Source organism: Dama dama, chromosome 22, assembly GCF_033118175.1.
Source record: "Dama dama isolate Ldn47 chromosome 22, ASM3311817v1, whole genome shotgun sequence".
Classification (NCBI taxonomy): Eukaryota; Metazoa; Chordata; class Mammalia; order Artiodactyla; family Cervidae; genus Dama; species Dama dama.
In genome coordinates this window covers 4,856,061-4,966,262 of record NC_083702.1, presented here as the reverse complement: position 1 = coordinate 4,966,262, position 110,202 = coordinate 4,856,061, and the positions used below count along the sequence as shown (strand labels likewise).

Sequence of the window (110,202 nt, the reverse complement as noted above, 5' to 3'; positions counted from 1 at the left end):
CAGCTTCAGAGCTTGGGTGACGTCACTAACACTCACACCCCTTTGACCAGAGCTGGCCTCGGGGCCAAGGCCAGGGTCACAGCGGAAGGGCAAAGGGTGTGGATATGAGGAGGTGGAGAAACGGGGCCATCGGCTGCCTGAGGGCTCCAGGACGTGTCCTGGCCCTGCGGTCTCAGGCAGGCCGGCCCTTTGGCGTTGCGAGATGGTTCTGTGTTCCCAGCTCCGCATACAGTGAGGAACCGTGAAAAGTCACGGCTCCACGTTCCCAGCAAAGAGCCCCCAGCATCCCTGATTGGCCGAGCCAAGGTCTCACCCTGGACGGGACACGTGTCCGGGGCAGGCACCGGTGGGCTGGCCGGGGTCAGGTGCCCCACACAGACCCGGCAGCAAAGGAGGGCTGGTTCCCGATGGGTCAGTGTGGGCAGGCCCCCACAACATACACCACAGGCCAGGGTTTCAACAACAGGCCCTTTTTTTCTTGCCATTGTGGAGGCCGGAAGCCCAGGGTCAGCGTGCCAGCAGGCTTTACTTCTGGCGAGGGCGCTCCCCCTGACGTGCAGATGGCCACCTCCTCTCTGTCCTCAGGAGACTAAAGGGCCAGCTCCCTGGTCTCTCTTATCATAAGGACACATGACCTGTCGGGCCCAGGTCCCACACTCATGACTTCATTTAACTTTAACTACACTGTAAGAAGGGCTTCCTTGGTGGCTCAGACGGTAAAGAATCTGCCTACAATACAGGAGACCTGTGTTCTCTCCCTGGGTTGGGAAGATCCCCTGAAGAAAGGAATGGCTACTCACTCCAGTATTCTGGCCTGGAGAAACCCATGAACAGAGGAGCCTGGCAGGCTACCATTCATGGGATCACAAAGACCTGGACACGACTGAGCAACTAACACCTTCACTTTATCTTCCCAGGTGGCGCTAGTGGTAACGGGCCTTCCTGCCATTGCAGGTGACACGAGAGATGTGAGTTCCATCCCTGGGTCGGGAAAATCCCCTGTAGGAGGGCATGGCAACCCGCTCTAGTATTCTTGCCTGGAGAATCCCATGAACACCTGGGGCTCCTTCTCGAATGTGGAGGGTGTGGGTGCCGTGCTCACCTCCTGCCTCTTCTCACCTCCACATTCACTCCACTTCCACCTGTGGCTGCGGCCACCTGCCTGCCTGTTCTCGTCTCTATAAGGGAGGGGACATGTGCCCACTGAGCCGCCTCCCAGCGCCCAGCAGTGAGTGGGTGACCCCTCGTTTCAAGGACCTGGCAGACCGAGAGCAGGGGAGCATCCTCTCGTTTCTCTGATGCGGGTTCCCTGTCATGTTTAGGCCAGAGCACAGGGCCCCTGAGTCCCAGCCATTCAGGTGGTAAGGACATTGGTCCTCCTGTGGCTTCTGGGTGGAGGAGGTGGAGCTGGTGATGGGTGCTGGAGGGGAGACCCTCCCACTGACACAGCACGTCCTCCTGGGGAGAGGCAGGCCCAGCCCCAGCAGGGTGGGCTGTGGAGTCCCAGTCCAAGGTCACAGGTGCAAGGCCTTGCACCAAGGCAACAGACATGGAGCCCAAAACCAAGGTCACCTCTGGAACTGACTGAGTCCCTTTGTGTGTGTGTGCTGAGTCGCTTCAGTCGTGTCCGACTCTCTGCGACCCCATGGGCTGTAGCCTTCCAGGCTCCTCTGCCCATGGGATTCTCCAGGCAAGGATACTGAAGTGGGTTGCCATTTCCTTCTCAATTGTTGCCAAAAGCCCCCCTGATCATCACCAGCCAGTTTCCTGACCCCAAGTTAGGCAAAAATGCCCACCCCATGCTCACTCTATGGCCCCTAAACAATCACCTAATGCACCCTTCCAGCAGGAATTTTCTTTGTTTTGAGGCTGTAAAAATTGGCTGCTAACCCACAAAAGCTGTGACAAACCTGGACAGTGTATTAAAAAGCAGAGACATCACTTTGCCGACAAAGGTCCGTCTAGTCAGAGCTATGGTTTTTCCAGTAGTCATGTATGGATGTCAGAGTTGGACCATAAAGAAGTCTGAGTACCAAAGAATTGATGCTTTCAAATTGGTATTGGAGAAGACTCTTCAGAGTCCCTTGGACAGCAAGGAGACCAAACCAGTCAATCCTAAAGGAAATCAATGCTGAATATTCATTGGAAGGACTGATGCTGAAGCTGAAGCTCCAATGCTTTGGCCACCTGATGTGAAGAGCCGACTCATCGGAAAAGACCCTGGTGATGGGAAAGATTGAGGGCAGGAGGAGAAGGGGACGACAGAGGGTGAGATGGTTGGGTAGCATCACCAATTCAATGGACATGAGTTTGAGCAAACTCAGCGAGATAGTGAAGGACAGGGGAGCCTGGCGTGCTGCAGTCCATGGATCGCAAAGATTCAGACACGACTTTAGTGACTGAACAACAACTCATGAAAGCGTCTGCTCTCCCTGGAGCCGGCCCGCTGTTCCAACAGCATCCTATCGGCTCTCCCTGATGGGTCAAGAGCTCGGCCTGCCGTGCTCCCAGTGCCCACATTATCTCTGTTCTTTGTTATAATGAACTCACTCCCTCCTTCAATGCTCTGTGTCTGGAAGTTCTTTTCCGACCTGCGCTCGGACGGCCACCACAAGGACATGGTTGGGGGCTGAGCCGGGTCCCTCCCATGGGGCTCGCAGGATGACACATGGCCACGCGGGCCACACGCCGGGAGGAGACTTTGCTGTCCTCACTGGTCCCTGCGGTGTAGGGGCTGCTGCAGAACCACCTCCCACCTGCCTCTGCCTCCTGGGGGAGCCCAGCCAGGTGGGCGTTCATGGTTGGGGCTTGAGCGGCTTTAAGTAACAGCCATCTCCGTGCCCAGACAGAGAACATTGAGGAAAAGGCAGACTTTGACCCGGGAGTCAAAGTGCCTGCTTCGAGCTGGCCAGGGCCCTGCCTGCCTGGGCTCTGTCTGTGGCCAAGGGCGCTCACTAACTAGTCACCCTGATTTCAATAAACACCACCTGATCCCTGAGCCCGGGCAAGATGCGGGCCAGAGTCCACGTGTTCTGCAGGCAGTTTGCTCCAGACTTCCAAGTCCCACCTTCTTAATATTCCTTCCTCTTCCCACGGGAGGGGCAAGGGGGTGGGTAGAGAGGCCAGGAGGATTAATCCTCCCTGGTGAAGTCCCTCCTGGGGCAGGTGGGCCTACATGTCTACTCCAATCGTCTACAGACGAGGACCTGGAGGACCAGAGAGGTGGAGGAACTTACTCTAAGCCACACAGCTTGGACGTGGCAGAGCAGGGATTCGGCTCTGTGCAGCCCTGTGCTGTGGGGGCCAAAGAGAGGGGTCAGGGCCTCCGTCTCCCCACCTCACAGTGGAGGGGGCGTTCACACTCCACACTCCCCTCCAGCTGCCAGGACAGCAGCTCAGAAACCACGAGACCTGAGACTGACCAGATGCAACCTCCTGGCCCAGCTTCCTGCCTGAACACATTTGAATGATTCAGTGTGGACATCAGGGTTTGTCTGCCCTGTGTTGGCAACAGCCACGACTTGGAAACAACCCACGTGTTTCTCGGTGGATGAATGGACCAAGAAGATGTGATTATTTATACAGTGGAAGATTATTCAGCCATAGAGACAAGGGAATCCTAACACTTTTGACAACATGGATAGACGTTGAGGATGCTATGCTAAGTGAAATAAGTCAGGCAGAGGAAAAAAAAAACAACCCTATGATCCCATTTAATATGTAGAACAAAATACAAACAAAACCCACCAATGTCATAGAAAAAGAGATCAGATTTGTGGTTACCAGAGACAGGAAGTGGGGAAGGAGGAATTGGAAGACAGTGATCAAAAGCTACAAACCTCAGCCGTAAGATAAATAATACTAGGAATATAACTAACAATTTGATGACTATAGATACCCCTGCTGTCTGATACATAGGACAGTTGTTAGAGGGTAGATACTAAGCGTTCTCATTACAAGGAGAAATTGTTTTCTTTTTATTGTGTCTACATGAGATGATGAATGTCAACTGAACCTATTATGATAATCATTTCACGATACACGTACACCAGACCCACATGCTATATGCCTTAAACTTACCCAGTGGGTGGGAGGGGGGGTTAAAGAGGGAGGGGACATATGTATACCTGTGGCCGATTCCTGCTGATGTATGGCAAAAATCATCACAATATTGTGAAGTAATTATCCTCAAGGGCTTCCCTTGTGGCTCAGCTGGTAAAGAATCTGCCCGCAATGCAGGAAACCTGGGTTTGATCCCTGGGTTGGGACGTTCCCGTGGAGAAGGGAGAGGCTACCCACTCCAGTATTCTGGCCTGGAGAATTTCATGGACGTACAGTCCATGGGGTTGCAAAGGGTCGGACACAACTAAGCGACATTTACACACACAATTATCCTCTAGTTAAAAATGAAATTTAAAAAAGAAAAAAAGCATCGTGGTGTACATCAGTTAGTTCTCAATAAAACTGGAGAAAAAAAAAAGGTTTGTCTGCTGCCAAATTGTATCTTGGACACTTCCTGGTTGGACCAGAATCATCTACATCTTTGAACTTAAAACAGGTCTTGTACAGAACAGACTTTTGAACTCTGTGGGAGAAGGCGAGGGTGGGATGTTTCAAAAGAACAGCATGTATACTATCTATGGTGAAACAGATCACCAGCCCAGGTGGGATGCATGAGACAAGTGCTCGGGCCTGGTGCACTGGGAAGACCCAGAGGAATCGGGTGGAGAAGGAGGTGGGAGGGGGGATCGGGATGGGGAATACGTGTAAATCTATGGCTGATTCATATCAATGTATGACAGCCTCTCATAGTGTCCCATGCCAGAGCAAATGCGGCCCCGAACCATTGCCTGGCCTCTGCCAGTAGGCTGCAGGCACTGAAGCGGGTTGCACAGTGGAAAAAAAAAAAGAAAAAAAAAAAAAAGAAAATCAATGTATGACAAAACCCACTGAAAGAAAAAAAAAAAAGAAAGAAAGAAATAAACTACTTTTAGTTCCTGAAAAAAAAACAAAAACAACTACATTACATCGGGAAGTTCAATAAAAAGAATTGCTATTCTGAAAAAAAAAAAAAAAAACAGGTCTTGGTCACCCGGGTGGCTGTCCACGCTCCTCCCCACCCCCCACCCAGCCCTGGGCACACCTCTTCAGCAGCTGCAGTCACCCTAAGTGGATGGCGGATGTTCACAGAGGCCGAGGGAGCTCAGGCCTTCCAAGCCCGGCGGACTTCTGTGCAGGATGGACTCCACAGGCTGCAGCGTGTGCTCGCTCCACGCCAGCCTCCCCAGCTGGGCGGTGGCAGCCTGTGCCCTCATGGCGCCGGGTTCTGGCCCTGTGTCCTGGGCCCCAGGAGCCCCTCAGGATCCGCTGATCTGAGCAGCATAGCCTGTCTCCTCCCAGCCCCCTCTTTCTCACCTGTCTCTCCACAGCCCCCCTCCTGCTTCTGGTCTGACCCCCCACGCCCTCGTGGCTCAGACAGTAAAGCGTCTGCCTACAAGGCGGGAGACCCGGGTTCAATCCCTGGGGTGGGCAGACCCCCTGGAGAAGGAAATGGCAACCACTCCAGTATTCTTCCCTGGAGAGTCCCACGGATGGAGGAGTCTGGTGGGCTACACACAGTCCATGGGGTCACAAAGAGTCAGACACGACTGAGCGACTTCACTTTCTCTTTTTCTTTCCCTCCATCCTTCTTCATCCATCTTTGCTGTTCCTTCCAGCTTTCCCTCTCTCACAGCCAAGCGCAGCCAGAACAGTGCTCTTGGACCACTTGAAAAGTATTATTGTTTCTTTTCTATTCCCCTACAAAGCTCTTTTTCTTTTCTCTTACATCCTTTTTTCTTTTTTTTAAAACTCCAGATCCAGCCAACCACAGTCAGGCATGGGCGGGGGGTTGGGGGCGCTCGGACCAGCCTGAGTGGGCTCCCCCGCCCCCAAGGGGTTCAGTTCGGAGCCCGAGGCAAACCCACGGCCAGCCCCACTGGCCGCTGGAAGCGCAGCTGGCATCTGCGCCCCTCGCCCCCAGAAAGGCGTCTTGTTCTCATACACTTCAGAACAACCTGAAAACGGCCTCAGAGTTGTGCTGCCAGGAAAAGAAAAAGAAGTCTGAAATAAAAAAAATGATGGCTCCCTTAAGAGGACACCACTGTGAACACCAGAATTAACAACGACATTAAATCAAATCTCATGCATTATGCAGAAAGGTTTCCAGTGTGGCGCACATTTGTGAAATATATGTTTCAAATTTTCTGACTCTGAGAGGTGGCCCCGAGACGCTCTCCCGTGGCTGCTTTGATGGCAGCCTCCCTTTCACAAGCGATAATTGTGGAATCCCAGCGCCAGCGCCGCGTGGTCCTGTCACCCTTTCCTTGTATCAAAGCACCATTTCCACGGCAAGAGAAAGCGATTACGGTGATAATGTGTCGGAGACCCACGCGGCGCATATCAGCCTGAAACAATGAAACGTGAGGCTGGAACCAGGGCCCCGGAGTGTCTCTATTGACAAGGATGTGTGAGATAAATTGCCCAAACATTCCCTTTTGCAGAAATGACAGAGATTTTAAGCGACTCCAGAGATTAGGCAGGCTGCCCAGGACTTGTAGCTGACATCTACCAGGAATTAATGAATCCTGCCCTGAGTAGACGCGTCTGTAGGCAGAGCAAGTGGCCAGTCCATTCCAAAGAGCCAGACTGCCATCACCGGGGGGCCAGGCACTGGGCTCCCCGATTCTGGTACAGCTCAGACTCAGACCTGTGAGCCTAGGTGAGTCATGTTGCCCAACACGGGGAGTTCAAAGTGAGGAGGCTCCACTTGAGTTTCTGTCCTGCACGTGGGAGTGTGGTTGGGGTAAGTTCTTGGAGCTCCTTCTCCTTTGCATAATAGGAAGAACAGTCTTCGCTCTGCGGGCCTCTGTGTGTTTCGCAGCATCTGTTTTGTCCCAGCAGTAACACTCTCACAATTATAGAGGTTTTGTGGGGGGGTATACATCCTGCCTTCATGGGGCTTGCAGAAGAGCTGGGGAGAAAAGCAAATAAAAGCACAAAATATGCCTTTTTTATTTTTTATATTATTTTTCATTTATATTTTTTCTTCCAATACCTTAAAACATTTATTTACTTATTTTTATTTTTCCATTTTATTTATTTGGCTGCACTGGGTCTTAGTTATAGCACGTGAACTCTTAGCTATGGCTTGTGGCATCTAATTCCCTGAACAGGGATCGAACTGGGGCCCCTGACGTTGGGAGCTCAAGGTATTCGCCACTGGACCACCAAGTCCCCAGATACATCTTTTTAGAGCTACCGCAGTATGAACAGGACTCAGGCAGGGGTGGGAAAGAGTGGGGAGACAGGGGAGGGTCCTGGCAGCTCCCAGGCTTGAGTGATTTGGGCCCCGAAGTCGGGTCCTCCCCAGATATAGATGGGGTGGAAGAGGCAGGGCAAGCCCTGCTGTTGGTTTGATAACAAAAAGCTTTCCTGTTTTGTTATCAGAGAAATAATTGCTCAGGGGAAAAAAAGTTCGCTGACAGAAAGTGCAAACAAAGGCAGTGAGCATCATTTAAAATTTTACCGCCTGGAGAGAAGCATTGTTCATATTTTGAGGAATTGGCACTTTCCTGCACTGCTGGTAGAGATGTAAATTGGTACAATCACAATTTAGCAAGCTGGTGAAGTTAAAGCTGATCCAGCAATTGTGAGTCGAGAGAAATAAACCAAAAAAGGGAGGTACAGAGATTACTGCAGGGTTGTTGTCAGAGCAGACAATCAGATACGACCTGAGTGTGCCCATCAATAGAAGAAAAGGCAGATGAAGGAAAGCGACTTCCATGAGAGTGAACAGTGTCCTGCAGGTAAAATGAATAAATTGGATCTGTACATTTCCATGTGACTGAATCTCTAGTATTATGCGGAGAGGGGGAGAAGTTGCAGGATGATAAATACAGGGTGCTATTGCTTGTGTAAAGTTTTAAAATGCCCCACTCCTGTATATAGTTTATGAATTGAAAATATTACACGTCTGGAACAATGTACAGAAGGCATTTTCAAATTTTATTTAATTTTTGTCTGCACTGGGTCTCCATTGCTGGGCTCAGGCTTTCTCTAGTCACGGCGAGTGGGGGCTACTAGCCTCTAGTTGTGGGGCACAGGCTTCTCGCTGCGGTGGCTTCTTTTGTTTTTGGGGCACAGGCTCTAATGTGTATGGGGTTCTAGAGCTGCAGCACATGTGGGATCTTCCCAGAGCAGGGATCAAACTGGTGTGCCCTGCATTGGCAGGTGGATTCTTAACCACCGGACAACCAGAGAAGTCCCAGAAGGAATTTTTTAAAAATTGAATTGGAAAGTGGTCTTTCACTCTTACTTTAGCCTAAGTTTTTCTAAGCGGCTTCCCAGGTGGCTCAGCAGCAAAGAATCCACCCACCAAAGCAGGAGACGCAAGAGACGAGGGTTCGATCCTTGGATTGGGAAGATCCCCAGAAAGAAGACATGGCAACCCACTCCAGTATCCTTGCCTGGAAAATCTCCACGGACAGAGGAACCTGGCAGGCTATAATTCATGGAGTCACAGAGAGCTGGACGCGACTGAACCTCTGAGCACACACACATACATTCAAGTTTTCTAAGGATTCTTAGTAAATCCAAGTGCTCTGCTTCCAGTGTGGCTGAATAACTCTCTTGGGACTTGACTTTTCTACAACAACGTCTGTTAGCTCTAGACAAAATACAAAAGAACACAGGTAAGCAAACAGGAAATCAACAATGTGAAGGCCCTGGAGAATGAGTGAGGACAGACTCGAGGGAGGTCTACACTTGGAGAAGTGACTGGCACGGATGGGCTTCCTTTATGTGGCTCTTAATCTGATCTGGGCCGAAGTTGGCAATTCTGTTAGAATGGTTGTGTCGACAGTAGGAAACAACAGTCTTTTTGGCTTAAAGAGCAGAGGGCAGAGTTTGGGACGGTCACTAGGAGGTGGGTTGGGAGTTCTGGACGGGAGAGAGCCAGACAGGGAGAGGCTGTATTTTGAGCATTTAAACCTCGTTTCAAGTTCTTTCTGATCGCTGAGTCTCAAATGGAGGACAGACACCAGCTAATGATAAAAGAACTGAACCGGGGTCTGAGCCACCTGCTGACAGAGTTTGTAGTTAGGGCCCAAGTTCAATGCCTGCTAACGCAAGCAAAAATCAGCACTCTTCAAAGGAACATAACAGAACCCAGGGTCTCTACAACATAATGCCCACAACATCCAAGACGTAGTTAAAAATTATTCACCATACAAAGAAACAGGAAAATGCAATCCAGTCTAATATAATCAATGATGCGTGCACAGTAGGTCACTTCAATCGTGTCTGACTCTTTGTGACCCCATGAACTGTAGCCCGCCAGTTTCCTCTGTTCCTGGGATTCCCCAGGCAAGAATACCTGAGTGGGTTGCCATACCCTCTTCCAGGCGATCTTCCTGACCCAGGGATCGAACCCACGTCTCTTATGTCTCCTGCATTGGCAGGCGGGCTCTTTACCACTAGCGCTACCTCGAGAAACAATCAATGGAGACCAACCTGAAAATAATGCAGGTGTTGAAAATAGCAGTCAAGGATGTTAAAGCAGTTATTATACACACTCTCAAGTTCATAAAGGAAAATATGCTTAAAGTAAATGAAAAGAGAGGAAATCACAGTGAAAAACAAAAATAGAAATCTTTAAAAACAGGGGAATTCTGTAAGAGTGAAATACAGTATTTAAAACTATTTTTTACAAACAGGAAAGAAAAAGAAACCCATTGGATAAGTTTAGTAGGAGAATGGAGATGATAATAAAGGAACTTTACTATTTTTTTGAGGAACTTCCCTGGTGGTCCAGTGGTTAGGACTCTGTGCTTCCTCTGCAGAGGGGGCAAGTTTGATCCCTGGTTGGGCAACCAGGATCCCGCATGCCACGTAGCGTGGTCAGGAAATAAACGTGAAGTTAGTGACTGTGGATTTGGAAGTGACGCACACAGTGATTCTCTGGGCTGATACGAGCCTGCTCTGACACCACTGCCATGCTTCCAGAGGAGGCCCCGCCCAGGCTGCTCCTGCCCCCAGCTTTCTGGGCAATGCCTCCACTTCAAAGAGCCCAGCAGTGGAGGTGGTGGGGACCCCTCCTCCTTCTGACTTAACACTGGGGGGTCGGGGAAGCTGGGGGTGGAAGCACCTCTGCACACACCCTCCCGGAGCCAGCCTTCCCCAGCCTGGCTTCCCGACCCCACAGGAACCTGCCTGCTGCTAGCTACTGCAACCAATGGGTCTCTGCCACCCGACGACAACAGGGACCCGATCAGAGCTGCCTGCGGGTGGGTGGGAGTCCTTCCATTCTGTTTGGAAACCAGAGATTCTTGGAGTGGGTGCTGGGGCCTCGCCAAGCAGAAGGTAGCCAGTGAGGGTAGCAGAAGCCACGGCCAGCACCTAGCTCTCTGCAGCCTGGTGTGGGGTCCTCCCGGGGGACCAGAGGCAGGGGATGGGGGTGGGGTGAGCAGCGGCCGCCAGAAGCAGGACAGGCTGAGGGTGGGGTGGCCTGAAGGTGGTCTCACAGTCTCAGATTGCAGCCACCTGCCCAGACTTCTCCCTGGGGTGTGCCTGGGGGTCCCTGGGGAGCCCCCCCCCCCAGCCACAACTTGAGCTGCTGCTCAGGGGAGGGCAGGACATCAAGGTGGGGACCAGGACCCCCCAAGCGGCATCACCAGACACTGCAGGTGCTGTTCTCGGGGAGCCCCGGGGGGTCTGGGAGATGGTGGGGGCACAGCAGAGTCTAGTTTAAGGAGCACTGCCCCCCCATGGGACACGCAGTATGGGCTGAAAGGGCAGGGAGGGGCAGCGTGTGGTCAGGAGCACTTGGCCAGCCTGTGCCCCTTCGTCTGTCCCCTCACGCTCGGTGGAGTCACCCAGGGGCCAGGTCGCCATCTGCAGCCCCCGACTGGCCAGCTAGCCGGGTCCGGAGTGCGCGTACCTGTGACTTGGTTAGGGCAGCTTCCAGCCATCCACACGGGCCCCACATGACCAGTGTCCAGCGTCCAGAGAGGCAGAGTGTCCAGGAACCACGGACTGGGATAGAGCCACCTGCTGGCCGTGTGACCTGGGTGTGTCCCCCTTTAGGTCCTGGCATTTCAAGTCCCCTGGGAGAGGCTGACGTGTCAGAGCAGGTCCCAGGAAGGAACCAGGTGGGGCGGGCACACAGTTGGCCGTCAGGGAACGGGGTCTTGGGCAGGATGACACTACGTGGGCTGTGCAGGGGAAGGCGAGGCCAGGGGGCCAGCCCTGGGTGGTCCTGGGCGAAGAAACCTAGAGAAGCAGATCTCAGAGGACCCACGGAAGGTGTCTGTTATGGGTTGTGTCCCCCACAAAAGATGTTTAAGTCCCAAGCTCCCCAGGATCTGTGAACGTGACCTGATTCGGAAGCAGGGTGACACAGTTTATGTGTGATCACTGGGGTGGAGCCTCATCCTATACAACTTGTCCTGATGAGAAAGGAAGATGTGGACACAGACACCCACAGGGAGAAGTGTCAGGCGGAGCAGGGACGGGTGATGAGTCTACGGCGGCCAGAAGCAGAGTCTGTCCCGCAGCCTCAGGAGGAATCAGCCCTGCCGCTGACACCTTCATCTCAGATGTCCAGCCTCTGAACTCCCTGCCTCTGTGAAGCGGACAAAACCATACGAACGTGACCAACGGCAGGTCATGAATGTCCCAGGAGTCAGAGCCAGGAAGGAGAGGAAACGCTGGGTCTTGGTCAGGGGGCCTGGGGTCGGCTGTCCTGGGAGGGGACTGTGGTCAAGACCCCAAGTGGGGGAGATGCTCAGGGAGACGACGGGGGGCAGGGGCACATGGGTGAGCCTACCGCATGTGCAGAGGCCTGTGGCAGGCGCAGGCCCAGGGGGTTCCAGGCGGTGCAGAGAGGCAAGTGGCCAGAACAGAGCCGTGAAGGTGGAGTGAAGTGGGAGGGGATGCTGAAGGGGCGGGAGGAGGCAGGACCTGCGGCCTTGAGCTTTTGCTGAGGGAGGAGGGAAAGCGGGGGTCTAACGGAGGTGCTGTCACACGGGCCGCGCGGGACGGAGGAGGTGGCTGTGTGGAGACGGTGGCGGCGGTGGTCCAGGTTGAGGATGGTGAGACCGAGGCCGCGGTGTGGGTGGTGAGACGGTGATCGGCACATCCTGCGACAGTTCTGAAAGCTCACCTGACAGACGGCGCTGACCGTGGTGGAGGCCGGCCCACGTCATTAGGAGGCTGAACTCCCCGGGTCGGAGGGGCTGGCCTGGGGAGACCAGGCCGTCTGAGATGCCCGCTGACGTCAGTGGGGCTGGCCGTGGGCAGCGGGAGTCCATGGCAGAGGTCTGGGCTGGAGACGAAGGCTGGGGAGATACCAGCACAGACACACGGAGAGCCAGGAGGTGGGACAAGGCCGGTGAGAACTCAGGAGGAGTGGGGGCCACACACGGACCCAAAAGCGGAGCCAAAGCGGTCTGACTCCGGTACCTGGGCCCAGGCAGGGGAGGGGGGTGGGGGCGGGGAACACACAGCGCTGGCTGCAGCAGACCCCGCTGGGGACTCCAGCGGACAGTCGCTGTGTCCTCCACCCACTCTCTAGCCACAGCTGACTGTCCATCGATGGGTTCCTCACCCAGCTGGACCAACCAGAGGCCTCTACATCACGTCTGGAGCAAGGATGCAGGCGGTCTGGCTTCCCAGTGTGACTGAGACCAGGGCAGTTGTGGGACCCTGGGGCCACGCTGCCCGGGAGGCAGAGACAGCGGTCACGTGGATCCTGAGAGGAGGAGCAGGGGGAGGAGGGGGGGAGCAGTGTGCACATGGCCCCTGGGCTCCGCACGGCGCCTGGTCTGAGCTTCTGTTACTTGCCATCGTCAATCCTGGCTCTAAAAGGGGTGCCTGCACCCCCCGGGGTTGGGGGATCTGTGCGTGGTGGCCCCCCTCAGGGTTCTCTCTTCCCTCCCTCCCTTTGGGGTGGGCTGATGGCAGGACCCTGACCTTTACCGCCTCCAATCCCCTCCTCCCTGCCTCCCCCACCCCCGTACTCCCCGAGGCCTCTCTGTTGAAGGCAAGGAAACAAACCACAGGGCTCTGAAACCATCCATCGAGTTTAATGCATCGTAAGAAGGAAACTACATCGGCATATTTAAGACAAACACTGTTTCTCTATCCTCACTAGCCATCAGACGGTCCTCCCTGGTCCAAAAAAAAACTAAGTCTCAGGACACATCGGCAGCTACCCCTCCCGGGTCCAACCTTTCACATCCTCCCATTAACAATTTCTTTAAAAACGTAATTCAATGCATCCGAGAAGAAAAACCAACCAATTAAAAAAAAAAAAAAAGGAACCTGAAGACATTTACATCGCAAGCCACGCGGTAATGCATAATTGGCATCTAGAGTAACCAATATATAAGACGTGTGTCTCACAGTTCACTTTGTTCATCAATAAAAGAATATAAAAATCTTGTTCAACCCAGTGTTGAGTGTATTAAAATAGATTTGTATCGTACAGCACAGTTTCTCCCGGAGTCGTGGAAATGACAGGAGGGACCGCTAGCGGGCTGTGTGGGGTGCCGGCCAGCCTCCTCGCCGGGCACCTGGCATCGTGCGTGCGTGTGCGCGTGTCTGGGGCCACGTGTGCGCACGCACACACGTGCACTGCGGTCGGCACCGTGTGATATGCTGGGGGTGGGAGCCCCGTGGCTCCCAGATGCTCATCCTGTTGTGCTAAGTTCTAAGTCCCTCGGGGACTGGAGAAGCCGAAAGGCGTGACCAGCCTGCACAGCCCACCCCAGGCGCAGGAGCCCTTTTACAATGGCGGGCACCCTCCCTCCGCTTTTGAGGAGACTGCAAGAAGAGGGACCCTCCAGTCTCCTGAGGCCACTGGTCTCTCTCCCTCCCCCCTCCCCCCACTTCTTAAAAGCCGCTCTGGGTCTCTCCAGTTTGGCAGCCTCCCCCTCCACCCGAGGGGGCTTCCGTTCATCCCTGGCAGCGGAGACCCCGGTGAGCGGGAAGCGAAGTCACCAAGTCCCCTTCACATTAAATTATCTCACAATAAAAACGCCGTACAAAAATGTAAAGTTATTTTTTTGGCATAGTGTCTGTACTGGCAAGAAAAGAAGAACGGAATATCTTATCGGCTCTTCGAAAGGAGAAAAGAAAAGGCTTCGGTCGTTAGGGTGAACGATTCAACCCCAGATGGAAAACCTGCCAAACGCCTCCCCAGCATGGCTGCAGCTCCATCTCGCCCAGAGACACCGAGGGCAAGACGAATCCAAAAAGTCAGCAGAGGCGTGAGGAGGCGCAAGGTGAGGGGGCCCCGCGATCAGGGCCCAGACAGAGGCAGGCTGGGCGACAGCAGCGTCCGACCCTCAGAGCATCCTTCCAGTTAAACAGCTGCAATTCTGAACGCTAATAACACTGACGATGGGGCGGGCGTCTGGAAGGCCTGGCACGCGCCTGGTGGCCCCGTGAGGGCGGGCGGATGGCGGAGTCTACCTAGATTTGCTACCCACCTCTCGCTCCAACTAGCTCTACTACTCAGCTATGCCGTGTCCTCGGCTCCCCTCCCGCAAGCACGTAGGGCGCCTCGGCCCTGCTCTCCGGAGCAGGGGTGACTCAAGGCCGAGGAGACAGCTGTGCCCAGAAACCGGAGGCCTGGACAAGCCCCCCCAGCAGTGGGGAGCTGAGTCTGCGCCCCCAGCTGGCTTCCAGGCGTCCTGTCTGACAGGAAGTGGGCAGGACTCCATCCCGGCTCTCATTCAGCTCCTCCTCCCTTCTTTCCTGGTCTTAGTTTTGTCTGAAATTCATAGTGTGTATGAATTAAGGCTGACAGAACCCTCAGGTCTTGCGAGCAGGGTCCCAGTGACTTTCCAAGAATGAAGACGGGTCCCTCGGGGGTCAGTTGTGCCCCTGGGGGTGCTGGAGGGCAGAGTGTATGGCTGCTGTTGAGGGCTTGGTCCAGGGCCCTGCCAGCAGTGGGGCGGGGCTGGTGGTCGTCATGGTGACCTGGAGCATCTGCTCACCCTGTATCAGTCTAAGGAGGGCCCGCAGGCGGTCCAAGGACGACTGGGTGCCCCTCTGCCGGGCCAGCAGGCTCGTCTTGAGCTCCAGGCATTTCTGGTCGGGGAAGGTGTCAGAGAGAAAGGTCTCAGCATTTAGTAATGCAGGCCCCTGGGGTAGCCACCACTTAACCCCTTCTCCCAAAGCCCCTCCCTTTCCTCGCAGAGGCTGAAAGAAACCAGGAAGAGGGCTTCACACACCAGCCAGAAGCGAAAAAAGGAATTAAATGGCAGCCAGATCCACAGGAGAAGTTGGTTTAAAATTCAGGGCTGGAAATGGTGTGTGTGTGCAGGGATGTGGGAATGTGCTCCCTTGTGGGTGGGGGGCTCCCAGCTGACCACGCCGCTCCCTCCTCCTGCTGGAGGAGGCGCGGAGCCTGCTCTGGCTCAACTGCAGCCCCTCGGAAAGACCTTGAGCTTGCTGGCCAGTTCTCTGCTCTTTCTCTTGCCTGCTGTGTTCACGGCTTTTTCTAGCCTTTTAGGTTTCATGGCATCACAGTAAAGTGGTTAGAATTTGAATCATTTGCTGCTCAGGCAAATAACTTCAACTTCCTGAGGTTGTGTCCAAAACTCCAACATAGGAATAATCATAGGGCCTCTTCACAGAGTTATTGAGAGGATTAAATGAAATATGATGTTTAAGGAGTTTTACCAGGGCCTGACACTGCTGTCACCATCATCACCACCAAATTCATCACCATCACCACCATCATCACCACCGCCACCACCATCAGACCATCACCACCATCATCACTACAACCATCATCACCATCCCCGCCATCATCACCACTCACCACCACTCTACAGAGAAGAAACCACCATGTCCCCTTTATACAAGAAGAAATGGAGGTTCAGAGATGGGGCCTTGCCGAGGTCACAGAGCTGAGAAGGAGCAGAGCCAGATGCCCAGCTGCTTGATAACCATGTGTCTACTGAGTCGCAGAGCGGCCCTCTCCACCTGCTGACCCCCTGAATGACATTGCTGAGTCCGTCCTCTTCTGGGGCCTCAGTGACCAGAGAGCAACGCTTTGATCTGCGACACCCCGTGGTCCCCAGGGCAGACCCGCCCGCCCCGCACACCTTCACAGCCGAGGCCAGGCGCCGGTCCCGCTCCTCCAGTTGCTGGTGCTCGCTCTGGAGCTCGCTGCCCCTCTGCAACAGCTTCTGCTTCTCCTCTTCTTTGACTAGGAAAGAGGGAGGACTAGGCAAGGGCCTGGGCCCCGGGCCCCACGGGGAACGGCAGGTCAGCCGGGGCTGGGCCGTGGCTGAGCAGGAGAGGCAAGGAGAATCCTAGGTCCGTCCCTAGAGGTCACTCTGGCCACATCCTCCTGCAGGAGCCAGAGGCTCTTGCCGGGTCCACTCAGGATTAGTTCCAGGCTCCCTCTTTCCAGAGCTTTGGATCAGAACAGCCTCTGCTGGGCCCAAAGTGAGTCCAGCAGTCCGAGGGCGGGGTTGAACAAGAAGGGCGTCGCTGCCCCTTCCCGGTTGCCCGGGTGTCTCACCTGTCTTGTGGGTGATGTAGGAGTGCACGACGGCCAGCATCCCGGTCCAGGGCACACCTCCGTCTTTCTTTAAGGCCTGGAGGGCAGATGGGGGGCTGAGCCAGCGGACAGCCCAGGGCCTGCCACGCTCCGGCTGAGGAACCTGGGGCGGGCGGACGGGGGGCACAGGGGCACGGGCACGAGCTCTCTGGGCTGCCACACCCCCGTCTCCTCAGGTCCCCACAAAACCCAGTACAATGGGAACTCAACGAGAGTGTTCTCTGAAATAAAGAGGATTCCCCGTGGAAATAAAGAGGCTTCCTCATTGAAATAAAGAGGATTTCCCCAATGATTTTACAAGTAACACACTCTATAGAAAAGCGTACTGTTAGAACAGCATTGAAACTTCCCACCACCCAGCCACACACAATATTAACACCTGAAAGCATTTTCGCCCAGGTTTTCTATTCTGCACCCTGTTTTTCTCAGTCAGATGGCTAATGATCAAACTAAACAGCAGCTACAAAACCTGTTTTCTTTTTATTTTAATTTTTTAAAAACGTAATCCCACATAATGAACAAGTCCCAAAGAATCCCAAAATCCTTGTAAAAAAATATAATTTTCAGTGACCCCATAATATCTCACTGAGGAAAGTGCCAGAATCTATTTCACCAACTCTTTGCGGGGAAGCCAGGCTGTTCCTATTTTCTTCCCATTTATAAAGAAAAGCTGAGGGACTTCTTTCTGCATAGAACTTTATGTGTATTGAACTATTCCATAGGTTCTACTCCTCAAAGCAAGGCACCAGGTTTAAAAGGTATACACATTATTAAGGCAACGTCTAAGAGTGCTCATTTCACCACATCATTGCCAGAAGGGAATGTTATCATTTTTGCTAATTTGATGGTTTTTCATTTGCATGTTGCTATCAGTAAGATCTGGGCTTCCCTTGTGGCTCAGCTGGTAAAGAATCCGCCTGCAATGTAGGAGACCTGCGTTTGATCCCTGGGTTGGGAAGATCCCCTGGAGGAGGGAAAAGCTACCCACTCCAGCATCCTGGCCTGGAGAATTCCAAGGACTGTATAGTCCATGGGGTCACAAAGAGTCGGACACAACTGAGCGACTTTCTAACTTGTTACCTGGTGCTATTTTTTTGTGGTTTGTGTTATCAGTACACTAAGTTGGAATCGCTAAGTCAGCTGCAGAGGGACACCTCTGCTCACTGTACACCCATGGTCCTCAACCGGCAGTGTCTGAGATGGCCATGACGGGGGCTATGATTGGCATCTACTGGGCAGAGGCCAGGGACACCACCGAACACCCTATGGTGTACAAGACAGCCCCCCACAACGATCATCCCATCCCAAAGGTCAGTTGTGCTGAGGTTGCAAAGCCTGGTTCTCTACCCAGACCCCCTTCTCACCCCCTGCCCCTCACCCCGCCCCAGCCTGGCCCTCCCCGTCTCTGCTGACGGTGGGGATGTTCCAGGAAGCAGGGATGGTTTGAGCAGCCTTAGATGTTATGCCCGGTGAGGGAGGGCTCTGCAGTTCAGGGAGAGGGTGAGGGTCGGGTCGCCCACACACGGACACAGCCTCTCATACCTTCTGCTGGCATCTGGGGCACACCCACACGCCCTTGGGCACCGTCTTCAGGGGCGGGTCCAGGCAGCTGAGGTGGTAGGCCCCCGGGCACGTGCCACAGGGCTGCAGGTTGGCCCCTCGCTTGCAGGCAGCACAGAGTTCATCGTGGGTGATCTCATTCTGGAAGACATGGGAGGGTGGGAGGCGAGTCAGCGGACTGGGAGTAGGGGCAGGGGGCAGGCAGCTGCCACCCCGACCTGCCTGGGACCCAGCTCTTCCGCCAGGGTTTTCAGCAGCTCTGGGAGAGAGGACTAAGCCCCAAGGACAGGGGATAGTGAGGTGAGCGCGGGCCCACAAACCAGGAGGAGCATCCCCGTCTCCTGCCTCAAAGCCAAGGCCCCCAGCCTGTGGGCTCCACGCAGCAGGACTCAGGCTCACGGCACCTCTGGTCCCCATGCCCTGGCCGTCCAGGCACAGGGTGGCTGTGGACAAACATTACCCCCGCCAGCATGGACCCACGACACCACAGGGTTAGGGCTGCAAACAACATGGTCTAATGGAAATGTCATCACATGTTGCTTTTTAGTGGCTTACTGTGGCACAAAGGGACTGGAAATTTAGAATTAGATCTGAAACTTAGTAAAGAAAAACACTGAATAAACTCTGAAGAACTCAGCAAACACCCTGGGAAGCAGGGGCGTGGTGTGTGTGTGCTGGGTGGGGTTTCAAAGGGTCACGGAAACGTAGGTGTATGGGGTGGGACCCTGAGACCTGAGTCCAGTCCCTAATGAGGTGGGGAATGAGGACCAGAGAGGGCCAGACAACCCCCTGGCCCTCAGCATCAGCTGCTGCCATGTGGGCTGTTGCAGCTCCAGGGGCCCCTGTGTCTGGAGAGCTCCTGCTTGAACTGTGGGCTGAGCCCTGTGGTGATGCCCGACTCTGTGGGGCAGGCTGGAAAGTGGACTGGTGCTGTACAAAGCCCTCAGCACCGAGGGTGGGGCCCAGACCCACCGCTCCATTTCACAGCAGCAGGACACTGGGGCCCTGGTTCCTTGCCAGGAGTGACCCTACCTGGGCTCTATGGAAAGCATGTCCCACCCACCCAGGTGTGAAGACCAAGGGACACGTACCTTCCAGCAGGGGTCCTCATTGGCTAGCACAGGGAAGAAGGGCGGAGAACATGTTAGTGGCCATGGGGAGCACCGATCAGGACTAGAGTCCACAAAGCCCAGTGTGTAAGGGGTATGATGGAGTATCAAAGGCCCCAGTGACTCCTGGGTCCTCACCAGGGGCATGCTGGGAGTATCACAGGCACCAGTGACTCCTGGGTCCTCACCCAGGGCATGCTGGGAGTATCTCAGGTCCCAATGACTCCTAGGTCTTCACCAGGGGCATGCTGGGAGTATCTCAGGCCCCAGTGACTCCTGGGCCCTCACCAGGGGCATACTGGGATATCTCAGGCCCCACTGACTCCTGGGTCCTCGGGGCATTCTGGGAGTATCACAGGCCCTAGTGACTCCTGGGTCCTCACCAGGGCATGCTGGGAGTATCTCAGGCCCCACTGACTCCTGGGTCCTCACCCAGGGCATCATGGGAGTAAAGTCTCTGCCCTGGTCATGGCCAGAACCCATCAAGAAAGAGGTTCATCGTGGCCCCCTAAGCTCCCTGAGGAACATGACAGCAGTGAGCTGTCCAGTGGAGAAAACATCGCTCCAGGGATCCCTCAAAGTGACTCACTGTCAATTCATTTCCATTCCCACTTCCATAACCCACTTCCATTCCAGTGAAGGATGGCCAAACCACATAATTTAATGATCTCAAAAATAGTTTTCCTTCTAATTTCTGGAAATTATACTGTCTAGTGGGAAGAACAGCTCCTGTGTGTGCACCGCACTCGACAGTCACACAGTGCTGTCACGTTCACCCTGCTGTCCCCGGCCCAGCTCTGAGAGGCCAGCGCTGTCAAGGGCTGGCTTTACACAGACCAGCAAACTGAGGCTCAGGGAGGTAATGTGCCAGGTGAGGGTGAGGGCAGCGGTGCGCGGAGGGCCCGGGGAGCTGTGATGTGCTGCCCGCCGGAGAGCAGCTGTCCAGCCGTGGCTGCGGACGGGGCAGGCCGGGTAGTCAGGCGGCGGCCCGCGCAAGGAGCTGCGGCCCAGCCCAGCCCCACAGCAGCCCTGCAGGAGAAGCGCTCACCTCTTGCTGTGAGGAACAGGGGTGTGTTGAGATAGTTGGACGCCAGTCGCTTCCTCTGCAGAGACAGAAAACCGAACTGAATGACAGGGGCCCTCCTTGGCTGACACCGACCCGGCCCAGGACTCACCTGGGACGGTCTCCCCACCCTGGGCTCTGGATTCCAGCCAGACACCCGAGATCAGGGGCAGAAACAGGGACAAACGTGGGTGTGGGGGAGGGGAGAGGCAGGTCAGCCAGGGCAAAAGCCAGCAAAGGCTCTGCCTGAGAGGGCCATCGTGGCTCCCGTGGGCACTCCTGCCTCTTTCAGGAAGGACGGCTAGAGATATCCAGGTGGGGCAAATCAGCAAGAAAGCGGCCATCCGGCCATCCATCCGTCTGCCTCCTGAGCCTTCTCTCTCAGCAGCTTCTGGGCTCAGATGGGGAAATGAGGCTTAAGAGGGACTGGCTCCCTAAACCCCACTTTTTAGCATGACGTCCAGGAACCTGACAACAAAGAGTGGCCCTTGGCTCATCACGTGTAAATGGAAGAAGTTTCCAGTACATTCCATAAGGTGACTTCAGTCCTGGGTTTTAGCGACGACAGGCCACGTGGGTTCAGACCTTGGTGGTTCAAGGCGGGTTTGGCTGTGGCAAGACGATGGCTGTAGACTTGAATGACGGGTTGTAAATCCGTCTCTCTCAACATGTTTGGGTCGTGTTCAGGTCAAGAGAGATCCACAGAACCACATGTGTGTCAGGACTCAAGGTCACAGGGCTTTGCATCAGCTCCTGATTCGCTAATCAGGTCATTTCCGGTCAAGGCCACAGATTTCGGAGACGAGGTTATGGCCTGGCCCCCAGAGCAGGGGCCGCATCCATCGTGAGCACAACCAAGGGGACGGTGCCCGTCCTGCACAGAGGACATGCTGTTTCCTTGGCTGGAGATGGAGGAACAGCTCGGTGCCTCTCACAAATGGGGCCCAGCGCTCGGGGCACTGTCTCAGGACACAGCGTGCTCAGCAAGTCAGGGAGGAAGTGAGCGGGTGTGAACATGCGTGCGTGCTGAGCGGGAGTCGGGAGGGTCCCAGCGAGGACAGGCAGGTGAGCTAGGGAGCAGGCGACAGAGACACAGGGCGCTCTCCCCACAGGGCACCCACGGGCATCCCCTCCCGGTGAGGTCCAGCTTGTGAGCTGCAGATGTGGGACAACTGGCCCCAACTCAAGAATTCCCCGAGGGAAGCAAGCGCAGCATCTTCCTGTCCTCCTCCGGGCCCCACAGGGCCTCACTGGTCTCCCCGATGTGCCAGGGCCTGGGGCTCTGCAAACTTGGCTCCACTTCAGGGGGGCTGCCTGACTCCAGGGCCCTCATGAAACAGCTTCCCTTTCAGGGCAAGATTCCAGGGCGTTTTTTTGCAGGAAAGCCCAGAGCATCTGCAGCCCCAGCAGACCTGGTTTTTAGGAGATGACATCTGGATTCAAGCTGAGAATTCTGGACTCTGATGTGCACGGGCAAGGCGATCCCATTCTGGATTCAGTTCCTCCCTGGGAACGCGATGCTGGGAGGGGCTGGGTGCTCCCTGGGCTACGTCCTTAAACGGCATCACCGACTGGTGACTCTCATCACCTCCTAGTAGGGCTGCAGCCGACCTCGGGTTGGGGGTGGGTGGTGTGTTGGATGGGATTTGGATGAAGGGGGCATTCCCTCCCTTGGAGTTAACTGTCACACCCTATTTGACCAGTTTCAGCTATCTGAGCACACTGCCCATCATGGAGAAGCAGTCTTAGAGCTACGTGAAGGGAACTGGGGCTCAGGGGCCGGGGGTGGGGGGGAGGTGGGCATGCTAGGCGCGGTCTCTCCTTGCCCACAGAGGGAGCTCAGTGAAGTCACGGCCACCCCCTCCCCTCCTCCAGCCAACCCTTCTCCCCAGTCTCGCTCAGCCCCAGCTCTGCCCAGGCCCTCCTCTTTGTGGTCTCTCTTGAGTCAGGAGCTTGGGCTGAGCCGGCCGGGCTCCGGTTGGGCCCGAGGGGTCCCAGGAGGACCAGGGGCCAGCACTCCTGCAACCAGACCTCATGCCGGATCATCTGGACGAAGAAAGGGAGCTGGCCGCGACCCGCATCCAGCCCCAGCCCCAGGGCAGCCCGCCTGAAAAGCTACTGACACGGCGGTCCTCTGCCTGTCTCTCACCAGATTCTGAACCCAGGAGGTCAGGGCTGTTCACTGTCACGCCCTGAGCACTAATCTGGAAGGGCAGGTGAGGAGGCCGGCCCCGGGGAGCCTCCCCCCACCCCTCGCCAGGTGTGCGGGTGGCGGGCCCCTCACCTCTGTCTCCAGGAGGCCGCTGTAGGCAGGGTTGGCTGTGCTTCTCCGCTTTCGCTCCTGGCGTTTGCTCTGGATCTCTGGAAAGGCCCAGATGCAGCAGTTACGGGAGTCTTCCTGCCCTGGGAACCCTGGATGCTTCCTCTACGAACCCTGGGCACCGCCTCCTGCCCCGTAGCCCCTCTGCCCAGCATCTGGGCCCCAGAGTGGCCCTGAGTGGGCTGGGGGCTCCAGAATTGTTCACTCTGAGGCAGGATGGAGCTGCTGGCCTCAGGACGAAGGACTAACTGGGCGGATGGTGGGGGACGCTCAGAGTCCAGGCACCCACTCTCAGCATGGCCCCATGTGCCATCCTCCGGTACCATCCTCCAGCCTGGGGACGTCTCTCTTGGGACCCTTAGGACAGCTGGTGCCTGACGGTCAGACTGTGGCCAGACTGAGCTTCAGACTGAGGCTGAGGGCTCCTGGGAAGGCAGGTGCCCGCTCTGCTCAGCCAGCCCGGCCCTCTTGACAACAAACACGGTCCTCCCTGTGGGGCCTGGCGTGGTGAGCCTCCTGCAGGTTGAGAACCAGGTTTTCCCTCCTTTTCCTTTCTCCCTTTTGCTTTGACTGCCAGGTGGGCCCTGTCTCTCTGTCTGTAGCTATTTTGACTTTATATCCTAGTCTCTGTTTCTCGGATCTGATTTCTCCTTTGAAACTGTCCCAGTATTATTCATGTGTGTCCCATAAGGCATCTCAGACCCTCTGCGGAACAAGTTAGGGTCCAAATAAACACATACAAAAATATTTGGGGTATCATAGGCAGGAGGGAGCAGAGTTTGCAAAATGAGGACTGTTTATACAAATTATAACACTCGCAAATGGATTCGCAGAGTGCTTTTAGCTCAGTCGCCACGACAACCCTGCAAAGTCCGAGGAAGTGGTTTTCCTCATGTCATAGATGAAGAGACTGAGGTTCCGAGTGGGGAAGGAGTTGGTGCAAGGTCGCCCAGCTCTAAGCAGCATGGCCAGGACTTGAACACGGGACTTCCGACATGAGTGTTGGGGCCAATTCCACCAGCCCAGGCTGCCTCCACGGCCCCAAAGACAGAGCAGAAACAGCTCTCAAAGGCCGCCACTCACAGTTGGATTCCCTACACTCAAGCTCAAGCAGGAGGATTCAGACATTCACAGAACTCCTTCCAAGAAGGCAAGGGGGGCCATGAGAGGAGGGGTCCTCAGATGGGACATTCCCACCGGGGTCAGGTCCATGTAGCAGGGTATCTGAGTGGCCAGGCCATGCCCCTGTACCTTCCCACCACCTACACCCCAGCTACCATGGAAAGGCCTGGACCAACCCACCTAGACTCGGCCAGGCACAGGGTTGCCTGGCCAAGGCCCTTCCCTCCCCCTGGCTTTATGTGCTGTCCTGGAGAGAACCTTCCCCTGAGATGAGAGCTGGTCAGTGCCTCAGGTGCTGGGGTATTCAGTTTACTCCCTTCCGTCCCTCAATTTTAAGAAGGAAGAGCAATCTAGTTTTCCTTCCTGAATCCAGGTCTCCCTGGGGTGTGGGGGTGTTCTCACTTTATAAAATGTCTTTAGCAGTGAGGTTGGAATTGTGGAAAAACACTCTGGGTTGCGAGTCAGGAGACCTGGATGCCATCCTGGGCCTGATAGTGACTAGTTGTGTGACCCTGAGCAAGTGAATCAACTTCTCTGGCCTCCGCATCCCCACACGTGCCACGAGAAGGTTGGTTTTCTGCTTCCTAGGCCCCGAGATTCTACGACGATGCCCAGAGCTCATCTGTAGCTGCTCTCATCGGTAGAGTCAGACAGCACCTGTAGTATCATGCCGACCTGTCTACTCAATGTGCTGATTTCCACCGACGGGTCTGGGGGCGGACATGAGCCCACAGGCCAACTTGACAGAAGGGGAGGTGGCTGCTGCTCCTCTTGGTTCTATCCAACAATCCCAGGAGGAAGAGTTGGCTATTACCCCATTTTATAGATGGAGAAACTAAGGCCCAGAGGAGCTGGGTGACTTGCCCAAGCTTGAGCTATCAGTCATGGCAGAGCTGGGCACCCCGATCTTATCACTTCATGGTGCTGCCTCCAACTGGGGGGCAGGGAACCCACAAAGTCCCTCCAATGACACACAGAGGGCTCTGTGCAGAGTCAAGCCGGGAGAGCAGGTGGGCTCCTTGGTCTCGGTGATGACAACCAGGCACTCGGCACCGACCTCGCGGAAGGTGGGTCACATCTGACCGGGAACCTGAGACCCACTGCTTCTGTGTGATGCCAAGTCAGCCACCTGACCCACCCACTCCGCAGCCAGGCCCAGCCCCACTGCGAGGGTCCTCACCTTCCAGGTGTTCCGTCGTCACCAGGCCCAGCGCAACCATGAAGGCAATTTTCTGAGGGAAGGCAACAGAGAAGGGTTAGTCCAGCTTTTCTATTTGGGGGTTTCCTTAGTTTTTATCTAATGCTCTTTCGCTCTTCCAGGATCCCACAAGATATAAGTCATCCTGTCTCCTTTGCTCCTCTGGGCTGTGACAGTGATCACAAATTACAAATTTCCAGTTTTACAATAAATAATGTACAGCATTGTGACTAAAGCCAACAGTACCGTACTGTAAATGTGAAGGCTGCTGAGAGTAGATTTGAAAAGTAAGTGCTCACCACACAAAAATAAATAACCGTGGAGGCAACAACGGATAACATAACAATGGATATGCTAACTGCAATTACTGTGGTGCTCCTGTTGCAACATATACGTATCTCAAATCATTATGTTGTGCACTTAAACTTATGCAAGGTTATACGCCAATTACATCTCGATAAAGCTGGCAAACATTTTTAAAAACAAGGGGGGGTGACTTGGTTATTTTTGGTGAATTGTAGAAAGATCCTTCTGGCTGCAGAGAGGAACTATCTGGGGGCTGGGAGCCTGGGCAGAGGGGAGGCAGGGACGGGGGCTGTGGCAGCAGGAGTGGCAGGGAAGGAAGGAGCATCCAAGTGCATGGGTCTTGCCCAGACAGGTGGCCCAGCTGGAGCTGGGGGTGTGGCTTGGGCTCGGGCTGGGGGTGTGGCCATGGCTGTGGCTGGGGGTGTGGCCTAGGCTGTGGTTAGGGGTGTGGCCATGGCTGTGGCTGAAGGTGTGGCCTAGGCTGGGCCTGGGGGTGTGGCCGCGGCTGGGGCTGGGGGTGTGGCCATGGCTGTGGCTGAAGGTGTGGCCTAGGCTGGGTCTGGGGGTGTGGCTTGGGCTCGGGCTGGGGGTGTGGCCATGGCTGTGGTTAGGGGTGTGGCCATGGCTGTGGCTGAAGGTGTGGCCTAGGCTGGGCCTGGGGGTGTGGCCGCGGCTGGGGCTGGGGGTGTGGTCATGGCTGTGGCTGAAGGTGTGGCCTAGGCTGGGTCTGGGGGTGTGGCTTGGGCTCGGGCTGGGGGTGTGGCCCTGGCTGTGGTTAGGGGTGTGGCCATGGCTGTGGCTGAAGGTGTGGCCTAGGCTGGGCCTGGGGGTGTGGCCGCGGCTGGGGCTGGGGGTGTGGCCTGGGGCGTGGTTTGGGGCTGGGGTTGTGGCCGGGGCTGTGGTCTGGCTGAGACTGTGTCTAGGGCCAGGACTGTGGCTGTGACTGGGGTTTGGCCAGGGCTGGGGCCAGGCTGGAACAGGGCCAGAACTCCTGCTCTAGCTGCCATTCCATGGGGCACAGACTAATCTAAGAGTGACCAGTTTGGTCAGATGCTGCCCAGGGCCAGGGAAACGAGTAGCACAGAAAAGGCCAGGCTCTGTCCTGAGGAAGCCAGGGGCTCTGGGACAGGATGGAACTGGCCGAGCCTGGGGCAGAAGCCAGGCGTCCAGGGTCCGTCCCGGCTGAGCGCACAGCTGGGTGGCAGTGGACACGCCGACCTCTCTGAGCCCGCCTCCTCATCTGTACAGTGAACGCTGTCACTTCTGCCCCACCCACCTCGCAGAGCAGCTGGGAGGATGCGGGCGAGCAGGGAAGGAAGCATAGTTAGTGATGGAGGGTCGCTCGGCAGGGAAGCGGGGTGTTACTGCCCCGGATCCCTTCGATGCCTTGTGTGGGTGCTGTCGCGTCGTGTGCCCGAGCCCAGCTCATCTCACAGGCAGCCATGGGCTCCAAAGACAGTGTGTGTGCGGGGTGTGCAGACCCTGGGACCTCAACAGCCACTGCCCTGGAAGCCACCACACAGCTGAGCCTTACCAGCCCCAGTCGGTGTCTCTTTAGCCCCATTCCACGCCCACCCCCGGCCCCCCAGGTCCATGACTGGCGCATCCAGGGACATTTCTGGGGCAGCTGCTGCTCTGGCCTCCAGCACTCTTGACTTAAGTTCTTCACAAACAGGTTCAAAGGCCTCTGGGAAGCCTGTGTCTGTGCAACACAACAGCTCCAGCCTTCTTCTAAAAGCAACTTTAATAAGGATTTTTACACCAGGACGTGTTGTAATTGCAAGTTCTATTTAAGTCATTACATGTATTTACGCTAATTATGTAGTTAGATGTAATTATACTAATTGTATAAATGCACAATAATTGACTAAGATATACTTTGAAAGAACAAAGAGATGCCACCCAGAAAACCTTCCTGAACATGAAGGGTGCAGAGAAGCCCATCGGAGGACAGAGGGTGCTCATGGGAACTTGAGCTGTGACCTGGCCCCTCAGCCCCACCTCGCATACAGTAGGTGCACATTCATTGCCACCAAACAGAACGGACTGTCTCTCTCGAGACAAGATTGGGCCTGCAGCCACAGAGCAGACTGGCTGCATCTCAACCGTGGTGAGGAGTCCACTCTACCAATTCCCAGCAGGCTTTCTGGGTGTGTCCCAGGATGATAACCAAGTCACTCTCCTGCTCAAAGACATTCCATGGCTCCCTACTACCCAAGGAATGAAGTTCCTCCTTGGCCACCTGCATCCGGGTCTTCCAGAATCAACCTCCGATGTCCATCTTTAACCCCATGTCGAGAAGTTCTCCGTAGCATCATTGACTCAGTGGACATGAGTTTGAGCAAACTCTGGGAGATAGAGAGGGACAGGGAAGCCTGGCCTGCTGCAGTCCATGGGGTCGCAAAGAGTCGGACACAACTGAGTGACTGAAGAACATTCTCAGAAATTCTCACCCACATGTGCTACCCAGGGTCCAAAGAGACTGGCTAATTTTCCAGGGTGTGCCGAGTCCTTTCCGCATGTCCACGTGACTGCCTGGGCAGCGCCCTCCAGCTGACATGCCATCCTTCTGCCACTCGTCCTTCTCCTGAAACCCTATCTGTTCCCAGCCCGGTGATCACACCCCTTCCCTCCAAGGCCTTCTCCCTCTCCCTGTGTGTTAAGTCTTTTCAGTCATGTCTGACTCTGCGATCCCACAGACTGTAGCCCACCAGGCTCCTCTGTCCATGGGATCCTTCATGCAAGAATACTGGAGTGGGTTGCCATGCCCTCCTCCAGGGGATCTTCCCGACCCAGGGATCGAACTTGCAGTTCTTGATTTCTCATGCATTGGCAGGAGGGTTGTTTACCACTAGCACCACCTGGGAAGCCCTCCTTCTCCCTGGATCTCCCACAGCTCAGAATTTGTAATTCTCTGACAACACCTGCCATTTATTCTAACCCAGGTTCAAGTCCGAACGGCCGTGCCTGTGTCTGGCGGTAGGAGTGAGCGTCCCTCGTGCTCAGACTAACTACGTCTGCCCTGTCTCACTGTGCCCACCCTCAGCCCAGAGCCTGGCTTGCAGCAAAGGCTGAGATGTGACTGACAAACAAATGACTGGATGACTGGATGAATGGATGAACAACTTCTTTAGATGACAGCGCTCTGATAAAAAGAATCACAGGGAGCTGGAGGAGCCCAGAGGAATCTGCTGGTGGTAGGTGGTCAGGGAAGGCTGCCTGGAGGAGATGGTTTCTGAAGGTGATCTTGTAAGACAAAACAGTCAGTAGGGAGAGGAACGGGGGCCAGGTAGGGGCAGTCACAAGGAAAAATGCCCAGAGGGGGTGATTTTGGCCCAGGACGGCTAAGGATGCCAGCAGGAACACAAGGACGCCATCTGCTGTTCAATAAACAGCTGACTTTCAAGGCCTGCAGGGTCCTCCTGGGCTGCCTTCAGTCGTTCGGTGAACAGTGGGGTTGAGGGAGGAGCAGGACTGCTTCAGGGTCACGTGCTGCCAAGAGCAAGGCTGTCCCCTGGATGGGGGCTCCTGAGGACAGGGGGACGGGATGGGGGGACAGCCAGGCTCGGGGGTGCGGGGTAACAGCCAGAAGCGCCCAGGCATGGTTCCAGGACCTCAGCGGACACAGACTGTGGGATCCTCCCAACAACGCTGCCAGGAAGGCAGACTCACCCCTCCCATCTCACAGATGAGGAAACGGACGTGATGCCCTCCACCCACGGCACACCCAGGCTGGGAGGCCAAGCCAGGCAGACTGGTCCAGGGTCGGAGCTCATCACTGCCCCACATGGCCTCTCAGCCGGCAAGACTGGGACATGCAACAGCGGGACCTTGGCTCACGGGGCCAGTCCCCGCCCCAGCCCCTGCAAGGCACGTCCTACAGCGGTCCCTAGACCACCGCCACCCACCTCGGGGTTCTCCTGGCTCAGGGGCCGTTCCTCCTTCCTCCTGCTGCTGGCCTGAGCCCCCCGAGACGGCTCCTCCGTGGGCGCCCGCGACTCTGTGGTGTTCTCGGGCTGCGGCTGCACTTGAGACTGAATGATGATGACCTGGAAGACGGGGTGGAGGGGTGAGGGGGAGCTGGAGGGGCCCCCACGGGCAGGGACTATGGGATGGAGGGTGGAGGGGAGCTGGAGTGGTCCCCGCGGGCAGGGCTGCAGAAATGGGGGCCAGGTATGTCCACCCACTTCGGGAACAGGGCCTGCAATTGCAAGATCATAGAGGAATGAGGAGGGGGGAATCACAGAGGAGGCAACCGGGGCCTAAAACGTCCTTGACTCCCTCCCTCCATCAGCAGGGACTCTTCCAGCCACCCATTCAGCCACACATTTTATTAGCCAGTTAATTATTCCAATGAATGAAATACTTCATCCGTCGAGGCATTATTCTTTTCCCATGGATATTGATTCATTCACCACACGGTCCTTTTTTTCCTTTTTGGGGGGGGGGGTGCGGTGTACACCGCAATGCATGTGGGATCTTAGATTCTGACCAGGGATCGAACCTGTGCCCCCCGCAGTAGAGCCCCCAGGACCACCTGGAAAGTCCCTAGCCACATAGTCTTCCACTCACGTCCCTTGCACCCCACCTTCTTCCAGCACCGATTCATTCACTTGACCCCTCATTCATACACCATTCATCCTACCACCACTCATTCATTCATTTATAACTCCACCCCCATTCATTCCCTTACTGATTGGTTCAGTCTCGCTGTTCCCTCACTCCTCCGCTCTCACTCCATCCATTCACTCGGCCACTGATCATTCCGCCATCCAGTCACTCACGCTGCCCGGCCCCCCATCACCTGGCCCCGCGGGGAGCCCACCCTCACCTTGTTGTCCGCACTGATGAGGAGGGGCTGGACTTTGACGCTGTCGCTGACCACGGACACGGCGGTGCTGGGGGCCATGGCCGCGGCATTGCTGGGGGCGGTGGAGATGATGGCGTAGGCCACCCCGGCGCCGCTCAGAGGAGAGCTGACGGCGGCGGGCTCGGGCAGGGCCCGGGGCTGGCTGCCGGGCGCTGGCACATGGCTCACGGTGTTGTTGGCGGTGGGGAGCGCGGGGCTGGGGTTCTTGATACTGACCACGGTGGCCTTCTGGAATGTTGGGGGCTGCTTGGGTGGCCGGTCCCGGCCCGGGGTGACGGGGAGGCTGTCTGGGATCAGAGTCTTTGGCCTAACCTGGGGAAGGGAGGGACGGGGACGCGGTCAGACAGACAGACACACACAGTCAGACAGACAGTCCTGAGCAGAGCCAGGACTTAGGGAAGACTCCAGCGCAGGGGCAGGGACGTGACCTGGCTCAGAGACCCCAGTGTTAGAGGAGAGGGGATGGCGGTGTAGAGACCTGGGACCTGCTTCCGGCACCACCTTCTCCAGGAAGCCCGCCCTGACCTTCAGGCAGGCTATGAGGTGCTATTCCCACAGCACTCCGGGAATCCTCCTGACTCAGGTCAATCACCCTGGGTTCACAGCGTCTTGACTCCTTGTCTGTCCCCCTCCTGGAATCTGAGCCTGCTAGGGACAGGATCCCGGTGAATTCAGCACAGGCGGGCATTCAGAGGGGCTGCCACGAGGACAAGAGGGCCCAGGGCCCCTGCCCCTCACTGGGCCCCAGCTGAGGGCGTCTGTGCAGCCTGCAGCCCCAGGACAGCCGGGAGCTGGCATCACCTGGGCAGCTGGCAGCCCCTCGCAGCTCAGCAGCACGTGTCCCACTAAGCTGAGTCCCCACCGGCAGGCTGCTCCAGGCCTGGCCCAGCTACAAAGGCTTTGTGTCCCGATTCAGCCCTCAAGGCCGGGGAGGCACCGGCACCCCCTTTGCAAAAGAGGAGACTCTGCCCAGGAAGGTTACAGGTCAGTTGACTCATCCAGAGTGCAGAGTCCAGTCTCGGGGGCCCCAGACTGGAGCCGGGGGCAACTGGCCCAGTGTCTCCCAAATGCACCTGGTCGTCCAGAGTTCCTCACACCGTGGTCCATACTCAAGAGTCTTCATTATATCGTGATCCAGTCTGGAAACAAACTCTGCCCACAAAACAGTGTTTCTGATGTGTCTGCTCTGTTCTAGTCAAGCATAGTTTATTCCATTAAAAAAAAAAAAATTCCTAGTCATGACCCACTAAACTGACTTCTCAGTTCTTCCCTGCGTGAAAAGTGGGGTCTAGTCCAAACGTCTGCTCTGGAGGGTGGGCAGAGGAGGCACGAGAGGAAAGGGACTCCCTTGTGGTTGCACCTAAAACCTCAGTGCTGAGGGGCTGTGGACAGACAGACACCCCAGGGCCCGCTGTAGGCCGCTCACCTGAGGTAGCACTGCTGCTCCTTGCCCGGCCAACCTCTGCAAGGAGCTGACCTGAGGACCGGTGACAGGCACTGCAGTGATGGTTCCCAAAGCCTGGAAGACAGCGGAGGGCGGCACTCAGGAGGGACGGGGTGCTGGGACGCAGCACGCGAGGAAATTTGGGGGGCTGTGGGTCAGGCACAGGGTCTTGGATACAACACCAAAGATATAGTCCACGTAAGAAGAAGTTAATCAACTGAACTTCAAAAACAACTGAAGTTGGAAAGACAGTAAGAGAATGGAAAAAAATGGGCCACGGACAAGGGGAAAAAACATTTTGCCTATCACCTATCTGATAAAAAGACTTGTACCCAGAATATATAAAAGAACTGCCAAAATCCACTAATCAGAAAACAAACAACCCAGTTAAAAATTGATTCAAACAGAACAGATCACTAAAGCGATATGCTGATGGCAAATAAGTTAAGCTAATGAAAAGATACTAAATACCCTGAGTTACTAGAGAAATGTGAATTAAACAATAGCAAGATACCACTACACAACACACCCATTCTGAGAACGACGATAAGAAGAGCTGACCGCGTCCAGGGCTGGTGAGGACGTGGAGTGGTCTGTCCACCTCTCTTGGGAACATAAACTGGTGTAACCACACTGGAACAGTTTGGCAGTTTCATAAAAAGTTAAGTATATGTGTATTGCTATGGACTGAAGGTTGGTGTCCCCCAGAACGTGCGTGTCGAAACACTAATCCTCAGCGTGAAGCTTTTGTGTGGAGCTTTTGTGAGTGACCAAGTCATGAACGTGGAGCCCTCTCGATGGGATTGTGCATGCTCAGTCAGTCATACCTGACTCTCTGTGACCCCAGGGACGGCAGCCCACCAGGCTCCTCTGTCCATGGGATTCTCCAGGCAAGAATACTGGAGAGGGCTGTGATCACCTCCTCCAGGGGATCTTTCCAACCCGGGGATCAAACCCACACGTCCTGCGTCTCCTGCATTGTCAGGCAGATACTTTACCACTGAGCCACCTGGGAAGCCCTTCAGACAGACACAACGAGAGACCTAGCTTCTTTTCTAAACCTAGTCTTGAATCAGATGTCACAACATAAAACTAATTGTAAATAACAATTGAAATAACTTTTTAAAAGGCTTCGTTCCCTTCCCCCGCCTCCTCAGTTTCAGGAATTAGAGATGGTCTAGATAAGCGCTCCAGAATTAGTGCCCTCGTAAGGAGAGATTTGAGAGGGTTTCCTTCCCCTCTCTGCCTGTGAGGACACAGCAAGGAGTCTGCCATGGTTTGAATGTTGAAAGTGAAAGTGTTAGTCACTCAGTCTGTATCTGATTATTTGCGACCCCATGGACTGAAGCCTGGCAGGCTCCTCTGTTCATGGGATTCTCCAGGCAAGAATATGGGAGTGGGTAGCTATTCCCTTCTCCAGGGGTCTTCTCAACTCAGGGATCGAACCCCTGTCTCCTGCATTGCAGGTAGATTCTTTACCGTCTGAGACACCAAGGAAGACCTTTGAATGTTAGCGTCCCCTTAAAATTCACTTGTTCGAATTCTAATGCTAGAAGTGATGGTGTTAGAAGGCAAGGCCTTTGGGAGGTGCTTCAGCCAGGAGGGTGGAATCCTGATGAAATGAATGGGATTCATGCCTATAAAAGAGGCTGCAGTGACTCTAGCCCCTTCCCCCAGGGGAGAAGTCTGAAGCTGGAAAAAAGCCCTCACCTGGCCATGCTGGCACTCTGATTTCCAACTACCAACCTCTAGAACTGTGAGCAATAAGCTTTTCTTTCTTTTTTTAAAATATCATCTCTGCTGGATGTCTCAAAGGCACTTGGTAAAGTTTAATACTCATTCATAAAAACACTTTTTTTTTCCCCAGTTTTGGCTGCACTGTGTATCACGTGGGATCTTACTTCCCTGACCAGCAATGGAACGAAAGCCTCCCGCATTGGAAGGGTAGAGTCTTAACCATTGGACCGCCAAGGAAGTCCCAGTAAGTTTCTGTGTACGAGAACTACCCAGTCTGTGGCATTTTGTTCTAACAGCCAAAATGGACAAAGGTAGCATCCATCTACAAATCAGGAAGAGGGTTTGCACCGCAAACCAGATCAGCCAGCACCTTGATCTGGGACTTCCCAGCCTCCAGAGCTCTGAGAAATACGTGTCTGTTGTTTAAGCCCCAAGTTGATGGTGTTTTTGTTGTAGCAGTCCCAACTGAAACATTCTGCCTCTAGACACTACTCAAGGGAAATGAAAGCACATGTCCATACAGAGGCTTGTTCAAGAACGTTCCCAGCAGCTCTACTGGAAACAGCCCAGGTGTTCGTAAACGGGTCCACAACAGGTCCACTGATGAGCAAGCTGTGGCATATCCACCCAACGGAATATTATTCAGCAATGAAAAAGGAATGCGGAATGAACAACTGATACGCACAGCATGGATAAGTCTCAAAGTGGTCTTGCTGGATGAAAGGAGCCAGTCAGAAAAGGGGATACATGTTATTGTATAATGTCATCTACATGAAATTCGAGATGGGAGAACGAAAGGAAGGGACTACAAAGGCCTAGGGAAACGTTTGAGGGTCAAGGGTGTGTTTTCTATCTTGATTCTAGTGGTGGTTTCACAGACGGACACCTATGTCAAACATCTTGAACTTTTTAAATATAACACTTTATTGTATATATTATTCTAACAAAGCTGCTAAAAATAAACTCCCTCCCTATTTCCCCCCTTAAAGCTCTCTGTCCCTGGAAGGAGTATCATCCTTCCCCAGATGAGATGACAGAGGCCCCACAACCCACAGAGCTGCTTCTCCTGGTTACGATGGGGTGGTCCCTCCCTCCTCTGGAATTTCCCACCTGCCCCAAGTGGACAAAGCCCTGAGGTTCATGTCCTTCCAGCCAGCTGCCTGCCTCTCTGCATGGAGCCAAATTATCCACATTTAACTGGAAATTCACCATGGACACTTGCTGGAATAGAGCTTTATACGCGATGCAGAAAGCGTCCAAGCAAACACGGTCACTCTGAGGAAGTGTCTCAATCCACCATGCCGTTTTCCCCTCTCCAGCACCATGCCCTGCGAGCCCTGCCGAATGCCCATGTTTTAAAGATTCTGCCTGCCTTTCGCAAAGGGATGCATGTAGGAGGCGGTGCCCCTGGACCTGCTGCTGCATCCAGCATCACCAGTGGCCTGTCTGCTATCAACCCCTGGGCCCCGGCCCAGAGCTGCACAGGTGAGCGGCAGGCACCGAGGGAGCACCATTTGATTAAATAAACTCCCAGGCGATTCTGCCAACCTGGGGACTGCGGGCCGAGAAGAAACCAGCCTGTCCCTCCAGCAGGTTCTGTGGCAAAAGGCCCACATGGGCACTTGGCTCCATCCGTGGGTGGGGCCGTGCTGCGCCCTGGAAGCAGGGGTTCCCGCACAGAAGACCCCAGGGCCGCAGGACCGCAAGGGCAAATCCACACGCAGCACCCACAGAGGCCAGAGAACAGGCACAACGCTGCTTTCCCCAGGGACTCCCTTCTGGCTACGATCCCCAAACAAGCCCTCCAGGTGAGTGCTGCACGCCATCTGTATGTTTTTCCAGTCCTTGCGTATCTGCTCGGGAGGGCATGAGGGTTGCCGTGTGTCTGACTCTGGGTGTGTTGCTGCACCAGCTATTTGATTCTCTGGCGCCCACTTGGGCACATGCGTTCTGTGTTTCCATGTGAATTCCTCTCTGGGCTCCTCTTCTGCCCTGTGTCCGTGTGTCTCACACGCACCAGCGTCCGTGGTCCTACGCCTTCACTGCAGGTCGGTTCTCAGCCCTCTCTCCTGACCTGAGACATGCCGGTGACTTCTGTCGACGCAGAGAAACTCACAGCCAGGGAGGAGAAGGGAGGGGACCACGAGGGGAGGCATGGGCAGAGGCTGGAGGGGCAGAGCCCCCGAGCTTGGGGTGACTCAGAGGGTGGGGGAGACGGGGGAGCTTTACTTTGACTTCACTCTCAAACACTCGGTGACCAAGAAAGAAACACGACCCGCCACGGGGGAAACAGTGAACACCTGCGGGATGATCACAGAATAATCATCCACTCGCTGACTCCACGAACTACAATACTGCCTGACTCCAACCGATGGCACTGATGCCGCTGCCTGGGACTCAGGGTCCCCGCTGACTCTTTAGGGAGCATTCTGCAGGGCGCCCTGTGTGCCAGGGGGGCAGGAGAGGCACGGCTGACTCCCTAAGTCAGAGCCCGAAGTCCTAGCCTTTGGGGATGAGTTAATCAAACAGGCTGCCGAGCAGGTTTCCGGGAACCGCGAGTTTCCTCCAGGATCACCAGAGCCCCCTTCCTCCCCAGTCCATCCTCCCATCGCCAGGTATCTGTTCCCCTTCGCTCCAAGGCTTAGCCCAGAGCGCATTCTTCCACGTCCTTATAAACCTTTAATTAACAAGCTGAAGAGACATTTTATCTAGCAGGGACTGACCTTTCTGCTCCGTGTCGGAATTTATCGATAGATGAAACAATCATCTCAGAGGCTATTCCACCAGCCCCGGATAGTTTATGGCCGCACTCTGGTCAAGATAAATGAGCTCCTTATGACGACAGTTACAGCTTTAAGCATTTTAATAGGGGAAAGGGGGCCATAAAAGTCAAAGATAACTTCATGTTTTTTCCCGCATCGGTGGCGTCCCCGGGGGCAGCCTGGGAAACCTCGGACGAGCTCGGTGCCGGCCGAGGCGGGTGGGAGGCACCCAGCAGACAGGTGTGTCTGACGGTACCCGGGCTGGGACAGACTGGGCTCGGGTTCTGGTACCCCGCTTGGTGCACATGGCCCCCTCGCTCTCTGCGCCCGGTCTTCTCGTCCATGACGGGGAGAGTTTCCGAGGCAGGGGCCTAACGGGAGTGGGAGCCCAGGGTCCACACAGAGCCTGCGAGCGCCAGGTGAAGGGAGTGGGTCAGACCCGGCCGGGTCCGTGCCTGGACCCGGGACACCGAGCGTGGAAGGGAGGGAGGGAGGTACAGCCTGGTACCCCAGCAGGGATGGCCTCGGGGTCAGCTCATCCGGGAGCCAGTCCTGCAGAGGCCCCTCTCTGGCTGGGCCGACCTGCGGAAGTCTGCTCTGCTCTCCAGCATCCATCTCTCCGTCTTGCACACAGGGCACACACGCTCGTCTCCCCGCAATGACGAGAGTCAAGTGCACGAACGTGAAAAGTGTGAGGATGCAGAAAAGGACATCAGAGCCTGGGGTCCCGGGCTTCCTGCTGTGTTCGCTTCAACAGCTCTTCCTCCGCATCAGGGGACAGACCTGGAGTGTCTGGGGACAGTCTGCATCCAGGGGTCCCACTGAACCCCAGGCAACCTGCACGGCCCAGGAACTGGGGTGCTGGGCAGGACGGGAAGCTCTCACCCAGACCCTGACCGGATGGATCAGAACTGGCCTTTCTCAGCTCTGCACTCCTGCTGGACGGCGGCTCCAGGAGGCTGCAGTCAGGCTGAGACCCCTCTGGGTGCTAGAGGCCAGCCCCAGCCTGGCCCAGGCACCAGCTGGCTGAGGTGTCTGATGGACATTGTCAGACGGCCCTGCCAGGAGATACTCAGGGGGCCGCCGAGGGCCAGGGAGCAGGATCCTTGAATCCGGCATACCCAGAGCCCCCGCTCCACAAGGCGGGCCTGTGCCCACCACCCCAGGGGCAAACCTGACCCCTGACCCCTGGGCTTGGTTCTAGCTCCTGCACCAGAGTGAGTGATGCCAGACCTCACCCAGCCGCCCTCCCAGCGGGACCCTCGGTGTGGGTGCGGACAGGCCCAGGGGTGGTGAAGCGGCCCCGTCCTGTCTATATTAACGTGTTCCTGAGGAAGACAGAAAGCCAGCCGTGGAGACCAGCCCATCTCCGGGGCCGGATGGGACAACCCCATGCGGCTCCCCAGCCAGGGTCCACCCTGGTCTTCATCGGCCATGCCTCCGGCACTGTTTGTGGGCCTCCGCCCGGGGCTTTCCCAATGGGCCTGCCGAGCTCCAAGTCCCAGGGCCCCGCATCCTGCATGGTGACGGCAAGGACAGGCAGTCCCAGCTGGCAGGACAGAAAACCCCAGGATGAGGGCACGCAGTGACCCCGGGACGGGCGGCAGGTCAGGGAACCCAGTCCTCTTTCCTGGCGGCAGGAGGGCGGGAGCAGGCCGGGGGTCACCGCGAGCCCCGCGGCGGGACAGAGTGTGTGCAGGGTGGGGCTGAGGAGAGAGGGGCGTGCACCCTCTAAGCCTCACGTCCTCTAAGACCCCACCCGGACGCCCTTTGCCAGAACTTGCTCCACACACAGGACTCAACTCAGGCCTGACCTTGCCCCTGAATTCAACCTCCAACTGAGCACCGTGGAGGTGCTCCCAAGCCCCTCTGTGCCTCAGTTTCCACAATGGCCAACCAAAGACAACCTCCCACCACCCCCACCAGGACGATCGGCGTGTCACAGTGAGCGGGAAGGCGCCGGACAGACCAAGCTTAGCCCTGGACTGAGCACACCACACGTGGTCCCTCCTGAAGCCTGCAGTGAGCGTCCACCCCCGAACTGGAAACGTTCACACATTTCCAATTCCATGCCAGCCGCACAGAGGGCTTCCCTGGAGCGTGAGTTCGGGAGGCCAGTGGGTGGGTACGTGGGAGGTTCCTACAGACCCCAGGGCACATGCCTTTCCCCAGCCTTAGCCCCCAAACCCAAACCACCAACCCTCAGACAGGTGCCCCAGAGGTGATCCAACCCTGCTTCCAGTTGCACTCGGGACATCAGAAGCTATTTTTTAAACTCCTCTTATTCCCACTCAGGACTGGCAAGGCCAGCCTCACAGAGAGGCCTTCCCACGTGACGGCACCAGGGAGGGGTTGCCATGGCAATGGCTCCTGGGGATGCAGTGGGGCGGATGGCTGTGTGAGTACCCGTGTGGTCTTGCACTGCCTTCTGCCGGACATGCGACCCTCCTGCTCCTGGGGGGCCCTGGGGTCCTGTCCACACCTGGAGGGGGTGGGGCTCAGTGATCCCAGGGACGCCAACAGCAGTGACCGTCCTTCCCCACGGTCACCAGAGAGACAGGCCTGCCCTCTGATCCCCCACCTGCATGTCAGGACCCAAGCCCTGGGCACAAAGGGCCACGGGCCGCCGCTCAGAGGCTGCAGGATCAGGGTCCAGGGAGCTTTTCTACCTTAAAAAGTCTGAACCTGGAGAAGAGAAGCTTTCCAAGTTGGTGCTCAGGGGACTTGCAAAGTGCCCACTCTCCCTCGACAGAACCGGACGATGTGAAGCGAGTGCCTGAACCTGGGCACCGCACAGTTTCCCCTCGGTTCACCAACGGAGCAACGCGGGCCCAGAAGCTGGAGGCGTTTTCCCCTGAGGCCACGCGACTCTCAGCTGAAAGCTCATGTCTCTGCTGGGGTTTGCTGGCCCAGAGCAGATGGTGCCCACGAAGTCAGAAGGAATGAGCCTCTTCTGCAGCAAGGCCGGGCCCTGCCCTGCCCCGGACGGGCCATGCCAGGGTGCAAGACACACAGGAAGCCACGATGGCGCCTCGCTCGCTGACCCTGCCCAGACCCCGAGCGCCTGCAGACTCGGGAAGCAAGGCCATCGGGAGGCTATGACGACTGGCCGAGCAGTGGATGACTCAGGCCTCAATCGATCACCCAGCCAAGGAGATGCTGGGTGTGGGGATGGGAGGGGCCGAGGAAGGCCGTGCAAGACCCACTCTCACAGGACGCTCGCAGGTCCTGGACAAGAGCATCCAGCTAGGCCAGGTCCCTCCTGAAGGCCTCCTGGGGAGAGGGCGCAGCCTGCACTCCCATCCCCCACCCCCCACGGCGGCCCGGGTGACCTGGGACTCAGTTTCCCCATCAGAAAAATGGGAGCATGGCCTTCCCCTCTCATTGGGCTTCTGAGAACTCGGGAGTGATAACTGTCGGAGCTCCAAGTGGGTCCCAGGCTAGTGGCTCCGATGGTAAAGAACCTGCCTGGAATGCGGGAGACCCGGGTTCGATCCCAGGGTCAGGAAGATCCCCCGGAGAAGAAATGGCCACGCATTCCGGTGTATTCTTGCCCGGAGAATCCCATGGACCGAGGAGCCTGGCGGGTGGCGGCTCTCGGGACCGCAAAGAGTCAGACACGACTGAGCAACTAACACACATGTGGGTCCCAGGGCCCTCCGCGCGGGGGCAGTACCAGCAGGGCCGTGGTGATCAAGCCACCAAAACCGGCCCCCCGGTCCTGGCGAGGGAACGGACTGGTCAGGCGAACACAGCTCAGCGCCCCTGGTCTCCAGAGCACCCCACCCAGGCCGCCGCCATGGGACACTCAGGACAGCTGGGCTTCTCTGCATCTGTATGGAGACCATGTTGAGGTCCATACGAATGGACATGCGGATGGAGCTCTAGAAAGAGGAGCCCTCCTAAAGAAATGACACCCACGTGACGTGTTTCTTGTTGAGAACAAGGTGGACACGGCTCCTTAGAGGCTCACCCACCGCCACCCCGGGGCAGCCCGCGGGGCATCTGTCCACCGAGGCCCCGGGGCTGGACAGGGCACCGCGGCCCCACTGCTGACCCAGAGCATTTACCCTTTGCCGAGGAGTTAAGAGAAAGTCCTCTGTGTCCCCAGGGTCACCCCAGGACGCGGCTCCCGGTTCCTCCGGGAAAGCCCGCACTTCAGGCCACGGAAAGCAGCCGCCCCGCTGGCCGCCTTCAGCCACCTCCCACCTAGACTTCTGGAAGCTCAGTCCCAAATCAGCGCCCATGAGAGGTCTGCAAGCTGAGCGGCTGGGGATACGGTTGTGTGTCGGGGAGCGGCTTGTCGCTGGGTCCAAGCAGCAGCGTTTTTGTCCAAGCTCGGCCCGGGCAGGTGCTGGGCTGGGGCTTCTGTCTCCTCGTCACTCACCAGGAAAGAGAAGCAGAAGCTCCTTTGGCTACAGGGAGCCATGCAGGTGTTGCCAGTTCCCTTCCCAGTTGCCAGAACACTCCGCCGGGCCTCCCCACCCCCCCACACCGAGGGACGAGATGGGGGCTGGTGCCGCGCGGCCAGCCTACGGCGGGACCCGGCTGTCACCGCTGCCTGAGCCCTTGGCCGCCACGTGCGAAGCCAGACGTCTTGCGGGGCTGGGCTGGATTTCTGCACCCCGTGAAGCTCCCGCCTGAAAGGGGAGCGGCAGCCCCCAGGCCCCTGAGAAGCACCCTGGAGAAGGTGGCCAACTGCCCGCTCTGCAGCGGCCAAGCAGCTTCCCAACTTGCCATTTTCCTCGTGTCTTTCTGGAACCGCTGTGATGTGGAGCAAAGATAACAACAGAGCTCCAACACTGGTGCCAATAAACATCAACGTAACCGAAGCACCACTTTCACAGTCATGCAAAACCAGCTTGTTATTCGCAGATAAAATCCGACTGCCGCCTCCATCACCGTCGGGAATGCCGGAGATGTCCTTCCCTGTGCTGAGGCGAGCTCTGCCAGCCCTGATCGGCGCCCCCAAGCCCACGGCCCGCCTCCCCTAACCCCAAGCTCACCCACACAGGACCGCCAGGGGGCCTTAGGGGGTGGGTGCCTGTGAAAACCCAGGGAAGGCACGCCCACCTCTGTCTCCTCCCAGCCCACGTCCCGTGTCTACGGCTGGGACCCAACACATACGCAGAGCTCCAGTCACTGGGTGGGGGGCCAACCAACCTGCACTCAAATTCCACTCCCCTGCTGGCTTGGGTCACATCAAGCACCCTGTCCTCACCCCCAAAGCTGGGGCATCGAGAACCGCCTTCCCTGCTCCCGGGACCAGAGGGTCGGGCACTGGGAGGCACCTGGCACTGAGCTGCCGGTGTGAGTCACGCCACGGGTCCCCCGGTTCACACACGCACATCAAGGACCAGGTGTGGGGACAGGGCTGGCGGGAGGGCAGCGGGGCTCCTGGTGCAGTGAGGATCAGCAGGTCCCCGTCGGGGCGTGCCCGGGGCCACCAGGCCCACAAGTGCGGGCACCAGTCAGCGCCTTTGATAGGCAAGACTGGGAAGGGCCGACGGTCGGTCTGCAGGGGACGGACGGATGGGAATGTTCAGAGGACGGGAAGCCTCCCGGCCGCCCGCGTGCGTGAACCACCGCACACGTGTCCCCGTGCGAGCAGGGCCTTGGACCCCCACCCGGAGCTTGGCTGTTCCCTGAGACCGATCAGGAGCCTGGGAGGGCTCTTGGCTGCTGTAGCCGGCCAACCGGAGCTGCTGTGTGCCAGCAGGACCCGGGTGCCCACTGTGGGCCAGGCAGGGAGCCCTCTGGGGGTGGATTCTCTCCTCTTGAGACGTGCCAGCTGCCTCCTGGAGGGGCAGGGGGTCCAAGCGGCCCACGTGCCGCAGCAGCCGGGGTGATCTTCCCTCCTGGGGCTGGCCCAAGCCTCAAGGCTCTTGCCCACAGGCACCCACACCCACTGTTCTCCCCGCCCTGAGCATCCTGCTCCCTCCTGGGCTCCGAGGGCCGGTCCCCAGGGCACTGCTGCTCCTGGGGGAGGAGAGGCCACACCCCGGGTCTCTCAGGAGACCGCAACACCGGTTCTTTAAAACAAGAACCCTCTTCCTAAACCTGCATCCTCACGCCCCACGAGGGGAGTCATTTCCTGAAGCCCGGGTGCTGTGAGGAGGCTCTGCACACGCCCACCTGGAGGCAGAGCTGTTGACCGCGTGCTCCCGGGGAGATCAGCTGCCAGCCCAGGTGCTCCGGCCAGGCTGGGTCCCGGTGACCCTGACCGCGAGGGGCTGGCCGAGGCGGGCTGCCCGGGGCCACTTAACCAACGCAGAGGTCTACACGGGGGAGGCCATCCTTAACCAGAGAGCCCCAGAGAACACACGCGGCTACTCCGCGCTGACATTTAAAACACCCTTTCAGCAGCCCCCAGCGTGGCAAAGTGGTTTAATTAACTTGAAAGGCTGTAATTTTATGCTATTTAGTAGGAAATACACACGCTAAATGGCATCGTGGACTAAGTGTCGGGGGCTGTGATCTTGAGAGTGCAGGGAAGGAACGGCCCCGAGGCCCGGCAACCACAGGTGTGGGGTGGGCGTGTGGGCGGCCAGGGTGTGGGCACGCCGGCCATGTGCCCGCAGACGGCGGCGTCTGAAGCCACACGGGATCCGGGCCGGGGGGGGGTGTCCACAAGGCCAGTAAGAACAGCCACCTCCCATCATCTCAACTGGGAAACCAGCACTGTGTCTGAGAACCGAACGTGGGGGAGGCTGGAGCCAGTCAGGACCCCTGTTCCTCCTACTCGGGTGCTCTGGGTACCCGTGCCCCGAGAAGGAGGCACCCCCGTGCTGCCCGGCTCTGCCCGTGGATACGTCCAGAGTCACAGGGAGGGGGCAGTCCTGGTTGGCCTGCCCGGCTCCGGCTGCCGCCGGCTGCTGCCTCGCGGGCACCCTGGGAAGACCCTGCACCAGCTCTCCTTCCCCTGCCCGTCCCCTGGAACGATGGAGCAAATCCTGTAGGGAAGGACGTGGGCTCGTGTCCAGGGCAGCAGGAGGCGGGCATGGGGTCACTTCCCTCCCCGCGCAGAGGGGCCGCCTCCCGGGCCTGGGCTGAGAGGCGGCAGCGTGTTGGGCTCTTGCCTTCCCCAACCCTCGGCCCCCACGGACCACCCGGCCCCCTCGCCTCACGCTCCCCAGCTCTCCCCAGACTTGGGGCAGTAGTGTCTGTCCCCCCGACAGGAGGCCCCAGAGCTGCTCCCCAGCCCCCGGGGTCCAGAGGCCACCACCAACCGCTGTGCACCTTCAATACCAATCTTGGTGACGGGAAGACGCCATCCACGGGCACGTCCTAACTGCCTCCTGCCACTGACCCCAGGCCTCTGGAAAATAAACGGTCATTTAGGAAATCTAATTTCCATGTGTGATTGGCGGGCGCCCGCACCCACTGGCCCCAGCCTCATCAGCCTGCCACCTCAGACGCCTTGGAATCTAATTTAAGGGGGGCGTGTCTGCACGGCACCCCAGGGAGCCTGCTGGCGGCCAGGACACGCTCCCTATGGGGAGAGGTCCCCTGCGGTGAGCCTCTCATGGGCAGTGGTGGGCAGGGGTGAGCCCCGGGCCCCCAGAGGCGCCTGGCACTCCAGAGACCACCCCCCCCAACCCAGTAAGACTGAGAAACAGGCTATTTACAGTGAGCATGAGAACTGAGTGTATGGCTTGATGATTTCAACAAATGTCTACACCCAAGTCACCACCACTCAGGCCAAGATACAGAACACTCTAGCAACCGCAGAGGCTCCCAAGAGCCCCTCCAAGAGGGTCTGGCTGAGGGACCAGGGTCCTGCTCTTGGCAACGGGATCCTGGCTTGATTTCCTGACCTTGCGGCCAATAGGAAAACAGAACTAACCCTCCACTACCTTTCTGACCAGGTAGTCCTACTGGTAAAGAGCCCACCTGCCAACGCAGAAGACGTTAAGAGCCCCAGGATCGATCCCTGGGTGGGGAAGATCCCCTGGAGAAGGAAATGGCAACCCACTGCAGTGGTCTTGCCTGGAGGATCCCAGGGACAGAGGAGCCTGGCGGGCTACAGTCCGTGGGGTCGCAAAGAGTCAGACACGACTGAAGCGACTTAGCAGGCATCTACCTTTCTGACCCGCGGGCAGTAACTGGGCTCAAGCACCGTCTATCGAGAGCCGCTCCGTGCCAGGCCCCGTGTGGACACAGCAAGCAAGGCACGGTGGCTGTCCCTGTCTTTGGGGTCAGGCTCCGAGCAAGTGCCGGGCCAGGACATGAGGATGTGAGCCGGGACCTGACGCTGCTCAGACAGCAGAGATGCAGGTCCCGCCAACACAGAGGGGCCGGGGGTGGAGTGCTGACCGTCACTGACAAAGCGCCGCCGTGCCTGGGTGGCTTCCGTGCTTCTGGGAGGTGAGTTCAGGACCCCAGCGTGGACAACGGAAGTGACCTGCCCCAGGGGAGCAGCTGGGGAGATGCCAGTGGGAGGGGACCCGAGGGCGGCCCTGTCCTGCGGGAAGAGACGCAGCCACGGTGGTGGGGGGCATAGAGAGAGGCGTACCGGGTCCCCGCGCGGCTCGGCATGGCCAAGTGGGGCCCTGCTGTGTCCCAGCCCACACTGCCCGGTGCGCAGGGGGCACTTGAAGTCCATCCAGAGCAGGGCAGAGGGGACTGTGACGCCTGGCGGTGCCTTGGGACCTGGAAGCCGGCAGCCGTGGTAGGTCCCGGGGATCCCTCCTCTGCACGTGGTCCTGTGCGGGGGAACCACACTCAGCTCCCGAGGGGAGGGGCCCAGCTCCAGGCAGCCCCCCCGTCCTGCCCGCGTGCCAGAGAAACAACCCCAGACTCTGGACCAGCGCCTTCATCTCTGGACTCAGTGTCCCCATTTCTAGGACGGGGCCACCAGCACCCGGGGAGGGAGACAGTCAGGCAGGTACCCTAGAAGGTATCTTCTGAACGTGACGCCGAGATGAGCCAGGCCCAGGGCAGCGAGTGTGGAGGCGACCACAGGAGGCTTGGCCGCAGGGCGCCCCACATGGCAGGCGCTGTGCTGACCCGCTCATTCTGCAGGACAGAAACTCGGGGATGCTCAGTATTCCCCACGAGCTTGCTGGGCGCCAGACCCACCTTATGCTGGGGGGAGTGGGTGGCGGGGTTTGAGAGCTCGCCTCTGAGAAGCGTCCCGGCCTAAGCAGAAACAAGAGGACACGGGCGAGGCTGGCCACGGTGGAGCCGCGTGGATGAACGCTGGCTGGCTCTCGCCAGAAGCCGCCTCCACGTCCTCAGGATGACCGTCTGCCCGGGGCAGCTATGTCACGTGGCCACAGGCACACGTGGGAGGAGACGCCTCTCAGGGAGCTTCACCGGGGCCAGAGGCCCTGCAGCCAAGCTCCCTCAAGGTGCTGCCTAACACAGCCCGGCCCAGAGGGCATCCCGGGAGCACTAACGACTCCTGCAGCCCTGCAGACAGCGCCAGAGGCCACCTCTGCACAGACACGCGCCCGGACACAACGCACTTTCCTGAATGGCTCCTTCCCCCACCCCCGGTGGACAGCTGAGCAGACGTTTCAGGACCTTCCCTCTGTCATGCACACCCTGATTCACTGTGGCCAGGCTCCACAATACCCCCCAGGGACGGCAGTCTGCTCCATCCCGGTGTAAGTTACCTGTGTGTATAAACTATCAAAACTCATCAAACAGTACAATCAAGACCAGTGAATTTCAATGCATGTAAATTATATCTCAAAGCAAAAAAAATTATATATTAAAAAAATGGCAAGAGCTGCAGCTCCAGCCCTTATGGTAAGAAAGGAAAAGGGGGGGCACTGGAGGGTTGCCTGCAGGAGCCCAGACTCACCACCCACAGAGGGGGAGAACCTGGGTCAACACCCCATCCCCCTACCACCTTTTGGCAGCTTCACAGTCAGCGTGCTACTTTGGGACGGAAATCTGCAGTCCTTGCTACGTCAGTTAAGGCATGAAGAGCGTGTCCCAACTCCAGGGGGCTTGGGGAGTGGCGGGAAGGACTGAGATCGGGAAAGAAATCGGTATGATCTCTGGGTAGCACTGAGGAAAGTCCTGGAGTGGACAAGGTCACTTATGGAAATAAAATGTACACAGGCCTCAGCATCGTGGACAGGGTTTGTCACTGTCCTGTTACAGATTTCTGTCCTCACATCTCTGAAAAGCACCTGGAACTGCAGGGAAGGGGTGGCCCCCTGAGGGCTATGAGGGACAGAGGACGTTCGCTCACCTCGGTCAGGCTCCTGGACCTGGCACCACGACACCTGCAGTAAATGGACAGAGCTACACCCGTCGACGGTGGTGGGTGACGGGCGGACAGCCTGGAGATTCGAGAGGGACCAGAAGCTGCACTAGTGGAGGCAGGGAGGCCAGGCAGGAAGTGCAGGGGGCTCCGGGGAGGCCACGTGATACGAGTGACAAGGCACGAAGACCGGGGCGGGGGGAGGGGTGGTTTAACCAGGAGGAGACACGCGTCATGAAAAATCCCAGTAAAAGCCCAGAGTTCACTGGTGGGGAAAGTTATGTTAAAAGTGGGGCTTCCCTGGTAATCCAGCAGTTAAGAGTCTGCCTGCCAGTGCAGAGGACATGTGTTCAGTCCCTGGTCCGGCAAGATCCCACATGCCGCAGAGCAACTAAGCCTGTGCAAAAACTACTGAGTCTGCGTGCCTAGAGCCTCTGCTCCACAACAAGAGAAACCACTGCAGTGAGAAGCCAGTGCACCCAACTAGAGAGAAGCCCCCAGTCGCCGCAACCAGAGAAAGCGCGCCCACTGCGACCCAGAGCAGCCAAAAGTAAATAAATAAACAAAACTTTAAAAAGCAAAGAGGTGAACTCCTTGTCCTCAGAAACCACATAACCAGGGGCTGGGAGATACAGAGCATGGGCAAACTCCCACTGCTCAGAGCCTCAGTCTTCCCGTCTGCAAAAGGGAGCCATCACGGTAAAAATGCACCGCCAGCCTCCACCAGACACAGTGACATAAGATCATGAGGAGATTCACAACTCCTCATGGCAAGACGGCCTGATCCTGCAGCCGGCCTCTGGGCAGGCCTGCTCTAGGCCCACCGGTTGGTTGGCTGAGTTATTTCCATACTCCAAACAGGAAACTCAGCCTTTAAATTCCAAGGGAGCCTGCGTCCCTGTGTGAGCTTAGCTGCTCAGTCGTATCCAACTCTTTGTGAGCCCATGGACTGTAGCCCACCAGGCTCCTCTGTCCATGGGAATTCTCCAGGAAAGAATACTGCAGTGGGTTGCCATGCCCTCCTCCAGGGGATCTTCCCGACCCAGGGATCGAATCCAGGTCTCCCGCATTGCAGGCAGATTCTTTACCGTCTGAGCCACCAAGGAAGCCCCTGCATCCCCAGTGCAGTTCTAACTACCAGCATTACCACTGCTGATACCGCCTGCTGGGAGCGACTTCCCAGGCCGCGTGGTCCGGACCACATCCCAGCATTCGTAAGCCACAACAGTGAGGCGTATGAGGTCTCACCGAGAAGCAGGGCCCACAGGATAGAGAGATGTTCAGATCTGGGGTCTCGAGTTATGACGGACGACCAGAGGAGGAGCAGGACACCCCCTGGGGGCCGGAGCAGGAGGCTGAGATGCTGCCCGGGTCAGTCAGGCTGCCAAGGACCGCGTGGACCAGGATGGGATGCAGGCAGGGCTCTCAGGGTAGGGGGGGAGCGCTTCTGTTCAAGCCGCACAGGCGTGTGGGCCCCTCACCCACTCCTGCCCTGGGTTTGCCAGAGAGGCACGGCTCACAGGGAGCCCATCTCATTGGCCCTCACTTGGCAGGGAGAAGGAGGGCAGGTTTCAGCCATGAGCCCCCACCCTGGGCCAGGAGCCCCTCTGAGTACACCCACACCTGTCCCCAGTGCAGAGGGGGCAGCGCCCTGAAGTCCCCTGGAGTGCTGAGAATAAAAACAAGGAACAAGCAGCACTTGAGGAAGGAACATGTCGGAAGGGAGACCAGGGTGGAACAGACAAACCCCCACGTGAGGCCTCCGAGCACCTGGACACCTACTGAGGAGGCCTTGGCTGGGCAGGGGCAGCTGCAGACACACGGGGCTCCCTGCCAGCAGGGGTCATGGGCCTCCGCCCACTCACACCAGCCAGGCTGAGGGTGGGGTGGGACACACCAGGGGCCGCATCCGCCAGGGAGGATGACTCGTGGGTCACCCGAGGGCCACAGGCACAGAGAGGTGGCGGGTGGGGGAGGGTGGAAGGTGTCCACCTGAGCGATGAAGTGGGGACTGGCCAACTTACTGCCATTCATGGAATTTAATTTCCAGCATTAGGATGTCTTCCCTGGTGGTTCAGACGGTAAAGAACCTGTCTGCACTGCAGGAGAAGCAGGTTCAATCCTTGGACCAGGAAGACCTCCTTGGAGAAGGGAACAGCAACCCACTCCAGTATTCTTGCCTGGGAAATCCCATGGACAGAGGAGCCTAGCAGGCTACAGTCCATGGGGTCGCAAAGACTTGGACACGACCGAGCCATTAACACTTTTCACTTTCACATGCCAACTTCTAAACATTCCAGCTCGTTCCAGTTTTTAAAAGCTCAGCAAATATGTGTTGGATGAGTAGAGGGATTAGAGAATGATGACTCCAGCATTATTGAGCCCCTGCCACGTTGCCACGCGGGCCTGACTTTAATTGACTGCTTCAGCACCCTGGACAGAGCTCACAGCTCCTATTCCCTTTCAGGCAGGACTAAAGGGCTGAGTGACCTGCCCAAGGTCAGTCAGGGCACTGGGGGCCGTATCGGGCGCGGAGGAGGCCACACCCAGCCTTTGGAGCTGCACTCACTGCTTTATCTATTCCTTCCTTCCTCCACTCAGCATTTTGTTCCAGGTATGAATCTGTGCAGCCCATCTTAGGGAGCTCGCAGTTCAGTGGGGACAGACCGTTGGCCCTGTTCGTGGAGGAGGGGGGGTCAGAGGGTGCAGGTCACCTTCCCAGAGGGGATGACCCTGAGCCCGACCACAGAAGAGAAGGGCACAGGTGAGCACAGGCTTGGCCAGGAGAAGGGGCCTTGGGGACGCGGCCTGATGGAGCCAGAAGGGCCACAGGTGCTCTGGCGCCGCCCGAGGGTTCACGCCCCTTTCCTAGGTGGGCTCAGGAAAGAGGTCGATGCTCACCTGAAGCTGGCCACGGGACCTGACTGCACAGAGCCAGCACCACCCAGCAGGGGCAGCGGGCCGCCCCCACGGGTACCCTCAGCCCAGCACCACGGAACACAGAACTGGGGGCACAACAGCCACAGGACAGCAGGCCCAACGGTGCCCACGGGACACTCGGGCCGTGATGGGCACGGCTGGTCTTGCGCCGACAGCCCCGTGAGAAGGCAGACTCCTCCCCATGCGACATGCGGGACACTGGGCTGGGTGACTTGTCCAGGCTGGGAAGGGAAGGGGCGGGGTCCAAGCCCGCGCCTGGCCACAGGGCCTGGGCTCCGACTACCATGAGGAGCGTGGGGCCCAGAGAACATGCAGCTCATGTCTCCGCCGGCCGCCCGCAGCTCAGCCTGGCCCGGCCTTTGAGCTGAGACCTGGGAAGCAGCAGGCAAGCTGCGAGGAGGGCAGAAGTGCCCAAGCTTCCGGGGAGGTTCAAGTACATCTTCGGAGAACACCCAGGGAGGAGGTAGGCATGCAGGGACCCAGTTCACATCTAGCAAAGCCCTGGACTTGGCTGGACCTCAGGTGCCCTGTCTATATGATGGGTGTGGGGCTGGAGTGGCCGACGCCTGAGGTCCAACGTGAAGGCTCAACACAGGATGGGGGTGTGCTGGGCTCCCCCTCCACCCCCTGTCCCCCACTATTTCACTGTCGGGAACAGCCTGAGACCCTTCGAGCCCCAGTTTTCCCATCTGTGAACTGGAAATGAGTGACACCACCACCGCTGGCAGGAATCACATGGAGATGGGGTTTGTGAGGATGTTCTGTAGCCTGTGAAGGGCTGTGTACCCAGGATGCTTCCACATACCGCTTGCATCACTGGGCTGCAAAAACCCAGCGACGTGCTCAGAAACCACTTCTCTGTAAGGGGAACTCAGGGAGGAGCTGGGCTTCGTTTCCACGTGGATCTCACTCCAGGCCTTGGTGGCGTCAGGGACACCCATACCGTGGCGGGTTGGGAGGGCTGTGACTCCAGCCGGTGTGTTTGCCTCTAAAATCCACCTGAAGCTGTTCTTCCTCCTCCCTAGTCACTTAGAGGCTCTCTAGATGCTGAGAGTGGCCGTGACTTAGTGAGAGCCACCAGGAGGCCCTGACATGTGCCTGGCCATCAGGAACACGTCTGCGTTCTTGCCTCGGCTCGGGGACAACCTGGGGACCTGCAACAGGCTGGTGCAGAGCTGGAAGATGTACTGTCCACCACCCAGGAGGCCCAGCCAGACCCGGCCCCTGCCTGCTCCACACCCCGCCTACTAACCAGCAAGCTGACCCGGCGCCAGGTTCAGCTGGTACACCTGGCTCCCCATCAGGGCCGTGGGCGTGGGGACACAGCCTGCCAGGGGATGTCCACGTCGGGAGAGCATCCTTGGGGCAGGGGAGGAAGACGTGGGCAGGGCTCCTGAGAGCAAGTGACTGAGGGATGACGCCCTCTGAAGCCAGAAATAAAGCTGTGGACCCGGAAAGAAGCGTGCTTCAGGCTCGGGGGCAGGCAGAGCGGGACCCTCGCTCACTCACTTTCTGTCTCCCTGAGCCTAAGTTTCCTCTGCCGTAAGCTGAAGCAACACGCTGACCTCATAGAATGACAGGTTTCTGCATCAAGGGCCGTCTGTGTGTCTAGAACCTGCTTACGAGTGGCCTGCTCCCTCCTCCTGCCTTAATTCCTGTAAACTGCCAGTGACAACTGGCAAAGAGTCGGACACAACTTGAATAGACATAATAAGTGCACAAACCCTCAGTGTGTGGAAAGAGCTGAGGGAGGAGGGCTTTTATCAAGCTCTAGTTCACAAGCAAATTCATATTTCTCTTGCATCTTAGGAGGCCCGTGGGCTCCATGTTTCCCCGAGAAGAACGGGCAACCTGGTTTTCGTAGGAGCCAGTAGCTAGAGAGAGGGAGAGAGACAGGGGTCTGACCCAGTTTCTTACCCCACCACCGCCTGAAACAGGGTGACTTCATTCCAGCCAGATGAAATGGTATCTGGCACGTCCCACACAGACACACGCCTAGATCATGCAGAGACACACCTAAATCCTCACCCTTTCCAGTCCTGAGAGGGAACCCAGAGTTTGCGAAGCTTCTGCTTTCTGCGAATCCCCTGCTCCGCGAGTGAATGCGGGCTGGGTCCCAGGGCAGCGGCCAGCAGCCCGGGCGTGTCTCCTGCCCGTGACCCGGGCCCCTGATCTTTGCTATACTCATGACTCCTGCACCTCAGCTCAGGCCGAAGGCCCCGGGAGGGCGGGAGCGGGGACACAGCCAGTGATGGGGGTTCTGGACATCCTCTTGTCTCCTGCCACCCAGCAAGGCTCCCCCCAGATACCGATGGCAGGGTGGGGGTGGGTAATCAGTTCTTGCTTACTGGACCTTGGCAGGCAGCTGTGGGCAGGCACACACCCGAACCCTGGCCCTCTACCGAGGGCTGACGATCCAGGCGGGACCAGGACTCTCCAGGTCCCAGCAGCGAGCTGGTGGGGGGAGGATGCCGTAGCCCCCTCTGCAGTCACAGATGCCTTCTGCCCCTTCACTCCGTCCTCCCGCTTGGCCTATGTCACCCATCGATTCAGTCCACGAGGTGGTGGGCTTGGGCTTGGGGACCCTGCACCTCTCAGGGCCCCCTTGGTCAGCCCTTGGGAAAGCTGAGCAGATGCTGCTCAGCCTACTGACCTGGAACCGCCCCCCCCCCGATTCTGGAGATCCTGGGGTTTCTTCTGTAGCAGCTCAGGGAGGCTGGGGGGTGGGTGGGTTGGGTGTCAGGAGCCCACCGTCCAGGCCTGGCTCTGAGCTCTGGAACCAGAAGAGACGGGCCCTACCTTGCCCTCCACAGGGACCGTGAGGACCCCCACTAGGGAGAGACGCTGCTCCCCACCCCGGACAGGAGACACTGCTGGTCTGGGTGTGGTTTCCCAGTTTGTTTTAGGCAGAAACTCAACCAGTTTGACGTGTGACGTTTCCAGTTTGACGCTGGAAACTATAAAGCGCAGTGGCTCCACCGTGGAAGCTCCGTTGGCCAGCCCATCACCCCCAAGTCTCTGCAGACTGGTCACAGGTGCCGCGGGCTCCCGTGGTGTGATCACGCCTCGCTTTCCCATGTTCCATTTCACATTATTTCTCCTGCTCCAACTTATTAATTAGCCTCTGCTCACAACACAATCCTGGCCCTGGAGTGGCCCTTCTAACCCAGCCGTGGTCTCTGCATATGTTCTTGTCCAGTGTGTCCTGGAGGGGGCGGGGGAGTGGAGTGGGGGGCTTCCTGCTATGATGGAGCCTCCCCAGGGGAGTCCCACCCCGCTCCTGAGACCCGCAGCTCCCAGGGGTTACACTGCCTCTGAGCTCTGACTTTATCGTATCTGGTTTTGAACAAAGGCTCTAACGGTGCCCCTTCCCCGTCAGCTGGGGTTCCCCACCGGAGCCGCCCCCCACCCCCCCCACCTCCTCTCGGGGACTGGCCCTCCTGCCCACCCTCCTCCCAGGAGTCAGGCTGGGTCCTCCAGCTTCAGTCCATCTTCCGAAGGAGCCTCCCCCAGCTCAAGACCCGACCCCAGTGGGCGTGAGCCACAGCTTGCTCAGCCTCTGAAGGGTCCACGCTTTTGCCAACCGACAACACTAAAGCAGTGGGTCAAGGTCTTCTCTGAATGCACTGAACAGCTACAGCCTCTTTCTTTTCAAATCCCCTTGGAAGGCACGCTCACAAGCGGGCAGTGCTCATTAAGCACTTTCCAGCCCCTGGGAGAATCCGCAGCCACGGGGACACGTCGATCGGTGCCCCCTGCCCTGGACCCGAACACCTTCATGTTGAGACCCCCGCTGGCTTCCTGAGCCCCTCCTCCTGTGTGTGAGCGACTGTCTTTCCCTCTGAGCCCTGCACGTGCCGGATACTTGCTGAATTCTTTCCTCCCATCCTAGGAAGATGCCAGTTATACAGTGTCAGTGAATGAGGTTGCTCCCTCCCCAGCAGAGTCTCTGGCTCTGACCTAGCCAACCTGAGCCACATGGGCTGTATCTCTGTGTCAGGTACCAGCTTTCATCCCGTCACACCTGAGTCCCTGCGGGCACCTGTCTGCCCTCTCTGGGGCCATTCAGGTCTCCACATGACGTGAGCAGCAGTAACTCCCCACAAAACCATCCCTGCACCAACAGCAACATCTTTCCATCGAGTTTATCCCTGGTCAGGTTCAAGCCCTCCCACAGTTCACCTGCAGACCACACCCAGAAGAGTGAGGGACCCTCAGTCTGATTCTGCTCCTTCCGTCTTTAACAAGAGGGGCCGGCTCCCCGGAAGGCCAGTGGGCTTCTACGGCTCACTGGCCAAATCCAGCCTATTGCCAATTTCTGTACAGCCCACCAGGAGCGGAGATCAAATAGAGAATAGCATTTTGTGTCGTGTGGAAATCACATGACAGTCACACGTCGGTGTCCACGAGCGAAGTCACACTGCAGGTCCGCTCCCTCTGCACCGTCCACGGCTGCTGGACAGCAGCAGCGCTGGGTGGTTACCGCAGACACCCCACGAGCCACAAGGCCCAGAAGACGCACCGTCTAGCCCTCTCCAGGAAGCCTGTCGAGCCCCCAGCTAAGCGATGACGAAGGCCGTGTCCAGATCCAAGCGTGTATATACACGTGTGGATGGTGCGTTTCCCCCTAGGCCTGCTGGTGTCCCCAGAGGAGGCCACACGGGGCTAAAGCTGGCGTCACTAAAGCTCACTGTCCAGCCAATGAAGGAGGGGCCTGGACTGGACCGGGGGCCCCAGAGGGACAACTCAGACACAGCACAGGTGCAGTTACGCAAAACCCAGCTGCTCGGAACCCAGGGCGCTGGGTGTCGGGCAGGGACGTGAGGGGCGCGTTTCGAAGGCAAACCTCAACATGGCTGATGAAGCTGGAAGCAGAGGCGGCTCCAGGGCAGAGGCGGGTGGTGGTCTATTCACACAACGAGAGCAGCCCAGACCAAGAGGTGAGGTGGGCTCAGGGCCCGGGCTAAGCATCCCCTGGGCCCAGGTCTGAATCCCAGCTCTGTCCTTTGATACCTGTGAGGCTCGGGGCGGGGCACATACCGTCTGGAACTCATCTCCCCCAGCATCCACTCTGAGGGCTCCGGTCAGGAAAAGAGATAAGGTTTGCGAAGCAGCCGGAGCTGACTCCAACGCGGTTCACGTGCTCAGGACATTGTGAGCTGGGTAATTATTTGCTACCAAAATAGAACTGACACGTGACGTTACATTAGCTTCAGGTGAGCAACAGAATGACTTGATGCTTGTCTATATGGTGGAGGGATCCCCAAATGCCTAGTGAACGTCTATCACTACACAGTCACAGTCTCTTTTCTGGTATCTTAAAAGTCATTCCCGTCTTTCCTGCTCGGCTCCTCTCCAGGCCGACTGGCGAAGCCTGGTCCTCCTCATCCCAGAAGGCGGCACCTCAGTGTTTCCCCAAGAGGAGCTTGGATCTCCAGCCCTTGGGGCCAGCCTGTTGGGAGTTGCTTCGGGACATATACGGAGCCTCTGCTCCCGTTTCCACTTTTAAGATCCACTTTTGAGATTCACTCCGTTGGCATCTTTCATGTATACCATACGGTATCAACATCTTTTCAAACAGACGCAGAGAGGTAACGTGACCTGCCCAAGGTCACCCAGCAAAATGCAGCCGACCTGAACAGACCTGGGCCTTCTGACACCAGATCCATTCACGTGTGTGCCCTGGGGAGGGGCCCTTCCACCCCCACCGTACGGGTGGTGGCAGAGCCGGCCTCCTGGAGGGTGGGCACCAGATGGGGCACTCCAGTTGGGCTTTTAGAAGGGGCCGATCTTGACAGAAGGTGCGGGGGCAACCCTCCAGGGACAGGCAGAGGGCAAGGAGGTGTGAGCGGCACGGGGGGACAGCAGCCGGCGGGGAGCTTCCAGCCCAGCAGCCTCGGTCACACTAAGCTCAGAGCAACCGCTGGATGGACCGGCGACTAGCTGGGGGTCAGGCCCGCCTGGGCACAGGGTGGAGACACGGGCCCTGCTCAGGAGCAGGGGTGGCTCGGGGCTCAAACGGCCTGGCCCGGAGTCCTGTCCACTCCTCCTCGGCTGTGTGTTCTCAGCAAGGTCAAAACCTTCCTCTCCAGGCTTCAGATCTGGGTAATCACGACCTGTGACCATGGGCGGTTGTGACCACGAAGTGCAATGATACGGGTATGTCCCGAAGCAACGTCCCAACAGGCTGGCCCCGAGGGCCAGAGATCCAGGCTCCTCTGGGGGAAACACTGAGGTGCCGTCTCCTGGGAGGAGGAGGACCAGGCTTAGCCAGTCGGCCTGGAGAGGAGCCGAGTAGGAAACACAGAGGCGGGGGCTGTGCAGACAGAGAGCGGCCCCAACCAGCCCGGGCACCAGATTGATGGGGCGGAGGCCTGACCCAGGGCCGTGGAGTCGGGACGTGTCAGGATCTCGAGTGCATCTTTTCCTCATCACTCAACTCCTAACGGGATGACAGCTGGGATTCAATACAAAGTCATCTCCAGCCCCATTACGGCCCCAGCAAGATGGCTCCAAATTAAATCTAACAGTCAATGAAATCGTCAATATTTAATTTACTCATTGCAGGTGGCAATTCAGCCCTCGCGACGCTATTGTTTAATGGCAGAAACATTGGGATTTACCACGCATTACGGGACTCGGAATTGCCGGGCTCTCTCAGTGAGCCTGCCGCCGCCGCCGCCCAGGGGGTGGAGCCTGGGGGGATCCTCCATGCAGGGCCACTGCTGGACCCTCCCAGGGCAGGGCTTCTCACTCCCGAACCCACTGGGCCCTTTTTTTGGAAACAGGAAACTTGGGAAGAATAAGGGGTGGGTGGTCCCTCCTGATCGTCTCACCCCCTGCCCCCCGCCCCATCCCCCGCCTGGTCTCCCCATAGCTGGGAGTGATGGGAGGAAGTGCTCTCCTGAGGGCAGCATCCCAGGTGCTTGGAGCATCACTTCATCACCCCGCACTCTGCTTCCCCAGGTGGGAGCTGTACCTGGAGGCGCTGGCCTCCCCACCCAGCGCTCTCCCCACATCCTTCCTGCCCACTCCCTCCCTGGGCTTCCTCCCGCCCTGCCCACCACCCAGGCCGCTTCCCTGGACCTACAGTCACCTCCAGGCCCACCTCTGCCCTCCACAGAGGGACCACATCCCACTTCCCTGGGCTGCAAGCACAACCAGGTCCCCATCAGCCCGTTCGTGGGTCGAGCACAGGACTGAGTTCTTTACAAGGATTAAAGTGAAAGTGAAGTCGCTCAGTCGTGTCTGACTCTTTGCGACCCCATGGCTTGTAGCCCACCAGGCTCCTCCATCCATGGGATTTTCCAGGCAAGAGTACTGGAGTGGGTTGCCGTTTTCTTCTCCAGGAGATCTTCCGGACCCAGGGATCAAACCCGGGTCTCCCGCATTGCAGGCAGACACTTTACTGTCTGAGCCACCAAGGGAGTAACTCTTTTTAAAAAGTTCTCCCCGCTGATTGCGTGCGTGCAAGCTCAGTCGCTTCAGTCGTGTCTGACTCTCACGTGACCTCATAGACTGTAGCCCGCCAGGCTCTGCTGTCCACAGGATTATCCTGGCAAGAATACTGGAGTGGGTTCTCACTTCCTCCTCCAGGGGATCTTCCCGACCCAGCGATCAAACCCGAGCCCCCTGTCGCTCCTGCATTGGCAGGTGGATTCTTCACCACTGAGCCACCTGGGAAGCCCTTCCCCTGATTACGTGCACGAAAAACCTTCTGAGCCAAAGGCAGGTTCACGCAGAGGGTGATGGGAGTCCGGGGAAGGGCTGGTGTGCACGGCCCCAGCACTTTGCTCCTGCTCTTTCATGCCGCCTCCAGGGGGAGCGTCTAATTTAACTTCTGTGGTCTCGTCGCTAGGCGGTGTCTGACTCTTTGCCACCCCATCGGATGTGGCCTGTCAAGCTCCTCCGTCCATCGAATTTTCCAGGCAAGAGTACTGGTCCAGGTTGCCACTCCCTTCTCCTGCATCGGTAAGAGGATTCCCTACCACTGAGCCACCTGTGACATCCCCCAAATAAACCTGCATTCGCACTTAAATAATGTGTGTCCGTAATCAACAGTCAACTCTCCCTCTCTCACAACTGCTTTTTTCCTGCCTTGAGTTTTCACTGATATGGTTTTCTATGGTCCTCTTGCTACTTTTTCCTAAATTCCCCGACTGAATTAGAAAGCTCTTCTCTGTACAACCAGGTGCCAGTTCCTCTTTTTTTTTAATTCTGGAAGCTTCCGTCTCCTGTTCCAACCAAAATGGGCTTCTTTCTCCCCAGGTTACGGGGCCCCTCTCCTGCACTTAGACGTCCTGAAGATGAGGGACCTGAGTTCTCTGGTTGCAAGTTGCTCACTCCAGGCCTCACCTCATCACAGAATCAAGGTTTTGCTCGAAGCCAAGCGCCCCCTCCTCAGGGACCCTCTGCCAGCCCCTGCTTCACCTGAGGATGAGGAGGAAAGGGTCTGGTCAGCCGGGACGGCCCAGGGAGTGAGGCAGCTGCTGACGAGCAGAGGGTGGAGGTCACAAGGGAACACGGCCACGCAGGGCGCTCCGAATACAGCAACTCGTTCCAGCGCCGACAGATTCGTTTGCTTCCAGCAGGAAAGTAACCGGTACAAAGGCGCCTGCAGGGAGCTGGTCTGGTGGCCCCGAGGTGGCTTGACGGGGGTTTCTCTAAGCCTTTCCCAGCAATCATAGACATCATCACCACAGCCGCCGTCGTCCTGGGTCAAAAGGGTGGCTCGAGGAAAGAGGGATACCAAGGTGCTTCCTAAGCAGCCAGGCAGAGTTCAGTCGCTACCTGCTTGCGAAGCACAGATTTCACTTTAATTTCAGTGCCCAAGGCCTTTCCCTGACGTCAGGACCATCGCAGGGGGCGGGGCGGGGGTGCAGAGGGGGGCTTCTGACTGATGTCGCTCCAGGCCCGGGCCCCAGAAACAAGTACGGGGGCAAACACCCCCAAAGTTCAAAGAGGGCCCCCCCACAAGCCCTCTGCTCGGGGCTTCCCTCTCCACATGGAGTAGGACTCAGAGGATGAGCCCCACAAGGCATTTTTAGAGATTAGTTTTGTGAACGTGTGACCTGCCCTCAGCTCAACTCTCTGGATCCCTGGTGATGGAGAAAGGCCTGGCAGACAGAGGGCATCACGGTTTTTCTCTGAAAGGGCACTGGCCCCAGACAGCCGGCCTGGGCTCCCACCTCGAGCCCCGCCATGTCCGGCTGTGAGTGTCAGAACCCGGAGGCCCCGGCTTCTCTTTAGCACCAGGAAGTCAACGAGGAGACATCTGGCCAGACTGTGGCTGTATTCTACGATTCCTGATGGAGGTCCCGGCCCCTTGTCCTCCCTACAAGGTGTTTACTGTTATTTTCCTTAAAACACAGACCGACCCCTCGCCCTGGCCCCTGAGACACGCTCCACAGTCAAGCCCCGCCTCTAACACAGCACTTCTGCCCCGAGAGAAGGTAAGGACTCTGTGTGGCCCACCTGCAGGCCCATGTACTGCCCACCCTCCCCACCATCCCAGTCCTTCTCATGGGGGGCTCAGGCCTGACCCCTGGGCGTCCCTCCCATACCCCCTTCCCCAGCAGGAAGACAACGACCCCCATCCCACAGAAGAGCCCAGTTCACTGTGCCCACATTTAAACGAACCCATTATGCTAATATCAGCCTTGATGATTAATAACTACATTTTAAAGGGAGATACCTCCCAGGGTGAGATCTTTGGGGGACAGTTCTTGCCTGCAGGCAAAGTTCTAATGTGGCTTTAGACAAGAAACGGGTCTTCTTGATTTATTTATTTGTGTGGGAGCAGGGGGGATAAAAGCCTCCGGCATCCCCGGGTTTGGGCTTGAGTCACCTGCGGCCCCCAGGGAAAGACCCGCCGCTGGGCCTTTTGGAGACGCACCACAAGCTGAGCTTGAAGCTGCCTCTCTGGATGGGTCTCACAGAACAGCCTGTCATGTGCACTCGCTGCTTTCCGCTGTGTGAGTCCGGACAAGCGCCTTCACCTCTCTGATCTGTTTCCTATCCGTATGCTGGAGGTGAGGAGACTGGGAAAGGATGCACCCCCACCCCACCCCCCACTGCCCCCCACCTCACACACAACACTTCCTCCCACGGGAGCGGGAGCCCCAGCCGGGAATCTAATTTCCAAGGGCCTCGGTTCCACGGGCCCGTTCACCTGCCCATCAGGAAGGCAGAGCCGTCTTCAATGGAGCCAAGCCACACGGGGCAGGGCTGGGCGATTTCAGAAATAACTTCACACGGCCTTTGAGGATGACCCGGCAGGTGTTTTGTAGGAGGCTCTTTGTCTGGGGTTTTCTCTCTCTCTCTTCTTTAGATTGGGGTCCCAGGTATTGGGGGGACGAACAGAGATGAGGCGCCCTTCGCATCGCCTCCCATCAGGCACGTGCTGTCAGCCTGACCCAGCTCTGTGACGCTGGCCTCGCTCACCCGGCTGGGGCGCGACTGTCCGGCGTCCACGCTGCAGAATCAGGAAGGGTCAGGACACCTAGAGCTCCCACTGTTAGGGGGTGGCGGTGGGGCCCACCGCCTCCAGGGCAGAGTATCGAGGTAATGTACTTGGCGTTCTTCTGCCTGGGGCAGAGTTGGCTCTTCTCGTTCATGTTTTTAATCTTTCTTTATTTGGCTGCATTGGGTCTTCGGTGTGGGGCACAGGCTCTAGATACGAGTGTGGGCTCAGAAGCTGTGGCTCTCGGGCTTACTTGCCCCGAGGCACGGGGGATCTTCCCAGATTGGGATCAAACCCACGTCCCCTGCATTGGCAGGCGGATTCTTAACCACTGGACCACCAAGCAAGTCCCTCTCCTTCATTCACTTATTTAGTCACTTATTAACATTAGCACGGACTGACATTTATTTCACACTGAGGTTTATGATCCCCAAACCATATTTTGTTGTTCAAACTGCCCCAGCCATAGCCCCGGGACGCTCTGAATCCTGCATCCCCTGGACACACCCCCATCGTGACACTGTTTCCAGGACAACACGAGGCTCAGCTGCCAGGCACCCTTCACCAGATGCTCTGAAGGTCAAGGAGACTCGCTGTGGTTGCAGTCACGCCCGGCTTCATGGAGGCGACGGACAAGGGTCCGGGCCACACGGGCTCCACGCGACTGTTGTGTGGTCTGGCCCGGCTCCCGTCAGGTAGCCGGAGACCTCTAGGCACCAGGTGTCTCCAGCACCAAGGACAGCCTACAGGCAGTGGCCCCAACTAACGACTGAGGGGTTCCTGCCCCTCGGATCCCCCACTGCCCACAGCGCCTGCTCCATCACAGGCCGGACATGGCACATGAGCCGTGGAGTCAGGGGGTCCAGGCTTCAACCTCCGGACCTCTGCTCACCAACTGGCCGACGGAGCTGCGTGAGGCTGACAAGAGGTCAGCGTGTGACGGCCAGGAAGCCAGAAGGAGCTCGATGAGAGTAAAGTCAAGTGTTTGCTTGCCATGTGCCCCTGTATGGGATCAATCTCCACTGCCTCCTTTGTCCCTTGCCACAGTCCTACAGAGCAGGGGTCCCCAACATCTGGGGTCTAACACCTGATGATCTGAGGTGGAGCTGCTGAAATAATAGAAATAAAGTGCACAATAAATGTAATGCACTTGAATCACCCCCAAATCAACAACCCCCCATATCCGGTCCATGGGAAAACCGTCTTCCACGAAACTGGCCCCTGGTGCCAAAAGGGTGGGGACCAATGTGACAGAGGCCAAGGTACAGATAAGAAAAGAGAGACACAGGGAGGCTAATTAACTGGCCCAAGGGCATCCCGCTGCTGAACGTCAGAGCTGAGACCTGAACCCTGCCTCGTGTCTCCGTGAGCTCCGGAAACCGTTGGGGTCACGACTCTGTGATCCTCACATACCCTGCCAGCACAAGCATCTCAAGGAATTGCAGGAAGTGAGCTCCGCAAAGGCCCAGAAACCAGAGCACCCTCCCAGTGTCTGATACTCGAGAGCGCAGAGACACTGTGCGGCCATCCCGAGGGCACCCAGCCAGCACAGCAGAAAGCTGGGAGTGCATGCCTGCTCACCGCTCAGCAGAGGGAAGATTGAAAGGGTCCTAATGGCAAAAAAATCAGCAAATCCTGACCCACCCCCTGTTCAAGCCCCTGCACTCCTTTCCTGCACTCTATATTCTCAGAATGGACTCCAGCAGTCCCCAGTCCACTCTGCAAGGCTACTGGGCAGATGCTGGTACAGCTCCAGAGGAAGCACCTGGGACAGGTGAGGGCGGGGCTGGGCAGGGCCAGGTGTGTGGGAAGGCAGCCCCCCCGTCCCCCCCCACCCCGCTGCATAACCATCAATGACTCACCAACGCTGACCCCTCGGGTCAACTCAGGACGGCACCTGCAGGCCACCTCCCTGCACAGACGAGTGACCTCTGCACCGCTGCCATGCTCAACAGCGGCAATTGACCCCCCACCCCCGCCTGCGGACTCACCCGCCCTCCCCGCAGCTGTGGACTCAACAGGTAAAGGTGGGCAAGGTTCCTCCGGATGCTCGGATACATACACCCACTCTCAGAGCAGCTCTGGGGACCACGCCCGACATCTGAGCTCTGCCTCTGCTTCAAGCGTTCCCTCCCTTGCCCTGGGGGCGAGTCAGGATGGAAGGGGCTCCTAACACACCCTGGGAGACCTTCAGTCACTGTGTTTCCTCATTCAGCACCCCCACTCCAGGCCCCAAGGCCCATTCACTGTGGGTGCCTCTCAAGTCCCTGGGAAATGGCTCCCCTCCCCGCACTGAGGCTGGTTTCAGGACTTCAGCCTCGTGCAGGGGCCAGTGAGGGCTGGCCGGCCTGGGGGCGGTGCTGGAGGCAGTGTGCCCGAGGTACCTTGCGCCCAAGGCAGACCCTCCAGAGTCAGGAAGATGGAAAGAAGGGGTGAGCCGCCCTAGGTGTGTCCACTGGGTGTCCACCACTGCCCCCCGGAACCCTTGGAGGCCTCCAGGACCCAATATAGCCCTGATCACCTCCAGGACGCTCAGTGTCTTTGGGGAGTCTGCTCCCCGCCTGCCGGAGAAAACAGGCCTGCCCGTGTCCCTCTCGAGGAACCTGCCCCTCCGCCACCATACTCCCAGTAGATGCTCTGTTCCCTGGGGCGCTGTCCCTTGCGTCTGCGCTGACCCTTCCCACACAGGGGCTGGGTCTGTCCCCTGCTGGACCAAGGGCGCCCTAAGAGGTGCTCCATCCTACACGCCTCAGGCCCCACCTGGGCCCTGGACAGGCGCCCCACAGCTGCTGACACACAGAATCTGTGACACTAAGCATTGCCAGGTGAGGGTGGGGTGGGGGGTGAGGGGGAGGGTCCGGTGGGCTCGCGAAGGGGGCTCCCACGCTGTGTTAGCGACTGCCTCAGAGCGCCGATGCCATGTCGTTCACGTTCTCCAACTCCCTGAAGGACTGGGGCAGGCAGTGGGGCCTTAGGGGAGCCCTCAGAGCAGAAAACATTAATGAGAGAAAAAGCCTGGGCTTTGAAATTCAAATGCCTCTGCATTCTTCATCAACTTCTTCCAAGATGACTATGATTCCGATTGCTTTTTCCAGACCTAATCTCTTTGATGCTGTTAATGAAAATATGAAAAGGTGATTAAGGAGAACTCTATTTTTTTTTCCCTCTTTTTTTTTTTTTTTTTTTTTTAACTTTGGGAAAATGTATAATGAGTGCTCGATGTGGGCATATTTTGGTCTATTATGCATTTTATCATTTTGTTAAGGGGTGGGGGAAAACAACCTTGAAAAGCCAAAGAAGTGTGGAACCTAGTCCTGGCTGAGCTGACTGTCTGAGTGGAGGGAGGAAACGGGCGGGGGCTCTTAGGCCCACCTGGTTGGACCCAAACTCCTCCACGTGGCTCAGCTCAGGACTGCTGAGGCCAGAGTCGGCACAGAGCTGGCCTGTGCGAGCCTTCAGCCAGTCAGTCAACAAACACTGGAGGAGCGCTTCCTTGGTGCCCGGCCCTGGTGGAGCTGACCCCCGGGACTCACATGATCCCAGCCCTTTTCCTCTCCATCAATGCACACCAGAGCCGTGTGGGTGTTTGTTTGCTCCGACAGACAGGAAACTCCTTACTCAGCAGTGATGGTGTCTTTGCTGCCAGACAACTGGGGCACCAGGAGAGGCTGAGTCCTAACAAGTCAAAGGAGGCCAGGCAGAGGACGGAGGCAGGAGGCTGCCTGGACAGACAGACAGGTGGCTCCAGAGACTCACGGCTTACCAGGAGCAGAAGCTGGGCAATTTGTCATTGGCAGGAACGCTTAAATGGTAACTTCAACAAACTGCTGGAGTCCCAGTGGAGAAGAGCTTGAGAGTTAAAAACTCCTAGGGGCCAGTCTAAAGGGAGGGCCCGTATTTTGGGGTTCTACCACCAGGAACCCCATTAGGTTCTCACAGTGAACATGAAGAAAAATCCTCTCACACCTGGTGAGGGGAGGGAAAAAGTAACTATCCTGAAATACAACATATATCGAGCACCTACTGTGTTCCCAGCTTTGGCAAGGCATCTCAAGAGGGATGGAGCATCCTGGGAGGAAGATGTGGCCCCTTCTCCTAGACCCATGCAACCAGCTGGAGAAGACCTAGCCCAGCACGGTGAAGGGAGGGAAGACTTCTTGGAGGAGGTGCCAAAGTCAGTTTTTAAAGGATTAGCAGGAATGCTGGAGGAGGAAGGAAAGGACGACACAGGCAGAATGAGCAGAAACACCACCAGGTGCGTATGTTTTGGACGCTGATGAACCATCCGAGGCTATGGCTTGGCAGGGGGAGCTGTGTCCCTGGAGCCCTGGCCTAAGCTGACCCCCTCTTACCCAGAAGCACGGTAAGCATTGGCTTGGGGTCACAGCAGGTGTGAGAGTAGACAGGCGTGAAACATCAGTTCCACCCTTGGCCCCACAGTGCTGGTGTGCGATGGTGTAAACACGCGTGTGTAAGGACACGGGGCCTCGTGAACATGCCCCATGTGACCCATGCCTACCCTCTCACAGACACAAGCCGCACACCCAGATGTGCCGGTCCCACGCAGGACTGACCCCACAGCCCTGGACTCAGGCTGAGTTCTGTCTCTAGACAAACGCACTGTCCCCACAGCTGGTCGCTTCCAGCCCTGGTCACCACCTCCCCAGCTTTGACACCAGTGTATGTCACGTCAGGCTAGAAATCAAGGAGAAAGAAGGCTAGTTCTTCAAACAGCGGGAATCCTTCCACCCACGCTGGGCTCACAGCGCGAAACAGAGCTGCCCAGTGTGAGTGTGACTGAGACTTAATAAGGCTGGGGTGGATATGGAGACGTAGATGTCAACCCATCTGTTTCAATTAATGGGATGTGTTCCTCCTTACTGAGAGTTTAGATCATGTAACGCTCCCAGTACCCAACCGCTGAACAAACGAAAAAGAAACACATGTTAACAAACAGGTGTGCCTGTAACTAGAAGCAAATGCCCCAGAATTCTTTTTTTTAACTTATTGGCCACACCACGCAGCATGCAGGATCCCCCAACCAGGGATCGAACCCATACCCCCTGCAGTGGAAATGCAGAGTTTTAACCGCTGGACTGGCCAGGGAAGTCCCAAGTGCCCCAGAATTTAAAACTGAGAGAATCCTCTCCTCTCCAGACTTCCCACCCTCACCTCTGTCCTCAGGCCTCCTCCCAGCCACACGCGGGACAGAGAGCTTGCTTCCCCCTTCACTAAGAAAAACAGAGCTTTTCAGAAGCCGCTGCCTCCAGCACCACATGCATCAAGCCAACCTCTCCAGAGTCTGAGGGTCAAGTGTCCAAGCTCCTGGCTGAGACCCCTCTGCTCTCTGCACCTACCCCACCCCTGGGACAAGCCCGAGGTGATCCTGCCACCTGCTTGGCTTTGCCCTCCCCTGGCCACCCCGAAGCTGGTCCTGAGCAGGAAGTGCAGGTGATGGACAGGCCGTAGTGGGGTTCCTGTCTGCCCGGCCTGCTGTGCCAGCAGCCTAGGAAGCCTGTGACAGGCCTGGTGACACCGGCCACCACTCATGGCACCCGCTCCCCCCGTGACATGAGCCCCACAAGCAGGACGAACCTGGCCTCTCTCACTCTGACCTGCCCACCCCAGCCCCCTTCACCACCCTGCAGCCTTGACCACCCCCAGAGCACATGCTGGGGACCATGGCAGTAGGCGCCCTGCTCATAGCCCCCACCAGGAAGACAGGAGGGAACTGAGGCTCCAGGGCCTCACTTGAGAATGTGCCCGAGCCCACACAGCTAAGAATTCCAAGAGGCAGGATTCCAACCCGGGTCTCCCGGCTCCAGCCGTCCAGGGGCCGCGCGAGCGCTGTCCGCGGTGCTGAACCGGCGCAGGCAAGGCCGCCCTCCTACCGGGCTTGCAAAGGTTCCTTCCCACCTTGCCCAGGAGGGGGCGATAATGAAGTTTTGCTTCATTTCCAGAATTCCTGTTGGTTAAAAACAAAGCGTCTAATTTGTGGGCTTCAGGCTACTTTAGGGGAAGAAAGCAAATTTATGACTTATGCACCACCACAGGGCAGGCGCCCCACAGCTGGCTTCGTAAGCTTTTGACCATTCTGTCTTATTTCCAAAGTTACACAATGCTTTTCCTCTAGTAACCTGGAGCTGCCTTGTTCCCCAAGGTTTTATGGCCAAGGACAGCCCTGAGCCCTGTCTGCCTAAGCTCAAAATCTCACAGTGGGTTTGAGGTAGGATGCCCCATATGGCAGTTCACGTTGAGAACATGTGTGTGTTTTTATTAAGCACTGAAGAGATATTAGAAATAATGAAACGTGTGGCATTTAAAGAATAACAGTATCATCTATATACAACATCCCAGCTTAAGAAAAGGAACACTAGTTTTGAAATACCCCTGCCTGCCCTCCCTACTTTCTCTCACATCTGAGTGCTTACTATTTCATATTTAGACTTTTCTTTAGAGTTGAACAAATACATTTATTTAAACATACAGATATTGTTTTGCACGTTTTGAACTTTCTATAAATGGACTCATACCAAAGCATTTTTCTGCAACTTCCTTTCTGGACTCAAGTACAAATGCGACTTCAAATACAAATGTATTCTTGCCTGGAGAATCCCATGGGCGGAGGAGCCTGGCGGAGCAGAGTCAGACACGACTGAGCAACTGAACTGACTGAAACATACATGGTTTTGCACGTTTTGAACTTTCTATAAATGGACTCAAACCAAAGCAGTCTTCCGCAACTTCTTTTTTGGACTCAAGTATAAATGCAACCTCAAGTACAAAAGTATTGTTGCCTGGAGAATCCCTTGGACAGAGGAGTCCGGTGGAGCCTGCTACAGTCCATGGGGTCGCAAAGAGTCGGACACGACTGAGCATATGCTTTCCTTAGTTCACTGTTGTCACTGATGGCCCGTGGGCCCCGGGGGACAGGAAGGAGCTGTGGTCTAGGGGCTGCCCACTGCACCCCCCACCCCGCCCCGGCCCGAGAAGCATGGGTGGATGCTGCTGCTGAGGCCGAGTCCACCTGTGATGCCAGGGAGACAGGGCCCCACTCAACAGGCTGCCGTGTCCTCCAACATACCCGGGCAGCCTGGGGGCATCAGGGCAGCCTCCCCCCCGGACACACAGATGGCACACACAGTGCCCCTCCCCCATCCCTGGAGAGCAGCCACAGGCAGGCAGGAAGCGTGGTCTCACCTCTGCCCACTTTCTCTCCACCTCTTCTTCACCATCCCCCAAGGGCTGTCCTGCACCCCTGAGCCTGGGTCTTCACCTCGCCCCGGGCATCACAGACACGCCTCTCCCCTCCTCACCCTTCCGGCTCTTTCCAGGTTCAGAGGCAGACTCAGCATCCAGGATCATCTCCGTTTACCAGCTTTGAGTTTTCAGAAACTTCACCTCACTACAGGCAAACTTATTTCACTAAATTCTCTGAGATGCACCCAGTTTACAGTGTCTGGGCTTCCAAACTCTCTCTTAGCACTTTGCTTTTTTAAAAAATTGAGGTGAAATTGATATAACATAAAAATAACCATTTTAAAGTGAACAATTTAGTGGCATTTAGTCCATTCACAGAGCTGGGCAACCACCACCTCCCTCCAGTTCTGAAACATTCTCATCGTTTACCACGATGCCCTCGGCTACATCTGCAGGATGGATGCTTGTCTGGTGTCCCCAGAGAAGTCCGGAAACTCCTGGAGGATGAAGAGTATCAATCATTCCCATCCCATCCTCCATCCTGGTTCAAAATCACTGACAACACACATTCAAGTCAACTGACTTGCAGCACGTGGTCACATAGTTTCTCCTGAGTCTATGCCAACACCTTAAAGCACTATCGGCGTGCACCACCCATTAGCAAAGTACCCCAGGGGTCCTCGCTGCAGCCCTGACTGGGCGCTGGTCTTGGGGAGCGAGGCCACAAGAAAACCTCAATGAACAGGGTTGGGAGGGGTTGTGCTAAATCAAGGACCTGTAGAGAGACTGAGGTGTACAAAGCCAGCCACTGCTGATGTCATCAGAGGGTGCCGACTCAGGGCAGGCTGGGAGGGGCTCGGACTCCCCGAAAGTTAAGCCCGCTGCCCGCCAACATCACAAAGTCACTTTACACAGTACCAGCAGGACTCACACACACGTCTCTCTGATCCGACTAATCAGCTATCACTCAAGACCTGCTGACAATAGGGCCGGGGTCTTGGGCACCACTCCCCCTCCCCACCTCTGCCCTGGAGCTGAGTCTCTTCACAAGGGTGAAAGTACCCTCTCTGTCTAACCCGGGACCAGGAAGCAACATCTGTCACCCGGCGCTGCTACCCAGAGTCATCAGCACAGCTAATTACCACTAATTGTAATATCGTTTCTGTCTCGCTGCTAATACATTTAGACTTGCTAATCAAATCAAACCATTCCACCTTGCTACGCTGCTTGCCAATAAACATTTCTGCAAAGCAAGAAATAAATAACTCCCAAGCTTTGTTCTCTCCTCTCTGTAGCCACTCTCTGCAGAGACATGACTCTACAGAGTCATTTATTTATCTCTGGGACCAAAGGCACAGAAGGAATCTGAAGTGGAGCCAGCCTTTACTGTCCAGAGCTTCCAAAGAGAGAGGGAGACAGGGGAAGGGATACCTGGGGACTTGGAAGAGAAGGCGGGAAGTGGACATGGAGAGAGGGCAGGGGGGAGGAGAGAAACTGTCACAGGGGAACCGCATGGTCTGTTCCCGTGTCACCTCCTCCCTCGCGGGGACGCAGTCTCCTGCCATCGCTGGCTGGACCGGCGGCTCCTTCTCAGGACCCCCTCAGATGTCTAAGCCCCCCACCTGCACTCACCAAGTTGGGGAGCTCTGATCTGCCAGCAGGCCTGCCCGTGAGTCTGTCGAGGGCAGGGGCTCTGTGCTGTGGGTCTGTTTCCCCAGCATCTCGCACCTCAGGAAACACTCCCAAACACTCAACACGTGACCTCATGAGGAGACGGTACCACTCTCCTCGAGGCGACCGAGGCTCAGAGGATGCTAAGCACCACCGAGCCACCTGTGGCCAGTACAAAGCACGACCTAAGAGTCAGTCCTGGCCTGTGCGCCTCCAGGAAGCTGGCTGGGGAGGGGCCTAAACACGAGCTACACGGGCAGCCACGAGGAAATGTGAAGGCCACAGAGCGCTCCACTCAAGGACACGCCGGAGTCAGTCTGAGAATTCTGGAATGGAAGCCTACAAAAGGTTGACAGTGAATGCAACTTATAAATGCGCCTAGTTACTATAGCAATCATGCAGAAGAATTTCCTCGCCCTACGCACTGCCCCAGGGCTGAGAGAGGGGCTTGCTTCAGGAGGGCAGGCGATCAGAAACTCGGCCAGCACCCTTCGCCCTGTTCGCCTCGAGAGCAGAGGGGTGGTGGAGACGTGGAGACAGCCCTCATCCGGGTCTGCAGGCCTGGACCAAGTCGCCTCCCATCCCCAGGCCGGTGCTTTTGCCCAGATGACAGGAAGTGCCTGGCGTCCCTGCCCTCTCTGCTTCCTGCCTGCTTCTGTTTATCTGGCAGCAGCAGTGAGGGAGGGAGGGAATGAATGAAGCAACAGAACTCGAGCAAGGCCGCTTTGTGGAAGGGAGAGCGAGGGGGAACACGGAGAGAATAACAACCCCTGAGTGCTGACTTCAAGCCAGCACATCCGCACCATCACGACCAGAGACTCTGGGAGGTGGCTGTTGTTAATAATGGGCTTTCCCGGTGGCTCTGCTGGTAGAGAACCCGCCTGCCAACGCAAGAGACGCAAGAGAGGTGGGTTCGATCCCTGGGTCAGGAAGATCCCCTGGAGAAGGAAAGGGCAACCCACTCCGGTATTTTTGCCTGGAAAAATCCATGGACAGAGGAGCCTGGTGGGCTACAGTCCATGGGGTCACAAAGAGTCAGATATGACTGAGTGCATACACATGCACACCGCTCAGTTCAGTTCAGTCGCTCAGTCGTGTCCGACTCTTTGCGACCCCATGAACCGCAGCACGCCAGGCCTCCCTGTCCATCACCAACTCCCAGAATTTACTCAAACTCATGGTCATTGAGTCGGTGATGCCATCCAGCCATCTCATCCTCTCTCGTCCCCTTCTCCTCCTGCCCCCAATCTTCCCCAGCATCAAGGTCTTTTCCAATGAGTCAGTTCTTTGCATCAGCTGGCCAAAGTATTGGGAGTTTCAGCTTCAGCATCAGTCCTTCCAGTGAATATTCAGGACTGATTTCCTTTAGGATGGACTGGTTGGATCTCCTTGCAGTCCAAGGGACTCTCAAGAGTCTTCTCCAACACCATAGTTCAAAAGCATCAATTCTTCAGTGCTCAGCTTTCTTTATAGTCCAACTCTCACATCCATACACGACTACTGGAAAAACCATAGCTTTGACTAGATGGACCTTTGTTGGCAAAGTAATGTCTCTGCTTTTTAATATGCTGTCTAGGTTGGTCATAACTTTTCTTTCAAAGAGCAAGTGTCTTTTAATTTCATGGCTGCAGTCACCATCTACAGTGATTTAGAGCCCCCCAAAAATAAAGTTTGTCACTGTTTGCCCTGTTTCTCCATCTATTTGCCATCAAGTGATGGGACCGGATGCCATGATCCTAGTTTTCTGAATGTTGCGTTTTAAGCCAACTTTTTCACTCTTTCACTTTCATCAAGGGGCTCTTTAGTTCCTCTTCGCTTTCCACCATCAGGGTGGTGTTATCTGCGTATCTGAGGTTATTGAGGCACAGTTACTAAACCCATTTCACACATGAGGAGCCTGAGGCTGGGAAGGTCATCCACCAACCAAAAGAGGGGGCGGGGCTGCCAGCCAGGTTCTTTCCTTCCGCTGCAGCCCAGCGTCCTCCAGCAACCCCCTTCCTCCTCCCGCCTGGATTCTCTGAGCCACAGCTTCGGCCCAAACGACATCCACACACAGGCTCAGACACATAACTAAAAAAATGAGACGCACATCCTGCATCCAATGAGGCTGTCGATTTTCATTAATTTCAGACTTTATGTGTTTCTGGCAATTATCTGTAACAAGGTTTACAGAGGGCATTTAAAATTAATTGTGATTTTTATCTAGAAATCAATGCTGATTTTTTTGAGTAGCTCATTAGGGGTGAGTATGCACTACTGGAGCTGCAGGGTCGGTGGCAGGAAGGAGGCGCCTGGGGTGAAGGGGGAGCTGGCAGCGGAAGACAGCACAACTGCAACGACAAGATCAAAGCCAGGGGAGGCAGGAGATGAGGTTCTGGTGGACAAAACAGAATCGGGTTCAGATGGGGCCAGGTGGGAGGAAACCCATTTAATAACCTAAAATGGGGAAAGAGAGCCAGGCTCCTTCTACTCTGTGGCCTTGGCTGGGGACTCTGGGGCAGGCACAGCCACCCAGGCCGCTCAGCCCGGGGAGCTCGGCGACCCTGTGGACACCAGCGGGAAGCCTGGGAGAGCCAGGACAGGGGACCAGGGACCCGGGCCACAGGGCAGGTGATGAGGACTCGAGATTATCTTCTGCCCTTTCTGGGATTCTTTTTTTTTTAAGTTTTAAAAGACATGTGCATTAAAATTCATCCTGAAAGGACCAATGCAGATGAACAGAAATGTCTAAATACATCAAAAATAGGTGAAAACAGCCTGACACCAGACTATTCACCAACTGTTAGCCCTCCTTCCACCTGGACATAGAGAAGTCACGGGACTAGAATCCAGCATCGTCTTCTGGGTTTAAATAATAAAACCGCTGATGCTTGCGGAAGCCTTACAGCTAGTAAAGGTATTTGCTGCCTCCACTTTGCAGGCCAGGAAAGCGAGGTTCAGGAAGTTTCCATGCCTTCCCCAAGTGTGTGAGGTGAGTGATCGGGGCTGAGCCTCTCCCTCCAGGCTCCAACATCCCCAGTCTTTCCCTGAGGTCAGCAAGGGCTGACAGCCATCACCAGCATCACCACAAAATCACCACCACCACCATCATCATCACCATCATCTCCAACACCATCATCTCCATCATCTCCAACACCACAAGAACCACCATCACCACCACCGCAAAGAAGACAAGATTCAATAAGGGCTGAAGAAGCATGCTGTCCATGCCTTTCTGCTCGGTCAGGTGGCCAGGGAAAGGGTGGCCCTCACCCAGAGCCCTGGTTCTTGAGCTCCAGGGGCCCCAGAATCTTGTGGGGAGTGTGCCTTGGGCCCAGTGGTGGAGCTCCTGGTCCATAATGTGGGGTGACACCAGGTTTCTGCTGGCAAACGAGCTCCTGGGAGATGCAGACGCAGATGGTCAAGGGGCAGCCTCTGAGGACCCCGAGTGAAGGTGCAAGCCGGGCCTGAGTCTCTGCAAAGTCTGAAATTACTAGTAGAGAGGAGAGGGCCACCTGAGAGTTAAAAAAACGTACGTTACGTGGCCATTACAGCAGTGGAAGTACTTCACACATACACGTATCTGTATTAAAGCTTGCTCCACAATTTTTCAAGTACATTTTTAAGGTGGCAAGATTACTATCTTGTTTTTCATTGAAAGTCTTAAATTCCAAGAAAAATCATGTACCATTTCCGGCACCTGTGATTTCCTTCCCGAACATCAGTGGAACCCGCTGGAGGCCAACAGAACATAAGAGGAGCAGACAGCTTCCAAGAGCTGACCCGGAATGCTCAGACCTATTGAGTGACATCAGATGTCACAAAAATAACTGCCTGGAAAGATATGCTTGCACCAAAATGTGGAATCTAAGCCTCACAGTTTTTAAAAGTAACGTCAGCAGCATTTTGTGCCACCTTCTTATCAACTCTGCGTGGGTTCCCGGCTGGGACACAAGGGGCTCTGTTGTTTGGGTGCCCACTTCAGGAACTTCAAAACTTTTCAAGCTTTTTGCTTTTTCTTTACACAAGCATCTTGTCTTCTTGTCTTTAGGATGTAACAGCAAGAGCATGTCCATCACATTTACAGTTTCTAAGGCACATCCACTGTCTAGTAATTCACACGTCACTGCTGTGAGCCTGTGTGTGAGACAGAGATACGACTGAGCAGCCCTGGCACCTGATACACGCCTCTGCTCCTCCAGTGTGTAGCGGGGACGACGCTTCCTCATGGAGATGTGTTGTGACGGTAAGTTACACTGGAAACACTCAGACCTGCCACAGGAAGTGGCTGATAGTGAAAAGCACGATCATCACTGATGTCATCATTATTACCATTATTATCACCATAATCACCACCACCTTTACCAGCATTAGCATCATTACATTAGCATCCTCACCATCCACTTTATCACCATCATCATCACCATCGTCGCCACCAACATCACCATCTTTGACATGACCTTCATCACCATCCTCACCACCCCTATTTTCCCCATCATCATCATCATCACCACCACCACCACCATTACCACCGTGACCACCATTACCTCCAACCCAAATGAAGCCAGAGGTGTCTTTCTAGAGGGTAAGGAGCTGACCTGGGCTTTGGGGGATGAGCAGTGTCTTATTCAAGAGAAAAGGGTTTAGTCCAGGGAGGAGCAATGCCCTAGGCTAAGAGCAGTGACCCACAGGCATTTAGTATGTCTGGGAAACAGTCAACAGCTTTGTGTCAAGAGATGAGGTTGAAGAAGTGATCTGAAACCAGAAAATTAAAGGGCCAGTCCGTTGACTACAAAGACTTTCTGAATCTTCTTCCTTAGGCACTGACTTACAGACTGTGTTCCCTGGTGCCCAGGGTGTCTCCCACCTGTCAGTGGTCCTGGAGTTGGGGCCAGAGGCAGACTGTAGGCTGGGGCTCCAGGCCTGACCCCAGCTTCAGCACAGCGGCTCCTCTGACTCAACTCACTGGGGCAAGAGGCTAAGGCAGACGTGAAGCTCTTGCTGTGGGCGGTGGGGACCAGGAGATGGTTTTTAAGCACAGAAACGTCATGTAAGGGCTAAACTTTAAAAAGACAACCTTAGTCATGGTATGGAAGACAGACCCAAGAGGCGGTCAGGAGGCTGCTGACAAGCAGAGGTGGAGAAAAGTGAGGGAAATATTTAGGAGGCGAAACGGGCAAGATGATGGTAGGAAGCTGGGGGTGGGGATGAGAGCTGAGGCCAGGAGACCCAGAGAGATGGGTGTCTTGGAAGCTTCACGGTGGAGCATGATGGCCTGGTCTCAAGACACAGGGGGAGAACTCGCCTCTCTGGGCCCCCCACCACGCACCAAGCTCTCTGCTGAGCACCTACCACCCTCCACTCAGCCTCATCCTTCAAGTCCTACAAGCAAGTGTTCGGATCACCTCCACTTCTCAGGTGAGTAACAGGAAGCTAAGGATCGTCAGTAACTCACTCAAGATCATAGGATGAACAAGAGTCAGAGATGGGATCTGAGAGCTGAAACCACAAAGAAGTTTTCAGGGTCAGAAAACAGAAACTACAGTTATCTGCACGCACACACACACACACACACACACACACACACACACACACACACACACGAACCAAACGGAACACTGGCAGACATCCTCCTTAATCTTCAAAATAATCACAGCCAACTGCACATTTCTGTCCGCTACTCCTTACGTCATTCTGTCCTCTGTGAGAGCCCAGACAACAAAAGTTTAAGAAATAGTGATACCCATGCCAGAAGAAGCCGGCTCACTGAGAAGAGTCCGCGGGTTACCACTCTTCTCTGCACCTCGGGAGGAGCCTGGGTTGATGCTGGCAATGGGGACCTCACCCGGGCCAGGCCAGACCAGCAAAGAACGGGAACCTAGCCTGAGGAACTACTCAGAGAGCTGCTTAATGAGCAGGCCGGGGGAGACTTTCAACAGAAATCCTTGAGCCCTTTTGGTCTGGGGATGGGGAAGACCCGGCCGTGGTGGGCGGGTGGATGACAATGGCTCCAAGAAGCGGCCTCCCGAGCCCATGGGACCTCCTGTCCTCCGGTTCCGTGGACACGGCTTTTTCACCCATGAAACATGACCTTCCAATGGGTTAACGTACATGGCAATACCGGATACACAAAAATGCCGCTATGTAACGTGAGTTGTTAATGAGTGAAAAGACTCCGGGGAATTGGTGCCACATCTGCGTTGACTGATCATCATAAGAGACAAAATGAAAAATAAATCACACACTATACCACTACAAGGTCTGCACAAACTACCATAAGCAGGTTACATCGTGAATGTCCATGTTTTTAACGTCAGCACAGAACTCTAGTGAGAGACAGTCTTGCAGCTGTGCCCGCCCCTTTGTGAAGTGTGTATATGAAAGCCACCAACAGGCTTGGTGGATGCTTCTGCTGCATCCACGTGACCCACACCCACGTCCACTCATGCCCACGCCCATGGGGCAGAGATCTGTCAGGAGCTGGGAAGCCAGCAGGGATACCCCAAGTTCCCTGGAAGGTGATGATGTCAAAACTAGGCATTCCAGGGTCACGGGATGTCAGTCTGACAGAGGGGGCTAACCCTAGACTGTCTCCAGTCGGGGACGACCTGGGAAACCCCACAGGCTTCTCTCTGCCACAGGCCTGTCTAGGGTGTAAAGCAAACATCCAACCCAGTAATTCCACTTCTGGATATGTGTTCAAAATAAGTGAAACCAAAGACTCAAACAGACATCTGTCACCCCACATTCACAGCAGCTTTATTCACATGAGCCAAAAGGTGGAAATGACTACACTGTTGATCAAGGGGTGAATGGATAAGCAATGGGTGGCATATTCACAGGTTGGAATGTTATCCAGCCACGGAAAGGAATGAAGCCCCAACACAGGCTGCAACACGGACGGACCTCAAGGACACTGCTCAGTGAAGTCAGATACAAAAGGACAAACACTGTATGATCCCACTTGGATGAGGGACCAAACAAGGGTCATCCATTTCAGAGACAGAAAGTAAAGTGGTGGTTGGCAGGGGCTGGGGGAGGGAAACAAGGAGTTAGTGTTTGTTTAGTAGGGACAGAGTTTCAGTTCCAGAGGAGAAGAGGGTGATGGTTGTAATGTACTGAATACCACTGAATCGTCCGCTTAAAAATGGCTGAGATGGTAAATTTTATCTAATACGTACTTTACCACAATAGAAAATTCAGTGTTACTTAACAAATCTATGCTGTGTTAAGAAAAGAACACGCAAAAGCCCTCTAACTGTTCATCCAAGATGAGCTCTGTGTGCCCCCGAATGGAAGCTGCAACGGTCAACGATGAGGCCGACACCGGTCCCCACCTACGTCCAGGCCGGGCCCGTCACAGGGGACCTGCCCCCGCAGGCCGGGGACAGCCTCGGCCACTGTCCAGAGCAATGCAGCCAGGCTTTACCGCAGCCAGGGCACGACTCAGTCAGGAATGCTCGGGATTTTCACCTCTGTGCACCGAGGAGGTGAAGTGAGAATGAATAAACCTTCCCAGAGAAGGAGAGAGCTTTCCAGGGGCCGTGTTCTGGCTGGCGGCTCTGTGCCGCCGCTCACCACTTCCCCCACCTCCACGACCTCCCTGACCTCCTCCACCTCCATCACCTCTCCCACCTCCATCACTTCCCCCATATCCTCCACTTCCATCACTTTCCCCAGCTCCATCACTTCTATCAACCCCCCCCCACCTTTACCACCTCCTCCCCCTCCTCCATCACCTCCCCCTCCTGCATCACCTCCCCCTCCTCCATCACCTCCCCCTCCTCCGTCACCTCCCCCTCCTCCGTCACCTCCCCCCACCTCAGCTGGGCCCCATTTGGCCCCTCCTGCAGCCTGCCTCTGGGCTCTGCTGGCCTCTACCCCGGCGCACAGCAGGAAGACTCATCTGGGGACACGGGACAGCACCCCATGGGTTTTTCCGTGCTGGCCAGGGGGTCAGCGGGGTCTGGATGGGGAAGGGGCTGCCAGAACCCTGAGCTTCACCTCCCTCGGGCCCTGCCTTCCAAAATGCACTTTGTAAACGTGTCAGTGAGCAACCTAAAAGAGGGAGCCATGGTCAGGTCATAGGGCAGACTGCTGGGCCGAGTTGGAGAGGCCGACTCCTGGGCAGAAGGGACCCCACCTGGCCTGGTGTAACCCCCCACGTGCAAACACCCCCCGGACCCCTCACTCCCGACAGGAGCTTGTCACCTCCTGGGGCAGTGGGCTCTGTCCACACACTGTCTCCTGATCCTTAGAAAGTGCTGGAGGTTAAGCCAAAATTCAGCTCCATGTAACTCCCTCCAGCCCCACACCCTCTGCGGTCTTAGGAAGCACCCACTCCAGGGGAGGATTCCGCAAGAGTTTGGACAGGACAGCGCTGCCCTGCCTGCCGAGCCAGAGCAGAGGCTCAGCAGGACGGTGGCGATGGGAGCAGAGCAACGCGAACGAGCCAGGGCCTGGACTGGGCTCTGAGAGCTGGGAGGGGAAGGAGATGGGCAGTGGGACCCCCACACGTAACCCGAGGAAGGCGTGACTAGTTCCAATGGTAGACGCCGTGGGTTAGCGTCCACCCAGAACCTCAGAGTGTGACCTTCTTTGGGAATCAGGTCTTTGCACATATAATTAGTTGAGATCATACTGGATGGAGGGTCCCAAAATGTAATAGGTGGGGTCCTTGTAAGAAAGTGAAAGGCGCTCAGTCGTGTCCAACTCTTTGAGACCCCATGGACTATACAGTCCATGGAATTCTCCAAGCCAGAATACTGGAGTGTGGATCCCCTTCTCCAGGGGATCTTCCCAAGCCAGAGATCGAACCCAGGTCTCCCACATTGCAGGTGGATTCTTTACCAGCTGAGCCACAAAGGAAGCCCCATTGTAAGAAGGGAGGACCCAGACTCAAAGAGAACACGGCCACAGGGAGACAGGCAGAGACCAGAGGGATGCCGTCACAAGTCCAGAAACACCTGGAGCCCCCAGAACCCAGAAGGGGCAGGAAGGACCCTCCCCTGGACCCTGGAGGGAGCACAGCCGTGCTGGCACCTTGATTTCAGACTTCTGGCCTCCACATCGGGAGGGAGTACGTTTGATCTGCCCGCCGTAGGGCGCTCTGTTACAGCGGCTGCAGGAGCCTCACCCAGCAGACAGGAGAGTTAAGACTCGGGAAGGGAAGTAGCCAGCCAAGGTCCCCGGGCTCAGGAGCAGCCAGGCTGGAAGGTCCCTGCCCTGGCCCTCCTTCTGCTCCTTGCCGACCCTCCCCCCCACCCCCCGCCCCAACTCCCCGCATCTAGAGCACTTCCCACCTCCACTCACAGGCCTGCTGATTACGAGGAAAGATCTGTAAATGTCCCCACTTCCGCCGTAGCCAAATTAGTGTCATTACAGGAAAGAAGTCCAGATAAAAATACCCAAACCCAGGATGCATTAGGGAGAGCTTCAGCCCATCCCCAGGGCAGCCTGCAGCACCCCATAGACCTAGGCAGCCGCCCACCTTTCAGACCGGGGCGCCCATCCCCCTCCTGCCGGCCAGCACGGTGCCCTGCGCCGGGCACCCCGTTTGCCTTTTCCATCAACTAAACAAAGCAGAAGAGATGTGAACACAGCCTTGGAAAATCGGGTCAGCACATTCCTCCCTCCAGTCGCCAAAGAAAGTCAGTGTGGGGGGTGGGGGAGAGCTGGGGGTGGATAAATTACTGTGCCCGAGTCCAGCTGCACCAGGATGTAATAAAATGTGTTGCTAAGATACAAGTGCCAAAGAAGTTCATTAAAGGACACTTTAAACCGAGCTGCCAGACTCTTCTCCCTTTAAATGCTGCTTATTTGGTACCGTCCCTCGTGTTTATAATTAGATCCGCAATAAGAGAGCGCGGCCTCCATTCAGGCCCACTCAGCAGACTCATTAATAAACTAACTTCAACAAGCCACCGGCTTCGGCCAGGGCTTGGGGTGAGGAGGGGCGGGACTGTTTTTATTTACAGAAATAGATTTGAGGGCCACTTCTTTATCTAAATAAGAAACGAAGGCTCTTAAGGAACCTCAACGGCCCTCCAGCCCCACTATCAACTGTTTAGTTCTAACAGCGCTGGGGGCTCCAGGGTGGGGGTGTTGGGGGGAGCAGGCGGCTCAGGGCAGGGGGGCTCCAGGGCGGTGGGCTCACTGGACCTCAGGGCTCACCATCGGACTCCTACAAGCCCGGGAGCTCTGAATGTCAGCATCACGCAGGAAATGACTAGGTCACGACCCAACCTGATGGAGCCGGCGGACAGACACCGGACCCCACTGGGAGGTCAGCACAAGTGCCTGCTTCCGCTGGGCCTGGACGATGAGGGGGAAGCCAGGTGTCCAGGGCCTGGGGAGGGGATGTGGAAGGGCAGTCAGAAGAGGTGGGTTTGGTCCGGGCTGTAGGAGTGTCCTTCCAGCCAGTGCATTTAGAAAAAGCCTGAATGTTCTGCCCACATCTAAACTGCAGATTTCTCCTTAGCAGGGGTTTCTGCCTCTCTTGGGGAGAAGGAAACGGCAACCCACTCCAGTATTCTTGCCTGGAGAATCCTGTGGACAAGGGAGCCTGGGGGGCTGCCATCTATGGGGTCGCACAGAGTCAGACACGACTGAAGCGACTTAGCAGCAGTAGCTGCTGCTGCCTCTCTTGAAAAAAAAAATTTAAAAAGCAGGCTGCCTGGGGTCCATGCCATATGACAGGGGTGCTGCCGGGCCTGGCTGCCCCTGGGCCCAGGGCATGTCTCCCCAGCAGGCCCACCCGCAGGGTCAGGGTCTTCAGTCCTGCAAGAGGCAGGGCATCCCAGGCGGTGATTGGGCCAGGACGGAACCCCAGATGAGCCTGGGCATTTCTGAACCACAAAACCTCAGTGCAGGGCCCGCCAGCCCGGCCTCCCATCCAGCCGCCGCTGGTACGCCCTCCCCTTTACCATGAGGTGCTGGACGGGTGGTTGAAGGTCCCAGAACAACCATTTCGATCCCCAGGCAGAGCCCTCAGAAAGAGAACTCACCAGCCTGGGAGCTGAAATCTGCCTTCTGGTACCTTCCGACTTCTGTACTACATTCTGCCCCTTGAAAGGGCCACTTTGGGACTTCTCTGGTGGTCCAGTGCCTAAGACTCCACGATCCCAGTACAGGGGGCACAGGTTCCATTCCTAGTCAGGGAACTAGATCCCACATGTTGCAACTAAGACCTGGGGCAACCAAACAAACAAATTTTTTTTTTAAAAAAAAGAAAGAAAGAACCATTTCTTGTTCTTCATGGCGACCAGTCGGTGATTTAAAGGCAGGGGCAAGCCGTCTGGAGAGGTCGGTCCCCGCCCTGTTCCATCCGCTCCAGGACTTCCTTGCTTAGCTGTCACGGACTCTCCTGGGCACACTGGCCTCCCCAAGAAACGCCCGGCACAACCCATCTCAAGGCCTTTGCACTGGCTGTTCCCTCTGCCCAGGACACTCTTCCGGCAGGGAGTCACAAGGGTCCGTTCTCCAACTTCTTCTGTAGGCCTTGAGCCGCACCTGAGGGCCCTCTCGACCACCCTATTTAAAACAGCTACCTGCCTACCCCCCTACCTCCCCCATGCTACCTCTGCCGGAGCCCCCATCACCTTCCCACCGACTCTGGGACTCATTTATGAGGTTTCTTGCCCGTTATCTGTTTCCCTTCTGGGACTGTGGGCACGCCTCTGTCCACCGCCATGTCCCCAGCGCCCAGCGCCGAGTGGGTGCCCCATAGCATGTGCCAGATTGTCACCACTTGGCCGCCCTCACCATCTGAGTGTTCTCTTCTGCACGTGCCGGTGGGCATGCCCTGGAAGAAAACATCCAAGAGCCCGAGACACAGGGCTCTCTGCCCCGCTGCTCCCTTCCAGCCCCAAACGCCACACCTGCCTGGCCCCCAGGTCCAGCTCCTACTCCCAGCCCCAGGCAGGGGCTCCCTGCAACGTGCCCGCCGCCCAGCGCCTGCGGCTGTAACAATGTCCAGGGCCCCCCAACCTCTGTCCACAGCAACACGGGTGACTGCTCTGCCCACTGTCTTGCCCATCCCCATCAGGAAGGGGACGAACCTTCCTGAGCCCGTGTCCCCTTCGCAGTGACAGCTGGGAGAAGGAGGTGGGTGATATGAGCAGATAAGGCTTGGTGAAGGCTGTCAAACTAGCTTAAGGAATAATCCTGCGTTCATCTGGGTGCATTTATCACTCTGAGATGCATTCATCACAGAGGAGAGTTGGTACCACTGATTGCAGGGAAGGCAGCTTGTCACTGGGTAACCTGCATCTCACATTAAATTCTGGATCACAGTCTCTAATATGTATATATTTTTAATTGCATTTTCAAGTTCATTTACATGTGCAGATTGGCTTTCCGCCTGAGTGACATCAAAGGGAAACAGCGCCCTCCCTCCCTTCCTCCCCACCCCCCCATCCCTGCCTTGTTTTCTTTCCTGGGGCAAAAAGCTTCTCCCCAAATTGATGATGGCGTCCCCCACAGACAGCCTGCTGGGATGCAGCCACCAGGGGGGGGCCCCCAGAAACACCCCACATCTGCCATTTCAAGAAACTTTCTGCTGCCTCCACCCAAGAGATCAAAAGGCAGCCATGATTTCTCCTGACGATTGAGCTACACCCACCCTCTCCGAATTACTGTCTTTTATCATCACCTTTTCTATGTTGGAGGGTGACTTTGCGAAATCCGTCAGATACTTTCCTGTCTGTGAATGTGTAGGTTACAACCTTGGCCATACATACACCCACCACCAATCTTTACTTCCAAGAGTGAACTCATGTGCAGGCATGGACCTTTCTGCAATTTACCTCCACCTACAGATCAAAGGTAAATCTGATGGAATACGTCCCATAAAACAGACAGTTCCAGAATGCACCATGGCCTGCGGAGTAACTGCCCTGAAAGTCTGATCACTGTCTGAACACCACCGCGTCGAGCCCACTTTGGCCCTGCTGTTGGCATAGGACATCATGTGTGGGACCCCAGAACATCAATGTGTGGGACCCCAGAACATGTGACCCAGCAGCCACTCATGTGGGCAAGCTGCCTGTGAAACAGCAGCAAACAGAATTCAGTGGCTTAAACAAAAACAGCGGCCTTCCTGCTGCGCTGCGGTCAGGAAGACAGGGGCCCTGAGGCCCCCGAGCGCCATCACCCCCCTGACTCGGGGCTGATGTTTCAGCTGGGAGAAGGGGGCTTCGGGAGGCACCCTGGAAAGGCCCCCTAGTCTCACCTACCCTATGCTTTACACAGGCAGACCACATCTGGGGGACTCCTGCCCTCAATCTCTACCGAATCCCAAGCTTAGGGCCCAGTCCCAGCTGTGGACACACACAAATTCCAGCTTTGTCCATGGAGACAAAGAGGAACTCAGGGCTTTGGTGCCAACAAAAAGCCACAGGTGCCAGGCTACTTACCCAGGCAGCGGCGTCCCGGGGACACCACCAGATCCCTGCTCCTCATGTGACTGTTAATACCCTGTTGATAACATCTCCCTCTAACGGCTGTCCCACTACAGGTGAGAATCGCACCCAGCATGCAAGACTGTGCCCTCACGACCCTCAGGACAGCCCTGCCCGGGAAGCAGCATCGTCCCCACTTTAAACCAAGGACCCAGACAACCGGCCCCTCCTAGGCTACTGGGGGCTGAGGACCACTCAACCCTGAACAAAAAAAAAGAAAAATATCCCCCATGGATGTACTTCTTTCTGCTGCACTTTGACAAGACCAACACAGGTGCCAAGCCAAAAAAAAAAAGAAAGCAAAACGCAGCCCATCTGAGACTTCAGGGACGCCCGCTGGTGGCGCTCAGAGGTCATCACGGGAAGGAAGCCACATCAGCAAATTTCTCACCACACTCAGGAAACTGCAACACTCGGGAAACAATAAGTAATGAACCCAAAGAAGGGGGGAAAAACCAAACTCAAGGAAGCATGTTTGTTCCCTTGGAGAACAGAGGCCATTTCAAAATGAAAAGATGCCTCCCCCGTACAAAACAGCGATAATAGTAAGAAGAAAAACTGAAGCAGCCACGCAGGGAGGGGCTCAGGCCCCAGCAGGATGAGAGAGCGAGGCTGGAGGTGCATTTGCTTCGGGGGTCAAAGCCAAACCTCCTGCCGTGGACTCAGCTTCTCCACTGCGGAGACACCTCTCTGCACCCAGCCTGCCCCACGCTCCCGCCCCCCCCCCCCACCGGGTACCCGGCCCCTCCAACGTTCCACGACCTTCCAACTCAGCGTGAAGCTCCCACTCGTCATCACAAATGGCTGAGAGCTCACGGGTGGCTCCCTCTGACATCCTAACCCTGTTTTCTTTTACTGGGACCCGCGCCCAGGCATGGCATGACTCCGAACTCTTCGGACACAGAGCCAGAAGGGCCGTCATGTCTCCCCTGCGGGGACCAGCACAGGGCTGAGACTGTGAGGCCACCGTGACCCCGAGCTGGCCCGCGGCTCCTCCACTTACCAGCTGTGTGACCTCGACAGGCCGCTCAACCTCTCTGGGCTTCCGCCACCCCCCAAACAAAAAGGCAGCCCCCACCCCTGCAAAGGGCAGGGCCAATGGGGACCCACTTGGTCCGTGGAGACCACTGGCAGGGCCTCGCCCAGGGTCAGCATCGGATGGGAAAGCTGCGACCTGTGACGCCCAGGTGCCACTTGTTGAGGACTCGCCGCAGCCAGAGCTTCACGTCTCGTCTCGTTTAATCCTGGCGGGTGCCGCGTTGGGTCTTTGCAGCGCTTCCCATGGGCCGGCACGTGGCTGCCTCACACGCCGTGCTGTTGGTTACTTTATTTTACAGCCCTCAAAGCACGAAGCTGAGTTTACAACTCCAGCCCGTCGTGGAGCCTGCGCTCAACCCGTTTCTTACACGCCTCTCGGAGACAAGAGCCGAAAGCCTTGTGAGGACTTCCCTGGCAGTCCAGTGCTTAAGACTCCGAGCTTCCACTGCAGGGGGCAGAGGTTTGATCCCTGGTTAGAGAACTAAGATCCCGCAGGCCACCCGGTGGCCAAAAAAAAAAAAACAAACCAAAGCCTCCTTAGTGGGACTAAGGAAACTCAAGAGACCGCAAGGAAAATCAAATCCAGGCTCCTATTTCCTTAAAAGCTATAAATTCCAAACAGGGTGGGGGAGGTGAATAGTAGCTGCCCCCCTCCCCAGAAAGCTACCTGTATCCCCAAAGTCCTCCTGTGTCTGGGGCAGGGGCCTCGGAGCGCGAGCCAACACACAACCCTCAAGCTCCCCTTGTGTGGCCAGGGCATGCCTGAGACACTGCCCCCGCGGAAGGGCCCCCACCACGAGTGCGGCCCCGTGATGGGTTTCAATAGGCAGATCGGGCGGCGGCCACGTTCAGCATCACTCACATGAGTGGGGTGAAAACCCGCAGCGAGCCTGCGATTCAGTCCTGGAAAGACAAAGGCGCTGGAGAAAAAAACTTGCTAAACCACAGAGCTGATCATCGTAGCCAGCAGCTCTAATGAGGCATCATGGGATTACCAAAGTTATTATCAGAGTCATCGCAGTGAAAAAAACTCCAAGTTAATTGAAATCAATGGTACCATTCCGACAGCAGGTGTTTTAAGAGGCTCACGCATCAAAGTCGACTCCTTGGACTGGGAGAGAAGACGGCACCGCCATCGTACCAGCAGTGACGAGCAGCAACACCCCGAAGCGGGACCAGCAACAGAGGAAACGTTCCAGCCCCGCAGACCCAGGGCAGGGTGTGGCAGGCATGTGCTGGGGGCACCAAGGCAGCCAACGCGTCCTAAGTCATTTCAGTCGTGTCCAACTCTCTGCGACCCCTTGGACTGTTAACTCTCTAGGCTCCTCTGTCCATGCGATTCTCCAGGCAAGACCACCAGAGTGGTTTGCCATGCCCTTCTCCAGGGGATCTTCCCCATCCAAGGATCAAACCCAGGTCTCCTGGCAAGAACACTGGAGCGGGTTGTCATTTCCTTCTTCAGGGGATCTTCCGGACCCAGAGATGGAACCCATGTCCCTTACGCCTCCCTGCATCAGCAGGTGGGTTAAAGAACTAGCACCAGCAGTGTCAACACAATTCTCTTCTAATCAACCCCTTCGCTCTGCTTGGTAGTTTAGATACACTTGCTCATCTATGATCTGGATTCATCTCAACAACCCGGTGAGGCAGTTTTAACCACTACACCCGCTTTATAGAGGACGCACAAGGACTTGCTGGAAGCTACTCCGCCAGAGGCAGGGGGCCGGCTAGAGGAGGGGCAAGGGCTGAAACAGAGGGCACCCTCTCGGGGCCCTGAGCCGTCTGACCTTGGGGAGCTGCCCTTCTCTGACCTGCCCTGCAGGGAAGACCCACCCACCCAGCCTGAGCCAAGTCATGAGATGACCCCGACAAATCACATCGTGTACATCAAAGAGGTGTCGGAACAGGCTTGCCGGAGAACGTGGGTGCTGGACATAGCCGGGCGCTGGGTGTGCAATCAGAATCTTGCTTCTCACACACTCGGATGTCACCTCCTCAGGGCGACCCCGGGCACCTCCTCACAGCACACTGCCGTGGGCTAAGTCCGCTGCAAAACCTCTCCCATGCAGAGAGCTCACGGCACAGGTCACAAGGGTTACACCTGTCTCCCCAACTACCTGTGAAACTTGGAGTGAGCAGAGACCCGGTGAAACCACTTTGGAAGGGTGAAGCCTCACACCATGAGATGTTGTTGTTACCAACAACATCACCCCCGCACCCCCCACCAGGCAGGGGCTCATGAAATGCTTGTGGAATTAAACCGAGTTGTTTCCAAGAGGTGCCCAGCACACAATGTCAAGGGTAACAAGCAAGTGTAGTGGCAGCATGCTCAGGAGCGTGCCCACAAGGCATGTTTCTCCAAGTTACACACACTGCGTGTACAGACCGCAGCCTACGAACACCCCAGGACCAGGGCTGCTCTGGGCCACGTGCCCGGAGCGGGCACAAGAGGGGTCACGGTCCACGACCCTCACACCTGCGCTGCGTAAGTCTTCCTCCAACAAGCAGGTGTTGCTTTCACACTAAAAACTTTATGAAAAACAGAATTCTCCCTGAGCTCCTAATGCTTACAGAAATGATAGGAAGCATGTTAACCGCTGCCTTCCTCAATAAGGTTCTACTTAAGCTGGAGAAAGGTAAATTATTTTTCTTCAACAAATCCTTCTTTTCATGTGCATAATATAACCCTGGACAAATGATCAACTGATTTTATATATACTGCATAGACACCGTGCATATGTACTGGCACAGATCAATATACAGTTGACCCCTGAACAATGCAGCCTTGAACTGCATGGGTCTACATCTTTTTCAGTAGTAAATACTGCAGTCCTACGTGATCCACGGCTGGTTGAGCCCAAGGATACCGAGTCCCTGCCTTATACGGAGGACCAACTGTATGCGCAGTGTCTGCATGGAGGGTCATCACCTCTGACACCCCTGTTGTTCAAGGGTCAACTGTACTATTCGTTATTATACAATTTATAAAGAGTCTAAATAAAATCAGTAATAAAAGCGCAACCATGTGTCATGTACAGACATGCACACTTTTCTTCCTTAAACCAACCGAGCAGAGTTGCCCCGATTCACCTTCTAGAAGTTTCTAGAAACGTCCCCCACTCATTTCTCAGCGGTAAGGAGCTCTGCTGAAGGCAGGAGGAGGAGGGTCAGCACACTGCCCCCTGCCCTCAAGCCTGTCATGTGCTGGTCACCCAAGTCCAACAGCCTCCTCTCCACATCACACACGGGGGTCACTGTCCCTGCAAGGGCCTCCCACACAGGTGACAGACGCCAGGGAGCGCGTTCAGCTGCCTGGGCCACACAAGGAGTGAGTTCAGCCCTCCTTCACCCTCCTCCGGACTTCCATGGTGGCTCAGAGGGTAAAGTATCTGCCCACAATGCAGAAGACCCGGGTTTGATCCCTGGGTCAGGATGATTCCCTGGAGAAGTGATCAGCTACCCACTCCAGCATTCTTGCCTGGAGAATCCCATGCACCGAGGAGCCTGGCGGGCTACAGTCCGTGGGGTCGCAAAGAGTCGGACACGACTCAGCAACTAACACACCTGCTCCCTCCTCCTCCTCCTCCTAAGCTGCCCTCAACAACTAAAGCCCCAGGTCGCCTCCCAGACCTGGCACAAAACCCAGGCCTTTGCTCGGCTTTGTGTCTTCCTGGTTCCAGCCCCAGCCTGCCTTCTCTGCTGTCTGTTTGTCTCTCTTCCACGGTTCAACTGCTAGAAACTCGCCAGCACCTGCCAGTTTCCTTGGGCCATTAGCCCTCAGCTTGGGCACCAGCTCCTCCCAGCACGACCCTAGGCATCCTGGAAGCCCCTTCTCCGCCAGGAAGGTGTCTCTCATCTCCAGGGGCCTACACAGCACGGTTTTCACAGAATTTTCTGGAACTCCCTTGACACATGGTCATCTATACCTCACTCCCTTGTGAGGTTTCCAAGACCAGGCGAGCTGCTAGTCTTATCTCTGTGCGGCTCATTCCAAACGCAGGATTTTAAAAATCTGTTTACTGCATGCCTACAGAGGACAACTCCCGGGGACTCCTCTGGGGCTGGCTGCTTGACCCGCCAAGCCGCACATCCATCTTCTTAGTCATTTGCCTGTTCCACCAACATGCATGCAGCACCACAAGGCACTGCCCTTGGAACCCGGGGGAGGGGGCAGAGAGCACAGCCCCCGCCCCTCAGGGAGCTTAGGGTCTAGCAGGGACAGTGGACTTCCATGAAAAGATGAAGACAGTGATGGTCGGCGGTCTCCAGAGTGGAAGATGTTTGTGGTACCCGAGGCCAAGGAGCAGCACTGTGCCGGGGGTCGGTGGGGCAGGTGAGGATCCCAGCGCAGAGGCCGAGCAGGGCCAGCCCCCACAGAGCATCGGAAAACCACCAGAAGGGCTTCCACAAGGAGCACTGTGACCTCGATCTGGTTTCAAGACGCTCACGCTAATGGAAGATGAACCACAGAGGCCCAAGGAAATGTGGTGCGCTCTTCCGAGAGCCTGGCGGGGGGGAAGCATCCAAGTGCCCATCAGCTGGTGAACAGGCGCAGGACGCAGTCTCCCGTACGACGGAGGGCACTCAGACATAACGAGGAGCCAAGTACGACACGCCACAACCTGGGTGGGCCTTGAAACCTTCTGCTCAGTGAAAGCAGCCCAACAGATAAAACCACACGATACGATTCCACTCGTGCACGTGCAGAACGGATAACTCTACAGCGACAGAAAGCAGACCTGCAGACAGAAAGTAAATGAGTGGATGCTTGGGGCCTGGTGCGGGGATGGGATGGGTGAGACCCAAAGGGTTTCTTACTGAGAGGATGAAAATGTTCTCAATGTTTTTTCTTAATTTTTATTAGAGTATAGTTGATCTACGATGTTCTGTTAGCCTCTGTTGTACAGCAGAGTGAATCAGTTATGTTGATTTTGCGGTTTAGTCATCGCTAAGTCATCTGCAACTCTTGTGAGCCCATGGACTGTAGCCCGCCAGGCTCCTCTGTCCATGGGATTTCCCAGGCTAGAATACTGGAGCGGGTTGCCATTTCCTTCTCCAGGGGATCTTCCCAACCCAGGGATGGAACTCACGTCTCCTGCGTTGGCAGGCGGATTCTGTACCACTGAGCCACCTAGGGTGACAGAGGATGAGATGGTTGGATGGCATGACTGACTCGATGGACATGAGTTTGAGTAAACTCTGGGAGCTGGTGATGGACAGGGAGGCCTGGCCTGCTGCAGTCCATGGGGTCATGGGGAGTCGGACACGACTTAGGGAATGGACTAAACTGAACTGAGCCACCTGGGAATCAGTTATATATATATATATATCTCTCTCTCCACTCTTTTTTAGATTCTTTTCTCACATAGGTCACCACAGAGTACTGAGTACAATTCCCTGTGCTATACAGTAGGTCCTTAATGGTTATCTATTTCACACACAGTAGTCTGTACATGTCAGTCCCAATCTCCCAGTTTACCCCACCCCTCTGCCCCCACTTCCCTCTCTGGTAACCATAAGTTTGCTTTCTACATCTGTGACTCTACTTCTGTTCTGTAAAGAAGTTCATTTGCACCAATTTTTTAGATTCCACATATAAGCAATATCACACATTTGTCTTTTTTACTGATTTTTCAGTATGATGATCTCTAGGTCCGTTTGCATTGCTGCAAGTGGAATTATTTTGTTCTTAGAGACATCACTTTACCAACAAAGGTCCACCTAGTCAAAGCTATGGTTTTTCCAGTAGTCATGTATGGATGTGAGAGTTGGACCATAAAGAAGGCTGAGCGCCAAAGAATCGATGCTTTTGAACTGTGGTGCCAGAGAAGACTCTTGAGAGTGCCTTGGACTGCAAGGAGCTCCAACCAGTCCATCCTAAAGGAAATCAACCCTGAAAATTCACTGGAAGGACTGATGCTGAGGCTGAAGCGCCAATACTGTGGCCACCTGATGCGAACAGCCAACTTACTGGAAAAGACCCTGATGCTGGGAAAGACTGAGGGCAGGAGGAGAAAGTAGCAACAGACGATGAGATGGTTGGATGGCACCACTGACTCAATGGACATGAGTTTGAGCAAGCTTCGGGTGAAGGGGATGGACAGGGAAGCCTGGCGTGCTGCAGTCTGTGGGGTCAAAGAGAGTCAGACACAACTTGGCAACTGAACAACAACAATGGCTGGGTAATACTCTGAAGTAGTATTCTGGCCACCTGATACAAAGAGCTGGCTCAGTGGGAAGGACCCTGATGCTGGGTAAGACTGAACGCAAAAGGAGAAGGGGGTGGCAGAGGATTAGCTCGTTAGATAGCAACACCAACTCAATAGACATGAATTTGAGCAAACTCTGGGAGATAGTCAAGGACAGAGGAGCCTGGTGTGCTGCAGTCCATGGGGTCGAAAGAATCTGACACAACTGAGCGACTGAATGATAACAATATTCTGAAAATATTCTAAAACTGATGGTGGTGATTGGTTGCAAACATCTGTGAAGGTATAAAAAATACCTGACTGTACACTTTAAATGGCTGAATTCTATTTCAATAATGCTTTTAAAGTGGATGCAGTGAGAAGGCTACTGCAATCTTCCAGCTAAGAGATTAATGGGGGAGGGACCAGAGGGGTGGACAGATGGAGGGGAAGAAGACTCCAGGAAAACAGCGGCTTGGATAAAAGTGTGGGTCCTAGAGACTGGCTATGGCGGGGGTGGGCGGGGGGAGTAACGGGTCACGGCCAAGCAGGGGGCACTTGGGGAAAGCCAGGACTGAGCCTCTGCTGTCTCAACCCTACGCTCATTTCCAGACTATGAAAGATGGAGAAAGCATCAGTTTTCTCCTTCCCCTGTAAAGGTGCTGTTTGAAGAATGACATCTTGCACTCTAGGTGAGGAAGATTGACATTTAGCCTCCTGGATTCGCGCAGACACAGGGTTGGAGCCTGGAGAATGGAACGTCCTTTAATGGAAGGGCTGAAAACAACTGGGGAGTGTTCAGAACAGACCCACCCTGCAGTTCTGTTCAGTGAACGCTTCCACCGTGGGACCCCTCGGGTGTCCACCGTAGCTAGTGAATCACAGTGAAGACGTGATTCAGTGCCTGAGCAAATGCCACATACATAATACCTTTCAAGAAGACGTATTTTTATTGCTGCACTTGAGGACAGCCCCTCAGAATCCAGAGTTCATCAAATCGATGCATCGGGCAGCATGCAAGGCCCCAAGTTCACTGCGTGGTGGGGTGGGGAGGAGGGGGGTCTCTCTGCCAGACCAGCACGGCCTGCAGTTCATACCAGAGGTCCTCTCACTCCAAGGTGAAGCTGAACTTGCGTGAAGATGCCTGCTTCACATGGCATTTAAGTGTTGTGCTGAGAACTCCGAAGAGGAAGGAAAGGAAAAAAAAAAAAAAACCTGCAGTATTTATGATGGGCCTGTTATTTACACGGAAGTGCTTGTTGCTTGACAATTTAGATAAAAATGTTACTGCCTCTCTGCATGTGCTGCAAATTCATGGCGTAAAACCACTGGAGCAACTAATGGAGTCTTCACACATCATATCTTGTTAAAGACGAGGGGTCCTTCCTCCATCCGGGTCACAGCCCAGTGGTGGTGGGGGGCCACCCAGGAATGCAACCTGGCCATTGAGGGCTGCTGACCAACTGCCCACAGCTCCTGCTTTTTTTTAAAAAAAAGAAAAAACACGAACTCTGTTCTCAAACAGCCTGGCCACCACGGGCTACTGACCAACTACCTGCAGCTTCCTCTTTTTTTTTTTAAACAAAAAAAAAGTGAACTCTGTTTTCAAACTGCAAGGTCCTACAGATGCTGGTTTCCCAGTTACCCCCTAGTACAGCAATGGTGGAAGAAATGCTGGACACTCACACACAGTTTGTATCTCTCTACTTCTGACCAACGAACAACCTATCTACTCCTAGGAGTCCTGGAAAAACATCTTCAAGCCCTCGATCATGCTTCCAGAAGTAACTGAAAAAAATTCCAGTGCCAAGGGCACAAATGGGAAATTGACGGCTAGGCACCAAAAAGATAATACTCGTTGCTATTGTATTTCTAACAAATGTGGATAATGAGGTCATCCGTCCGTTTTACTATCCAGTTCATCACCTTCATGTGCACTTTTAATTGAAACTTAACCTTTATATGCCATCGTCCAAGCGACAGCAGGACAGAAATACATCTCCAGAGGGGAAGATGGTGTGAGTTTTTCTCCAAGTAAATCTCTCAAGCGACACTACCCTTACTTTTCTGTTGAGTTGAAAGCAAACTCTGAAACGCTACTGGCTTTTTCAGCTCTGATCGTCCATTCCGCACTTGGGCCGGTGCGGGGATAACCAAGCAGAGCCCATCACCCCTCTTCGAGAGACCCCCGGTGCAGCCCTTAATCCCCTCCAAGGGCTCATTCCTCCGACCCTTTCCCCAGCCAAGCTGCCAATCTCCACCAAACTCTCCCAAGGAGACAGAGGCGAGTAAATGTTAAGTCTACCAACTCATTTCATAGGTGACCTCTGAAAGATTCCACCGCGGAGCTCGGGAGAGCCGAGGCAGCTTTATTAGCATGCTGCACCACGGCCCCAGCTCCCTCCCTCCCTCTTTTATGAGCCCCTGGTATATAAAATGCCACAAAGGAAAAAGGAAAAACAACACGCTCACAGCGACAAACACAAGTTCCAATGGCCAGGACAAACGCTGGCCGCTTCCCAGACGTTATTTTTAGTCATTTCAGAGAGAAATATTTTTAAAAGGTCAGGGAACAAAAGTTTTCCTTGTTCTCTTTCTTCCTTTTTTTAAACACACACTCACACACACAAAAAAGATGGAGGTACATTCCGTTCAGCAGCATCCTTCTCCGAGTTCAGATTTAAAGGCAAAGGCAGACCTGAGTAGGACGGCCCCTCCCCCCCCCGCCCCCACCAGCGGCACCCGCAACCTTCAAACACGATTTTCAAATGTTTCTCTCCTCGGCCTCATCTAAATTCAGGCATGACAGATAATAAATAGCTACTCATTTACTATCATCATAAAAATTTAAACAGCCTGGAAATAGTTGCTACAATACAGAACGGAGCAAACCTAAGCTCCGAAAACCACTCCAAATAGTAAAACTATTCCCACTTATTGTAGAAGCACACATAAAGGGACATTGTTGCGAAGAGAGCTGCCGGCTTAGTGGAATTTTCTCTTTTAAATCTTCTACTCCGAGCAGAAGAGTCAACAACTTGCCGTTTTACCCAGTTGGGGGTGGAGGGGGGAAGGGAGCTTAGGAACCCTCAGCTATCACACGGTACCAGATTTGGTGATGGATTTTTTTTTTTTTTTAAGTATCTGATTTGATTTCACACAGTGATTAAACATCTTTGTGCTCAGCGGAGAAGGGTCTCCCAACCCCTCCCCCTCCAAAAATGGCATCAAAGCAATCAAAATGGTAATGCCCAGCCTGGGTCCCCTCCCCGCTCCCCCACCCCCCCGCGAACTCCCCGACTTCGCCCGAGCCGCGCGCCAGGCGCCCCCCCCTCCTCCGGCGGGAATGGAAGCTTCCACTCCCGGGCGGGGGCGCGCGGCCGGGGAGGGGGGCCGCGGCACCGCGGGAAAGGGGTTAACGCGTTCGTCCCCACCCGTGCGTCCAGCCCAACGCCCCCGACCAGGCGCCGACCCGCGGCCACAGCCGTCTTTCTTTCCGCAGCCCCCGGCCCCCTCCTTCTCTTCTGCACGCCCCCCTTCTACCACTTTGCAACTTTAAAAAGACTCGAAACGCACACCCGGCCTCCGAGTTCTCCTTCGCCGGGGTCGTCACCATCCCCCGCCAGCCACGTCCACGTCTCTCCCCTACACCGACCATCCCCCCGGGGAGAGGGGGGGGCTTCGGATCCGGCCCGCCCCCGACCCGGAGTTAAGGGAGCGAGAAGGGGACCGGATCGGGGGGCGGGGGCGGTCCAAGTTTGAGGCTGACGCCGGCTGCCGGCATTCCGAAGGAAGCGCGATCGAAGGCCCGGGGAGCTGGAGGGGGGCCTCGGCGAGGCGGGGCGGGGGCAGCGGGCCCGCGGGGCGGACGGAGGGAGGGGGAGGAGGGGGCCGCGGGGACGGAGCCGGCGCCCCAGCCCCCGCCAGTCTCGGAGCCCGAGAGCGCCATTGGCTGCGCGGCTCAAAGTTCTCGGCTTGGGGAAGGGGCGGGGGTGCGAGTGCGGGGAGGGGGCGTGGGGGGAGGGGCGCGGAGGGGGAGGGGAGGGGCGGGGGCGGAGAGGGAGAGGGGGCGGGGCGCGCGGCCGGCCGCGCTCCGGCGGCGGCGGCGGCGGCCTCTGTTCGCGGTGCTGAAACCCCTCTAGCGCTGAGCTCCGCGCAACTAAGTCACAATGGACAACTTTTCCTCGCCGAGGGGGCCGGGAGGGGTTGGCGGCCGGGCCCCCCGTCCCCCGTCCCCACGGCAAGCAGCTCCTCGCGGGCCCCAGTGGACACCCGGTACCCGGAGACCCAAAGTTGGGCAGAACCGAGGGGTCCCGGGGGCGCCTTTCTTTTGTTCCCTGGGAGCTGGCTGGCGTCAGGTTCCGAGAATAAAAGTGATGCCGGAGAAGTGGGAGGGGAGGGGGGAGCCCGGGGGAAGAACGATTTCTTTAAATTAAGATTTGCGGCGTAACCCCCCCAAAAAAAATCCACTTCCAAGGAGTTTGGTGTCCAGGCCCGAATGACCGCCCCCTCTTTCCGCACCCTAACGCCCGCGGGAGGCCGGGGACGGGGGCTGTTGAGGGGGGACACCGACCCGGGAGAATTGTCCACATTCCAAAAACATGTCCACCAACTCAAAATGGACGCCGGGCTGCTCGCCGCCTTTTAAGGGCAGCTTCTCTCCTTCGGCCACTGTAGGAGCCGCGCTGCCCCCCGCCTCGGCCTCCAAGACCCTGGCCCCTTCTTCCCAGAAGCAGGGGGTGGGCGGGTAACTTTGAAGACCGCAGAGACTCCTTTGGGAGTCTGAGTGCGCGGCGCCGAGGCCAGCACTTTTTAGGGTGCTACCCAAGTGCCCGGCGACCCCTCCTAGTCCCCCCACCCCGCCACCCCGGGCGGGGGGCCGGCTCCGGCTCGCTTACTTGTTTGTCGCTGAGCGCGGCGATCCGCGGCTGCCGCTCGTGCAGCTGTTTCTTGAGGTCGCCGTTCTGCGGAAACACGGAGGCGCGGGCTCAGGCCGGCCGCCCCGGGGTGGGGGGATCCAGTGCGCCCGGGGCCCCGCGGGGCCGCCGCCCCCCTCCCCCGCCCGAGTTCCCCGGGCCGCGTCCCGCACGCGCGGCGGCCGGGCAGTGCCGCGTGGGGCCGCTTACCTGTGGCTGCCGCCTCATCGGGGCAGCTCGCGGGGCGGGGCGGGGGCCGCGGCCACCCGGCGGCGCGCCCCGAGCCGTGCAAGTTTGCAGGCCCGGGTGCGTGTGCGAGGGAGTGTGTGTGTGTGCCGGGGGGAGGGGGGAGGAACAAAGAGCCAAGTAAACACGGCGAGTCCGTGTCGAGCAAAGCTCATAAATATTCAAGTCGCGTCCTAATCTCCCCAACACACACATACACACACACGCGCGCGCGCGCGCACGCCGCAACACCGCCCGGGCTCCGGCCGCCGCGCCGCTGCTCGCCCAAGCAACAATCGCCAAAACTACTTTTGCAAACTGTGCAGGATTGCACCTGGGGGGTGGGGGCGGAGGGGGTGGGCGTACCCCCCACACACTGACACACACCGGGCAAGCGCACGCAGGGGGCCCTCTCCCGGGACCCTAGTCCTGCAGATCCTGCCCGAGAAAGAGAAGACACTGGGTTCGGGTCCCACGCGTCCCCGATCCCTCAAACTGTGCAGGATTGCACGAAACGGGGGGGAGGGGTGCGGCGCAGAGGGGAAGCCCAAAGGAGAGTCCGTTCATATACACACTTCCCCCATCCCTGGGGCAGCAGGCTCAAAGGAGGGGGCCTCTCCAGCTCTGCGCGCCCTGCGACGGAGAAGAGGACGCGGGGCTCCGCAGCCCGGACCCCGGACCCCGGGCTCCCGAAGCCAGCAGCCCCCGACCGCCTACCTGGTGGCGCGCGAGTTCCACGGCGAGCGCCTCGGGCCGGCTCTGCAGCTCCATCTCGGCAACTTGGGCAGCACTTTGCGCTCACTTTGGCCCTGGCTCCCGGGGAGTTGCGCGGCTCCGCGGGAGTCGGGGCTGACGCGGGCGGATCGGGTCTCGCTGGATGGTGCGGGGGGCGCGGGGGTTGGACACGAGCCCCCTCCCCCACGACCGAAAAGGGAGGGAGGGGGTCTGGAGACGGGGGGGAAAGAAAGGCGGCCGCGCGCCCCCCCAACTCCTCAGGCAGCCCGGCAAGTTGCGCCGGGTCCCTGGGCTGCAGGCGCGGCCCGGCGCATGGCCCCCCCCACCCCCGGCCCCGGCGCCGGGAGCCCCAGCGCAGCCCCCGCGCGAGCTGCCAGGAGGCAGGGACTATATTTCCTCCGGCGCGCGCCTGGATCTCGCTGGGGCCTCGGCAAAGTTGTGCCTCGGCACGATGCTAATTCAGGCAGTGCCCGGATGCAGCGGGCCGGGGCGGCGGGGGGCGGGGCCCGAGCGCGAGCCCGCCCCGGCCAGGCCCCGCCCCCGGCCCCGCCCCGCCCCATCCGCCCCTCCCCCGCCCCGCCCGCGCGTGCGCATTGCCGCCCCGCCGCGACCCGGCGCCCGAAGCGCAGAACAAAAGTGGCTCCTGGCGGCTCCCCCGGCCACTTCTCTTCTTCTCCGCCCCCACCTCCAGCCAAACCCTCGGGAAACGGGACGCCCACCGCATCAGCCCCGGGTCGGGACACTTTCCGATGGGACGGGAGATGGCCCACTTTCCCATTCCTAGTCTCCTCTGGCTCTCGCCTCATCCCTCGTTGCCCGTCTTCTACTTATTTTAAGTTGTCTTCCATCCACTCCTGCCCCCTGCACACTCGGCGCTGCCACTCAGGAGATTAACTTAGTCAGGTCGCCAGATTCCTCCACCGCCTGATGGCCACCGTGTTGTTTAAACAGTCTGAAAATTGATCTCTTGACTGTGCCTTTAATGATTTTTTTTCCTTTTTTTTTTTTTACACTCACAATTAAATTCTCAACAGATGTCATTGGAATTTTTTAAGACTGGTATTAAACATCGTAGACGTGCCCGGTCAATGTGACATGAAACAATTATAACCACAGCTGAGGAGATCGCATTTTAGAACTCCCAGCCCCACAGCCAGGAGGTTGACGTCTCTGAGTGGATATAGCATCGTGGAGTTACCATCTTCATCAATTAACGTTGGAAAACTTTGTGCCCTGTTGGTAGCATCCTACTATGTTTGAGAGAAGCTGGGGAGAAATGGTGCAACCATATTACTCAAACTAAGCTGTTAAACGTTTACACTGATAAATTACTATAGGTTCAGATTCCTCTGCAGCACACAAAATACCCCAGTGAACGCAGGCAACAAATGCCCCTTTCAGCATATGCCAACATGCTGCTCCCTTGCTTCTACTGTCTGCAGAAGTTGTTGGAATTTTTTTTTTCAGGTCGGGACCCTAATGTCCTTCTGGCCTCCTATTCAGGGCATTTGGCGGTGACTTCTGTGTTTACTGGGCCTCGAAAGACTGGGGGCTTCTTCTCCCCAACCCCAGCACTAGCCTTTAGGAGGCCCTTAAGTGAGGAATCGCTGTGATTTCTCTGCGAGCTTTGCTGAAGACTCACAAAACCATGGCCTGTCCTAAGTACCGTCATGGGTTTGGTCGAGCAGGGCTCACCAAATGCAATAAAAAAAGGCTGGCTCTGGCTCCTTCCATTCCAGGTTCAGCCCAGCTTGAATGGGGTCCCCTCTACCTAGCGCTTTACCTGGGCAGCCAGGTAAAGTGGACTGCCCACGCATCTGTGTTCCCAGAGCCAGAGTGACAGGGTTCCCACTGTAATCTGTAAATGTCACTGGGTTTAGTAAAATTTCACAATAAGTTCATTGACCATGTATGTAATTGAATCAACAGAGAGGATGTTCAAGTTGTCTGTAACCTGCACAGACTCGGGGAGATGCTGACCAGGGCCAGTCCTGTTTACAAGTTTACATTATTTAATCTGAGTTACCGTGATGATCCTGTACATGCCCCTCTGTCGTTTTCAGAGTTACCCAGATCCTGAGCCCGCAACAAATGCCAGGGGCTGGGTGCTCTCTGACAGAGAGGGAATTGGTTATGTGGAGGGAGAGAAACTTACCAGGAATCCTTGGCCGCTGCTGCAGACGCACTTTACCCTGAAAGTGACCAGCACGCCAGCCCATCCTCCCTGGGCCCATGTTACGCTCTCCATCAGAATGCCCTTTCTCTCAGAACCCGCTTTTTAAAGTCCTCTTAGCCCTCCAAGATTGACTTCAAACGCCACCTTTTCTGGAAACTTCTAATTTCTGCACATCAGTTCTTTACTCCTCCCTCTAGAGACTCACCATGAAGAACTTATGTTCAAGGGGGACTTCTGCCCCATAATCGAGGCCATGGCTTCCCTGCTGTGGCCTGAGCTGAACTGGAGCCTGACTTGTGGGCAGGACACAGTACAATAAGCCCCTCCTTAAGAACCTTCATGGTGTGAACTTTCAAAGAGGTGACCATGTGTTCCGTCAACATCAGGTGTGAGCAGAATTGCAGCTTGCCCTCTGTCTCCTCTCCCAGGTGGCTCAGTGGTAATGAATCCACCTGCTGATGCAAGAGACACAAGAGACTTGGGTTTGATCCCTGGGTCGGGAAGCATCCCTGGAGGAGGAAATGGCAGCCCTTTCCAGTGTTCTTGCCTGGGAAATCCCATAGACAGAAGAGCCTGGTGGGCAACAGTCCATGGGCTCTCAAAGAGTTGGACATGACTGAGCAGGCACACAAGCCTCTGTCTCCTATTGCTGACGATCCTTCAGCTCCACCATCTTACTCTTCTTTTTTTTTTCAATCTTCATCTTCTTGACTGTTCAATGCCAGCCTCTGTGTGCCAGCTATTGTACTGTACTACTGTACTTTTCAAGGTACTGAACTGTAAGATTAAAAATGCTTTCTTTAGTTTTTCTGTTTGTTTTTTATGTATTATTTGTTTGATAAATATTATCAACCTATTACAGTACAGTATAGTACAGTACAGAATTATGTAGCCGATTGTGTTAGCTGGGTACCTAGGCTAACTTTGTTCGACTTATGAACAAACTGGACTTACGGACGTGCTCTTGGAACATAACCCATTCATGTGTAAAGGACTGACTGTATGTGGATATTGAAGGGAGGAACAGAGTAGGGGCTAGAGCCAAGTAGATGCTTACCTGGTGAATAAGTGAGTGAGGGGATGAGAGAATGAATGAATGCTAAAAGGGAGATGTGCTTAGTTGCTCAGTCATGTCTGACTCTTGCGACCCCATGGACTATAGCCTACCAGGCTCCTCCGTCCATGGGATTCTCCAGGCAAGAATACTGGAGTGGGTTGCCATTTCCTTCCCCAAAAGGGAGATACATTTCATTTTTGGAAAGGTGGGCTGTTAACCACAACCACAGACGTGAGCAGTGTTGGCAGTTCATCCCGGCGTCCAGATGTCTCTTCACTTGCATTGTGATCAGGCGTACTGAGCGCCTGAACAAGGAGCTTGGATATCTGGGTTTGAGACTTGGATCTATCCCTTAAGAGCCTCCAATCTTGGGCAAGTTTCTCAACATCTCCTAGCCTTCGTAACCACAGGTTACCCCCAGACCCACTCAGTTCCTCCTGGCCCTGGACATTGGTTGCTTGCTCATTGGAGAGCCCCAATCACAGCCCCTGCCCCTTAACTGGCCTTAAAGTGAGGGCCGGCCTCCAGCATAGCCTCCTCCATCCCATGCCGACCCCAGGACAAGCTGCAGTGGCTCCATCACCATGTGGTCCAGCCCTGGGGACCCCAGGTGACCCTGCAGCTCCCGCCTCTTCTGGCTTTCTTTTTTTTTTCAGTTTCAAACAATTTATTAAAACATGAAAACATTTCCAGGAAAAGATCTAATTTGGAGAATGAAAAATGTAACCCATGGTAAGGAAAATACAATTGATACACTGAACAGAGGAAAACAGTCAAGGCAACCACGCTTTGTAGAACTTAGGACAACACTCTAGGCTTGTAAAAGCTTCCTAAACATGTCCTGAGTTATCATGTGTAGAAAACTGTAATTAAAGTAAGGTGGTTTTTATTAGCTGTATAATCTAAAAGTATGAGTCAATTTTGGACTTATCGCCAAAAAGGCCTCACGGTTCTCCCTGGAATACATGTTCCTTGAGACGCTGACTAGAGTTCCCATTTATGGGAAATACGTTCTTTTTCCACACAGTGAAACTGAGAAAAATTATATCAAAGAGAAATCTTTTCCCTAATCTCCTTCAATAGCTCAGAAATGCAGTACTTGGGAAATGTAATTTTTCAACTCAGACTTAAAAAAACTTATGGCTTGGCATCAGATTTTTTGAAAAGTGAAGAACTGTCTGAACCACCATACTCTCCTCAAATCCTGTTTCAGACTTTTTCACGTAGCGCTACTTTTATTTTGTGAAGATAGACTTCAATCTAATGACAATCTAGCCTGAGCCCTGCACGATGCACAAGCAAGTCACAGCACGCTTCAAGCCAAAAGAAATGATCGATCTTCTGTTTTTGTCAAAACCATATGACAATATCTGTAAAAAATTAACTAGGATTTATATGTGCCCAGTGAAGGACCCACAGAATGTTGTCTTACGGCACTCTGTACAAAGTCTTGGTTCTTCCCTTGCTTTTGGCTTCCTCTTCTGAATTTTTCTGGCCACACTGCATGGCATGTGGGGTCTTAGATCCCCCACCAAGTGTCGAAACTGGACCCCTGCAGTGGAAGCACGGAGTCCTAATCACCAGAGCACCAGGGACGTTCCGAAATCTCCCCTTTTCATGAGAACATCAGTCATGTTGGATGAGGGCCTTCCCCAATGACACCCTTTAAACCTGCTCACTTCTGTAAAGACTCCATTTCCAAGTAAGGCCACATTTTGAGGTTAAGACTCCAAGGTGGGAACGTGGGGACACAATTCCACCCACGGCAGCATGTCTGGAGCTCTGCTCTCTGAGATGGCCAACTGCATGCTGGCTCGGGGACACTCTGCTCATTCATTCACAGCGATTTATTAGGTCCCTGTGTCTGGTACACTCATTAACCTCACCTTAGTTCTTAGTTTTCATGCCTGAGTTTGTGTCTGGTCCCATGGATCGTGCCCAGGAAGTGCAAATGTGCTTCTGTTTGGACCTTTTGCTGATTTCAGTTGGAATCTGCTCCCTGACCTCCCACCCCCCTTCTCCCACTTCCCTCTATTCTGAAGCAATGCATTTCACATGATTTATAACAATAATTTCCATGGTGGCTCAGTGGTAAAGAACCCACCTACAATGTAGGAGCCTCAGGAGACACAGGTTCAATCCCTGGGTTGGAAAGAAGTATTCTTGCCTGGAGAATCCCATGGACAGAGGAACCTGGCGAGCTACAGTCCATGGGATGCAGAGTCAGACACAACTGAAGTGACTGAGCACTGATAACGGTGAATGGAAGCCAAGACGCTCATAAAGAAGGCTGAGCACCGAAGAACTGGTGCCTTTGAACTGTGGTGTTGGAGAAGACTCTTGAGAGTCCCTTGGACAGCAGGGAGATAAAACCGGTCAATCCTATAAGAAATCAGTCCTGAATATTCACTGGAAGGACTAATCCTAAAGCTGAAGCTCCAGTACATTGGCCACCTGATGTGAAGAATTGACTCTTTAGAAAAGACCTTGATGCTGGGAAAGATGGAAGGCAGGAGAAGGGGATGATAGACAATGAGATGGTTAGATGGCATCACCAACTTGATGACATGAGTTTGAGCAAGCTCTGGGAGTCGGTGATGGACAGGGAAGCCTGGTGTGCTGCATGCAGTCCATGGGGTTGCAGAGTCGGACACGACTGAGCAACTGAACTGGTTGACTGAAGGTACTTGTCAGAGCCCCCGAGGCACTGAGGCCAGGATGACGCCTTGAAGGCTCTGTCTTGCACAAAGTCTCTAGGGATCCTTGAGTGATTATCCTCTGACCTGTAAGGGTCCTTCCTTCACCAGCTCTCAAAGGAAACCCTCGCTCAAGGTCAGGGGAGCTGGCCCGGAGCTCCGTCCTCCTGGGTTCCCCTCTTAGATCTCAGCCAGACATTGATTGACTACAGTTTGACATTTTTGTTTCAAATACAGTTATTCCAAGAAGTCTCAAAGCTTTTGCCCGCAGAAACTTTTGCTGATCCACAAAGCATTTCTAAACTACACACTTATTGACAAGTTGGCTAAAGAGTAAGGATGGGCTTCCCTGATTGCTCAAACAGTAGAGAATCCACCTGCAATGCAGGAGACCCGGATTCAATCCCTGGGTTGGGAAGATCCCCTGGAAGAGGAAATGGCAACCCGCTCCAATATTCTTGCCTGGGAAATCCCACGGACAGAGGAGCCTGGTGGGCTACAGTCCGTGGGGTCGCAAAGAGTCGGACACGACTGAGTGACTTTTGCTTTCACTTTCATTTATTTGGTTATGCTGGGTCTTGGTTCCAGCATGCAGGATCTAGTTCCCTGAAAGTGAAAAGTGAAAGTCTCTCAGTTGTGTCAGACTCTTTAGACCCCAGGGACTATACAGTCCATGGAACTCTCCAGGCCAGAATCCTGGAATGGGTAACCTTTCCCTTCTCCAGGGTATCTTCCCAACCCACGGATCGAACCCAGGTCTCCTGCATTGCAGGCAGATTCTTCACCAGCTGAGCCACAGGGGAGGCGCCTGCCCAAGGATCAGACCTGGGCCCCTTGCATTGAGAACATGGAGTCTTAGCCACTGGACCACCAGAAAAGGCCCTCACCTTGTCTCCCTTATTAAAAGCGTATTTTTCATTTACTTTTTTCTTTTGTGGTGAGGACACGTGGCACGAGATCTACCCTGTTGGCAAAACTTTGTTCTCAACGCAGCATTGCCAACTCTAGGTCCTAGGTTCCACTGCAGAGCTCACGTCGGTTCCTCTGTCTCAGCCCCAGCGAACACCTCTGTTTCACTGAAAGGAATGTCCACTGGGCTACAGTAGAGAATTGGAACCAGGAAGGTGGTGCCTGGGAGACCAGAATTAGTGCTTGCAGAGGGCTTTCAAGTGCCTGCCCTGACTGGGTGTGTTAGGTACGTTATTTGATTGTCTCTTCACAGTAGCCCAGGGAAATTAGGACATGATGCCCCATTTACAGATGGGAAACTGAGGTGCAGTGATGTGAACTCACCCAGTCACCTCTCTTGGGTGCTGGGAGCCCTGTATTTGAACCCGGTCTGCTGGATCCCAAGATGCCAGCTCTCAGTAATTCAAGATAAGGAAGCCCTGAAGGAAGACTTTCAGGACCCCCAACAGGAGGAACGGGCGCTGAGCAGTGGGAACCGGCGAGCCTGCGGTGGTCTGGGCAGTGTGGCCCCATCTCCATGTCCCCAGTGGAGCATCTCTGCACCACCTCCCAGCACGAAGTTCTCTGGGAAGGACAGAGTGGGGAGGTGATAACTGGCCATCTAAGAAACCAGTGTCAAGGCCTGGCAGGTGGCCACAGGCTCCTGGTTTCACCTCTGGGAGTTTGGGGGGGCTTCCCTATTGGCTCAGATGGTAAAGAATCTGCCTGCAATGCAGGAAACCTGAGTTTCATCCCTGGGTCGGGAAGATCCCCTGGAGAAGGAAATGGCAGCCCACTCCAGTACCCTTGCCCGGAGAATCCCATGGACAGAGGAGCCTGGCGGGCTACAGTCTGTGGGGTCACGAAGAGTCAGACATGACTGAGCAAATTTTATGCCATACTTCACTTGTTAAAAGTGGTTGAGGCGGCATCAAATGAGAAAGTGGCCAGGGATGGACAGAGTCCCCCGCCCCCGGGTGGGTCCCCGATGGCCCGGAGCCTCACTGTGGGTGCCCCAAAGGTAAATTCCACCGCACAACGGGAGTCGAGTCTCAGCCCCACCTGAGAGTGCTTCTGTCCCAGAGCTTCTATCATTGATGTCCATCCTAATTAGTACTTTCACACTCACATCCTCAGAGGCTCTAAGTCAGCTGTGCGGTTCCTGTTGGAGACCGCGTGAGTGCGCTGCCCGTGCATGACGGATGCCCTTTACAAGGAGGGAGGGAACACACAGCGTGGGGGGTGGCAGGAAGGGGGACAAGCCCCTGGTCTCTCTCACCTGTGCGCCCGGGAGACCCAACAAACCCAAGGGTGGAATTGGTCCTCTGGTTTCCTCTCTCATTTGGTGATGGCTTTTGAAAATTATTTGTTTACGGTTGCATGCAGTCTTTCTCCAGTGGCGAAGAGCAGGGCGCACTCTCTAGCTGCAATGCAAGCGTTCCTCACCGCAGTGGCTTCTCTTGTGGCGGAGCACAGGCTCTAGAGTGGAGGCTCGGTACTTGAGGCTTAGTTGTCCCGTGTGCCCTGCACTGGCGGTGGATTCTTAACCACTGGACCGCCAGGGACGTCCCTGGTGATGGTTTTACTTCCAGACTTCCAAGCCAGCAGTGATTCGGAGCCTGGAACCTTTCTGCAGAGCAAGAGTGGAAGTTATTTTTCGCTTGTCTGACCCCGAGTCTAGTTCCTCTCTCCGTGCACAAGCCGAAGCACACCCAGGGGAGTGAGGGGTGATTACTGGGGAACAGGGTGAGAAAGGGCTGGGTCCTGCTCCACATGACAGATGACGTGCGGGAGGGACGACACCGTCAGCCCGCCACCGCACAGGAGGTTCCAGAAGAGATGCTGGAGGAGGTGTACGCAAGGTGGGGAGCGCCAAGGAGGGAGCCCCCCTCCCCACTGCTGGGTTTCACACTCTGTCATCTCATTGGCCCTCACGAGACCCTGGGGTGGGGGTGGGGAGATTGCTATCACCTCCACTATACGTGGGGATGTTCAGTTCAGTTCAGTTCAGTCGCTCAGTCGTGTCTGACTCTTTGCGACCCCATGGACTGCAGCACGCCAGGCTTCCCTGTCCATCACCAACTCCTGGGGCTTGCTCAAACTCATGTCCATTGAGTCAGTGATGCCATCCAACCATCTCATCCTCTGTCGTCCCCTTCTTCTCCTGCCTTCAGTCTTTCCCAGCATCAGGGTCTTTTCCAATGAGTCAGTTCTTTGAATCAAGTGGCCAAAGTATTGGAGTTTCAGCTTCAGCATCAGTCCTTCCAATGAGTATTCAGGACTGATCTCCTTTAGGATGGAGTGGTTGCATCTCCTTGCAGTCCAAGGGACTCTCAAGAGTCTTCTCCAGCACCACAGTCCAAAAGCATGGGGAATACATGGGGAAGCTGAGGCTCAAAGCAGTTGGATCCCTTACAAGTCACCTAGTTGGTAGCTGAGGCTTGAGATCCTGGAGCTCCGGGCTTGAGTCTGAGCTCTGTTGCTTTCTGGTTGTAGCTCTGGGGGCAAGGTCCCCAGAGAGCCCTGGAGCTGAGGCGGGGGTGCACAGGTAGGTATGGACACGGGTGCGCCGGGAGAGGGGGGAAGTGGTAGCTTAGCTTGGGTTTGAGCCAGAAGCTGACCCTGAACTAGGATGCCCGAGAAGGAGTTGAGCCAGGAGGTGATCCCTGGGGGGTGATCCCCCAGGGATGATCCCAGGAAGTGTCTGTGGGTTGTGGGAAAGAAGCCCAAACAAAGGTGACTTAAGAAGCAGGTTACCGTGAAGGGTCACGGGGCTCCCAGTGTGAGAGCTCAGGGCGAGCCCACAGGTCCCGAGACCAGGGCCTCCCAGACGATCACAGAAGCCTCGGGTGCAGCAGAGGGACACAGCAGGGTGGCATCTTCCCCATCCAGAGAGGATCCGAGATGAGCCAGGAGCAGAGGCAGAGGCCAAGCAATTCACACGCAGCTGGGACGGCTGGCAAGCGATGGGGAGCCGTGGACACAAGTGCAGTGACATTGTCTGTGTCTGCAGATTCCAGATGTGGGGAGATGTGGGCCAGGACCACTGGTGAGGATGCTGCCCCAGGAGGACAGGCCAGTCCCAGCCCTGCCCAAGGGGAGGAGCAGGCGGGCTGAGGACCGGGTGGGAGTTAGGGCAGAGCCCACCCAGGCAGGACTGCTAGGACAGATAGGACTCCCCAAGACTTCTGTGCGTCCAACCTGTGAGCCTGGGCGAACAGCGATTGTGAGACAAACCAGGCTGACGGGCCGAGGGGCAGGTCTGGGAGGGACTGGGGCTGAGGGGGGACCCGGGGGGGACCCAGAGCAGCAGCTGCAGGGCTGAGCACGTGGAGAGGAGCTCAGTGCATCTCCATGGCCCCTGAAGTGCTGCCCCAAGTCTGCCCGGACGCTGGCTCTTGGAGGCTGATGATGGGACCCCACGATGACCCTTTGGGGTCCCTTGTTTGTCTTTTCCTGATCAGGAAAGGGAGTTGGGTAGTCCAGCTGGTTGAGGTTGGGTTTTTGTTGTGGGTTTTTTCAGTAAGTCTTTTTTTTAAGAAGAATATTTTTTTGGTGTGGACTATTTTTAAAGTCTTTACTGAACTTGTCATAATATTACTTCTGCTTTATGTTTTGGTTTTATGGCCTCAAGGCATGTGGGATCTTAGCACCCGGACCAGAAATTGAACCTGTACTCCCCTGCATTGAAAGGCGAAGTCTTAACCTCTGGAGTCCCCTGAGGTTAGGGATTTGGGGGCTTGGCTGTCACCCACTGGCTGCATGGTGTAGTGGAAGCTATTGCTCTGAGTCTCCCCCTCCATATAAAACGGGGCTCATCCACTCGTAGACAGTTCCGAAGTGCTACGCGCCAGCTGGAGTGAGTGGAAAGTGAGTGAACTTCCTCCCTATTGGCAACACGTGTGAGCCACGTGGCGGGTGCTGGGACAGACGAGTGCCCCGAGTGCCAGGGCGGGGTCAGAACCTGGCCCCCTGGAACTGCCAGTGCTGGGTTCAGCTGGGTCCCCAACACCCACAGGACACCCTGGCAAAGCGGCCGCCTGGAAGAGGTCCTGGCATCAGGCGCCAAGAGGAGGGGCCTTGGAGGTTTGGGGCGAGGAGCGGCGGATCATCAGCAGTCACGCAGCCGCCACTGGATGGAGGGTCTCAGCCCCCGACCCTGGAGCCTGGGACGGTGAGCCAGGGTGGAGCCAAGCAGCGGGACCCTCGGGGCGGGAAAAGTGAGCGTAATGCAGGTGGACAGGGGAGGGGAGGGGAGGGGAGGGGAGTGAGAGAGAGGAGGGCGTCCAGGGCAGCCTTGGGTTTCCGGCCTGGGGGACTGGGTGCTGGAGTCGGGTAGGGTGAGCCAGAGAGGGGAGGTTGGGGACATGACAAGGTCGGGGGTGTCAAGGCCCTACCTTCCCCAAAGCATGTTCTGGGGATGCTTTGTGAACCCTAAACGGCCAGGTCCAGTGCAGGGGCAGGCAGGGGGAGCGAGGTTTGTCGTCAGCCCCTCTTGATCTGTCTCCCTTCACTTTCCTTCCTATATGGGGTTGGATACATCCTCACAAAATTCGCAACCTCCCCAGAACCTCAGAAGGTGACCTTATTTGGAAATAGGGGCATTGCCCATCTCACTAAGCTAAGACGATGTCATCCCAGGGTCGGGTGGGCCCTTCATAGGAGAAATGAAAGTGGGAGAGACGCAGAGACACATGCAGAGAATGCCACGTGACCACGGACCTGGGACTACTGGCCACACGGAAGCCAAGGGGAGGCGTGGAGCAGATTCCCACCTGGAGCCTTCAGAGGGAAGGCCCTGCCAGTGCCTTGATCTTGGATGTCTGGCTCCCAGAACCTTGAGAGGACACGTTTCTGCTGTTTAAAGCTGCCCAACCTGGGACTCTGTTACGGCCACCCCAGGACACCAATGCGCTCCCCATCTTTCCTTCCTCAGCCAGGCCTCATCCTACTGTGAATTCCACCTCTTTCTCGGGGCCACCCCAACTCAAGTCCTGAATCTCCTTGATTGGAGGATTGAGGCTGGATCTAATTCTCCTAATTGGTAGCACCCCAGACTGACTCTGTTTTCCCTGGAGGCTCAGGTGCTAAAGAATCTGCCTGCAGTGCAAAAGACCGTGGTTTGATCCCTGGGTTGGGAAGATCCCCTGGAGAAGGGAACGGCTACCCACTCCAGTATTCTTGCCTGGAGAATGCCATGGACAGAGGAGCCTGGCGAGCTGCAGTCCACGGGGTCGCAAAGAGTCGGACACGACTGAGCAGCTAACACACACAGCCTGGCTTTATCAGATGGCACTTCCCTTATTCCCCAGCAAGCTGAGTTTCACATTCTGCCTCTGGTCCTGATGGGGGAGAAACCGTCTTCAACCTTGGCACTCCACTGTCCTCGAATCCGACTTCCTCTGCCTTCAGTGGCTGGTGTCTGCAGACGTAGATGGTGAGCTCAATTATTATTTGCATGTTCAGCCCAGATTTTTTCCCATAGTTCATTGAAAACTTTCAAGCACTTTTGAAACAAACCTCTTTTATTCCCCACCCATTCGGTTAGCTGAATGCCACAGCAGCAGCGGCAGAGTGCCTCGCTTCCCATTGCACCCACCGTGCCTCCCCGCATCTCATCTGAGCCAAATCAGACAGTCCTTGTCAGCACCCTGAATGCCCCAGGTACCCGACAGGCGTTTCAAGTGATAATAACGGGGGGCTTGTTGAGCAAGTGCAGGTTAAATGGCAGGCATCATGATAAGGGCTTCCTGTGTGGTCTCATTTTAACCCTTCACCCTCCAACCCCATTATATAGATGAAGAAACTGAGGCCAACTCATCTAATGACTTAGCCAAGGAAGTACGTAATGGTTTCTAACCGAAACTAGACCAGGTCCAAGCTTGGTGTCCAACCGCCCACGTCACAGCTCTGCTGGGCTCACAAAAGATCCCCAATAATGACTGATATGGGAAGAGAATCTAAGAAAGAACGGATGTATGTGTGTGTTTAACTGATACACTTTGCCGTACACCTGAAACTAATGCAACATTGCAAGTCAACTAGACTTCAGTAAAAATTAATTAAAAAATAAAGAGATGCTTTCCCTCACAGAACAGCCCCAACAAATACTGGCTGGGAGACTGACCACTGTGGCCAGTGGAAAACACTGTTGGCTGGGAGACAGGGGTACAGGCCCCTAGTCCCGGCTGTGTCACCCTCAGCGGAGGACACAGGTAAAAAAATCTTTCAACTGCCATGTGGCTGTCCCTGGCGAAATAGTAGTTAAGGAATTACGAGTTATTAATAACATTTCTAATGATGAAATGAGCATCATTACTATTGCAATGAGAGAGGCCAAGAACTAGTGTTAACGGCAATAATGACTCATTTATTGGGGAATTAGAAAACAGTTCAAAGTTCGTAAATCGGGGAGGAGTGAGAAAGCTAAGTATATAAGAAAAATGTGAATTTGAAAGTTCTGAAGATTTGTCTGATAGCGGCCAGAGAAGAATTTCAACACAGTTGTTGACCCAGGGCTAGACAGCTGCTGACGTATCCCATCTCCTAAAAACGCAGAACAGGGCTTCCCTGGTGGCTCAGTGGTGAAGCATCCACCTGCCCACACAGGAGACATGGGTTTGATCCCTGGTCTGGGAAGATCCCACACGCCACAGGGCAACTAAGCCCGTACACCCCAATACTGAGCCTGTCTCTGGAGCCGGGGAGCCACAACTACCGAAGCCCATGCACCTACAGCCCGTGCTCCAAAACAAGAGAAGCCAGCGTGATAGAAGCCAGGCATTGCAACTAGAGAGTAGCCCCCACCCTCTGCAACTACAGAAAAAGCCCACGCAGCAATGAAGACCCAACATAGCCAAAAATTAAATACATTAATTAATCAAATTAAAAAAAAAAAAAAGAATACTGGATCAGGTTGCCATTTCCTACTCCAGCGGATCTTCCCAACCCGCATCCAGATCAAACCTGCATCTCCGGCGTCTCCTGTGTTGGCAGACGGGTTCTTTACCACTGAGCCACCTGGAAAGCCCTTATTTTCACTTGAGACTCTCAGCATTCTCTGAGGTAGGGCGTCTGGAATTCTTTCCTTCTACCCTCTCCCCTCATCCAAAGGCACCGAGATCCTGGGAGTTTGACACCTCCTCTAAGTGAGCGGACTGTGGAGCTGGGGCCGGGGTCTGGCCTCCCCTGACCCCACACCCCTGTCCTCCCCTTGGACCTCTCCACCACCAACATCAGCCTTCCCAGAGCCTGGGTGAGTTTCCTAAACTTCCAGCCCCAGTGTCCACTCCTTCAACATGAAGTCAGTGGGCAGAGGGCCTGTTGCATAAGAGGGTCTCATCAAAATGTTAGTTTCATCTCCCTTTGGGGGAGGGAGGGGTGCTGAACCCCATGGCGCTCAAAGATGTGGAGCAGATGCTGAATTTGCATCCTGACGCCCAGTAAGAGGGGAAGAAGAGCTGGGAGCTGAGCCAGGGCATTTCAGGCGCCCATGTTCACGGCATCTGTAGGCACCTCTCTCACCCAGCCATGGTGGGGTCTCACCTGGGGGCCGGGGCTCCCAGCTGCCCAGGACGCTGCGGGAACTGGAACGGGAGCCTCTTCACCAGGAGCCCCCTTGTTAGGAGCTCTTTCTGCTTGGTGCACAGAAGGAAAGTCAGCTCCGTCCACATTCTGCAAATTTCTTCCAAGGAAGCCGGATCGCTGGCACCACACCCTGTCCTTCTCCAGTCCCAGCGCCAAGAACACTCCTCAGCAGGTTCACACCGACCCCTGTTCCAGGCCGTCTAGAGAACGGCCTTGATCTGGGCCGTGTGTCGAGGCCGTTTTCCTTGGCGGCCACAGAATGCGCGTCACACCTGCAACTTGCAGGGCGGCTCATCCTGGGTCTCCTTGACCTGTGGTTGCAAGCAGAAGAGAGCGCTCCGGTTTGCCAGGGACACCCATCTCCCTCGGGAACAAGCGTTTGCATTCTCTCTTGTTCGATTGCTTCTAATGGAGGACACGGCCAGTCCCCTAGTCCCAGCTGAGTGGGCCAGAAGCCAGCCCCTGAGCAGAGGACTGGATGGGTTGGTCTGGAAGAGGCGCCCCATCTGGTCTGATCCCTGCGTGACCCTGTGAGGGTGGCGGAGCCAGAGGGGCCTCTGAGCCTTGCTGAGCAGGTGAGAGAAACAAGGCTCAAG

The 110,202-nt window shown here is 55.9% G+C and overlaps 1 protein-coding gene and 1 non-coding gene across 2 annotated transcripts; one reads left to right on the top strand and one right to left on the bottom strand.

The window, feature by feature from the left end:
• Positions 1-4,758: 4,758 nt before the first annotated feature.
• Positions 4,759-4,897, top strand: LOC133044094 (small nucleolar RNA SNORA42/SNORA80 family). Its single transcript, XR_009689841.1, has one exon. It is a non-coding gene; the product is annotated as a small nucleolar RNA SNORA42/SNORA80 family (small nucleolar RNA).
• A 9,097-nt stretch (positions 4,898-13,994) lies between these two features.
• PHF21B (PHD finger protein 21B) lies at positions 13,995-94,429 on the bottom strand. Its single transcript, XM_061124020.1, has 13 exons — positions 94,393-94,429; positions 94,165-94,230; positions 31,593-31,685; positions 30,128-30,478; positions 29,205-29,345; positions 24,973-25,024; positions 22,635-22,711; positions 20,336-20,390; positions 19,270-19,292; positions 18,161-18,319; positions 16,580-16,655; positions 16,158-16,261; positions 13,995-15,135 (listed from the first exon to the last, which is right to left on the bottom strand). The coding sequence occupies exons 1-13, from the start codon at positions 94,408-94,410 to the stop codon at positions 14,917-14,919; spliced, it is 1,434 nt and encodes a 477-aa protein (XP_060980003.1). The 5' UTR covers positions 94,411-94,429; the 3' UTR covers positions 13,995-14,916.
• Between the last annotated feature and the right edge of the window lie 15,773 nt (positions 94,430-110,202).

Coding starts and splice junctions, on each gene's coding strand:
- PHF21B (XM_061124020.1), bottom strand. Junction 25,025..29,204: donor TGAGCCAGGAGAACCCCGAG/GTGGGTGGCGGT, acceptor GCCTTCCCTCAG/AAAATTGCCTTCATGGTTGC. Junction 16,262..16,579: donor CTACATCACCCACAAGACAG/GTGAGACACCCG, acceptor CCTCTTTCCTAG/TCAAAGAAGAGGAGAAGCAG.